Source organism: Pinus tabuliformis, chromosome 9 (assembly GCF_031772625.1).
Source record: "Pinus tabuliformis cultivar Carrire ecotype Pingquan chromosome 9, CPIR1, whole genome shotgun sequence".
Taxonomy (NCBI): domain Eukaryota; kingdom Viridiplantae; phylum Streptophyta; class Pinopsida; order Pinales; family Pinaceae; genus Pinus; species Pinus tabuliformis.
Genome location: NC_142307.1, coordinates 534,354,240 through 534,498,418, shown reverse-complemented (window position 1 = coordinate 534,498,418; position 144,179 = coordinate 534,354,240). Strand labels below are relative to the sequence as shown.

Here is a 144,179-nt window from a genome sequence, read left to right as displayed (position 1 = left end):
TAATATTGATCTCCCTTTCCATAATTCGTAAGGAGACTTATCATTATTAGGCTTGAGTTGTGTTTTTTTTACTAGATAGACAATTTCATGTGTTTCTTCTCCCTGGGAGGTCAGTGTAACCTCTCCTTCATCCATCATTACTCTAGCCATCTCCTGAATTTCTTTGTTGTTTCTCTCTACTACTCCATTCTTTTTAGTTGTTCTAACTACTGAGAACCGCCTTCTTATGCCCTGTTCTTCAAAAAAATATTTAGACTCTTTGGAGGTGAATTCTCTTCCCCTGTCTAATCTTAAGCATTTATTCTTTATATCTTTCTCATTTTCAACTTGAGCTTTAAATATCTTAAACTTTTTCAAAGCTTCTGGTTTTTCTTTCAACAACATTATCCAAGTGGCCCTTGTAAAATCATCAATAAATAAGATAAAATAACTTTCTCCTCTTAGGTTATTTATTCTTGTAGGACCACATATGTCAGTGTGAACTAGCTCTAGAGGTTTAGAGGATGAGAATTCCTTTGTCTTAAATTGATTCCTTGTCTACTTTCCAAGCTAGCAGGACTTGTAGATTGGGTTATCAGGCTTTGACAATCTTAGCAAACCTCTAACTACTTCTATTTTGTTTATATTTATTAGGTTGTAAAACTTTATATGAACAAGTCTTCTATGCCATAACCATGTTTTATTTATCTTGCTCAGGTAGAAACTTACTTTGGAATCTTCAAACACGTACACATTGTTGTGAGTCTTGACTGCCTTCCCTACCAGCTTGCCATTCTCTGCTTTTCGTATCTCAAAAATATTAAGAGAGAAAAGTCACATCATAGCCATTGTCACACATTTGAATTACATTGAGTAGGTTGTGTTTGAGACCTTCCATATACAACACATTTTGGGCCTTGGTCTTCTCATTGAGACTGACATTCCTTTTATATTTTTCTTTCATCAACAAGAATTTACTCTTATCCCCAGTCATGTGTTTAGAGAAGCCACTATCCACATACCATATGTTATCCTTATCATTTGCAGACATAGAAAGTCCACATTCCTCGTTTTTCTCAGTCTTTTGCTTCCATCCCTTCATGTTCCTAGGAAGTGTTGGTCGCTTAGTGGACTGTCGTTTGGAAGGGTACTCAAACCTGCTTTTGCACTCACTTGCCTTGTGGCAAAAATTATTATTCTTGAAACATTCAACTTCATCCATAAGGGGAGAAAAATAATTTCTATCCCTGGAAAATGAGTTCTGAGCAATAAGATTTTGGTAATTTCTAGTTTCATCCCTTTCAGCGTTATCAATTATGCAATTAATGGCTTTATTTCCAAAGATATGGTGTTTATAGCAATGTCCATAAAACAAATTTGGGTACCTGATATTTGAAAAATTATGAGCTTGAGGTGATTTCTTGTACCCTTGTTGTCTTGTTGACTAATTTACATATCTGTGTGGAGGAATATTTGAGAACTTAACATTTGTGTTGCATTGTTAAGTGCTTCTGTGACTATTTTTTGGTTTATCTTCATTGACTCTTCCTTGTAAAACCTTTGTAAACCTTTATGGGCCTTTGAATCTTGCAGACCTAAAATTTCTCTTTCCTTTAGAAGATTTTTGTGATTTGAAGTATCCCAGACCTGTCATTCCTTGTTTGTTGAAGACCTTTAACTGCTTAAAATGTGATTTAATTTATTTGTTCCTTCAACAATTTTTTTGTCCAAATCCTTCTCATTTTTGGACTTCCCCAAGTTTTTTTCTCAAAGGTACAATTTCTTCTTATAGACTTTGATAGTTCTCTTCCCATTCAAGGATCAAATCATTTGAACCTCTTATTTTGTTTTTGATTCCCCCGACTTGACTCTTAGCGACAAAAATTCTCCTTTACCTATTTCTGAATCATCTCCTCCCATTTCTTGATCAACTCTTGTTTCAAGAGTCTATTCTCATCCTCTATTTCTTCATAGTTATTTTGTTTTTCTTATAATTGATGTTCTAAAATGTCTTTTTTTTAATATATTCTTCAAGTTTTTCTCTTTGTTAAACAAACTCCTCATTATCAGAGTTGTACATGCCTTGTTTAACTCAAAACAACTACTTTATTAGTTTCTTATTCTTCTTTCTGGCCTTGTTTAACTCATCAAGAGCATTGATGAGATCCCCTTTGATATCCACCACTCCTTAGTCTCCTCAAGGTATGAATCATTCTTCGATTTAGATTATGCTTCAAATGCCAGGAGTAAACACTCATTGGGCTCATCTTTTGAAGAATACTCATTGTTTATTTCTGATGCATAATTATCCTCTTTGGATTAGAGCCCCTTCTTATTAAAGGATTTATTCTTTTGTGATTTTCAAGCTTTATCTCTAGGATTTTAATCCTTATGATTCCTTTTATGTCTTTTTTTTATAACGACACTTAGAGGAAAAATTCCCAACTCTTCCACATTCAAATCATTTGAAAGGTAACTTCCCCTTATACTTTCCTAAACCATGTTTTAATTTTCTATCAAAATGAGCCAGCTCTTGATCAGATTCATAGTTGGTACATTCATGGTAGTCTTTGTGCTCCTTCATCTTCTTAAACACTTTACATGCTACCTCCTTTGGATTAGTATTTTACTTTCCTAATCTCATCTCATATGTTGTGAGAGTTCCATGTAGCTAGTCCATTATGATATTATTTAAGTCTGTCATCTCCTCGATGGCTAAGATTTTGGCATTGAATATCATAGGAAAATATCTTAAATCCTTCTGAATGACTACTTCCTCTTTGAGTTCTTCACCAAATCTTCTAATCATGTTTGTTAATTCATCAACTCTATGGAAATATTATGCTATAATTTCTTCTTCACTCAATCTTAAACTTCCAAACCTCATTCTAAGGGTTTGAAGCTTTCCTTGCTTAACTTTCCCATCCCCTTCATGAATATTATTAATTTTGTTACATACTTCCTTGGATGACTTACAGTGCAATACCTTTACTAGTTCAAATTGACTAAGACCAAAGAGAATGACATTATTAGCCTTTGCATTGTTCCAGTAGATATTTTTAACATCTGCATCTATAAGAGGGGTTGTTGGGGAAACATAATCAACTATTACAAAGCTCTAAACATCTACTCCTAGGGACATGAGATAGGCTTCCATCCTAACCTTCCAAAAGACATATTTTTTCCCATTGAAGACTTGTATCTTACTTGAATAAGAATCTTGATTCTCTTGTCTAGACATGATTCCTTATAGATACACCTTCCAGTGGGTAAACTATTCCTAAAGGAACTAGGCTTTGATACCAATTGTTGGAACAAGGAAATATCAAGGGGGAGGGGTGAATCATTGTTTGACACTTATAACAATTTTTAATGAGCATTAAAAATTATAAATTTCATATACTCAAACAACACATTAGATACCATCATTCATACATTTTGGAACACGATGTTTTATGTGGAAACCCTTCCAGGAGAAAAACCACCAAACTTTTGTTTTGTTATTATTATGATAATTAAGGCACCAAATCTAATTACATAATTTGTGAGCACCTACTCATAGGAGACCACAAACCCCTTCAAATATGTAAGACACAACTTTCCTAGAGGCTCCAACCTCTTATAATTGCAAGCCCCTACCGCTTCAGCCAAGTGTCCTATTTTTCATACAATTTTCAGACTAAGAACAATGACCTAATTCTATTGCAAGAATTAAAATGACTTGATCTATTTTCTTATACAGGTCCTTTAACTCTTCTCATCACACACACACCATCAGTTTCTCTTGACTCTGCTTCTTAAGTTATTTTGTACCCACTACTCTTCTCTTCACAGCCTCAGCATTCACATATACATTCAACCCCTACTTACCAGTGCACACAACTCCATTACCTGCTTAGCACTTATCACTCTTAGCAGTTAGCTCTCCCATACAACACCTACACTCCAATACAGAGTAGCCTCATATTTTTTTCACTGAATTTGAGCATGTGTATTAATTTGATTATGAGTACTTCAACTAAACACAACATAAACATCATAAGACTTCAATTGCATAATATGCCTCCCTTTTCTTATTCAATTTGTTTTCCACAACTGACTTGAGCAGTGATTGTGCCTTTCATTTACCTAGTAGAGTTGAAGGAATTGGTTCATTCAATTTTTTGTATGGCGTAGGGCGTATTGAGTCTTTCCACACTTTCATGAGACTAGGAGTTTTTTTTTTCAATTTTATATAGATCCTAACATTTGACAGGGTCTCAGATCTTATCTAGCTACTTGAAGAGAAAGTTTGTCATTGAAATAATGTGCTTGATCCGAATTGGATCCTCAAACAATTCCATGATTGTTAAGAAAGAATGGCAGACTTCAAGAAATCTTATAGCTATCAGAAATAACCTCTGAATAATGATAGTTTGCAGCCAGCACGGAGAAACGAGGACCTTCGGTCAAAGCGCACTGACCGTTGGCCCATGGGGACTGTGTATGGCGTAAAAATGGCAGTTGGGAAGCTCAAACCCAGAAACGGAGCCTGTTTCTGAAAGCGTTAATCGCATATCGTAGGATAAAAACCTCAGAGAAGGAAAAAGAACTGAGTGCTCGGTCACAAGGGTAACCAGAAAACCGTGGGAAAAGCACTAAAACCGACAGGTCGGTCGCGCGTTCAAAAACCGGCGGAATATCAGAGGCATTTCGAGTGGTAAGTGGGTTTGGCCGAAGACCCAACAATTCCATACACCAAGTGACGCGTGTCCGGCGAGGAGAGAGAAAAACCGCTCACATCGCGGGCTAATGGTCGAGCAACTCAACCATGATATAAGCGAAGACCGTAGGATCTGGGGGCTCCAGATCAAACAGCGGAGGTTCAACCCGATGGATGACCGGACCCGAGGGAGAAATAAGCTACGACACATAAAGATTTGAAGTCTTACATGACCACTGTGCTGGAAGATGAATCATTTCACAGAATAACCGAAATAATCACTGATCAAGGAAGAGTTGGCGCTCAGTTCGTGAGGGGACAAGTGGCCACCTCTCTGTGAAACGTTACACAGTGGCGATGACACAGAAGTAGTGAATTCCAGCGGATAGAGGCAGGCGATCCGAAGAGCCGGAAGAGGAAGCGAACAACCATGGGACATATTGGCTTTAAGCCACGAACAAACAAAGAGTAGAGGGTAGACAAAATAGAGAGAGAAGCAAGAAGCAGAGAACAGAGAAGTCGAGCTGACCTGCAGAGCTAAGGCAACATCAAGTAGATAGAACCGAGAAGGCTTGAGAGGTTCAAGCAATCCCCGTGAGGATATTTGTTGGGAACTGAGTACCAAATTGGACTCATCCCATTAAGACCAACCGAGGTCAAGAATTGGTAAGGGGGAGTCTGTGTACTTTAGTGGCTTAGGGAATCCAAGTACCACCCTACTAAGCATCATCTATTACAGGAGACTCAAATTGAGCTCCTCATTGTAAAAACTCTGCTTAAAGACACAATAGAAAAGGCCACCACTGAAAGCTGGACCAGGAGACGTAGCCCAGGAGGATTGGGTGAACTCCTTATTAAATTTTTATGTTTTTGCATTTGCTTGCTATGTTTCTCTTACTGTTTTCCAATTGTCTGTGTATTTCGCAATATTATCGGTCAGTTGCTTAAAATAACATAGGCATATCCCAGCACATGAGTCTGTAATACCTACATTAATTAACTGAGATCATACATAAGTGATTTTCAAATCAAGTGGTATCATAGCTATAGGTTGTTAAGGTTAGACAAGCTTGTGCTAGATTTAGCTGTTGAATGCTAACTAGATCAAAGCTCAAATTAAGAGAAGGAGAGTTGGTCGAAACTAATCCTGAAATTGGAAGATTCTATCCTCAGAAGACAATGTCGAAGGAAGGTTCTGTGGGGCCAGACCCTCAAGTTATAGATAGTTTCCTAGCCATAAGGTCCATGGTAGAGGAAATGTATAAGGACTTTAGAAAACATAAAGATGAAGATTCATCAAGCTCCAAACGAGATAAAGGAGAAGAAGAGTCTCTCCTCCATGACCACTCAAAAGTCAATGGGAAAGAAGAAAGCTTTCTCACACCTCCTAATAGCCCTGAACATAAAAAAAAAGACATATTTGATTAAACTAGATGTTAAATTTGATTTACCAATATATGATGGAGAGTTGAATGCAGAAAAGTTGGACAACTGGATCAAACAAATTGATGTTTATTGCAGAGTGCAGAGTATCGATTCAGATAAGAGCAAGATTCAGCTGGCCAGCCTACACTTTGGAGGCATTGCCTTGGTTTGGTGGGAAGGCAGGACCCAAGTTGACATGAAGAGACATGCTAAAACTCTTTTTGTCTGGAGTGCAATCACAAAGCAGTTCTATCCACTGGCCTACATGCAGTAAGCCATGATGAGCTGGAAAACTCTTCAACAATTGAAAGGGCAAAGTGTACAAGGTTATAACCAAGAATCTAGGAAGAGAGCTTTGATTCTAGGAATCTCATTAGACTCACCTGAGACTCTGTTGAAGTACATCGGTGGTCTACACAGCTACATGAGGCACACTATCCTCATGTTTAATCCCACTAGCATAGATGAGGTATCTGTTCAAGTTACACATCCAGAAGCTAGAGGAAAGAATGGAAACCGAGAAGTTGGGGGATCATCCCAACCCACTACAAGCAAGAATAAGGAGAAAAGAAAATAGAAATGGAAAGTAAGGAAGGCTAACACTGCACAGAAAAGCAAGTCTTCATGCACTCACTGTAAGAAGGATGGGCATGATGATGAGCACTGTTGGATTCTGCATATGGAGCTGAGACCCAAGAAGTTCGAGGGCAAGAAGAAGAAGATTGTTGCAGCTATTCAGAAAGATTTGGGGTCGAACTCAGGAGATGAAACAACCATTGCAGCCATAGGTATAAAAGGTAAGAATTCTGAAGCATCTACTAGTAATTTTGCACAATCTACTATTGATGAAGAAAATGAGAGAAAATAAATGAGCTTTTCCATATTCGAGTTATTTCCAAACATCAAAAGATCGATACTTTGTTTCATAGTGGCTCACAAGTAAATTTAATTTATGAAGAAATTGTAAAGAAGTTGGGATTACTGACTACACCTCACAAGAAACCATACCCATTAGGATGGTTAAGTGATAAAGCACAACTAAAAGTGACTAGACAATTCAAACTCAAGTTTTCTTTTGGGTCAGCATTTGTAGATGAGGTTGAGTTAGACATAATTCCTTTGGATATATGTGGAATTGTTTTAGGATGTCCTTACTTGTATGACAAAAAAGCTATTTTCTATAGAGCTGAGTACAAGTATCTACTCGTTAAAGATGGAATTGAATACTTTGTAAGAGCTCATAAGCTCAAGAAAAATTACACTCTCATAAACTCAGGGTAGATGAAAAAATGATAAATTCATGCAAACAATTTTTACTGATAGTTGTAAAGGAAAAGAAACCTGATAAAATCAATGTATTTGAGGGCTGTGATGCCAAACAGCAAGCTGATTTAGAAAAAGTTGTTTCAGAGTATGATATCTTGTTTTAGGAACCTAAAGGTCTTCCACCCAAAAAGGAAATAGTGCATGATATTAATTTGTAGCAAGATGCTCCATTGCCTAACATTGGAATGTACAGATTGTCCGCTTTAGAGAATGCAGAAATCAAGAAGCAGGTGCAGGAGTTGCTCGAGAAGGGGTTCATCAGGCCTAGCACATCACCATGTGGGTCACCAATCATTTTGGTGAGAAAGAAGGATGGCTCGTGGAGAATGTGCATTGATTACCAAGCATTGAATAAGATAACAATAAAAAATCGTTATCCCCTTCCTCGCATAGATGATCTATTAGATCAATTGAAAGAAGCTGTTTATTTTTCCAAGTTAGACTTGCATAGTGGATATCATGAGGTCAGAGTTGCATAACAAGATGCATGGAAGACTGCTTTCAAAACAAAGTAGGGATTGTATGAGTGGCTTGTTATGCCTTTTGGCCTAACTAATGCTCCTGCTACTTTCATGAGAATAATGAATGGTGTACTTAGACCTTTTCTTGATGATTTTTTTATTGTATATCTGGATGCCATTCTAATATTTAGAAAAACATGGGAGGAACATTTAAAGCATGTTAAGCAGACACTAGATGTTTTGAAAAGAGAAGAACTTTATGTTAAACTCTCAAAATGTGAATTTGGAAAAACATCTTTGAATTATTTGGGACATATAGTAGGGGGTGGTGAATTGAAGATAGATCCCTCTAAGGTGGCAGTCATTGTAAACTGGCCTAAACCCAAATCTGCTACAGAAGTTAGGAGCTTCTTAGGAGCAGCGCAATATTGGAGAAAGTTCATTTCTAACTTTTCCTTAATTGAAGCTCCTTCACATGCTTTAACAATATTGAACAAGGTGTTTCAGTGGGGAGGAAAACAACAGAAAGCCTTCGAGACCTTGAAAGAAAAGATTAGTATAGCACCAGTACTAGCACTGCCATATCTTCAAAGACTGTTTGAGATCCAAACGGATGAAAATGACTATGCCATGGGAGCAGTGTTGATGTAGCACGGTAAACCCATATGTTATCATTCTGAGACATTTAATTTTGCAGTAGTTAACTATCCCACATATGATAAAGAATTGTATGCATTAATATAGAGTGTGAAAAAGTGGAAACATTACTTAATGGGCAAAGAAATAGTTATACATACTGATCATCAACCACTTCAATATCTACACTCCCAAACTAAGTTGCTGTAATCAAGACACTATAGATGGATGGGTTTTCTACAATAGTTTCATTTAGTCATCACATATAAAAAGGGCATACATAATAAAGTTGCATATATGTTATCTAAACCCATTATAAATGCATCTACTATACTTAAGCATAATTCTGTGTTACATGAGAGCTACATTGAACAATATGCTCAAGATATAGAATTTAAAGATGTATATGCAACTTTAAGTCAAGGCAAATAAGTAGAAGAATTGGATTATCATATTGAGGACCGACTCCTATATCATTGTGGGAAGTTATGCATTCCACAAACTGAAAGAGTAAAGATAATTCGAGAAGCACACACTTCTCTAATATCAGGTCACTTTGGGGTAAGTAAAACAGTTGCACAGCTGCAAAGATTTTGTTATTGGCCAAAAATGAACGAGACAGTTTCTAGATATGTAAGACGGTGTACTATGCGTGCTAAAAGCAAGCCCAGCAACAGAAAACTAGGCTTGTACACTCCATTACCAGTTCCTTCTCATCCTTGGGAAAGTGTTTCCATGGACTTTGTTGGAGGACTGCCTAAATCTAGGAAAGGTCATGATTATCTGTATGTTGTTGTGGATAGGTTCAGCAAAATGTGTATTTTGATACCTTGTAATAAACAGATTACAGCTGAACAAACTACAAAACTATTCTTTCAACATGTATGGGTTCATTTTGGATTACCCACTTCCGTTATATCTGATCGAGACACCCGATTCGTGGGGAAGTTTTGGTCAAGTCTGTGGGAACTGATGGACACCAAATTGAAGAAAAGCACAACTTTCCATCCACAAATCGATGGCCAGACAGAAGTAGTCAACAGGACAGTGATCCAGTTGCTCAGGGGATATTGCAGCAAACATCCTAAGCTTTGGGATGAACATTTTTGTTATGTGTAGCATGCTTACAATCGAGCCAAACATTCTTCTACACAGAGATCTCCTTTTGAGACCTTTTTTGGTTTCACACCAAGGTCTCCCTTGGATTTTGTCTTCGGTAAGGACACAATAGTTGAGGGACACAGCGATGTATACAAGGAAACTAGGTTCATTGAACAAATCCAAGAGATCCATCAGGCAGTACAGGAATAGCTGGAAAAGAGCTAGGCCAAATACAAAGCAAGGCATGACAAGCATCAGATGGAGCATAGTTTCCAAGTTGGTGATCAAGTCTGGCTGTATATCAGCAAGGACAGGATGCAAGGTGAAGGTAAAAAGTTGAAACCAATAAGGTATGGACCTTTCAGGATCCTTGAGAAAATTGGTGAGAATGCTTTTCGCCTTGATTTTCCAGCTTATATGCACATCTACTCAGTCGTCAATGCAGACAGCTTGAGACTATTTGAACCTTCGTTAATTGAAGATCCTGAAGAAGAGATTCAATTGCCTTCTATTGATGACGTGCTACCTGAATATCTTAATGAATTGCAGGAAGACACAGTTCTAGATAAGAAGGTGAGAACGACACGCAGGGGAGATGTTGAGTACCTCAGAATTGGGCTCAGGGGTTCAAAGCCAAGCAGTGCAAAATGGATAGAGATTGGATAGGTGAGAAAGTTGTATCCTCACTTAGTCGATGCTTGAAAACCAACTTTTGGTGGTCCAAAAGCTTTTTCAGTGGGAAGGTCGTGATCCAAATTGGATCCTCAAACAATTCCATGATTGTTAAGAATGAATGACAAACTTCAAGAAATCTTATAGCTATTAGAAATAACCTCTGAATAATGATAGTGCACAACCAGCGCAGAGCAACGAGGACCTTCGGTCAAAGCACGTTGACCGTTGGCCCATGGGGACTATGTATGGCGCAAAAATGACAGTTGAGAAGCTCAAACCCAGAAACGGAGGCTGTTTCTAATACGCAATTAGCCCTACCGCAGGATAAAAACCTCAGAGAAGGAAAAAGGCCTGAGTGCTTGGTCATAAGGGAAACTCGAAAACCATGGGAAAAGCGCTAAAACCAACAGGCAGGTCCCGCGCTAAAAAACCGGCGAAATATCGGAGCCATTTCGGGCGGTAAGTGGGTTTGGCCAAAGACCCAGTGATTCCATACACCGAGTGACACATGTCCAATGGGCAGAGAGAAAAACCGCTCACATCACGGACTAATGGTCAAGCAACTCAAATGCACAATATAAGCGAAGACCGTAGGATCTAGGGGCTCCAGATCAAACGGCAGAGGTTCAACCTAATGGATGACCGGACCCGAGGGAGAAATAAGCTACAATGCATAAATATTTGAAGTCTGACGTGACTACTGTGCTGGTGGATGGATCATTTCATAGAATAAACAAAATAACGACAGATCGAGGAAGAGTTGGCGCTCAGTTTGTGAGGGGACAAGTGGCCACCTCTCTGTGAAACGTTACACAGCGGCGATGACACAAAAGTAGGGAATTCCAGAGAATAGAGGCAGGCGATCTGAAGAGTTGGAAGAGGAAGCAAACAACCACGGGACATATTGGCTTTAAGCCACGAACAGACAAAGAGCAGAGGGGAGACAGAATAGAGAGTGAAGCAAGAAGCAGAGAAAATAGAATTCGAGCTGACCTGCAGAGCTAAGGCAGCATTGAGTAGACAGAACTGAGAAGGCTTGAGAGGTTCAAGCAATCCCTGTGAGGATATCTATCGAGAACTGAGTACCAAATTTGACTCATCCCGTTAAGACCAGTTGAGGTCGAGACTTGGTAAGGGGGAGTCTGTGTACTCTAGTGGCTTGGGTAATCCAAGTACCACCCTACTAAGCATCATCTGTTACAGGAGACTCAAATTGAGCTCCTCATTGTAAAAACTCTGCTCAAAGGCACAATAGAAAATGCCACCACTGAAAGTTGGACTAGGAGACGTAGCCCAAGAGGATTGGGTGAACTCCTTATTAAATTGTTGTGCTTTTGCATTTGCTTGCTGTGTTTCTCTTACTGTTTTCCAATTTCCTGTGTATTTCGCAATCTTATCGTTCCGTTGCTTAAAATAACATAGGCATATCCCAGCGCATGAGTCTGTAATACCTACATCAAATAACTAAGATCATACATAAGTGATTTTTAGATTAGTGCTTCACCAACTTCATTAATCAACCTCTATGCATCAATACAACTCTATGCTATTGTTCATAACTCCTTTGCGTGAGTGAGATTCTTGAGTTTTTGTGGTCAATTTTAGCATTTACAAAATTTGGTAGAGGCTCTAACTTTAGCAACCCTTCAAATTTGGGGAAGAACTACTACCAACCCGTTCATGCTTCTTTTGACCCTAGGTAATTTGGATAGCCAATTTGTCACAATCACCAAATGTAGCACAAGGAGCTACCGACCCATTAAGGATTCATCCCATAGAACTGGTCCCTTGGAACTTTTAAATACAAGCCCATGACACCTTTTTAATGTAATAGGCTTGTAGTGCCATGGCCTTTTAATGCACAAAAACACACACAAGATCGTGATCTAGGCACCCTTTCTAGCACTTGACATATTTGTTACTTTCCACAAACATTTTTGTTCCCTAAACCCGTTATCTCTGACATTTACAATTTGTGCTCCTCTACAAATCGCTAAGGACATATCTTCGGGATTACATGTGTTATGGGCCTTCCCTGTACTAATAGAATAATTTTCAGGAATAAATGGCCTTGCAACTTCACTCAACTCAGCCCTGCTTCTTACCTACACCAATTTGAAATCAGTCGGGAATACGTGTATTTCCACTAAGCATTGTTGGGACATGTTTGATTCTCACCACCATGTCCCTAGGTCCCATGCCATCTCATCCTAGAATAGACTTTTCTCCATCAATCGTCGGTGAATTCTCTATTACCCCAAATCCATCTCCGTGGACTTTTACAATGTAGTGTCCTTTGGAACTTTTGGTGAAGGACCTTCAGGGCGATGTGTCTTGTGGGGTCCCCTGCTGTAAACACACCGAATCAAATAATCCCAGAGACTACGTAGCCTTTCCATATCGCATAGTTGGGCCCATTTCCTTCCTGCACCACTTGTCTCAATGATAGGTCTGATATTCCACACTAATTGTACAGCGTTGGGACACTTGTGCCATGTCTTCCCATTGGACCTGTTCCCGAAAATAAAAACTTGTGCTCCTCTAGACATTTTTGAGATTTAATCACTAGCGTTACATGTCCCAAGTGGACCCCTGTTGTATCTATCCTCAAATTTGATTGGTTCATTCTACTAGCTCATCCAAACCCATGTGCCAACTCATCATAGTGGTTTTATCCCTAGGATTTTGGATGTGGATGCACTTTGGAACTCCCAAGATCTATTCTTTGGGGTTGTGTGTCCCAGGTGGACCCGCACGCTCCTTCCTAAGCTTACTCTGTACTAATAAATTTTTTCCACATGTGCACCAAATACCACCTCTGCACTAACTAGACTATGTGGCCCATGGCCAAGGACACCAAGTTTTCCCCCTTTTGATCTACTAACTTTGACCAGCCATATCATTCGCTCCCAAGGGCCAATTAAAATTTTAGAATACCATTGGTGTTGGGAATAATGATTGTCATTAGACCAAAACCCACAGGTTTTAGTCAACGATCACATCGCCAGAGATAAGGATGCGGTTAGTCCATGTCATGAAACACACGAGGAGTGTTGGTTTATCCAATGTCCAACAATCCCCCTCCCCCCCCAACGTGAGTCAGGTGTGTATCAAACACATGACCTACGCTCTAATACCACTTGTTGGGAATCATGATTGACGTTAGACCAAAACCCATAGGTGTTAGTCAATGATCGCATCACTAGAGATAAGGATCCACGAGAGGCAGTTAGTCCATGTCACTAAACACACGGGGAGTGTTGGTTTATCTAATGTCCAACAATTGGAAAGCTATTTTAGACCACTATCCAGCTATGCCACTTCCTAGAATGTCTAAGTAGATATCCTTGAGAAAAATTCTCTTAAATCTTGAGCCACCTAAAAACCATAGCTATAAGATTTATAGCTTCATCAATTGACCTGCTACTATGATGGTTCTCTACTAAAGATTGTTGCTACCAGAAGACTCCCACTGAATGTGATAGATCATGCATTTTTTATCCTTACCAAATTGACATCAATGCCAAAATTATGCCCAGCAATCTCCCCCTTTACAGGAAAGGTACTTGTTTCCTGAAATAATGGGAAGAAAAAAGAATAGATCTACTAAATTATGATGCAAAAAGTCAGTATAAAATTTATTCAAGGAAATAGAGTTTGGTATCTTCACTCTACTACCATGTTAGACCAAGGAAATATGCAATATCATATAAAAATAATCTAACCAATCTAATCTCCTAAGAAAAGGATAAGATAAATTAGTAAATTAAAAATGCAAAGGAATAAGAGAGACAAGAGAGAACATATTTTATCTAGTAAAACCCTAAAATAGGGAAACTTTCACATAAGGTGGTATTTTATTCTTCAGGCAAACTCTCCAATCTTATAATGCTTGAGAATCACCACATATACATTACCTTAAATTACATTTGTACATATTGTAGGACCTAATTCATCTCAATTATATATGGGATAGGGGAATGAGAACAATTTCCATGATGCGTGTGGGATAAACACTTTTTATGAGATAGTTAGTTATTGAAGAATAAGTATTACAAAATACCTTAGGCATGTATAGAAGGATAGTATGCAATTATTAACATGTTATAATAGTTCGAGGAATTCAAAAACCTACCCCTAGATGGATATCAAGCAATGTTAAATATTGGGCCACTAGGAGGAGAAGGGGTTCCACTCTATGTCATTGTATTTGTTCCATAGTTGAGCAGAGCATCTAAGAGTGGGGAGTTAGAATCAGAACAAAGGGGAATAAGATTGTGTAGCATCCTTATAGGCAACATCTCTTAGGTAACTGCATAGAAAGTACCTCTTTCTTTGTATTTTTATATCTCCATACTAGACAAAAAATAGCAAAGCAACCTCACAATCTAGTTGGGTTTTCTCCCATACAAGTTTCTCAAGGTAATTTGTGTGTTTATTTATGGATGGTGCTTGTGTATTTTTATGTTCTCTATTTTTACATTTTAGCGATTTCATAGATTTAAGCACACAAACAATAATTAAATAATCTGATATATAAAGGAAATTAATCTTTACAATAAAGATTTCGATAATATAGTAGATATAGTGTGACAAATTGTTCTCGTGGAATATGCACAAGATTTTACAAATCAATGTTAACCCAATAGAGAAATTTTGAGGTCTAGAGTGGGCCTCAAAACAAAAATTTACAACCAAAATCAACTTTATAGGAACCAATAGGATTCAAGATGATGATGTTAACCATGGGGGATGATTCATCATTTATGGAGTAAAAAAGTAAAAAGATTAAAAAATAAAAAATAAAAAACTATTTTTTTCATCTCGTATTTTCAACTTATCTCCCTACGGTTTTACTCAAATTTCGAGCAGGAGCACTCCGTGGATGCAGAATTTAATTCCTCATCCAAGGAGTACCCATGTTTCATACTTTCGATGGACCCTGTTACACAAAAAAATGAGAAATACATGAAAAAATGTAATTGCAATCATGTTTTTTTTAATGTATTTCTCATTTTTTTTTGTAGCAAGGTCCCTTGAAAGTATGCAACATGGGTACTCCTTGGATGAGGAATTAAATTTTGTATCCAAAAAGTGCTCCCGCTCAAAATTTGAGTAAAACCTTAAGTAGATAAGTTGAAAAAAATAGTTTTTTTCTTTTTTCCCTCTAAAACTTGATGATGTAATATAATATTATTTTATTATTTCCAATATTATTTTATAATATTCCATAGGAGGCCCATTTTAGACCTCAAAATTTCTCTAATGCATAAATGACCATGTTATACCCTAGATATTAAGTTATTACATTTGTATTGTTCTAATATTGTTGTTGGTTAGACACTTAGTTGCAATTGTACCCTTTGTCTCCCATATATACTAGGGAGATATATTTTTAGAAATCATCTTATCTTGCACATTTTTTCTATTGTAAAAGGTGGTTTCCCCTTAAATATATTTTTCTTTCATTTTTCCATCGAATTCTCAAGGCATAGGGTTACTTCACTTTTTATATTTAGACTATTTGGGTGTTTGTTTCCTTACACTCCTCCTTTATGTGGATGACATTGTTCTTTTAACAAGACCACATAATCTTGAGAAACATAAAATACCAACTTTTGCATTAGCTCTAGGATCTCTATGATCACTAATAAAAAAAATAAAAATATCAATAGATCCACACATGTCACATAGGCTAATTTTGTCTATGATATCAATAGCATGGAAGGATTCCCTTCATTTAAGTATCTTGGAATTGAAATCCATTTTGAGTTAAATTTTGAATTATAATGTTGAAAATTTATTATTTGGAGGTTTGAAAGCTTGTTTTGGTCTTGAAGATAATTTTAAATAGGCCAAGTTCTAGATTTGGGAGATAAAGACATTTATCTTTTGCATGTTTGTTGTCCCAAATATTTTGTATGGTTGTAGTGTTTGGGGGTGTAATATTTCTAGAGATATTTTTATAGCATATTTTGACACCTCCATGTCAATATGCCTTGATTTGGTCATTATACCCTTCATATCAACCTTTTTCTTCTCTATCCTAGTCGAAACACTACTTTAAAAGCATCCCTAGTAATCCATATATTGTTCTTGCTCACAAAAGGAGCATACATATGCATTTATGCTTCACAAAAAGGTGCATGCCTCAAAAAGTCACTTAAAATATAATAGTTACAAATATTATGTGCTCCTAAGTGGGGTTTATAGGAAAACCACTTTTGCAACTCTCTAAAACCCATGCTAGAACTATCCCAACCAACTTGAATTGGTATAAAATTAAACCTAATGGAAGGAATAGAGTAAGAAATCTTGTATTAAATAAATTATCCTCTTGATAGAAAGATCTAGGGTCCTTATTTTCCTAAGGTATTTATGACCTTCAACCCTAAAGGAGCCCATGTTCCTTGATTAGAGGCCTAAGACTTCCTAGTGTAGCTCATCTTGGTGCACATAAGGTTTTTGGAGTCTTGAACCATTCCTTAGTGGCCTAGGGGTGAGGGAATGTAGACAATAGTTACATAAGGTGTTGGATACAAATCAAGTATAAATTTTGTGTCATTGTTTCATTTTAATAAAATGGAGATATCTCTTCTTTCCCTCCCTCCCCAAAACATTGAGATAATGACTAAATTGTGCATTTATTTCATTGTTTTGTTAAGGAACTAACTTACTTGATAGAATTAGTTAGGCTATATATTTCATGCTCATATTTTTTTTTTCCAATCAATTTAAGAAAGGAATCTATTTCAATGTGTGTAGGTTTGAAATCATGGATCAAAACAAGGAAAATTGGTGCACGGTCAGTTCGAAGGATTGATATCCAACCTAACATCATGACCAAATAAGTTCTCTCTATAACTAGCTAGTAGTTACATTTGATTTAATGCAGACATACCTCAAGGATACAACTACACTGTTTTTTATAATTGATCTATTAAGAGTCCACCCTAGCAATAGGATTAGTTGTTAATTTTCTCTTAGGGCAGTATTGTTCTTTTCTTTTGATAATTGCATTTATACTTTTCAGTGTTACATATACATTCATCCCATAACATCATCATAACATTAGCATTAATTATGTAGAAATAACAATAAAATCAACTATGCAACAGAATAATAAAAGGAACACCATAAGAAAATCATGCACACATAGAGATACCAGGATTGGTCGGAGATTAGGGGAAAACCCCACAAGGGGGAAAACCCTTTGAAACTCTTCTTCTTATTAGATTGTCATAAAATGTTCAGCAAAGAGAGAGTACAATGTTCCAATTCTTGAATCACAAGATTATCCGGCAAAACCAAAAAAACCATATCAAAGAGATGAGCCCAAAAATAATACTGATCGGAATCAAAGTTCCAAGCTTGTGGTCAATGGTCAAGATTTGTAGTCAATAGTGATAAAATCTTAGGCCACAACCACACGGAGCTAGTGATCATGCATGTGGTTGTATCCCTCTATCCACATGGAGAACCCTGCATGCGTGTGACTACAGTCGAGATTTCATTGATCCAACCTTGTGGCTACAAACCAAAAACCCTGCTTCACACATGCGAGCTTTGGACCCTGCAATTTCAGACCTGTGCGAACCAATATTCGTGAACCAACTTCAAACCTATGGGAACCAAACCAAAGAAGAGAGAAGAAGATGATGCTTAATGATGATCTCAAAATGAGATTCACTTGTATTTATAGGCTTCCAAGGGTGTCCAATTTCTCTTTAGGTCTGACCTGTCCTTTTGTGCACATGTGGCTTTCCATATTAAAAATATATCTTTCCTTAACCAAATTAAATTTTTTCAAGGGATAAGAGGGGTCTTTCTTGATGAGGAACGTTATCCAAAGGAGGAAATTTTTCCTTGAGCTACCAAATTAACACTTCCTCTCAGCTAGGGAGAAATTACTGACTACAAAATGTGTCCCATCTCAAAAATCAAATCAAGTGTCATCTTTGATCATCTCTACTCATATGTTTGACACTCTCAAACCTAAAAGAAGAATAATTTTACATTGTAGGGGATATCAAGCTACCAAACTTTATCCATCGGGGAGACACTATTGCTACCCGGAATCATCTTCCGTCAGGGAGCCACTATTTCTACCCATAATCATTTGTCATCAGGGATCCAATGCTACTACCCAGGAATCTCTGCAAGCAGAGAGCCAATGCTACTACCCAGGAATCTCTACCAATGGGGAGCCCAATGCTACAACCCAGGAAACTTTTCCAACGGGGAGCCTAATGCTACAACCCAGGAAACTCTTCCAGTGGGGAGCCTATTGCTACAAATCAGAAAACTATGCTAGTGGGGAACCCAATGTTACAACCCGGGAAACTTTGTTAGTGGAGATCCCAATGCTACAAGTCGGGAACCCACAAACGATAGGAGGGATTTTATTGACCTTATGAGGTAAGGTTCATGTCTATCCCACTACCTGGTGATAATAGGAGGGATACTACCTACCATAAATGGTAAGGATCACACCTATCCTATTATTTGTTGATATTTGCAACATGACCCTAAAGAGTCAAGTGGTAGAACACTTTCATCTCTAGCTTGAGTGGGATGACACTTACCATAAATGGTAAGGATCGTGCCTAACTCAAGCAACCAACACACATTTTCCAAATGGGTGGTAAAGATAGATGCCAATTGGGGTATACTTGGCAGGGGGAGATACACACTTACCATGAGGTAAGGATCAGACACGCCATGAGATGCAAATAGGGTAGATACACACTTACGGTGAGGTAAGGATCAAACACGCATATTTTCCATGAGTTCCCTCAACCCTAGGAGCTCTTTGGCTCAATTCCTCACCATGGAATCTTAGGCAGGAGGGAAGCGATAGCTTAGTATCCTCGATCAACCCAGACTTTAACCCAGGAGGGTCACATACATCAATACAAGATACTCTTTGAAGATCATAAACATATCAAAGTGCTCATATTCGATACCGCCTCAAACAATTCACTAAAGGGTTCAATCACACTAATTTATGCAGTATTTTCGAGCAACAATCCTCTGTTTTCTTGTTCATTCATGACATCAAATCAAATATTATATTAGAGAAAATACATGTCATAAAAGTATACCTTATTCATATTTTCTCCCTCTCACGAAGGCATCAACCACAAGCCTAAGATTGTCTCATACAATAGCAATGTCTCAATACATGAAGATATCTTTGTCCCATCTATATACGAGATTTTCTGCCAATCGGACCCCACTCTTATTGTCAAAATATGTCATTATTGTATATAGGACCTTCTCACACAGCTCTCCAAATATCTTTCTCAACCAAACTGCCTCATAGTTGGGCATGCTAGCAGCAATATACTCTACCTCTGTCATACTCAAAGTCACAGATTTCTATTTCCTCCTCATCCAAAATATCATGGCAGATCCCAAGCTAAAGAAGCATGCATATGTGCTCTTCATGTCAATAACATTTCCATCCTAGTTAGCATCATAGTATCCATATAGTCTCTTGTCACCGAAAGTAGTGCATCATACCAAGATCCTTCATCTCGAACTTAGAGGCTAGCCCCATCTTACACTCAATCATCAGAGGCTAACTACGTGTTAGAATAGATCATCAACATATAAAACCAAAATCAAATGCATACCTTGAACCACCTTGAAATAGAAGTTGGAGTCAACGTTGCTTCTTGTGAATCTAATCTTCACTAGGTAACTGTAAATACGGGCATACCAAGCATGAGGAGCTTGCTTCAAAGCATACAATGCTTTCTTCAACCTGCAAACATGAGCCTTCTTGTCCTTCAAATACCTTTGGCTTCTCAACATATACATCTTCTTGTAGCATGACATGAAGAAATGTCATATTTACATATATCTAGTGAAGGGTCCATCCTTGACTAGTAGCAAGGTAAATAATCGATCTAAAGGGAGAAAATATGTCGTTAGAGTATTATCCCTATTTCTTCCACAAACCTTGCCTTATACCTTTCAATGCTTCCATTAGCCCCATGTTTGATCTTGATCATCCATTTCAAGTTTATAATGGTATTTCCTTTAAGTCTCAGAACAATATCCCATACATCATTCTTCATAACGGATTCATACTCTTCAACCATGGCATCCTTACAAACTTATATTATCACAACTTCCTCAAAGGTAGTATGTTTGGCCTTTACTGTATCCCTAGTATTGACATGGCTTCTTTCTTTTTCTGAAGGACCTTTTGGTAAGAGCATGAATCTCAACATCTGATCCGGATTTAAATAGGAACATAACAAATTACAGATATAACCATAAATACAGAGATGCAACAGAAATAATTCTTCATTTCATTAATGTAAAATATTGAAATATGCCTACAAACATAAACGGAAATAAACCAGCGAGGGCGATGGTAGCTTATCTCTGAGAAGAGATGTGGGGGCTACATGCCTCTGAACTATGTTACAATGAGGCTCGAATGCCTATTTATTGTTAAGAGACAATGGAAAACCCTAAACATCCAAAAACCTAACCCTAGGAGATGAAACACCAAATTGTGGGTCCTGTTTTAGGTAAATTGGTACATCAACTTCCCGGGGTCATAAATTTGGTATACAATCTTTGTTTTACACACACAATACCTCGTTAGAAATATATAACCGAGGACTACAACTTTGAGCCCAAAAAAAAACATCGTTTAGGGCCTCAAAACGGCTCTGGAAGTTCAGGACCCGAAAAACTGCTAAAAATAGTAAATTGTGCTACAATTAAGGAAGCTGAAAAACTGAAAGAGACAATTGTGGGAGTCGAAGTGGGATAGGTGGGTGGCCACCAAAATCCACCTGGATCAACATCCTATAATGAAGTCACATTCAACAACATCAAATGATTATTTATTCATATCCAAAAGCCTTGCTTCATTCTGCAATCGTACATCGCAAATAATGATAGGTGTTGAGATCTCATGGAGAGTGTCATTACAAGTCATCATCAGTTGTTCCATTTTCACATATGAACATGTCATCAAAAATTCATCAAAGGTTAGTTTCATATAATTAGGACAGTTGAAAAGTGTATCTTCGTACTTCAAGGATCATAATCACAACATCACTTCTTTATCACATTACTCAACCATTTTTATTTAGAATCCTAAATCAAGTCAGGGAATTCATTTTGGTCACATAGTCAAATTTACTAGCTTATCAAAACCTTATCAAGATTAGTAGGAAGGTAGTTGGAAAACCCTGAGTATCAATCTTACTACCATAATATTACTATCAGGGTTACTGTTATCACTGAAATTGCTGTAGTTAAAAATTTTTAGCCTGGCTTAAAGAGTGGGTGTTTTCGCAGCACCTGAATTCTTTTCAGCAGTTTCGCAGCGCTACCTGTTTGAGTGGTTTCGTAGCGTGCTATGAAACTGGGGATTTGTTCGAGTTTTCATTGAAGGCCCAGACTTCAGGGGTTAAACCTTGTATTCAAATGCATGAGAAGGATGGAAGTGAATGATTAAAGTGAATTATTAACTGGAACTACATCAGCAATATAAATCAAGGTGGTAATGGAGAAGTGGCTCAAGGCTTTGCTGCCTTTTCTAATACACCGGTTGCTTATTCTGTTTCCTCTTAGTCTATCATTTCAATGTTCACATAATGGTTGAAGAATGATTTGTCACCTTAAATACTGGTATTTGTGAGATCCCCAGAAGATTCCTTTGTGAGAGCGAAAATTGCAGCAGTTGCCACATTAGATGTCCTGGCAAAGAAATTTGTAGGGAACTTTCCCAGTACCTTTAGTGACTGTCTTAGTCCTGTTGTTGCAAATCTCACAGCAAATGATGTAGCCCTTTCCTCAGGTTGCTTGCATTGCATAGCTTCTTTTGTTACTGAACTGGGGCCACAAGCATTGGCTCATCTTCCTCACATTATTAAATATATCCTTAAAAAGACATGGCGGGTTTGCTTGTCTTCATATAAAGAAGCAACAGTGTCTAAGATGGCAGACTTTGAAGGGAACACAGCTTCTGGGGGAGCCTTTTTGATTTCTGTTCTTAGTGTTTTAGAAGCAATTGTGCAGAAGCTGGGCGGGTTTTTGAATCCATACTTGGAAGAAATTGTTGGTCTTTTAGTGTTGCATTCACAATTTACTACTGACTCAGGTTCAACAGTATGCACAAAGGCTGCTTCAATCCGCATTCTCATGTCTGAAAAGATCTCAGTGCGGCTTTTGCTTGATCCGATTGTTAGAATTTATGGAAAGGCTGTAGAGAATGGAGAAGCTTCTGTTTCAGCCATTTTTGAAATGCTAGCAGTTGTCTCTTCTAAAATGGACAGACCATCTGTTGTAACTTATCATGCAAAAATATTTGAGTTATGTCTGATAGCTTTGGACCTTCGTCATATGTTTTCGAGCCTCTTACACTATTATGGAGGATTGAACCCGCGTTATCAAAGGCAAATAGAGCGAAAAGTTGTGGAAGGACAATGGGATTTCCAAGAGCTAAGGCCGCTGCATTACTTGTATCATTTTGTCCGACAATATCCATATGGAAGAGGCGAAGGCAGATATGAAGAATGCAGTTCTGAAAGTGTTCATGTCGAAGATCGAAGAAGCTAAAAGCCAGAACCTTATCAATATGAAGGTTGAATCAATTTTGGAAGATTTGTCTTCGGGATTATTAGAGTCTATGAAGAGACACGTCTTTTGGTCCCGTGGCAAATTCATGGAATAGCTTAATGTATGGGCGCAAGTGTTTGATGAAAGAGACGTAGCTCATTATCATCGTGGCCTAGCTTCATAAGACCTCTTTTTCTACGCAAACGGGTGGCAGGGGTGATCAATAGTCACTGTTGTTATAATGAGACATCTGGCAATTATGTTTCCAGGAAAATGATCAAAATGCGTATCAATTCTGTTTTCAGCTTCCCAAATTATCGGCTTTTATTGGAAGCACGCCAGAGAAACTATTTTATAGGAATGACAACCTTGTTTCAAGTGAAGCAGTTGCTGGAACCCGCGCTCGAGGACATAATAGCATGGAGGATTTACAGATTGGACTATTGATTTCTTTGTGCACCTGTAGCAAAAAGGTTAAATCCATATGCTAAATATGTAATACAAAAGTCAGAAGCATAGCAATTTGGGTAGCCTGTAATGTAAACCGCTCTACATAATAGGTGGTCGATTCCCTAAATGTCAGTTGAACCTGTGGTTGTTATATGCATTGAATGGAGCATATCATGGTACCGGTGAATGAGGGAGGTCGAGAGCGCCTGATGAATTAATGTGTTGTTGTGTATGAAAGTTGATTGTCATGTGGTTGTTTGAACAGAGTGTCTGCAAGCTGAATTTCTTATACCTGAAGGATGATGGATGGGCAAGCAGATGATGATTCAAAATATAAAGATGGGGAATACAGAAATCTAATTCTTATTATTGGGATGAAGACAATACTATTCAACGGGTTAACTATCAGATAAAACGGGAAATATCAACCATGAAGTTGATTAAGCATCCAAATGTTGTCCAGCTGTATGAGGTCATGGCCAGTAAGACAAGAATTTACATTATACTTGAGTTTATATCTGGAGGCGAGCTCTTTGACAAAATAGTTAACCATGTAAGGTTGAAGGAAGATGAAGCAAGGAGATACTTCCGGCAGCTTATTAATGCTGTTGATTACTGCCATAGTAAGGGTGTCTACTATAGGGACTTGAAGCCAGAAAATTTGCTTCTGGATACATATGGAAATCTTAAAGTATCAGATTTTGGCCTAAGTGCACTGTCTCAACAAGTTAGGGATGACGGTTTGCTTCACACTACTTGTGGAACACCCAATTATGTTGCTCCTGAGGTCATCAATGATAAAGGTTATGATGGGGCAACTGCAGACTTGTGGTCATGTGGTGTCATCCTATTTGTTTTAATAGCAGGTTACTTGCCTTTTGATGATCCAAACCTTATGACATTGTATAAAAAGATATATAAATCAGATTTTGCGTGCCCTTCATGGTTTTCTTCTGATGCAAAGAAATTAATTACAAGGATTTTGGACCCAAACCCTAAGACACGAATTACAGTACCTGAGATTTTAGACAATGAATGGTTCAAGAAAGGTTATAAGCCACCCAAGTTTAATGAAGAAGAAGATGTAAATCTGGATGATGTTGATGCTGTTTTCAATGGTTCAGAAGAACATCTTGTTACAGAAAAAAAAGGGAAACAAAACCAGAGGTGATGAATGCATTTGAACTTATCTCCATGTCCCAGGGTTTCAATCTTGGCAATCTCTTTGAAATGGACATGGGTATGGTTAAGCGAGAAACGAGGTTTGCATCTAAACGCCCTGCAAACGAGATAGTATCAAAAATTGAGGAAGCCGGAAAGCCTCTTGGATTCAATGTGCAAAAGAGAAATTACAAGATGAAGATGCAAGGTTCAAAGACTGGAAGAAAGGGTCATTTGAATGTAGCTACAGAGGTATTTGAAGTAGCTTCTTCTCTTTTTATGGTTGAAGTCCGCAAGGTTGGAGGTGATACCTTGGAATTTCATAAGTTTTACAAGAACCTTTCGGCAGGCCTAAAAGTATCTCCAGAAAGCAGAGGAATCCGAGCATGCTGTTTGAGTTTGTTTTTAGGAAAAGCTATTGACATTGAAGCCTGGCAGCTAAACAGGATTATTTGCAAATTGTTGTTCATTTGTTGGAATGAGGAAGATCATTAATAAATGTAGCACAGTGTTAGCAGAAAACCAGTGAGGGGGACTGTGTTTTTAAATCACACAGCAGTTTCGTAGCGCGCTACGAAACTGCTGTAGGTGATGATTTAAAGCGCAGAGCAGCTAGTGTAATACTGTGAGCAGGAGTTGTGAAAGAGAGACATCTGTCTATGCCACCTACAGTACATTCAAAAACATGGTAGTACTTCATGCCTGGGGTTGTTAAATGATTTGGGAACATGTTGCTACACTTTCGGAGAAGGTTGGGAGACATAGACCATTATAATAGGAGCACATCAGCGCTTTCAAGCATCCCAAGTCAGCATGCATTGCATCCGTAACTCAGCCATATCAGATTAATTGAAGGAGGACAGCTGCCAAAGCATTCAAGAAAGTATCAAGTATACGAGGAGAATGAAATTAGTATTTTAGTTTGATTAGGATTGTGTGTAATTATAGTTCAGCATGTTTGTAATTAATGCATTAGTTAGTAGCATGTAGGAATAGTTAATAGCCACCTTCGAGGCTCCCCTCATGCTGGAGGAGGAAGCTCGAGGTGTTTTAGTTTGCTTGCCTATATATGGGCCAAGGTTAGATGTAAAAAGGGTTGGATACTTAATAGAAAAACAGTGTTGTTTTGGGCCATTGTAAGACCTTTTTTGACAGTAATAGTAAAACAGAGTTATTCTCTTCTCAAGATTCTCGAAGGATTGTCATGATCAAATGTAGTGATGATGTGTTATACTTTATGTTATTTTATGGTTTTGTTGTATGCAATCACTCAGAATTCATAATTATATGCTCTGACTTCCTGTGTATACAGCAAGCTATGTGTTGGTGGAATATATTTGACATGTAATGCTAAGAGCCTTGATTTCCATGAGGTCACTGTGTTTTCCTTGTTTACTTGATATTATAGACTCCATAGCCCAATGAGAGCTAGTTTGATGTGTTTCCAACCAGTTATGCTTTCATAAGTGAATAAAGAGTTAGCCATCTAGTGTTTGAAGGATTTTATTAAGAGTTGTGAGAGAGCCCTCTCTGATTAGGAAGGCTAATTCCTAATCTAAAGTTTGGTCTGAAACAGTTACATGAGACCTTGCTTGGTTGCAGTCCCTAGTACTGGTTTTGTGATAACATTTTGGTGCGTCTGCCGGGAGCTTAAGATTGGATTTCTGAAGGTAGCAGGAGTTCAAATGATTTTCAAGGCTGCAAAACTACCTTGGTGACTCCATTGTTGAAGAATTCAAGGTTTATATATTCATGGTGATTCCACTGGAGTTATGAAAGACCCAGAAGCTGCTCTTCTTTGTTCAAGGTATGGATGCATAGATTTCTCAGGAATTCATGGTTTCCCAAATCATTTTCCCAAGGATGCATACTTTCTAAGGAATGGTCCAAAATTTAACGGAGAGAATCTGAGTTTAACTTTGGATCATATATCAGATTTTTGTGAATTTGCACAGCTTCTTAGAATTAAACATGAGGATGTTTGCATAAGGTTATTTTATGATTCATTCCAAGGGAAATGCAAACAGTGGGTTGAATGCTTGCCTGCCAAGTCCATTAAGTCATTGCCAGACTTTTGGCTTATGTTCTTGGAGGAATGGATAGATAGGTCAGAGGTGGAAGTAAACTCTCCTTCAGTTGAAGGTTTTAAACAATGGAATAATGATCACAATCAAGAAGAAACAAATGAATCTTTTTCCTTATCCTTGTCTTCATATCTGAAATCCTTTGACTGCAAGTCAGAGGATAAGATGAAATTTTTTGATGAAATTGCCAAAGATATTGAGAAAGAAATTGAAGGTTTAGAAGGACAAATTCAGGCATACAATTTTCATGATCATGATTATTATTCTCAAAAGTTTCCTGTGACAGAGCGCAAGGAGACTATGCTGGTTCCTCTCTCTTTCATGATTGAGGAACTGAACACCGTGGTTGAAGATCAGTTTGCACAGCTGGAAAGTTTCAAGGAAGGACAAGCTGATCAGGTGTTCTGGGACCCTATAGCTGATTACATGGAAGAGTTTTACTCTCCAGTGTTTCAGTTTTCATATGAAGATCAGAGACTATTTCAGTGGCAGTGGTCTTTACACTATCACATTGGATTTGAAATCCGATACAGTCAGAAACAGTTTCAGTGGCAGCGGTCATCACACTATCACATTGGCCCTGAACTTCAGGACAGTCAAAGAAATCAAATATCAGATGAGGCTAATGATTGGCTGCATTGGAAGTTTCATATTGATTGAGCTGAAGAAGTTGAAATGGTTAGGGTAGGTAGGTAGAGGTAAATGCAAATAAGCTCAAGGTTAACTGAGCATTTCTTTTCAGTAGATATAGCTCTTATTCTCCTACAGTCATGCTTGTCAAGAAAATTTCAGTTTGTCAAAATAGATAAGGCACTGGAGCTGCATGTTCTTAGTGCACCACAAGGGTACACTATCCCAAGTGGAGCCACTGTTATCACTGAAATTGCTGTAGTTAAAAATTTTTAGCCTGGCTTAAAGAGTGGGTGTTTTCGCAGCACCTGAATTCTTTTCAGCAGTTTCGCAGCGCTACCTGTTTGAGTGGTTTCGTAGCGTGCTATGAAACTGGGGATTTGTTCGAGTTTTCATTGAAGGCCCAGACTTCAGGGGTTAAACCTTGTATTAAAATGCATGAGAAGGATGGAAGTGAATGATTAAAGTGAATTATTAACTGGAACTACATCAGCAATATAAATCAAGGTGGTAATGGAGAAGTGGCTCAAGGCTTTGCTGCCTTTTCTAATACACCGGTTGCTTATTCTGTTTCCTCTTAGTCTATGATTTCAATGTTCACATAATGGTTGAAGAATGATTTGTCACCTTAAATACTGGTATTTGTGAGATCCCCAGAAGATTCCTCTGTGAGAGCGAAAATTGCAGCAGTTGCCACATTAGATGTCCTGGCAAAGAAATTTGTAGGGAACTTTCCCAGTACCTTTAGTGACTGTCTTAGTCCTGTTGTTGCAAATCTCACAGCAAATGATGTAGCCCTTTCCTCAGGTTGCTTGCATTGCATAGCTTCTTTTGTTACTGAACTGGGGCCACAAGCATTGGCTCATCTTCCTCACATTATTAAATATATCCTTAAAAAGACATGGCGGGTTTGCTTGTCTTCATATAAAGAAGCAACAGTGTCTAAGATGGCAGACTTTGAAGGGAACACAGCTTCTGGGGGAGCCTTTTTGATTTCTGTTCTTAGTGTTTTAGAAGCAATTGTGCAGAAGCTGGGCGGGTTTTTGAATCCATACTTGGAAGAAATTGTTGGTCTTTTAGTGTTGCATTCACAATTTACTACTGACTCAGGTTCAACAGTATGCACAAAGGCTGCTTCAATCCGCATTCTCATGTCTGAAAAGATCTCAGTGCGGCTTTTGCTTGATCCGATTGTTAGAATTTATGGAAAGGCTGTAGAGAATGGAGAAGCTTCTGTTTCAGCCATTTTTGAAATGCTAGCAGTTGTCTCTTCTAAAATGGACAGACCATCTGTTGTAACTTATCATGCAAAAATATTTGAGTTATGTCTGATAGCTTTGGACCTTCGTCATATGTTTTCGAGCCTCTTACACTATTATGGAGGATTGAACCCGCGTTATCAAAGGCAAATAGAGCGAAAAGTTGTGGAAGGACAATGGGATTTCCAAGAGCTAAGGCCGCTGCATTACTTGTATCATTTTGTCCGACAATATCCATATGGAAGAGGCGAAGGCAGATATGAAGAATGCAGTTCTGAAAGTGTTCATGTCGAAGATCGAAGAAGCTAAAAGCCAGAACCTTATCAATATGAAGGTTGAATCAATTTTGGAAGATTTGTCTTCGGGATTATTAGAGTCTATGAAGAGACACGTCTTTTGGTCCCGTGGCAAATTCATGGAATAGCTTAATGTATGGGCGCAAGTGTTTGATGAAAGAGACGTAGCTCATTATCATCGTGGCCTAGCTTCATAAGACCTCTTTTTCTACGCAAACAGGTGGCAGGGGTGATCAATAGCCACTGTTGTTATAATGAGACATCTGGCAATTATGTTTCCAGGAAAATGATCAAAATGCGTATCAATTCTGTTTTCAGCTTCCCAAATTATCGGCTTTTATTGGAAGCACGCCAGAGAAACTATTTTATAGGAATGACAACCTTGTTTCAAGTGAAGCAGTTGCTGGAACCCGCGCTCGAGGACATAATAGCATGGAGGATTTACAGATTGGACTATTGATTTCTTTGTGCACCTGTAGCAAAAAGGTTAAATCCATATGCTAAATATGTAATACAAAAGTCAGAAGCATAGCAATTTGGGTAGCCTGTAATGTAAACCGCTCTACATAATAGGTGGTCGATTCCCTAAATGTCAGTTGAACCTGTGGTTGTTATATGCATTGAATGGAGCATATCATGGTACCGGTGAATGAGGGAGGTCGAGAGCGCCTGATGAATTAATGTGTTGTTGTGTATGAAAGTTGATTGTCATGTGGTTGTTTGAACAGAGTGTCTGCAAGCTGAATTTCTTATACCTGAAGGATGATGGATGGGCAAGCAGATGATGATTCAAAATATAAAGATGGGGAATACAGAAATCTAATTCTTATTATTGGGATGAAGACAATACTATTCAACGGGTTAACTATCAGATAAAACGGGAAATATCAACCATGAAGTTGATTAAGCATCCAAATGTTGTCCAGCTGTATGAGGTCATGGCCAGTAAGACAAGAATTTACATTATACTTGAGTTTATATCTGGAGGCGAGCTCTTTGACAAAATAGTTAACCATGTAAGGTTGAAGGAAGATGAAGCAAGGAGATACTTCCAGCAGCTTATTAATGCTGTTGATTACTGCCATAGTAAGGGTGTCTACTATAGGGACTTGAAGCCAGAAAATTTGCTTCTGGATACATATGGAAATCTTAAAGTATCAGATTTTGGCCTAAGTGCACTGTCTCAACAAGTCAGGGATGACGGTTTGCTTCACACTACTTGTGGAACACCCAATTATGTTGCTCCTGAGGTCATCAATGATAAAGGTTATGATGGGGCAACTGCAGACTTGTGGTCATGTGGTGTCATCCTATTTGTTTTAATAGCAGGTTACTTGCCTTTTGATGATCCAAACCTTATGACATTGTATAAAAAGATATATAAATCAGATTTTACGTGCCCTTCATGGTTTTCTTCTGATGCAAAGAAATTAATTACAAGGATTTTGGACCCAAACCCTAAGACACGAATTACAGTACCTGAGATTTTAGACAATGAATGGTTCAAGAAAGGTTATAAGCCACCCAAGTTTAATGAAGAAGAAGATGTAAATCTGGATGATGTTGATGCTGTTTTCAATGGTTCAGAAGAACATCTTGTTACAGAAAAAAAAGGGAAACAAAACCAGAGGTGATGAATGCATTTGAACTTATCTCCATGTCCCAGGGTTTCAATCTTGGCAATCTCTTTGAAATGGACATGGGTATGGTTAAGCGAGAAACGAGGTTTGCATCTAAACGCCCTGCAAACGAGATAGTATCAAAAATTGAGGAAGCTGGAAAGCCTCTTGGATTCAATGTGCAAAAGAGAAATTACAAGATGAAGATGCAAGGTTCAAAGACTGGAAGAAAGGGTCATTTGAATGTAGCTACAGAGGTATTTGAAGTAGCTTCTTCTCTTTTTATGGTTGAAGTCCGCAAGGTTGGAGGTGATACCTTGGAATTTCATAAGTTTTACAAGAACCTTTCGGCAGGCCTAAAAGTATCTCCAGAAAGCAGAGGAATCCGAGCATGCTGTTTGAGTTTGTTTTTAGGAAAAGCTATTGACATTGAAGCCTGGCAGCTAAACAGGATTATTTGCAAATTGTTGTTCATTTGTTGGAATGAGGAAGATCATTAATAAATGTAGCACAGTGTTAGCAGAAAACCAGTGAGGGGGACTGTGTTTTTAAATCACACAGCAGTTTCGTAGCGCGCTACGAAACTGCTGTAGGTGATGATTTAAAGCGCAGAGCAGCTAGTGTAATACTGTGAGCAGGAGTTGTGAAAGAGAGACATCTGTCTATGCCACCTACAGTACATTCAAAAACATGGTAGTACTTCATGCCTGGGGTTGTTAAATGATTTGGGAACATGTTGCTACACTTTCGGAGAAGGTTGGGAGACATAGACCATTATAATAGGAGCACATCAGCGCTTTCAAGCATCCCAAGTCAGCATGCATTGCATCCGTAACTCAGCCATATCAGATTAATTGAAGGAGGACAGCTGCCAAAGCATTCAAGAAAGTATCAAGTATACAAGGAGAATGAAATTAGTATTTTAGTTTGATTAGGATTGTGTGTAATTATAGTTCAGCATGTTTGTAATTAATGCATTAGTTAGTAGCATGTAGGAATAGTTAATAGCCACCTTCGAGGCTCCCCTCATGCTGGAGGAGGAAGCTCGAGGTGTTTTAGTTTGCTTGCCTATATATGGGCCAAGGTTAGATGTAAAAAGGGTTGGATACTTAATAGAAAAACAGTGTTGTTTTGGGCCATTGTAAGACCTTTTTTGACAGTAATAGTAAAACAGAGTTATTCTCTTCTCAAGATTCTCGAAGGATTGTCATGATCAAATGTAGTGATGATGTGTTATACTTTATGTTATTTTATGGTTTTGTTGTATGCAATCACTCAGAATTCATAATTATATGCTCTGACTTCCTGTGTATACAGCAAGCTATGTGTTGGTGGAATATATTTGACATGTAATGCTAAGAGCCTTGATTTCCATGAGGTCACTGTGTTTTCCTTGTTTACTTGATATTATAGACTCCATAGCCCAATGAGAGCTAGTTTGATGTGTTTCCAACCAGTTATGCTTTCATAAGTGAATAAAGAGTTAGCCATCTAGTGTTTGAAGGATTTTATTAAGAGTTGTGAGAGAGCCCTCTCTGATTAGGAAGGCTAATTCCTAATCTAAAGTTTGGTCTGAAACAGTTACATGAGACCTTGCTTGGTTGCAGTCCCTAGTACTGGTTTTGTGATAACAGTTACCATGCTTATCACAAGCATTGAAAATAGTATCAAGTTACCATATATCAAAATCAATGTTTCTATCGTACTTTATAAAATTAGGAAATCCACCATGTCTAATAAAATGTAAGATACTTTCCAAATATCAAGTGCACCAATATATCATATGTACCCAAAATCAAACTTACTTTCATATGAATGTGGCAGGCATGCATGTTTCATTTATCAAGGTGATATTCTCTTCATACCTCAAGGCTTAACTATCCATCCAATATTGCAGCTAAATCATAACACTGAAAAAATATACTATACATACATTGTAATGTTCGAATACCTTAGAAACTTGTAGCACTTATTTTTCATTGGAAACTATAGCACTTTCATATTGTAATCTTTATATTTTATGCTACTTTGTCAACTTTTCAAAAAATTTCATCAGGTACCTCTTCCTGTTCCAACACTAACTCTTTTCTTCCTACACTAGCTCTCTTATCCTACAATTTAGATGATCCTCAAGAAATATCTACTTATCACATATCATCTAGAGGTCAAAAGTTATAAAATACTCAAATATTCATGCAGGAAGAATAAGCAATAATCAAAGAAATAAATCTAAACAAGAACAACGACATAAAGAAACAACATAAATCTAGAACGTACTTATATTTAATGAGAGGTGATCATCTCCCTCTTCAGCTAGCCCTCAAGATTTATTACGGTCCATTATCCATATAACAAAGTTTCCTTTAATATTTCCAATCGTCTTCACTAGCAACCAGGCCTAATTGAGACTAGCCCATCTAGGGTTACACTGAATGTAGGCTGTGTGTTATATTCTTTCCATGATTAGCCCCACACGCAGTGAGGGTGTCACGGAAGGGCAGTAGCCCCCTTGCAGTATGGGACAGCGCCCTGGGAAAAAAAAAAATGGACCCTATATTAGATGGGTGAACCTACCTATGGTTTTGTGCATGGGTTTTGCACATGGTTTTCGGCATGATGGTTTTTTGCCCATGGTATCTTGTAGATCCGATCAAGGGAACTACAATTATGTTCTAATCCAAGGTTAATGGATTAGGTTTTATGAATGCTTCGGCATGTATATATATGTGTTGTAATATTGAAAGGAATATAATGAAAAATTAATCTAGTAGTCTCGGTTTTGGGATCCAGGGGAAAATATCTATGTATTTGTTTTGTTTTTCTTGCCATTGTATATTTTCTATTTTTTAAGAATATGTTTTCAGGTAATTTATTTACATGGTTAAAACCTACATTGAATCTGTCACAAGTGCTAGAACAACTTCTCACAAATCATGCTAGGGTTTCAGGACTGCATAACTCAAGCCTTTCTCATACTCCAGGGTCCTCACCTCATCTTATCCATCAAACCCTAATAACCAAATTTCCTAGGGCTTCCTTCAATCCCTTGCATTCTTTTAGGTCTTTGCCACCTTCACTTTCTTCCATCAATGGTGTCTTCACAAGCGTGATCTTCAATTACTTTTCTTCAACCCAACTCTGGTACCATGTTAATTTTATGTTAGGGCAGTATTGTTTTTTTCTTTTGATAATTGCATTTATACTTTTCAGCATTGCATATGCATTCATCCTATAACATCATCATAATATTAGCAGTAATTATTTAGACAGGAAAATAACATCACTATGCAATGGACAATAAAAGGAACACCAGAAGAAAAGCATGCACAGATAGAGATGCCATTATTGGTCAGAGACCAAGGAAAAAGCCCACAAGGGGGAAAACCCTTTCAATTTATTCTTTCAATTAGATTGTCATAAAATGTTCAACAAAGAGAGAGTATAATGTTCCAATTCTTCAATCATAAGATTATCTTGCAAAACCAACCAAACCATATCAAAGAGATGAGCCCAACAACAATATTAATCAAAATCAGTGTTCCAAGCCTACGGTCAACGGTCAAGATATGTGGTCAACAGTCATAAAACCATAGATCATAGTCGCATGAATCTAGTGACCATGCATGCAATTGTATCTCTCCATTTAGATTAATAACCCTACATGCATGCGGCTATAGCTGAGATTTCCCTGATCCAACCCTGCGGCTACAAAACAAAAACCCTACTTCACATGTGCGAGCTTTGGACCCTACAATTTCGGACCTATACAAACCAATATCCGCGAAACAACATCAAACCTTTGTGAACCAAACGAAAGAATAGAGAAGAAGAAGATGCTTAATGATGATCTACAAATGTGGGTCACTTGACTTGTATTTATAGGCTTCCAAGGGTGTCCAATTTCTCTTTAGGGTAACCTATCCTTTTGTGCACATGTAGGTTCCCATATTAAAAATATATTTTTCGTTAACCAAATTAAATTCTTCCAAGGGCTAAGAGGGGTCTTTCTTGACAAGGAATGTTATCCAAAGGAGGGAATTTATCCACAGCAAAATTGGTAACTCTTCTAGGAAAGACTCTTTGAGTTTTCTCCATAGGGTTTTATTGCTTGTTTTTTTTTTATATGTTTAGAGTTTTATGTTAATATTTTACTTTGATTACCTCACTTCTAACATAGTAAATTGATTTTCAAGAGTTTTTTTAGGGGTGCTTTGGGAGTTTTATGCCTAAATTAAATATTTAGTCATGTTTCTCTTGGGAATAGAGTGTACATATGGTTGTTTCCTTTGCTAAAATATCATACATACACAAGTTACTTAACCAAAAAGTGAATACATGTCTTGAGTCTTGGAATTTCTCCTCTTTATGTCCTTATTTCTTTCCTTTCTGAATTTTTTGTTACTCCAAGGGATAGGGTCTACATATAGTAATATTTTCTTGTAAGTTGTTCACTGCATGCATGTAGATCATTTTAAAAATAAAAGAAAAAACATTATTTGCATTCTCCTTTCTTTTCTGTTTTTGCACAACTAAAGTCGTACTTGTTTCATTATATTTTCCTCTTAAGTTTCTTGATAAGTAAGTTGTGTTTCATAGTCTCAAAAAAGAAAAAGAATTTTATCTTTTTCATTTGCATTATTATTTTATTAATACCTTTTCATGCTTTATAGTGAAAACCAAGTGCATTTAAGAATTAAGGTAAAGAATATAATTTTATTAGTGCTCTTAAGTTTTCATTTACAAGAGTAAGAAAACACTACAAGTTTCTCTACCACTCCCCTGAGTAACTAAATACCTTGTAAAATGAACATTTAATCTAAAATCAAATACATTTTTTCTTGTTAGACAACCAATATTTGTTAAGCCTTATATAATCCCCATGTTAACCCTAAAGCCTCTTATGGATCCCTAGATATTAAGTGATTACATTTATGTTCTAATATTGTTGTGTAAGCTAGAACCCCTCATGCTACTGTTTTATTACGATTGTACCCTTTGTCTCCTATATATATACTTAGGATGCTTAGTCTTAGAATCATCAAATATTGTTTTGTAAATTGCATTCATTGTAAAAGGAGGTTTCCTCCTTGAAGAGGACTATGATTATTAATTTCTTATCATTTTTAAAGTGCACAGTTTATAACATTTTGTATCACAACCCATGATCCTATGGTTTTTTTGCTTCAAATAAATCTTGATTCGCTATATTTTTGGAGATTTTTCAAAGGAAGTTAGAGTCCCTGAATGCTCCTTAAATCAATCTCAAATAGGTAAATTGGGTAATTTCTCTATAACTCTTTTTTCTAGGAGGTTTCAAATTATGAAACTTGGGCCACATTGAGGCGAAATATTGATGAACATAAGGTTAAAGCTTTAGTTCTTGGTTCACTATAATTTCATATATACACTTTAAGGAAGTCCATGTTCTTGAATGTTTCTGGGGTCAATTTAAAATAGGATGGCTTGGCATTTTTACAATAACCTTTTTCCATGAGGTTTCAGACAGTGAAACTTGTACTATTAAGGAGAAATATCGGGGAACATTTGGTTCAAAATTTCATAATTATATTTGAATAATTGGACTTGTGGAACACTATACAAGTTTTCTCATGGGAAGAGACCTAAAATCAACAAGTTTTGAGAAAGTTACCATAACTTTCACTAGGCGCATCAAATTCTAGTCACGCCTATGGAATTGTAGAAAAGACATATTAGAGTATTAAAAAAAAAGTTTTGAATCCTTAAGGAATAAAATCTCAAATATATATCAAGAAAAACTTTAGCCATTCAGATATTCTCCAAATTAAGGTTTTAAAGGTATGTAACTTACAACTAACCTAATTGTTTATTAGAAGATCCCTTCTTCTTCTTCTTCTTTTGGTGACTAAAATTTGTGATAAAGAAGAGTACTATTATTATTTTCAAACATGCCTCTAAAAAAATACTACTACACCATTTAAATCTATTGAAAGAACATCCTTGAATCATGAAGAAAGTGAAGACAGAATTTAGGTATCTAAATTAGAAAAGAAAGTTAATGAAATTGATGGTAGTATCTTGAAAAGGTTGATTTATTAGGTTCTCAAGAGAAAAGGAAATGGAAAAAAAGATGAATGAAAATAACAAAGCAATACAAAAAACCATGAAAGTCATAGAAAAAATTATCTTGAAGAGGCTTTTTAAAAGGGATATTGAGATCCAAGGAAATAATGAAAACAAGGAGAACCATTGCATTGAAACTCCATCACCTACAGGAAATATTTTATCACATTTGGAGAGCACAAATATTGAATTGAAAAACAATAATCTTCAATTTTAAATTCAATATTCATATAGTCAGAGCTTCGGGTTAGCACCAAGGAACTACTACATTCTGAAGATCGATATGAGGAGGCCCAATGGCAATGATCCTAAAATATCGATATTTCAGATGGAGCAATAGTTTGATCTAAAATAAGTGGAAACTTTAAAAAGGTAAACATTGCATCCATGTTTTTATAATAAGCTCAAAATGTATGGTATAAATGGCTTTGTGAAAGGAAAAAGGATTAAGTTATATCTTGGTTCATTTTTATAGAGGAATTGATAGCACATTATGAGGATATTAATAGAATACATTCCTTATTAAATCATTTAATCTTTGAAAAAATGTTCCCATTACAGAACACGTTCAATAATTCCAAAAGTTGAGTCTCAAGGTAAATAATATTTCAAATAAAAAATTGTTAGACCTATTTATGAGAAGTTTAAAGGAAAGCATCCAACATGAAATGTGTCTCTTTCAACCTAAATCTCTAGAGCATGCTTTCAATCTGAAAAGGGAAGTTGAAAGTAAAAATATGGCCACTAGAAAATTGGTCACTAATGACTACAAATAAAATCATGCCCTCTCTCTTAAACCAACAAGGTTGACACGTCAGCAAATGGATGAAAGAATAGAAAAGGGACTATGTTTCAACTGTGACAAAAAGTATTGTAAGGGGCATAAATTTGGTGAGAAGAAATCATTCCACATATACTATGAAGATCAAGAAGTGGAAACTTCACAAGATCTCGAGCTAGAAGGGACTAATATGGTCGGCATTAGTACTCTACAAACCCTCAATATAGAAGGATTGTTAGGTGATTTATAGGGTATATCAATGGACCAGCTTTAATTCTTAGTCCAAGGTTCATGGGCCTCGAGGCGCATCACAAGAAATGTCAGAGAAAGACTCCAGAGACCTGCAAAACAAAACCTTAATTTGTCTAGAAATTGCTCACACCTTGAGTTCCTACACTAGTCAATCCTCTATTATATTCCTGAAATCAAAAGTGGTCTTTAGAAATAAAACCATAAACACTTATCCTACAATCTACCAACATTGAAAGCAACCCCTAATTATTAGCAATTGAGGAGCCCTAAATAGTGACAATCAAAGAACAAATGCTAGCTATTCGTCAATTTGGAAAACAAACCATAATTATTGGTAAGTAAAGAGCAAATACTAACTAGTGACAATTTTAAAGAGAAAACCCTAGCTAAAGAACAAACCTTACTTATTTGATCAATTTGGAAACCTAGGCATAAACTGAACTGAGCTACTCCAATTAAACTAGAAAGCGAGAAAATTAAAATTGTGGTCAATCCACTCACTATGAGAGAATGTAAAATTAACCTTTTAACACACAATCCAAAATTCCAAATCAAAAGAGATAACCAATTCCCTTGTGATTCTACTCTTGCAAACTAACACTGTGACAAAATTAAACGTGTAGAAAAGAAAACATCTAAACCTGTTATTTATCAAGCAAAAATACAAAGTGGCAAGGTGAATCTAATATTGTATGTGAAATTCTAATCTAAACATACCTCTCACTGTGGAAACCTGTGCATCTAAAAATAATATTATTGTTTCCACACACCATGATAACAAATTTATCCAAGAAAAAGATAGTTGTAACAAAATATCAACTTGTGATATTTTAAAGGCTCTCTTCAAATTATGATACATATACTCTTACAAGCACTAAAATTATAATTCTCACAAATGCACTAAAATTATAATTCTCACAAATGCATTCCAATTTGGAGCTTTCATAACTTTACAAGTATATATAAAAATATATATTGTTGGTTTGAATCCAACCCTACGCATGGGCTGTCATATAAATCCAATGGAAATGCATTAACAAAAATTCACCCTGTAAGCATAAACCATTATTTTATAATACCATTGATGTGGGTCCTTCCAACATATATACTCTGTGGAAATTGATTCTGAAAACTACAGGAATATCCAAATTCAAATGTGCACTTTAAGAATTAGATCCATTTAAATTGAATTCAAATCCTTATAGACTTAGCATGTATCACAAGTTCTTTTTTAACATAATTAAAGAAACGTTGTATAAACCCTACGTTCACAAATGTTTGGAGGATGTCTTTAAAGTTTTCAAAAAAAAAATATTAACTGAAGGATTTAATAATAATCCATGAATAATACATTACAGATGTACCTATGTATCAAAATAATATGGATACATGACTTACATTATTAAAAGAATTGAACCTCCAGGGAGAAGCAAGCATTACCAAATATGCTCAGTTTCCTTAATTCCTCATAAAACATCAAATTGATCTTTGAAATGTCATGACACAACATCTTGTATCCATTGATGGTATCCTCCTTCAGGCCTCATAGATTCAAAGAACCATACGACCCAAATTTCTAGAACACAAAGAAAAGGATAGGTTATTATCGCTTGTTGCAATATATTAGTAGTCCAACGTTTGGGAAAGTGATATTTCGTGAGTTCAATTCTATATTGGGAAAGTGATATTTCGTGAGTTCAATTCTATATTAGTGTGCGTTCTGCACCAACTTATAATGCAAAAAATAAACCAAATCACATAATTTTAAACACCATATGCTATTAGTACTTAATCGTTCAGATCTAAAAGCAACAAAATTGCATTACACCTTGCAAATCGAATCATTCACACCAAAAGGTGTATTCTGAATGCACAAGGAGGGAACGAGAGAGAAGAAAACAATCCAGGTTGGGGGGCTTCCCAACCAGCTTGTTGTCTCTTAAAATAAATCAAATTATAGAATCACGAGTAGAATAAAAATTGAAAATTAAAATATGGCACAATTTTTTTGTATTGAAAATACAGCTAAGCCTTTTGCATATTGAAGCTACCTTAGAGTCTAAACCAACATTATGAAACTAGAATAATATCCTCTCCTCTAGCACGGGTATTTTTATACATACTACATTACAATTTTAGGTGGCATTAGCCCATTTTTTCAAATCTGAGCATGATTCAGAAATGCTTGAAAATTGTGTATTTTTAACAAATTGGCCCCAAAGAAATTTTCTTATCTTACTTACCATGGAAAAGTTTGGAAAACGGCCCATTTCTTACTCAACTTTTCATACTGGGAACAAAACTCATGTCCCAGAATTTTGAGAATTTCCCTCATCTACACGTAAATGAAGGAGGAATTTGGTTATTTGACATCTGTTGTGAATTTGGGGTAGAGGCATTAATTAGCTTATATAAATCTACATGTGTGACTTGGGTGTGTTTTGACTCGTGTCGTAGCATGAAAAATCATTATGGAGACAAACCATGTCCCAGTTTTCTCATGGAAGTGTGCCAATATGTCGAACCCCAATTGAGTGCAAGAACTGTTATTGGTGCACATTCAGGGCCAGCTATTAGTGTACTTAGCAATCAATTATTGATGCATGTACATATTTTACCATACTTTCATGTGCCTTCTTAAGAACCTAAAATAACACAAAAACCACCATTAATAACAATCTTGATGTAATTCTTATTGAAACAAAGGGAATGTGCTAAAGAATAAATCATTACATTATCATGCTCCATGTTGAAGATAATAGCCCAACAACCATGAAAAATGATAGTAATAATGATATGGATTAGATAAAATCATAATTAATCAAAGGGAAAATATATGTATTAAATGCGATAATTATAGGGTCTCACATCCCCTCATGTTGATCATTTTGCATGCCCTCATTTAAGAAAAACCCTTAAACAAAGATCAAGACTATAGGTCTAGAGTTTCTCTGTTGGAGTCATGTTGCATTATCTTTTACCAATTCATTGAAAATTATAGGGCTAATTGAATGAAAGCATTGTAGGTAAGTGTATATGATGTAGACTTCCTTTGCATCAATAAGATAAGAAAGACCTGTGACCATAGATTTAGTGATGTCAAGACTGGTCTTTATTATTTTCCAAGAGAATAACTAATGCTAGGTCTTCCATAGGAATGCTAACAATGTTGTCATTGCAACGATAAATTGTCATAATGAGATAGCCAGCCATAAAAATTTCCATAAAGCATCTCGGCAGTAACCTGAGTCAGTAGTTTTCATCTTAATATCCTCATTGTAAATAAAAGTGACATAGTCATGTTTTTTATGCCAAGGCATAAAAGATGGATGGGAATAGGGAAAAAGAAACATGACAAAATGATGCCTCCTCAGGATGACCATCTTACCATTATCCAAGCCTATAGTTGAAGCTCCTCTTGTTTGAGCAAAGTGAATCACCTACATTAAGGGTCACACTTCCATTAAAGCCTACTTATTTCCAAAAGATATAACCCCAAAGCACAACACCTGAAGGATCTTAAGTTCAATCTCTAAGAGATATCAAGTTTATTTCCTAGGTTCGGTTGTAATGATACTTGCTTCAAAATGTGACCCATGGTATTTTTTTTTAAGTTTTCCAATGTGTGTTTTTGATCTCTCTTACCTGGCATAGCCTCGCTTCCAACAAGCCTGTTCAGTACCCCAATAGCTTTTCCTTTGCACCATACAAGCATAGCCCCACTTCCAACAGACCTATTTAGCGGTCAAGTAGGTTTGCTTGTACTTCCTGGTTCTTCCTTTTTTTATTATTATATATCACTCAAAATATTTGAGATAATGTATAATGTTTATTGACAACTTTAGAGTGTAAACAAGTCGGGTGGTATGAGAGTGTTTTATATTTTCCAGGCACATGACTAATTATTTACCTTTATCCCATGGGCACAACATTATCCATGATAATCTCAAATCTCAGTTATTCAATGTATAATAAGCATTTGGGATAATGAATTAAAGATTCCTCAAGTTAATAATCCTAGGGTTCTTGTGAAAGATCATTAAGGTTTTATAGGAGTGGTCCGCCATAGGAGGCCTTTCAACAATGCTTTCTAAGAGAAACTTGAAAATATTTCTTGGATGACAATATGTTAGAATGACTAGGCTAGAAGTGGGGTTTTAATATTATGAATAGCAAGTATTAAACAAAAAAATGACAATCCCCTTTATTGACCCATTGGATGATCTCAACCATCGAGAAAAACTATCTAATCAACAATCAAAATCACTTTACAAAATAATGAGGCATTAAGAGTGAATTGCACCTGATAAGGCTTACCACAAGAGTGTGTAATAATAGAAATTTCAATAGTTGTGATTTAGTGAATTGTAGTTTCAAGAGTGTTATTGTACTATTTTATTTTCAGATGGTATCTTTATTTATTCCTCATATGCTACCCTACCCTAATTTAGATAGAGGAATATCTCCTTCAAGTGTAGAAGTACTTCCAGTGTAGCCATGTGCATAACTGAATGCTAAATATACTCACACTCAGTTTTAAAAAGTAAAATTCAATGCATACCATAGTATGAGAAACAAGTTGCTTTAATTTATATTGTATTGAGTTCTTGAATGATGAGGGAACGAGGTGCATTGATGATTGTTTGAAACCAGACTTCAATGGGATCCACATGTTCAAGATTCTCCAACTCATACAAGTCTTCCATAGCTTGATAATCACTCTCTTGGAGGCATAATGGATCTAGTGAAAGACAAGAAAGAAAATACTCAATCTCAGGCTCCAATATTTGTTCCCTAGATTGGCAAGGATGGCTAAGTGAAATTCTAGGGTTTTGAGCTTCAACAATATATTCAAACAAGTTCCAATCATAGATTGTTCCTCTAATTATATTTGAATTAGATCTTCATGGGCTAAATGTTCTGTGATAATAAGGTTAGTTCCCAAACTCACTCCCTATTGAAAATTGTAACTAGGTTTGGTCTTCATAATGACATGTGTAATTGTGATTTTTGTAAATGATGTAAAGTAGAAAATAAAATTATTATTGGCTTGCTTCATGGATTTCATGAGAAAGGGATTTTATTTTTAGATGGATCTCATTGTGAGCCTTTAGGATTTGTCAAAGAGTCAATTTCATGAAGAACCCTTCTTGTGCATGTTACAATGTATATTAGTTAATAGAATGGTCTAGTAGCCCTCCAAGACAAGCACAAAGTCGGCCTCAAGATGAAGTAGAAACTCATGTCATCTCATCTTATGGAGACACACATATTTGTATAGCTTAGGTTATCTTATTTATATGAGACAACAACTATATATATGAGCATAGGATCTTCACATTAGAGACAGAAACCAAGTTCGGATATCTCTGAATTCGAGTGGCCTAGTGCAGAGATAGGTTCGGATATCTTTGTGATTCGTATAGGAGATTACAGTGACAAGAAAAGAAGACAAATTTGGATGTCAAGTTGCAAAAGGAACTCAAGGGACAGAGAGGATATTTATGGGCTAAGCAGAAGTTCGGATTCCTGAGAAAAGGTCTCTATGTTATAGTAGTTCAAACAAGGATATATATACTACAATTTGGTGCTAGAAAATACCACAAGTCGGTGATACAAGAAGGCTACAGTTTGGTGTGTTTTTCAAATGTCACAGTGTGGTCTGGAGTAGAGAAGAGAGACAAGGTTTCATTGATACCATAATGACATCTCCTCACTGTCTCTATGCTATATCATAGTAAGGACCTTAGTGTAACCTCTGTCTTTAAGCAAAGAGAATTTGGTGCTACCGTAGCAAAGATAATTTGGTGCTAACACAGGAAGAAGGTCACAAGTGTGTGACAAGGTCTCGGTACTATTACATGAAGAAGGTCTCAAAACAAAGAAGTTCGAAGTGGAAGAGGAGTCGAGAAGAAGGTTGACTGTCAAGAGAACTTGTGTCTTGGTCTTTTGGTCTTGGAGTGAAAAATAGGTCAAGGGTCTTGGTATTGGTATTCATCAATTGGAATCTCTATAAGAATAATTTGTGTGGGTTTTCCTCTCAAATAGTGAGAGGTTTTGGCCCTGGATGATAGCCTACATTCTATGTTTCTTGTCTATTTATGTTCATGCATTGGTAGTTGTTTGATGAAGAAGAACATTAATAATATAAGTAGAAGAAGATCATAATATAAAGTTCTAAAAAGCACTCACAAGTTGTCTCTAATCAAGAGAAATCACCTAACTATTGATGCCCTAGATTTCTCAACACACCCTTCCTTGATCTAGAAGATATGAAATTACATTCAGGGAATTAGTAGGAAGAACGGGTGTTAGGAATTGTTGTGTAACCTCGTTTGAATTAGGGTTTTGACTAGGATTTGGATTAGGGTTTGGTTTATGGTTTGGATTATGGTTGGCTCTAGGGTTTAGATTAGGATATGGTCTAAGATATGGAGTGGGGTTTGGATTAGGGTATGGACTAGGGTTTGTATTAGGGTATGGGCTAGGGTATGGACTAAGGTTTGGATTAGGATATGGACTAGGGTATGGACTAAGGTTGGGATTAGGGTATGGGTTAGGTATAGAGTTTGGATTAGGGTATAGTTGCAAAAGTAACTGGGACCATAGAGGATGATAACTTGGTGGTAGGTTGGATGAAAATTACAGTTCTTATTGTTGTTCATGTAATTGATTTTACATAGGAGACTACCCGAGAGAAGAGGCTCCAAACCATTATTGAGGTCATGGGGATATCTGAATTAAGGGAGATGTCCAAGAAGAGGGCCACCGTAACTGTAGAGTAGGGTATTCAATCAGAGGAGGACTAAACGTTTGCCAAGGAACTGTAGGATTATAAATATATTGAGGAACCTGTTAAGGATAATAAGTGTTAGTCCAAATATTAAATGATGATGGGTTTTTAATTATACCTAGAAATTGATTGATACCTAGATATGTTCCCTTAGTACTTCTAATAATATTGGCATTGATGGGCAATATTTTGTTGAATGAGCCTTCTCATAAATTCTTCAAACTTCCAGGTTGTTAAGTGGACACTCTCTAAAGAAATTCTTCTTCCTACAATTGGATCAGAATATCAACAATGGTTCTTCTATTTTATCCTACATTTTTGTTCCTGAAAATCATCAAATTGTGAAATAAAAGAGAAAATAACATCATTTTTAAAATTTTCAAGCAAAATATTGATTTCTGCACTTATAAGTTTTCCATTTTGTATCTTAGCAACAACATCAAAGCTCCTCATTGCAAGTTTTCCCAAGTCCCATTTTTCATTCTCAATAAGGTTATGGTATATTTTTTCATCACATAGATGATCATACGTAGGGGGGTCCTTATAAAAACTTAGAAATAAAAATATAAAAAAGTTCAGGAAAGTCCACCAAGGTCTATCCCTTAAGTGCCTCCCCAGCAATGGTGCCAAAATGTTGGGTGTGGTACAAGGTATATCAATGGACCAACATTTATTTTTCAATGTGGGGTTCATGGACCTTAAGGCACAACACTGGAAATGACAAAGAAAGACTCTCACAACATACAAAACAAAACATTAATTTGTCTAGAAATTGCTCACACCTTGAGTTCTTGCACTATTCAATCCTCTATCCTATTCTTGCAATCAAAAGCAATCTTTAGAAATAAAACCATAAACACAAATCTTGCATTTTTCCAACATTGAAAGCAAACCCTAATTACTAGCAATTAAGGATCAAACCCTAATTAGTGACAATCAAAGAACAAACCCTAGCTATTGGTCAATCTAGTAAACAAACCCTAATTATTGGAAAGTAAGTAGAAAATCCCAACTATTGGCAATTTTAAAGAAAAAAACCCTAGCTAAAGAACAAACCCTAGTTATTTGATCAATTTGGAAACCTGAGCATAAACTAAACTAAGCCACTCCAATTAAATTAGAAAGCAAGAAAATTGAAATCGTGGTTAATCCACTCACTATGAGAGAATGTAAATTTAACCTTTTAACACAAAATGCAAAATTTCAAATAAAAAGAGTGAACCAAGTCCATTGTGATTCTACTCTTACAAACTAACCCTACGACAAAATTAAATTTTCAAGAAAAAAAAAAAAAGGAAAAAGAAAGAAAAGAAAAAGAAAAAAAGAAGCTTCTAAATCTATTATTTATCAAAAAAATATGTAAAGTACCAAGGTGAATCTAATAATGTATGTGAAATTCTTATCTAAACTTACCTCTCATTGTGAGAACCTGTACATATGAAAACAATATTATTGTTATCACACACCATAATAACCAATTTTTTCCAAGAAAAAAACAGTTGCAACAAAATATTAAACGTTGTGACATTTCAAATACTCTCTTCAGATTATGATGTATATACTCTTACAATCATTAAAATTATAATTCACACAAATTCATTCCAAGGTGGAGCTTTGATAGCTTTCTAAGTACATATAAAAATATATATGCTCATTTTGAATCCAACCTTGCACATGCCTTGTCATATAAAAGCCAATGGAAATACATTGACAAAAATTCACCCTGTAAGCATAAACCTTTATTTTATAATACCATTGATGTGGGTCCTTCCAACATATATACTCTATGAAATTTATTCTAAAAGCTACAGGCATATCCAAATTCAAATGCGCACTTTAACAATTAGATACCTTTAACTTGAATTCAAATTCTTATAAACTTAGTATGTATCACAAGTTTTTTTTTAACATAATTAAAACAACTCTGTAGAAAGTGAAAATGTATATATGTGTCAAAATCTTATTGATACATGACTTACATTATTAAAAGAATTGAACCTCCCTGAAGAAGAAAGCATTACCAAATCTGCAAGGTTTCCTTTGTTCCTCCTTAAAGATTAAATCGATATTTGAAATATCATTACACAACACCATGTAGTATTAATAAGTTAATCATATTATACGTCAGAACTCAAATAAAAGCCATTGATTGTATCCTCCTTCAAATATCATAGATTCAAAGGATAGGCTATTATCGGTCACTGCAATATATTCATAGTCCAACGTGGGGAAAAGTGATACTTTGTGAGTTGAATTCCAGATTGGTGTGCAGTTTGCCCCCAACTTATAATGCAAATATTAAACCAAATCACAAAACTTCAAATACCACCTACAAGCAACAAAATTGCACCACACTTTGCCAATCGAATCAATCACACCAATAGATCTGTCTTTTGAATGCACAAGGAGGGAAACGAGAGAGAGGACAACAAGATGGGTTGGGGGCCTCCCAACCAACTTGTTTCCTATTAAAATAAATCAAATTATAGCAAATTATAGCAGCATAAGTGAAAAAAAAAAAACTGGTACAAGATTCTTGTATTGAAAATATAGCTTAGACTTCTACATCATGAATGTTGAAGATCCAACTCCCAAAAGGAAGCCACCTAGGATTCTAAAACAAAATTATGAAACTAGAATATTATCCTCTTCTCTAGCATAGGGAACTTTATACATATTACTTTACAAATTTAGGTTGTAACAACCCATTTTTTCAAATATGAGCATGATTTAGAAATTCTTGAAAATTGTGCATTTTTAAAGAAATTAGCCCAAAATAACTTTTTTGTATTTTCCTAACAATGGTGAATTTTGGAAATGACCCATGTTTTACTCAATTTTCCTTACTGGAAACAAAGCCCATATCCCATAATTTTGATATTTTCTCTCATCTGCTTGTGAATCGACGAGGATGTTGGCTATCTGAAAATTATTGTGTATTTGGAGCTTTGGCATTAATTAGCTTCTAGAAATCCACATGTGTGAAAAATGTGTGTTTTGTCTCATGTTGGACTGTGAAAACATCATTATGGACACAAATCATGTCCTGATTTTCTCCCAGAAGTGAGTCAATATGTCGAACCCCAGATGAGTGCAGGAATTGTCACTGGTGCAGGATCAGGGCTAGTTATTGTTTCACTTAGAAATCGATTATTGATGCATGTATATCTTTGATTGGATTTTCATGTGCCTTATTGAGAACCTAAAATAACACAAAAACCATCATTAATAACAATCTTGATTTAATTTTTATTGACATAAAGGTAATATGCTAAAGAATAAATGCTTACCAAATCATGCTTCTAGTTGAAAATAAGAACCTAACAATCATGTAAAATGATAGTAATAATGATAGGGATTAGATAAAATCTTAGGTAATCAAAGGGCTAAAATATTTATTAAATGTGATAATTCTAGGGTTTGACATCCCCCCATGTTGATCATCTTGCATGTCCTCGTGCAAGAAAAACCCCTAAATAGCGATCAAGACTATAGGGTAGTGTTTCTATATTGGAGTCATGTTGCATTGTCTTTTACCAATTCATTGAAAACTGTCGGGCTAATTGAATGAAATCATGTAGGTAAGTGTATATGATGTCAACTTCCTTTGTATCAATAAGATAAGAAAGACCTGTGACCATAGACTCAGTGATGTCAAGGTTGATATTTATTATTTTCCAAGAGAATAACTAATGGCAGGAATGTCATAGGAATGCTAACAATGTTGTTGTTGTAGGGATAAAGTGTCATCATGAAATAACCAGCCATCAAAATTTTCACAAATCATCTCAGGAGCAACCTTAGTCGATAGTTTTCACCTCAATATCCTCGTTGTAGATAAAAGTGACATAGTCATGTTTTTTATGCCAAGGCATAAAAGATGGATGGGTATAGGGAAAAAGAAAGATGAAAAAGTGATGTCTCCCTGGGATTACCATCTTACAATTATACAAGTGTATATTTGGAGCTCCTCATGTTTGAGCAAAGTAAACCACCTGCACTAAGGGTCCCACTTCCATGAAAACTTGCTTATTTCCAAAAGATAGAACCCCAAAGCACAACACTTGAAGGATCTTAAGGTCATTCTCTGAGAGATATAAATTTAATTTTCTAACTTCAATTTTAATGATACTTGTTTTAGAATGTGACTAAGGGTTTTTGTTTTAAGTGTGCCAATCTATGTTTTCCATCGCTCTTACTCGGCATAGCCTCACTACCAGCATGCTTGCTCAGTACCCTGGTGGGTTTTCCTTAGTACGATACAAGCATAACCCCACTGCCAGCATGCATGTTCAACACCCCGACGAGTTTTCTTGTACTTCTGGATTCTTCCTTTTTTATTATTATATATCACTAAAAACATTTGAGATAATGTATACTTTTCATTGACAACTTTAGAGTGTAAATAAGTTGGGTGGTGAAAGAGTCTTTTAGATTTTTCTAGGCACATAAATAATTACTTTCATTTAGCCCATGGGAAAAATTATCCACAATAATCTTAAATCTTAGTTATTTAATGTATAATAAGCATCTCAGATAATGACTGAAAGATTCCTTGATTTATTCATTATAGGTTTCTCATGAAATCTTGTTAGGGTTTTATAGGAGTGGTCCACCATAGGAGGCCTTTCAACAATGCCTTCTAAGATAAAATTGAAAATATTTCTTGGACGACAGTTTGTTAGTATGACTAGGGAAAAATAAGGGTTTTAAGCTTATGAATGGGAAGTATTAAACATAACACTACAATCCCCCTGATTGACCCAATGGATGATCTTGGCCATGGAGAAAACCAGCTATTAAATAATCAAGGTCACTTTACAAAATAATGAAAAATCAAGATGAATTACACCTAACAAGGCTTACCACAGAGGTGTGTAATAACATAAATTTCAATAGTTGTGCCTTAGGGAATTTTAGTTTCAAGAGTGTTATTGTACTATTTTATTTTCAGATGGAATTTTTATTTATTGTTGTTATACTATCATACCCTAATTTAGAGAGAGGGATATCTCCTTCAAGTGTAGGAGTGCTTCTAGTGTATCCATGTACTTAACAGAATGCTAAATATATTCAAACTTAGTTTTAAAAAGTAAAATTCAACGCATATCGGAGTATGAGAAACTAGTTGATTTGATTGATATGGTACCAAGAGTTGTTGAATGATGAGGGAACAAGGTGTGTTGACGATTGTTTGAAACCATACTTCAATGAGATCCACATATTCAAGATTTTGTAACGCATTCAAGTCTTCCACGGTTTGATAATCACTCTGTTGGAGGCATAAGGCATCTCATGAAAGACAAGAAAGAAACTCCTCAATATTAGACTCCAATGTTTGTTCCTCTGATTGGCAAGGATGGTTAAGTGAAATTCTAGGGTTTTTAGCTTCAACAACAACTTCATAACAGCTTCCAATCATAGATTGTTCCTCTAATGGTCTTTGAATGAGATATTCCCAAGGTAAATGTTCTAGGATAATAGGGCTAGCTCCCAAATTCACTCCCTTCCCCGGTATAGAAGATATGAAATTACATTAAATAGGGGAATCAGTAGGAAGAACAGGTGTTTGGAATTGTTGTGCGACTTCCTTGCTTGAATTAGGGTTTGGACTAGGGTTTAGATTAGGGTTTGGATTAGGTATGGGCTAGGGTATGGACTAGGATTTGGATTAGGGTATGGGCTAGGGTATGGACTAGGGTTTGTATTAGGGTATGGTTGCACAGGTAACTAGGACCATACATGATGATAACTTGGTGGTAGGTTGGATGGAAATTTCATTTGTTGTTGTTATTCATGTAATTGATTTTTCATAAGGGACTACCCTAGAGAGGAGGCTCCAAACCATTCTTAAGGCCATGTGGATATCTAACTTGAGCGAGAGGGCCAAGAAGAGGGTCATTACCACCCTAAAGTAGGGTATCCAATTGGAGGAGGACTAAAATTTTTCCATGGAACTGTAGGATTATAAATCAGTTGAGGAACCTTCTTAGGATATTAGATGTTAGTCCAAGAATTAAATGATGATGTGTTTGAATTATACCTGGAATTTGATTCAATACCTAGAAACTTTCTCTAAGTACATCTAATAATCCTGGAGGTGATGGGAAGTGTTATGTTGAATGAGCCTTCTCAGAAATTCCGCAAACTTTCAGGCTGCTAAGTTGACACTCTCGGAAGAAGTGCTTCTTGCTATAGTTGGAGCAAAATATCAGCATTGGTCCTTTTATTTGATCTTGCATCTGTTCTTCTTGCAAATAATCAAATTGTGAAATAAAAGATAAAATAGCATCATTATGTATAAAGAAATTTTTTTGGAAGAAATCACTCTCAACAAAAATTCTTTATACATTATGATATGGATCACAAAAGCTTGAATTCGAATAACATCATTTTTAAAATGTTAAGGAAAAATATTGATTTCTGCACTTGTACGTTTGTCATCTCGTATCTCAGCAATAACATCAAAAGTCCTCATTGAAAGTTTTCTCAAGGCCCACTTTTTCATTCTCAACAAGCTTCTAGTATATTTTTCCATCACATGGATGAGTATATATAGGGGTTTTCTTACAACACCTTAGAAATGAAAAGATAAATAAGTGCAAGAAAGAAACATAAACTTGCAATTAAAACTAGGTAAAGAGCAAACCAAACTACTGCATGCCACCAAGGTTTATCCCCTAAGTGCCTCCATGATAACGACACCGAATTTTTGGGTGCAGTACAAGGTATGTCAATGGACCAACCTTTAATTTTCAATATGGTGTTCATGGACTTCAAGGAGCATGACTAGAAATTCCAAAGAAAGACTCTAGTGACTTGCAAAATAAAACCCGAATTTGTCTAGAAATTACTCACACCTTGAGTTCCTGCACTATTCAATCCTCTATTATATTCCTGCAATCAAAAGAATCTTTAGAAATAAAACCATAAACACTAATCTTGCAATATACCAACATTGAAAGCAAACCCCAATTATTAGCAATTAAGGAGCAAACCCTAACTAGTGACAATCAAAGAACAAACCCTAATTATTAGCAATTAAGGAGCAAACCTTAAATAGTGGCAATCAAAGAAAACCCTAATTATTATCAATTAAGGATCAAACCTTAACTAGTGACAATCAAATAAAAAACCCTAACTATTGGTCAATCATGAAAAAAAACCCTAATTATTGGAAAGTAAATAGAAAATCCCAACTAGTGGCAATTTTAAAGAGAAATTCCTACCTAAAGAACAAACCCTAGCTATTTGATTAATTTGGAAACCTGGCATAAAATAAACTAAGCTACACTAATTAAACTATAAAGCAAGAATATTGAAATCATGGTCAATCCACTCACTATGAAAGAATGTAAAATTAACCTTTTAACACACAATGCAAAATTCCAAATCAAAAGAGATAACCAAGTCCATTGTGATTCTACTCTTTCAAACTAACACTGTGACAAAATTAAATGTGCAGAAAAGCAAGCTTCTAGATCTGTTATTTATCAAGCAAAGATGTAAAGTGCCAAGGTAAATCTAATATCGTATGTCAAATTTTTGTATAGACTTACCTCTTAGTGTAGGAGCCTATGCATCTTAAAACAATATATTTGTTGCCACAAACCATGATTACCAAATTTATTCAAGGAGAAGACAGTTGTAAGAAAATATTAAACCTTGTAGCATTTAGAAGACTCTCTTTAGATTATGATACATATACTCTTACAAGCATTAAAATTATAATTCACACAAATTCATTCAAATTTGGAGCTTTTCTAACTTTCTGAGTATATATAAAAAATATATGTTCAATTTCAATCCAACACTGCACATGGCTCGTCATATAACATCCAATGGAAATGTATTGACAAAAATTCACCCTGTAACCATAAACCATTATTTTATAATACCATTGATGTGGGTCCTTCCAACATATATACTTTGTGCAAATCAATTTTGAATTCAAATCCTTATAAACATAGTACGTATCAAAATAAATAAATAAATAAATAGTTTAATTAAAACAATGTTGTATAAACTCTGTGTTCGTAAGTGTTTGGAGGGTGACTTTAAAGTTTACAAAAAAAAATAATATGACTACAAGATTCAATAATAATCCATGAATAAGACAATGCAAATATATATATGTATCAAAATCTTATGGATACATGACTTACATTATTAAAAGAATTGAGCTTCCATGAAGAAGCAAGCATTACCAAATCTGCTCACTTTCCTTGATTCCTCCCAAAAGATTAAATTTATCTTTGATGTAACTACCTCCCTTGACATTTACCCACTTTCACCTATTTTCTCGGGGTAAACATGAGCTTAGGGTCAATATGATAAGACTCAACCTCCTAGATGACCTTAAGGAAATGGATTCAAGAAATTAGGACTTTATTGACCTCCCTTAGGTGCTACAGGACCTCACGGAGCTACCCAACCCCTCCAGGTGTCCAACCCCTCCAGGTGTCCAACCCCTAACCTAACTTTATTTTTCATTGACCTAGAACCTAAATCACTCCCTTAAAAATGCCTACAAGTGACTTTAACCCTCCTTTCACTTCCATAGGCCTCCTCCCTAGGGAATGTTGACTTTTCTAGATAGTTCTATTCTAGTGACCCCAAATTTTGAGCCACTTTTTCATGGATAGGACTCAAGCCTCTGCCCATAACTCAATGAAACTTCCAAAAGTGATGAATGGAATAGAAACAAAGCTTCCAAAACAAAACTTGAATGATCTATGATCCTTCATCTACTAAAATTATCCAAGACCTTTTACTTTTGCGATGTTATTAGAATTACATTTAAAAGAGCATAAAATAGCCACATGTGCATGCTTAAACAAGAGGAAATATGACAACAATCAGTAAATCAAGAACACGACACATTTGATAAGGAGTTCACCCAGTGTGGGCTACGTCTCCGGGCCCGGTGTCAAGAGTGTGGAAGCCATTTCATATAAAGCTGGAAATAATGATGATGTACATGGACTATTCTTTGTCATAACAAGGTCATATACCCTCAACAAGAGTGGCTTGTCTCTCCATGAGACGTTCTCCCTGTAGGAACTCTCACTTGATAGGGGCTTCCTTTAGCATGACAAACTAACAAGATCTCACATAATGTGGCAACAAGTATCTCCTCAACAAAGTTACACAGGGATCTCAACAACAATACATAACATGAAAAGCTAATGAAATCTCACATAATGTGGAAATAACAATCCCTCGACATAGTATCAAATAAGGATCTCAAGAATAATACATCATCTCAGCAATAATGAAAGGAAACATAACATGACTGCTTCATGTACCTTCACTTCTGAATTTGGTCGAAAAATGAAAGGCTTAGTTGCAAAAACTGACTACACCACTGAATTTCTAGCGTCGAGTAGTGTAAAATCAACTACCAATTCATCCAATTATGACATTGTCAAATTCTGGGCCTTCGGGAATCTTTTAGATTCCCCATGATTCTCCAAAGATTTTGCTCCATGGGCTGACTAGAGATATGCTGCTCAGATCACAAATCTGATCTCGCCATCATGATCCTTGTGAAATTCTGAGAAATTTGAGTATAAAGTTGGTTGCATTCTAACTCTGGTGAATTTTAGCCTCCGAGGGAATCTAAAGATTCCTGAAGATTCTCTAATGATTATGTTCTATTGGGAACCTGCAATTATGTTGCTTAGATGGCTAATTCGACTTCACCATTGCGTTCCCTGCGAAACTATGAGAAAAATAATTGTAAACTTGATAACATTCTGACAATGCAAAATTTTACCTCCTAGGGAATCTTTTAGATTCCTCTCTACATCAGGTAATATTCTCTGAGAATCTATCTCAAAAATCATGTCGGCATAGTTCTGCCTCAACATCCACGTCATGGTTCCACACTGCAAAACATTGTTCTGCTGTTTGTTCGGTCGCTCTTCATTCTGCCATGCTCTCCCCTTGCATCTGCGGAATGTAAGTATAAGTATTGTTTTTGGGATAGAGCTAGCAAAGCTGAGGCCCATGGCTTAATGGTGGTGGAGATCACTAAGCTAGCAGAGGTTGGGGTCGAATCCTCCGCCCCTCCGAAATTGGTAGGTTTTTTTTCTTAATGTGGCAAACGGTTTGCAATGCCCGACGATTTACGTAACGGTTAGCTCCAATATGCAACATTGTTCCGTCGGTTTAGATATGGTGGTCATTATTTGATGCCACATTTGAGGTTCCTATGGTTAGTTCGACTGGTGGTAGGTCTCCCGAGCATGGCTCGCCCCCAGCCAATTTTTTTGTGTTATATATATCATATGATGCGGATCCTTGCGGCGGTGGCGAGGGTGGCATCCCGCCACACCTTTTTCTTAAATATTTTTTTTTTTAAAACAACCTAATTGATTTTTGTCGATTTATGTGTTCTTAGGAAAACTAAACAACCCACAAATTCATTTACTCTCGGGATCTAATTTTTCACGCCTTGGTGTCGATCAAATTGTAGAACAATTAAACCTGGCCCTGGTGTCGGTCACAAAAGTTTTCATAACACCATTTAGGTCATGCATTCATTAACTATACATTCATTGATTAAAATTTGATAAGAGCCATACTTAAATATGTCATATAACCATGCTTATAACCAGCATATAACCAAATAGATAACAATGATAGAACAACCATTAAAGCCACGCAATAACAAGTATGATTACTCATCAAAGACAAGATAATTTATCTCTTATTAACCATATGCAAAAGCCAACCAAGTCAGGGACTTCCACGTACCACCTCACCATAGATTGGGTTGAACCAAATCTATCTTTTATCCAAACACCCTTGTGACATATTTCAAGCATGAATGCGAGATCTCATGGGACAAACCAATCCATAAAAAACTATGCGAGATCTCATGGGACAAACCAATCCATAAAAAACTAAGGAAATATAGAGGTTAAACCAACTCCACCCTCACCATACTATTATCTCACTTATATCGTGTTGGCATTATGATACAGGTGTTGTCCTTGATGGCAACTCACTCAGATGAAAGATCACAGTGCCGCATGTCAACAGAAAATAATTACAGTTCAGACTACAAAGAATGAAGGAAGAGGGGTATATGTAGGTTCACCTTGACCAAGCTGCATATACACGCAGGTTTACTGAACAAAAAATGCGTATACGTACACACGCACTTTCATAGAAGGAAAAGCGCATATATCTTGGGAAAACAAAGTTTTTGGTCCAAGGTATTTGACCCAAGGTAATTGGTCCAAGGTATTTGGTCCAAGGTATTGGTCCTAAGTAGTTTTGGTCCATGGTATTGAGAAAGGCCTAAAACTATATAAAGAGGAGAAGATCATTAGGCCATGGTGTGCAAGGGATCTGAATATCTTATGAAGTGTTGAATCATATATGCAGGTTAATGAGCTTCTGATGGTTTGCTTGATATGATCTAAGGATGCACCTATAAGGCTGATGAAGCATGATGGACCAGGATCATAAGGGCTTAAGAGTATTATCATTATGTGGTTTGATCTTGAACAATCTAGATCTAAATACTGACACATGTTTTATTTTGTAAATGTGATGATCTGGATATGACTGAAGTCTGGAATCGTTGTAATGTTTAAGTTATCATTTACAGATCTGTACGCAGGTTCACTTTTGTAAAAGAGTGTATACATGCGGGTTCAGCAGATCAAAGTAGTGTATACATCATAAATTTTAATTTGCAGATCTGTGTGCTAGTTCCCTTTGGAAAAAGTGCGTATACACACTGGTTCGACACATGGAAGTAGTGTATACCTTATGAAGTCTGATGTTTAAAGTTTCAGTTGTTTATGTTTGCTGTTGCAGAGTTCTGGGTTCTACTTTGTGTTCTGGTGACTGTATTCTAATAACAGTGTTCTAAATGATCAGATTGATTGTGATTTGTTTCAGCGATGATGGGTTTTCAAGTGATTGATTGATTTAGTTGTGGCTGATTCAGAAAGTGATGATTGGGTTTCAGTGATTGGTTGACGCAAATGTATTTGATGGTAGTATTGCAGTTATGATTTTATGAGTTTCAATGTTGTTGATGGGCCCAGTACGAAAATTGGATGAAACGTGGCCTTCATATTGTGGTTTTGTATTCCAAGAGTATCCAATCTAAAAATTCATGAAATGTGGTCCCTCGTGGAAGAGTGGAGTTTTTTGTAGGCTGGCACCTACGTACTAGTAAACATATTGTCTAGTACAAGAGCTAGGGGGTTGTAGCTCCCTTCCAATAGTAGTTGGAGAACAAGAGAAGGTTGTAGCCTTCTGTAGGTGGGTGCCTGCATACTAGTATGAGTCTGCACCAGTACAAGATTGTAAATAAATTTTCTTATTATTAAAAAGAAGACAGAGACAAAAGCAGCAGGTGGTTTTTACCCACATTGTGTTTCCACCTTATATCTTGGTGTTCATGTGTGTTGCTTATGTGTGATGCTTTATTCTGCTTTTACTGCACTGTCTAATAAATCTCTGATATACTGTTTTAAGCTCAATGCATGATAAATTGTCTAAATCAAAAGTTCTTTGCATATACGTTGGTTGCTTTAATTACAGTGGCATGTACACGCTAGTTCACTTCACTGAAGTAGTGTATATAAATCTATTTGGAAAATAAAATTATAGATCTGATAACACTAATTCACCCCCCTCTCAGTATTATTTCCAACAATTGGTATCAAAGTAGGTCCTTCAGAAGAAGCTTGATCGCTTGAAGGGAGATCCGTCATCATGAGTAATCAAGAAAACGTGGGATCCATCAGGCCGTCAATATTTGATAGGAGCAATTTTGTTTATTGGAAAATAAGAACCACAACCTATCTACAATCACTTGGAACGGATGTCTGGGAAATTGTGGAAGGAGGATATACATTACCAACAGCAATTCCTACATATACGGCAGGTAAAAAGAAATATGACACCAACGCCAGAGCAGTCAATACTTTATTGGGAAGTCTGTCACAATCAGAATTTGTCAAAGTCATGCAGCTCAAATTAGGCAAGAAATATGGAACAAAATTGTTCTGAGCTACGAAGGAGACTCTCAGGTAAAACGTGCTAAGCTTCAAACTCTCAGAATTCAGTATGAAACTCTTAAGATGCACAGTGACAAAAGTATAGCTAGTTAATTCTTACATATAGATGAGGTTGTTAATTGTATGAAGAATCTGGGTGAAGAAATAAAGGAAGTTACCTTAGTTGAGAAATTTTTGAGATCCTTGTCTGCTAAATTTGAATCAAAAGTGCCCGCCATTGAAGAAAAATAGGATCTGTAGACTATCACTATGACACAGCTTCACGGAATCTTAACTACCTTTGAGATGAGAAAAGGAGGACCATCAGATATGAGGGAAGCTGCATTTAAAGCTTCAGCAAAAGGAAAGGAAGAACACAATGAATCAGGACATATTTCAGAAGAATAAGATGAGGTAAACTTTGTCAAGAAGCTTCAATGGGGTTCCGGAAGATTTAGAGGTAAGCTACCCTTCAAATGCTTTGCTTATGGCAGAGTTGGTCATTATGCTGCCAAATGTCCTCATAAAGATAAATATGAAAAAGGGAAGGAATATGAAAAATGGAATAGAAAACAAGTTGTAAATAAAAGGAGTTACTATACTCACGAAGATAGCGATGGTTTATCAAATAGTGATGAAGATGAAAACAGTAATGATTATAGACTTCTAATGGCTTATGACGATGATAATTTTTGGGATGCTTTAGAAGAGGATGACCTTCATGAATAAATCTCTAAACTCAAAATCTGTTTAGAAGAAAAGAATATGATTATAGATACCTTGACATACCAACTTGCTGAAAAAGAAAAACACAATGAAAAACTAGAATGTGAAATTGTGGGTCTAAGAAAGGATCTTGAGAAAACGAAATCTCTCAATCTTAGATTTGCTAAAGGATCAGAAACCTTAAATGAAATTATCAAAGTGCAGCATTCTCCTCTGATAAAGACAGGTCTTGGATATACTGAAGAAGCATCTCAATCACAGAAGTCATCAACCTCCACTAAAAGCTATCTTGATGCAGCAAAGAACAGTGAACAGTATGAAAATCATCAGCAAAGGCATAAAGTAGATCACCAAGTAAATCAGACTCAATTTGCTTCAAGGATGAACAGAAGCCACAACCAACCTTAGGTAAATCATACTTAATTTGCTCCAAAGATGAATATCAACAGAAACTACAATCACCAGGTCAATAGATTCGATAGTTGCAGGAACTTATTTAATGGGCAATGTTTTTCATGTCATAATTTTGGAAACAAAGCTGCTCAATGTGTTGCTTACAAAACCATCATGACTCGAGAAGCACGAAATCAAAGGAATGTCACAGGGATCAAGAAAAATTCCTATAATAACTTTTCTCCTCTTGAAAATGAAATAGAATGCTCAATCTGTAACAACTTTAGCCATGAAGAATCTGAATATTATAGCAAATTTCAGCAAACATCTTAAAAGGATAAAACCCCATTAAATCCCAAGATATGGAGAAGGAAAGAATCTCAAATAAAAAGATGTGGCATAGCCTTGTATGCAGAAGGACAAGAAAATCAGTGGTACATCGACAGTGGATTCTCAAAACACATGACAGGTGACAAAGAAAAACTTCACTCATATAATGCCTTAGAAAAGGAAAAGAATGTCTCATTTGTGTTGGATTGTGTTATATTCTTTCCACGTAGTTAACAGGGGGTTTGAAGGGCACCCGTAACCCCACTTCATGGGGTCCGAGGCAGCGCCCCTAAAAATTTTGGTTTTGGACCCTATGTTAGGTTGGGCGGACCCACCTATGGTTTTGTGCATGATTTTAGCACATGTTTTTTGGACGCGATGGTTTTTGGTCCATGGTATTGGATGCTTCAGCATGTATAAATATGTATTGTAACATTGAAAGGAACATAATGAAAAATCAAGCTAGTAGTCCCGGTTTTGGGATCCAGTGGGAAAATCTCTATGTATATGTGTTTTATGTGTTATGCTCTCGCATTGTTTATTTTTCTATGTTTTAGAATTTGTATGCAGGTAATTTTTGTACGAGGTTAAAACCTACATTTGGTATCAGAGTTGTTTTTGGCTTCAAGGGGACGCTTTTGTTGCTGAGAGGTTTCGCTCGGGTCTGTGGTAGACCCTATTCAGTGGGAGATCTGCGAGATCAATTCTGGTGGTGAAAGAAGATGGCGAGTGGTGGAAAGATAGAGATCAAGAAATTTAATGGTCAGATTTTTGAGTTGTGGAAACTCAAGATGGAGGATCTGTTGGTGGATAAAGATCAGTGGATCGCGGTAGATCCATGTACTAAACCAACGGGAGTGACCGATGAAGAATGGAAGAGGAAGGCAAAGAGAATAATACGATTGTGTGTCTCAGATTCAGTATTACTGAATGTATCAGGGGAAGCTACGGCAAAGGCTTTATGGGACAAGTTAGGGACTTTGTACCAATCTAAGTCTCTGGTGAATAAATTGTTCTTGCAGAAAAAGATGTATAAGCTGAGGATGAAAGATGGAGACTCAGTGACAGAGCATATAAATTCGTTTAATACTGTGGTAAGTCAGTTAACATCTGTTGATATTAAAATTTCAGATGAAGATAAGTGCATCAATTTGTTGTGTTCTCTACCAAATTCGTGGGATAGTCTGGTTATTGCAATAGGTAACAATGCAACTACCTTGCATTTTGATGAAATAGTCTCATCCTTGTTGATAGAGGAGATGAGACGAAAAAATATGGAGAGCCAGAATGGTGATGCCTTGTCTGTACGAGGACGGTCCCAGAACAAAAACAAAAATAATTCATCGAGTGGGAGATCTAAATATCCAGGAAAACCTGTGAAGGTGGTGTGTTGGAAATGTGGAAAGGAAGGGCACTTCAAAAGGGACTGTAAATCTAAAGCTCCTGATAAAGGAAAGGGATCTGATGATGCTCCTTCTACAGAGGTGAAAACCACCTCAGATGAAGGTGGGGATGTGTACTTGGCTTCGTCAAGTACACATGTAGATCATGAGGCATGGTTGATTGACTCAGGTGCATCCTTTCACTTCACTCCCCATAGAGAGTAGTTCTGCGAGTATGAGAAATATGATGGTGGTGATGTCTTCTTGGGGGATGACAGGAAGGCTAGAATCATTGGTCGCGGAAAAGTAAAGTTGAAGTTGCAAGCTGGAAGGGTTAGAACACTTCCGGTTGTTCTACATATTCCTGCATTGGCTAGAAATCTGATTTCTGTAAGCAAGTTGGATGATGCAGGTGTAAAAATAGTGTTCGAGAAGGATACCTACAAGATGGTTCGGGGAGCGCTGGTATTGATGCGGGGAGTTCGGACTGGAACTCTGTACAAGCTACAAGGTAGCACTGTTGTTGATGGGTGCAACAGTTATGTGGTTCCTGAAAGTGGAGCAAAAAATCTAGTCGTCTCTGGAGAGAGGACCATGCTGTGGCATCAAAGGCTTGGACATATTGGAGAGAAGGGCCTTCGAATACTTCATGGTAAAGGTATGGTAGAAGGTATGAGTAATAGCTCTCTGGATTTTGATTTCTATGAAAATTGCATATATGGGAAGCAGAATCGAGTGAGTTTCCCCTCTGGAAGTAAGAGGGCGAAACAGATATTAGAGCTTGTGCATAGTGATGTGTTTGGACCTGTGAAGGTTCCATCACTGGGTAAGTCTATGTACTATGTATCATTTATAGATGACTTCTCAAGGAATACATGGATATATTTCCTTAAGAAGAAACCTGAAGTCTTTGACAGGTTTAAAGAATTCAAGGCTCTGGTGGAAAACCAAACAGAGAAGAAGATAAAGGTGCTGAGGACAGATACTGGTGGAGAGTTTTACAGTAAGGAATTTGAAGAATTATGTAAGAAGTGTGGTATAGCATGATAGAAGACTACTCCATATACACCTCAGCAAAATGGAGTTGCAAAAAGAATGAATAAGACGTTGATGGAAAGGGCAAGAAGCATGCTCAGTGGTGTCAGGTTAGGACAGGAATTTTGGGCAAAGGCGGTGGATACTGCATGTTACTTGGTCAACAGGTCACCTTCATCAGCGTTGGAGGATAATACTCCACAAGAGGTATGGACTGGTAAGAAACCCTCTCTTTCACATCTGAGGGTATTTGGATGTGATGCATATGTACATATTCCAAAGGAGAAACGAACCAAGTTGGATAGTAAATCTGAAAAGTGCATCTTTATTGGGTATAAGGATGGTTTGAAGGGTTATAAGCTTTGGAACCCAGTTACAAGGAAGGTTGTGTACAGCCAAGATGTTGTGTTTAGAGAGGTGAAAGATGTTATTAAACATGAAGTCCAACCAAAGGAACCTGAGAAGATAGAGTTTGAGCTAAAGGACGAAGAATCAGACTATACTGCAAAGGAGGAATCAGAAGCTGAAGAGCCACAAACTCCGGGTGTAAGAAGATCAGTTTGAGAAAGAAGGTAGCCAGAAAGGTATAGTCCATCTACTTTCTGTTCAAATTTTGCTTTATCTATTACTGATGATGATCCCAGAACTGTGAAGGAAGCAGTGGATTCAAAGGATGGAAAACTCTAGAAAGAGGCCATGGTTGATGAAATGGCATCTTTGCACAAAAATGAGGCTTGGGATCTATTGGAGTTGCCGGCTGGAAGGAAACCCATTGGCAGAAAATGGGTGTTCAAAAAGAATACAAATGCAGAAGGAAAAGTGGAGAAATACAAAGCTTGGTTGGTAGCAAAAGGTTATTCCCAGGTGTTGAGAATTGATTTTGGTGATATTTTTTCTCCTGTTGCCAAGGTAACTTCTATTAGATTACTTTTATCTGTTGCTGCTGCTTTTGATTTTGAGGTAGAATAGATGGATGTGAATACAACATTTCTTCACAAGGATCTGGAAGAGGAGATCTACATGAAACAACCTGAAGTCTTTGCGATGAAGGTTAAGAAAGAACTGGTATGCAAGTTAAAGAAGTCTTTGTATGGGTTAAAACAGTCACCAAGGATGTGGTATCAGAAATTTGATACATTTATACAGGGACTTGGCTTCACCAGAAGCAAAGAAAATCATTGTGTGTATTTTAAACTAATTGGTGACCGTGTTATTTATCTGGTCTTGTATGTGGATGATATGTTGCTGGTTGGAAATGACAAAGAAATTATCCAGGATTTGAAGACCCAATTTTCCTCCAAATTTGACATGAAAGCTCTTGGTGCTGCAAACTATATTTTGGGCATGGAAATTAAAAGAGATCGGGCAAAGAGGAAGCTTTGGTTAAACTAGAGGAAGTATGTCGAGACAATACTGCAGAGTTTTAATATGTAGGATAGTAAATCGGTGAAGGTTCCTATTCCTATAGGTGTGAGGTTATCTGCTGAACAATGTCCTAAGACACAAGAAGAGGAAGAGGACATGTCCCATGTTCCATATGCAAGTGCAGTCCATAGCCTGATGTATGCAATGGTCTATACTAGATCAGACATTGCACATGCAGTGGGAGTATTGAGCAGGTTTATGTCAAAACCAGGAAAGGAGCATTGGACAGCAGTGAAGCAGGTTTTCAGGTATATGCGTGGCACTAGTGATTATGGTCTGTGCTACTAAGGAAGACTAGGATTGGACAGAGTGTTGGATATTCGTGGCTTTGTTGATGTAGACTAGGCTAGAGATCTGGATCAGAGAAGATCTACAAGTGGGTATGTGTTTAACCTATTTGGAGGTGCAGTCAATTGGATGAGTAAGAAACAATCTGTAGTGGCACTATCAACTACAGAGGCAGAATACATGGCAGCCACTCACGCAAGCAAGGAAGCAGTTTGGTTGCAGAGATTGTATTCAAGTATGGGGTTAGTATAGGAAGCTATAAGGATAGACTGTGATAGCCAAAGTGCAATTTTCTTAGCAAAGAACCCTGCATATCATTCAAAGACAAAGCACATTGATGTTCAGTGTCACTTTGTGACACTGTGAATAATATTGCAGATGCATTGACAAAATCTGTGAGCTCTGAGAAGTTCTCTTGGTGTAGAGAGACAATGGGCATTTCAGGGCTGGGAAAATGACTAAGCTCTCTTGTGGCCCCCTATGGAAAGAAAACAACAAGTGGGAGAATGTTGGATTGTGTTATATTCTTTCCACGTAGTTAACAAGGGGTTTGAAGGGCACCCGTAACCCCACTTTTGGACCCTATGTTAAGTTGGGCGAACCCACCTATGGTTTTGTGCATGATTTTCGCACATGTTTTTTGGACGCAATGGTTTTCGGTCCACGGTATTGGACGCGATGGTTTTCGGTCCATGGTATTGGATGTGATGGTTTTCGGTCCATGGTATTGGATGCTTCGGCATGTATAAATATGTATTGTAACATTGAAAGGAACATAATGAAAAATCAAGCTGGTAGTCCTAGTTTTGGGATCCAGTGGGAAAATCTCTATGTATATGTGTTTTATGTGTTATGCTCTCGCATTTTTTATTTTCTATGTTTTAGAATTCGTATGCAGGTAATTTTTGTACGGGGTTAAAACCTACAATTTGGAAATGGTACTCCTACTGTCATAAAAGGTAAAGGCCTTGTTTTCTTGAAAGAAAAGGTTAAAGCTGGAAATGTTATGTATGTAGACGATCTAAAGCATAACCTGTTGAGTGTCAGTCAAATGTGTGATCAAGGAAATGAAGTGGTGTTTTGATCAAACAGATGTGTTGTTCGTGAGCTTGATACAGGAGAGACCATGATCAATGGTACAAGAACTCCAAACAACTTATACATACTCAAGGGAGGACAACAACAGTGCTATCTAAGCAAAAATGATAAAAACTGGCTGTGGCATAGAAGATTGGGACATCTAAGCTTTTCTCAAATAAGAAAAGAATGTAGATTCAAGGTTGTTCATGATCTTCTAGATATCAACATCCCTGAAAATACAATATGCAAACCATGTCAAATCAGTAAGCAAACTAGAGCTCACTTCATTGAAAAAGAAGGGTCAGCTAGTAAGCCTCTTGAACTTGTCCATACTGATTTATGTGGACCATCAAGGAAAAAGTCACCTCGTGGAGAAGAATACTTTATTTTGTTCATTGATGATTTTTCCAGAATGTGTTGGATAGGTCTTCTAAAGCATAAAGATGAAGCATTTGAAAATTTCCAAGCCTTCAAAGCTTTGGTTGAAAATGAATTAGATCGCAAAATCAAATGCCTCAGATCTGATCGAGGAGGGGAATTTACCTCGAATGAATTCTTTGACTTTTGTGAAAAACATGGAATAAAAAGGAAATTCTCCACCGCAAGAACTCCTCAGCAAAATGGAGTGGTAGAAAGAATGAGCAAAACTGTTCAACAAATGGCTTGAGCTATGCTAGATGAATCTGGAACTCCTGTAACCTTCTGGGGTGAAGCTACATTCGCAGCCGTAATTATTCTCAACCAAGCAAATGTTCGGGTAAACAGCACTCAAACTCCACATGAGCTTTGGTATGGTAAGACTCCTACTGTAAAATACTTTAAAGTTTTTCGAAGAAAATGTTATATCAAAAGGACTGATGAAAAAATTGGTAAGTTTGAGCCCAGAACAGATGAAGGTATTCTTCTTGGTTACTCTTCCTGAAGTAAAGGATATAAATGTTATAATAAAAGACTTGGGAAAATTGTTGAAAGTATTGATGTTGTAGTTGATGAAGCATGCAAAAATCCAAAACAAATAAAAACAGAAGATTATGAAAATGAAGAAGATAGGGATTATTTTCCCACGTCAAATCACAATGACTCTGAAGAAGAAACCAATGAAGCACCAGAAGAATAGATAACGGTAGAAGAAAATACTCCATTCAGCTGTTCAAAAAATCATCCAGAAACTCAAATTTTAGGGGAAAAAGAGACAAGTGTACAAACAAGAAGAACTATTACAGAAACCTCAAGCTATCTAGCATTACTATCCTCCACCGAACCTCAAAATGTAAATGAAGCATGCAAAGATGAATGTTGGGTCAAGGCCATGAATGAAGAACTTGAGAAAATTGAAAAGAATAATACTTAAGAATTATTTCCTAGAACTCATGATAAAAATATTATAGGAACTAAATGGATATTCAAAAACAAGTTGAATGAAAATGGAGAAGTCATTAGAAACAAGGCTAGACTTGTTTTTAAATGGTATGCTCAGCAAAGGTATAGATTTTGAAGAAACTTTTGCACCTGTTGCTAGACTTGAAGCCATAAGGATGTTTCTTGCTCTTTCTAGCTTTCAGAAATTCAAAGTATACCAAATGGATGTAAAATCTGCTTTCCTTAATGGATATTTAGAAGAAGAAGTTTATATTGAACAACCAGAAGGATTCATTCTTGGAAATGATGCAAAACTTGTATGCAGACTCAAAAAGGCTCTCTATGGTCTGAAACAGGCTCCAAGGGCCTGGTATTACCACCTTGAAAAATATCTACACCAACAGGGTTTTTCAAAAGGGTCAGCAAATAGCAATCTATATACAAAGATTGACACTGATAAATTGCTAATTATTGTTGTTTATGTTGTTGATATCATTTTTGGTAGAAATGAAGAATCCATGAGTCAGAATTTTACTTCAGTAATGCAGCAAGAATTTGAAATGTCCTTGTCATGCGGAAAGAGTCAATTTTGCGGACAAAACCAACCTCCCTAGAAGCTTAAGGCTTTCTAGTGACAAACAAGACAATTAAGAACAATCCTTCTCTAAATATGCATTTACCATATAAGAAACCAAGTGTTTAGATCCTACCTGTAGTCCAACGCTGTTGTAGTAGTCTAGCCTCGTCGATCCGGATGAGCTCCTCCTTCTCTTCGAAACCTGCATTCACTAACAATCAAACGATTAAATAGCACCTGAATATCTCATAAAATAAAACATATTTAACATACAGACCAAGGAGTATATGAAACAACTCATAAATAACAAATTGTTGAGAAGAATGGACTTATTTGTATTAATAGGAAACAAAAGAAACCATTACAACCTGAGCCTTGGTGTTGTGCAAGTTCCTCCCAGGGTCCAGCAAGATTTTTCCTTTACTTTGACCAGCTCACCCACTTCCAAATGAAACAAGAAAGGATGACAATCTCTCCTCACAAGCTTCTACAAGGAAGTCCTAATCTCAGCTGCATCTACCCTTAGGAATGTTCAGCTTTCAACCTCCCCTCCCTCTGGCCCAATGCATGTATTTATAGTGCTGTAGAGGAAGTTAATCAGGTCCACCATCAATGGGATAAGCCCCTCTTTGGGTGGGTTAGCTCCCCTCTTGATGGGATAAGTTCCTCTTCCATAGGGATACATGAACCATCTGGAGGCGCTCCATACACGTCAAACAAGCTTCTAGAATGCTCTAGAAATGACCACAAGTAACTTTTCTGGAGTGAAACTTGCGCCTTTTGACCTTTACAGGAGTACGCACCCATTGCTTTACAGACAGAGCGTACAAGTACGCAGGTATTATGAACTTGGGTTGCGTACACGCAGGTAAGGCTAAGAGAAACTGCATACCAGAGATAATTGACTTTAAATGACTTTTCTCTCTTTCTTGGAGTTTGACATGGAAAGCAGAGGCATGAGACTTGCCAAGGAGGATAGTATGACAGTTGATGGAGCCATACTAATGCAAATAGTCATGGTGACATTTTTTAGTGTAACAGATTGCCCCCTAAAGTGCGAAGCCTGAAGTAGATTTAGGGTTTCAAATCATCTAGGAAGGGTGAAGTACTTTATCATTTCAAGGATTATCTTGTGGAGAGCCTGGTCAGAACCTGCAAATATTCAACACAAAATACATATATAGGATGATATCATCGCTGAGGTAGGCATTCCCATACTCAGATTGAAAACTTTAACTAACAATCTAACTACTGCTCTGATACAGGAATGATTTCGCAGTACATTATAATCATAGACAAATGTAGACACAGTATGGACGCAGCCATCTGTTTATGACTAGTCTACTCTTATAATGAATACAAAATTCCTCGCAGCCTGGATGGTGGAAACTAGATCCAGGGTCTTCATTTCTACTTCCCGAATTGGTACGATTCTATCCATGCGAATAAATGAGTTGATGTCGAACATGGTAGAAACCACTTGATTACCAGTCAATGATGTAAACCATTAACAAGTGTGAGAGAGACCACCAGTGATGTTAATGGTTCTCAAAGTACCCAGTACAATCCATGAGATGCGAATGAATGAGTTGATGTCGAACATGTCACGGAATCCTTCGATCGAAATTCAATGATGTAAATTGTCGTCAAAGGCGAGAAACCTGCCATTGATGCATGCAGACTTCAAGGTACTGACGATTTCTAAGTCATCTCTCTAGATAATGTGCTGATGTCGATAGAAAGCGACCCGTTGCAGGCAAGCCCACAACACGAAATCATAGTTCAAGTTGAAGAAATATTGCTGTAAGGACTGACTCAGGGATGGTCAAAATGGATGACAAGTATTTTGCATATGAATGGTTTATTTGCAGAGACCTCTTGAACACATAACGACACGACAGATGGCTTGGCGACGATTGACCCAAAGTTAATACCCAGAAACGGTTGAAGACTTTCAAAGTGGTTTAATCAACTTTAAGACAAAGGATTTCCCAACCCAGGTGAATGAAAAGTGTCGTGTTCAAGAGTGGTAGTACGGTTCTTTTGTGACAAAGGATAACAAATAGGTTCATTCTTCTCTCTTTTCCCCCACCATTTCTGGCAAGTACCTCTTTATTTTTTACAAGCTTGAGGAGGATAACATATGCTTGATTATAAGCTCATCCTTCGGATGAGTCCAACTTAGTTTAAATTCGAACCCTAAGAAGGAGTGGTTCGTTCATGTTTGTAATCGAACAGGTCCTTTACTGTGAAATTTTAACGAGTCCAGTATAGGAGAAACTCGGCGTTTTTCAATTTTAGAGAGTCTGAAAAAACTAAAGAAGACTCCAGGGTTGAACTTTTTCATAAATTTGTGTCTCTCAAGCCCGAAAAAGTATAAAATAATACTTGAGAGAACCGCTTGATCTTGCGACCAAGGAGTACTTTCATGATTAGTGCCTCTGACCTGAAAAGTAAAAAGCGATCAAGGACACGTCGTTTTATTTCCAGTATCGAGTTTGAAACGACAAAAACCCGGCAATCTTTTCCTGTTTTTACGGTCAGAAAAGGGCTATAAGGGGACCGTCTTTTAATTCCGTTTTAACGAGTGTAAAAGAAACGCTTGGCAATCTTTTCATGTTTTAGGAGTCAGAAAAGGGCTTAAAAGATGACTCTGATGTTTTGGTTCGTGAAAAATGATAATTTTCTCTGAAAGTCTTTTGTCCTGCACAAAAACAACACATTACTCATACCTGTTTAAGATAGGCAAAAATACATTGAAAAATATCTTTCCATGGTGAAAAATAAACAAACCTAGCATTCATTTATCCAAAAAACCTATAAAAAGACTTTTTACCATGTCATTTTTACGATTTTACTATTGAGGGAGAGAAAAGGGCTTTTGGCAAGAAACTTCCCGTGGACTTTGCGGAGAATCCGACCGTCGGAATCGAGCGCCGTCTCTTTCAGGTATTCCACAACATCCTCCTCTTTGTTTTCATCCGTTTAGAATTTCATTTTAAGCCTTAGTTTGATTTTTTGGGGGCTTTGGGGTTTTAGGATACGCTTTTCGGGGTACGCAGGTGCCCCATGGGCGACCTGCGTACCCCGACATTTTCGTTAATGGGAAAATGGTCGGAGTACGCAGCCCACCTTCAGAACAGCTGCGTACCGCCGCTCTGTTTCTGAACGCGGGGTGCGTACTCCGCGCAAAGCAATTTCAAAACCCCAAGTCTTAAAATTAAACCATTATTTTTTGATTTAATGAATTCTAATGGGTGTTTTCTGGTGTGTAGATTTCCCACCATGCTTGATTGGCGCGAAAGAGAACACGAAGATGTCGATTTGGCCGCAATAGATCATCAACCTTCCATTGATGCTTTGAAGGCATGCGGTCTCTACAAGTACTGGGCCATACCTGGCATGAGGGCCCAGGTTCCATTCTTAGAGTGGCTGGTTGAAAGGTGGAACGTCCAGGAACAATGCTTTTACATCGGAGGGCACTAGCTCGAGATAGAGCCCTCAGACATATATTTTCTCACTGGTTTGCCTAATAGGGGCGAGCAACTGTCTCTGTTCGGGACTAGGCCGGGTGGCCAATCCCTTGCTAGTCTCTGGCTAGAGTGGTGCAACAATCAAAACCAGGAGAAGGGGATAGAAATCAAATACATATCCCGACCTGAACTTATGGTAATTGCCTTTACAGTTACCAGACTCTGCGGCGCAGCTGCTTTGCACAATGCCACCGGGTCCCAAATGCGGATGGCGATTGATTGCTTTCGAGGCACCATTTTCAACTGGTGCGATGCTATGTTGGCCAATATGAAGGGCCAACTGACTAGGGCAAAGAACGGGCAATTAAAGACCTTTGGGTATGGGCCTTTAGTTGTGAGCTTTGCCCTAGAGAGAGTTCCGATGCTTATCCCTCAGCATCTCACTGTTGCGGTTGGGCCACCTCGGGAGCCAAAGTTGATGCGATGGGTAACGGTGATGGCCCGGCATCCTGATGAGGGAGCGGGAGTTGTCCGATTTCCTGCGGGTTACTTTCACTGGTTGGAGAACCAGGTCTTTGCGATCCAGGATTTTCCTTATGCCGGAGTGGATTTTCGCGGTGATTCGAACATGGTTCTTCCACAGGGAGAACAATGGGATGACAGAGGTACTTCATTTTTCACAAGTTTTTAAATTATCTATATTTTTTTGTTTTTTATATCGTCTCAAAACTGACAGTGACAATTCTCAAAATGCAGATGTAGGCCCACAACGTCCGGCCAATCTCCGGCCATTCGAGAGAAGAGTACCAGTTGCACAAGCACCGGCCCCACAGGATGCGGCTGCAGAGACCTTAGTCGAGTTGGAACAAGACCTAGAGCGTCTTACGGCGGACATACCAGAGACGACTATAGACGATATTCCTATCCGACTTCAGCGCTATGTGGTCGCAGTCCCAGGACCTTTCAGGAGGTTCCTGTGTAGAGTAGCGCGGGCAGTGGTGTCGTATAGAGAGCACCACCAGTGATTGGCTAGTCACTTTTTGTAGACACATGTGACATTTTGGTTTTTTGTACTTATCATTTTTTGCCGATCATAAGGTGTTTTGCGACCTATGATCGAAGACGATGTATTTTTGACACACTCCTATCTATATATATCATTATTACCGGCTTATCTTGTTAAACATGTGTGATTAAATGTTAATGTTTTTAAATTTACATGTATGATTATCGCAAATGTCTGTCTAACATTCGAGAAGACGCACTCTCAAAAATAACCTTAATAACACTGGATTTCTAATGGCATAAACTCTATTAAGCTGTAATACAACGAGTTCAGAATCTAACCTCACTATCAAACTCCGAATTCCAAATGAAATGGATTCAGATAATAATTCAATCACTGCACTGTATTCTGCAATGTTTTTTGTTGTTTGACCGAGGCTCACCCCATGCATAGAGACTAACTCGTCAGAGGGCGAATAGATAACCCAAGCTGCGGAAGAGATATTCCATGTACTACGACAAGCACCATCAGCAAATCCAATGTACGTTTGGAGAGGCATCGACATCTGCAAACATCAAGGGTAAAACCAAGATAAGCAGAATAACGATGAAAAACACACTTTCTAAACTAAGCACACTGTCTATTCTAACAAACACACTAGCTAGAAAGAGAAAATTAATCTAACTATCCTAACGAAAATCTTCACACCCACCATTTAAGCATAGTACCTCTTTAGGTAAAGTCCATTTCTGGGTTTACCCAAAGAGTCCCCATCAAAGTCAACCAGCTCATAGGCCCCTTTTGCTAGCTTTCGCTTAACAATGTAGGGTCCATGCCACATAGGAACGAATTTTCCAACACCTAATTTATCGTTAGCTTGATCATACAATAGCACTAGGTCTCCTTCCGAAAAAATTCGAGGGGTCACATTTCGATCATACTGAGCTTTCATTCGTTTTGCATGAGTCTCGATTGCCAGTGCAGCATCGCGTCGAGTCTCATCTAATTGAGCTAAATACAATAAACGCTTCTCCTCTTCAGAAGTAGCTGGAAGTAATTCGACAGCCATTTGAAGTGATGGGATTTCGCATTCAATGGGTAGCACGGCTTCCAAACCATAAACTAGTTGGAAAGGAGTGAACCCTGTTGATGTTTTCACCGAAGTTTGACATGCCCAAAGCGCGGAAAATAACATGTTGTGCCAATTCGACCGATGAATGCCAATGATTCGTCGGATCATGATGACCAAAACTTTGTTGATGGACTCAACCAGACCGTTGGCTTGTGGATAATAAGGGGTTGAGCTATCGTGGCGCAAACCAAGCTGGCCTGTAAGTTCTGTCATCATAATGTTTCGAAAATAGCGCCCATGGTCAGTGATTATCGCTTGTGGGACACCAAACCTAGCAATAATGTGATTGAATACGAAAATCGCAGCTGTCTTGCCGTCTGCCTCGAATGTAGGCATCGCCTCGGCCCACTTAGTAAAATAATCAACCGCAAGGATGATATACACATGCCCCTCGGCCGAGTGAGGGTTACATGTAATAAAGTCGATACCCCATTTGGCAAAAGGACCAATGGCAATTATAGGGTGGAGAGGAGCTGGTGGTGCGCGCATCTTGCGATCAAACACTTGACGGTTGTGGCATTTTCGGACCGCAATGATACAATCTTTAAACATGGACGGCCAGAAATAGCCAGCACGCAACACCTTCTGAGTTGTGGCATACCCAGACATATGACCGCCACACGCCCCAGAGTGATAGTCATTCAAGACCCTTTCTGCCTCTTCGTGAGTTAAGCAACGTCGGAAAACCAAGTCCGCCCCACCGCGATAAAGAGTATCTCCAATAATTTTGTACTGTTGGGACTGGAATCGAATTTTCCGACGTTCCGTCTTAGAAGCTTCGGGCCGAAAGGATTGGGTTTGGAGATAGATGATTATATCCCCGTACCACGGATCTAAAGTGCTGATGAGAAACAAATATTCGTCCGCAATGGGTTCCTCTGCCACAGTTTCCGTGTCAGCACGCGGGAAGTCACACATCAACTCTGCAAAGACTAAAGATTTCTTAGACTTAGATTTTTCAAACTCTAAGTCGAACTCTTGTAGGATAACGATCCATTTAGAGTACTTGCCCCCTAGCAATTGTTTAGTCAAGATGTAGATCATAGGGTTGCAATCCGAAATGACTGTAGTTTTACGGAGAAGAATGTAATGACGAAAACGTTGGACAGCCTGAACGGCTGCCAGGGCCAATTTCTCCACATGCGAATATTTTAGCTCAGTGGGATTTAACGTCCTACTAAGATAATATATCACATGTTCCGTTGCGAATTCGTCTTCCTGAACTAATACCATCCCAATTGTGGAATGAGAGGCGGCGAGGTACAAAAAGTAGTCTTGGTTGTAGTTGGGAGGATGCAACAACGGTGCATGGGTCAACGCGTGTTTAAGTGCATCAAAAGATTGCTGAGCTATCTCATCCCAAGAGAATTGAGCGTTCTGTTTCAACAACCGTGTAAAACCTTTTGTAATCTCGGCGTAGTTAGGAATGAATCGGCGTAGAAAGTTTGCTTTCCCTTGCAAACTTTGGAGTTGGCGAAGACTCGAAGGGGGAGGCAATTTGATGATAGCTTCGACCTTCGAGGGATCGACGCGAATGCCGGCTTTTGAAACTACAAATCCCAGCAATCGTCCCACTTCTATACAGAAGACACATTTGTGTGGGTTCAAACGTATACGATAATGCCTACACCTCATGAAAATTGCTCGTAGATGGACAAGGTGATCAGCTCGATGTAATGAATGAGCAGGCAAATCATCGAGGTACGGTTGCACAATGTGTTTGATGTCATGAAATGCATAAGACATCGCCCTTTGAAAAGTGGCTCCGGCATTCTTAAGCCCAAAAGGTAATTTGCAATAAGCAAATGTCCCCCAAGGACAAATGAAAGCCGTTTTTGGTTGATCGGCAGGTAGAATATTGATTTGATTGTAACCGGAAAAACCGTCCATAAAGGAAAATATTTCACTGCCAGCACAATCATCGATTATTTGATCGATATAGGGTGTGGGATAGTTGTCTTTTGGACAAGCATGATTAATATCCCTATAGTCGATGCATATTCTTATTGTTCCCTGCTTCTTGTTAACCAGAACAATATTCGATACCCAATCCATTAACGGGATCGGATAAATGAAACCTGCTTTCAACAGCTTCTCAACTTCTGCTTTAATTGCAGCCGCTTTCTGAGGGTGTATCTGACGCAGACATTGCCGAACGGGTTTAGCGTCCGGGTAAGTCTTGATCTCATGAACAACAATAGAGGGATCAATACATGGCATTTCCTCATAGGACCAGGCAAACACGTCGCGGAATTCTTGAAATAGGGCCTTGTATGTTTGAATTTCGTCATCTGTACACGAGGCACCTATATGAATGTTCTCAACAATTCCAGCTTTGACTGAAATGTCAATGGCAATAGTTTGGGAAATGTTTCCCAAATTCAACTCTGAATCAGGATGTTTCATGGGATTCTGAGCGTCCTTGACATATTCAGCCGTAAATATTGATGAACAATCATTTTCGAAGTCATCACCCTTAGGTAAAAACGAAGATCTATGATGGAGATCTTCCCATGGTAGATCGTCTACACTTAGGATTTCGCGAAGTTGCTCGTCAGATGACACAACTTCGGGAAACGCTATCCATTCTGAGGTTGATGTGAAAAGTGATTCCTCACGGACCACATTCATTTGGTCGATTTGGGTTGAACGCGAGTCGGTAAAAGACTGCACGGCCTCATAAGCAATTTCATATGGACTCAAAGGCATAGCATCACCGAATGAGTCTATTTCAGATTCAGATGGGACAATCCATGGATCATCGTAAATAATAGTATTTGATGTAATCATATGAATGAATGCGAATGAAGGGTCTGCGTTGATTGGAGGAAAAGGAAAAGTTCCCAGTAAACCGGAATCTTTAACTAATCCTACGCCAACATCCTTATAAGGGATAGTCGTTTTACCGACATGCTGGATACTCTCAGAAGAGGCTGGGTCGGATGAAAAGAAAGCCAGCTGGTCTATTGTCACGATCTTGCCATTATGTGGAAATTTTATTACTCTGAAGACCGATGAGACGACCGCTGTCATAGCGTAAGACCAACTTCGACCCAAGAGAAGGTTGTAGTCTAGAGGGGCATCAACCACCTCCACCAAGGATAATTTTAGGGGCGAATGTTCGCCCTTTGGCGAAATTAAGGGGTTTTAAATTTTTAGTGGGCGAATATTTTGTATCATAGTACATTTTTACAAATCACCTAAAATAGCCCACCTTATTTTAAGGGAGAGGGTAAAAAAGGTAAATTTAGCCCTTGAAATTAGGACTTACAACCTTCCATTCGCCCATTTTCAAGAATAGGTTTTATTTAAGTGAATCCATTCGCCCATTTTCAAGAATAGGTTTTATTTAAGTGAATCCTATGGGCCAAATACCATATTTATAAAAGAGGTATGGTAAATTAATAAAAATATAAATAAATGAGAGGTATGGTAAATAAATATAACATTTTTTATATTTACTCCATAAGCCACCTTATATACATGTAAGGGTGTAAACAAATAAAAATATAAGTAAAGTGGAGGTATGGTAAATAAATAAAACGTCTTTTTATACTTACTCAAAAGGTATGGTAAATAAATAAAAATATAAATAAACTAGACGTATCGTAAATAAATAAAATCTCTTTTTATATTTAGTCCATAACCCTCGTTCTATTTATGAAGGCTCAAGAAAGAGGTTTTATTTAAGTGAATCCTATGGGCCAAATACCATATTTGTAAAAGAGGTATGGTAAATTAATAAAAATATAAATAAACGAGAGGTATGGTAAACAAATAAAACATTTTTTTATATTTACTCCATAAGTCACCTTATATTTACGAACACTCAAAAAATGGGTTATATTTAGGTGAAACCTATGGCCAAAATACTATGGGACAAATACCATGGACTAGATTGTTATTAATACCATGCAAAAAACCATTATTAACCCTAATATTAGAATTAATAAAAATAAAAATGGCACATGGTATTGACCCATGGTATTCACCAAAATGGCACATGGTATTGACCCATGGTATTCACCTAGAATGTAGCCTATTTAAATGGGGGAATTAAACCAATGCTAAGACACTAGGACTTTACAAAGTTTTATTATTTAGTGAAAGACTCGCCAAGATCTTACAAGATTTTATAATTGAGTAAAATATTCGCCATGCCTGGTGAGAGATTCGCCCAAAAATTATATATACATATTATATTATTGATAAAATCGCCTTTCATTTTTCCTATATACCATGGAGATTCGCCCATTTATTATATTTATAAATTTAGGGGGGGTTCTTAAAATTTTCCCTGACCTCCACATCCAGACTAACGGTTTTTCCTTCAACCCCTATAGGCAAATCCTGTAGAATGCCAAACGGATGGAACCCACGGCCATCAAAGGCCTTAAGAATTGTCGGGGATTGGTTCAGCGAAGGAGAACCAAGTGATCTCCAACACTGAATCGACATAATACACGTGGAATCTCCCTCATCAATTACAGTCCGATGAATAGGCCTGTTTTTGACTATCACTGGGATCTGGGAAGCCATCTGATGAGGTAAACGCGGTGTACTATTTTCTAGATCAAAGATTATCAGGTTCGGGTCCTGAACATCAACAGCTCCTATAGCCGACAAAAGTAATTTTCTTTGTGCTGGACATGATTGTAGCACTTCCAAGGCCGACATTGTTGAGGGTGAAACAGCTAAATCCTCAACAATGTTGTAATTCTGGGCCGCTCTCGCATGTGGATTGAAAGCAGACCTTCGAAGTACACCCTTGGCGGGCGGTTTAATTACTAAGTCAGGGTTAGGTTTCTCGATCTGTAGTGGATCGAACCGGGAGCTGAGGTTGATGGATTTGACTGAGAAGATTCTGCTTCTTTCGATCCATCAACAGGACTTTTACTACCATAATCGTGTGATCGAGTCACAATCCGTACATGAGACATCATCAATATGGGTTCTTCACTGGCACTCGAGGAAGAACCTATCATCTTACTCTCCTGCTTTGGAAATGGATCTTTCAAAACAGCAGGAGTTGGGGAACCCTTGACGATTTTCACAACCTCGGCCCGATGAGGGCAATCTCTTGTAAAATGATCCTCTTCACAAATAAGACAAGGATATCGAGGTTTGCGCTTTTCGTCATTGGTTTCCGACTTTTCTTTTTTCTCCTTTGGAGCCTTGTCTGCTTTATCCTTCTTCTTGCCTTTCTTCTTCCCACCGTTTTTTGATTTGGCCGTAGATGTCTCTACAGCGTGTATATCAGCGGAAACTTCAGCAGAAGACTCTCCTGTCGGGGAGTCTGGTAAGGTGATAATGGGTGAAGAATTCTTTGAAGACTTCTTCTTGCTTTTAGTATTCACCGTACCAATCATGCCATCAGCAGCATGAGATCCTGAAGGAGCAGCAGCAATTTGATTCGACTTTGGAAGATCTGGGATCTTTTCGTGTAACGTACCCGACTGAGTATAAACTAAGTCAAGGTACTGCGCTTGAGCAATGACTTTCTCTTCAGTAACTACTCCGGCCTTAGCTACGTCTTCAGTAATCTTCGGTAATAATGATTTAACAAACCATTCAGCGAAGATTTGGTCCGGGATAAAAACTTTCACTAAACGCCTTCGACGTCGCCATTCATGAATATGGTTAGAAATATAAGTAGACGTCGACTGTTTTAATGAAGTTAATAACTCGGTGCCATTATCATATCTGACCGGCAACTGAAAATGTGTTAAGAACGAGGTAGCTAACTGACTAAAGTTATAAAAAGAGGCTTGTGGTAACTCAATGTACCACTTGGCCACGAGACTAATGAGCGTACGCTGAAAAAGACGTAAACGGATCGAATCATCCGAGATAGAATTTGAAGCACACCAGAGGTGGTAAGTCATCACGTGATTTGATGGATCCTCTCCAGACTTACCTTCGAACTTGGGTATGTCATTGGGAAACTTATTTGGCATTGGCGGCCAGAACGGAAGATAATTTATTGGGTCGTTCGTTAGGCGCGTCAAGTCTGGTAAATCCAAAGTTGCGATAAACGGCAATTGCCGATTAGGATCCCTAAAACTTTGAGTCACAAGACCAGTCCCAGGAGGAGGATATCCAGGATAACTTGGAACAGGAATCGCATTCGGGATATTGTATCCTCCCGGAAAACCAGGATTAACCGGACCGTACTGGGGTTGTTGTGGTTGTTGATAAGTGTACCCAGGATACGGTTGATACTGGTAAACCGGTTGTTGGACAGCAGGCCCGTATTGGTACTGTCCCTGGTACGGTTGATAAATAAATTGTGGTTGAGAAGTAACAACCGTACTTAAACCTGGCTGCCCCATAGGCATTTGAACCGTAATTTGAATCGTAGATCCAGACAATGGTAAAGATGTCTGCGGAGTAGTGGCAGAGACAGTAGAAACCGAAGCTGTCGATACTCCAGAAGTAGGTGTGGTGGAAGGAACAGATGTTGTGGTAGTTGCAGCAGTCGTTTGAGATGGAGTACTAGGTGCAATTGGCGACTGAGTAACTACCGAAGGTACAGAAGTTTGAACATTAGACTGGACTGGTTGCTGGGGTTGACCAGAAACCACAGATTGTCTAGTTTGAGATGACAACTGTACACTTGGCTGCAACACTTGTTGAACTTGCAATGGATCCCACACTACATTCATTCCGGGGTATTGACCCATGACAGGTTGAGGATATTGAGATCCATAACCGGATTGAGGGTAGGATTGATAATTGAAAGGTATATTTCTCGTACCTTGAATATAAGATTGACCTTGAGGTGGTTGATAACCTTGACTCGAGTACTGACCTTGGGGTAGATACCCTTGGGGTAAGTACTGATACTGGGGTTGACCTTGAGGCATATATTGATACTGAGGTTGACCCTGAGGTACATATTGAGGCTGGGGTTGACCTTGAGGAATATACTGTACCATAGGTACATACTGTCCTTGAGGTTGCCCCCCAGACGCAATTTGTGTACCTTGGGGTTGCCCCCCAGGCATTAATTGAGGCTGCCCCCCAGGCAGTAATTGACCACCTTGAGGTTGAGAACCGGGAATTGAACCTGACATCATATAAATGTCTCCTACACCCAACAGTTTATTACCATTGTTTCCAGCTAATGACCCATGTCCAATGGGTTGAGGAGATGCTCCTGCAAAAGTGCCAGAAAGTGACTGATACCCAGCAGGAACAGAAGGACCACCATACAAGAAAGATTCAGGGGGTTGAGTAAACACGGACGACTGACTAGACATATTTACAGGAGTATAAATACCTCCGGGTGGATAAGGAGTACGAGGTGGAGAAAAACTTATGCCTGAGTTGTCTAAGTAATTGGTTAACGAAAGATATCAAGTAGTACTTCTAGGTGGATTGTAAAAGATAGATTCACGCTCTCTTAGATCAATAGTAGGTTGATCTTCAAGAATAGGGCCTACTTATTCTTCTGGAGCAAGTTCTTCAATAGCTATCAAACCAGAAGGAAGATTTTCAGTGATGACTCTTTCTACCCTAGGTGAATCATGAACACTAGAAGTTGGAGTAACAGGTTCAGATATTTCAGGTTCTTCGCCTATATCACTAGTAGATGAAAAACTACTAGCAAGCTCAGAAACTGCAACAGCTTCAGGATTATAACCTGTTTCTAGACTTTGGTAATCTGGATGGACTACCAACGAAGATTCTCCTTCTTCAGGTGAACCTACTTTACTGCCACTAGGAGGAGTTACAAGGACTTTCAAACCTTCATAATGACCTGGGACGTCTTCAGGAGGATCACCCCGAAGTCTATGGGACTTCCTCAACAAATCGGCCACGGTAACAATCTCAGGAGACTGGCCCCGAAGTCTACGGGACTGTCTCGGTAATTCCGCCACAGTTAAAAACTTTTAACTACTGCACATGCAAACAAAGTAAAATCTCAAAGCAAACCACCTAAAGTCTCTAAAGAACCAAACAAATTTGAATCACACGCCTAAAGAATCTAGGGCATCAAACCATGCACAAACAGTAGCCTTCCGGACCGAAAACACTAGTTGGTGATGAAGCCCAACATCGCCGAATTCAGTACAGATGTGGTGGGTGGAACAGTTACCCCGGCAACCTGCTTAATGAACAGACCGGCACAAGTTCCTCCACTTTAACCGTCTCGAGTGAAGTGAACCCCCCGGAAAATCCAAGTGAGTCTAGCCGACGTCTGCTCCAGGTACAGTGGGATCTTCCCTCCACCGTCACCTCGGGTAGAATCCTAAATATAATGGTCACTAAGGTTACCAACAGCAACAAATATACCTGGGGGAACAGTCTACGACCCGATAGCACGCAACTGCAGAGTAACAAGCTCAATCCCCTTGCCGGCTCCTTGACAATAATCCAAGGTTTACCGACAAGTGACCCCAGGCTCCTCGACAATAATCTGAGGTTTACCATTTGTAATACGTGCGTATCTAGCGTCTTTCCCAATGAAGGAGGATTGATCCCCTCACTGGTTCGGACACGGTCTCGTGCTTCTCCTTTAAGAGGAGCTTTCCCAGAGTACAAATGAAACAGTTGGATTTATCCTACCACAAGATAAGCTACTTGTTTGGTTTTGCTGTCTTGGAGAGTTAATTACTCTCCTACTCCAAGACACTAGCCTGATCTATATTGGTGTTTCAGAGCCCTAGTAAATAAAAAGTTACTAAGTTGATTTTACTTTAAGCGTTAATTTTTATGGCTTTTCTTTAAGACAAAAGGTAGCGGAGATGAAACTGATGGTGTGTAGACTCGACTCAAACCACTACAAAGATGCACTTAGGATGATTTATACTAATTTTCTTTTTCAATGAATTCCTTAGCTAAGAGAGTTGGAGAATGCAAAATTTATATAAAAACAACTTTCTTGGCAATGAAAATCAAAGAAACAAGCTCTTTATCTTTTTCAAAACATGCAACACATGACCACTAATTATTTTGCGAAAATTCCCTTTTCATTCAAAGACTCAAATGCCACTAAGCAAACTTTTCTTTCAAAGGAGATTTTTGGATTTTTTCCTACTTAACAAAGCATTTAAAAATCAAAAAGCAAACCTTTACAAATCTACGACAATCAAATCAAAGCTACTTAAAAGTAAATCAAAAGAAATTCACCTAATAAGCAAATTTAATGAGGCAAAAGCCTACTAAAGATGATTCCTGGATGTTTTACTCAGTCAAAATGCAACTAAGGACTAGTTAATGCAGAACCAAAAACCAGTCAAAAACAAAAATCAAAATCTTTTGTTCTTTTTCTCAAGAATAAAATTCAAAGTTCAATCAACAAACTTTTTCGAGATTCGCAAAGAGAAGACACAAAGGTAGGTCTCTCACAAGGGTGAATTCTATGACAGGCCCGACTCCTAAGAGGGTTGAACAAAACCAGGGAGATCCAAAGTTTGACAACCTCTAACGCCAAAGGCACTACAGGACCAGTTAGAAATCAAACCCTAAGGCAAAATCTCTATGAATTCCACTAAAACACTTGACACTGACGAAACAAGTTCAGATGAAGATCTCTGGTAGGAAACTAGTGGATCTGGGTGGAAAAAACAAATTAAAAGCAAAATCTAATAGGCAAAAAGGAGAAAATTGAAATTTTCTCAATTTTGACAGGGTACGCAGGCAACCTGTTTACACAGGTGCGAGTACGCTCTGTGCACACAGTCGCAGTGCGTACAAGTACGCACTGTGCTGAACTCAGAGCCTGCGTACTTCTAGCAAAACTAAGATAAACTAAAATCTAATTTAACCCTAAGCTAGCCCACCCAAACACACAGTCAGACAACCAAAAACCAGAAAGAAAAAGACTTTTCTCAGATCAAAGTTTCAGACAAAGGAAAAATCATTCACATCAATGGAGTTCCCCAGCGTAGTCGCCATTTTGTCGTGCGGAAAGAGTCAATTTTGCGGACAAAACCAACCTCCCTAGAAGCTTAAGGCTTTCTAGTGACAAACAAGACAATTAAGAACAATCCTTCTCTAAATATGCATTTACCATATAAGAAACCAAGTGTTTAGATCCTACCTGTAGTCCAACGTTGTTGTAGTAGTCCAGCCTCGTCGATCCGGATGAGCTCCTCCTTCTCTTCGAAACCTGCATTCACTAACATATTTAAATAGCACCTGAATATCGCATAAAATAAAACATATTTAACATACAGACCAAGGAGTATATAAAACAACTCATAAATAACAAATTGTTGAGAAGAATGGACTTATTTGTATTAATAGGAAACAAAAGAAACCATTACAACCTGAGCCTTGGTGTTGTGCAAGTTCCTCCCAGGGTCCAGCAAGAGTTTTCCTTTACTTTGACCAGCTCACCCACTTCCAAATGAAACAAGAAAGGATGACAATCTCTCCTCACAAGCTTCTACAAGGAAGTCCTAATCTCAGCAGCATCTACCCTTAGGAATGTTCAGCTTTCAACCTCCCCTCCCTCTGGCCCAATGCATGTATTTATAGTGCTGTAGAGGAAGTTAATCAGGTCCACCATCAATGGGATAAGCCCCTCTTTGGGTGGGTTAGCTCCCCTCTTGATGGGATAAGTTCCTCTTCCATAGGGATACATGAACCATCTGGAGGCGCTCCATACACGTCAAACAAGCTTCTAGAATGCTCTAGAAATGACCACAAGTAACTTTTTTGGAGTGAAACTTGCGCCTTTTGACCTTTACAGGAGTACGCACCCATTGCTTTACAGACAGAGCGTACAAGTACGCAGGTATTGTGAACTTGGGTTGCGTACACGCAGGTAAGGCTAAGAGAAACTGCGTACCAGAGATAATTGACTTTAAATGACTTTTCTCTCTTTCTTGGAGTTTGACATGGAAAGCAGAGGCATGAGACTTGCCAAGGAGGATAGTATGACAATTGATGGAGCCATACTAATGCAAATAGTCATGGTGACATTTTTTAGTGTAACAGTCCTTGCTTGGTGAACTTACCTATTTTCTTGGTCTACAAGTTCAACAAAATAAAGATGGTATTTTTCTTTCACAAACCAAATATTTCAAACAGATCTTGAAAAGGTATGGCATGGAAGATTCTAAACCCATATGTACCCCAATGGTAATAGGATGCAGTCTTAGCTCAAATGATGAATCAGCAACAGTACATCAACCAACTTACAGATCCATGATTGGAAGTCTGCTTTATATAACAGGTACCCTACCTGACATCATGCATGTAGTAGGAATAGTTGGAAGATTCCAAGCAAATCTAAAGGAATCACACCTTCAGGCAGTCAAAATAATCTTCAAATATCTTTGAGGAACACAAAACTTTGGTTATGGTATCCTAGAGATACAGATCTTACTCTTCATGCATATACAGATGCAGATTGGGAAAGAAGTGTTGATGACAGAAAAAGCACTAGTGGTGGTGCATTCTATATGGGTTCCAGGTTAGTGTCTTGGTTCAACAAGAAATAAAGTTCAATTGCGTTATCTACAACTGAAGCAGAGTATGTGGTTGCTGCATCTTGCTGCACACAACTACTTTGGATAATGCAAACCTTGTAAGACATTCAAGTCACATGTACTCCACCCATCTCCATTCTATGTTATAATACAAGTGCCATTAGTATTTCAAATAATCCAATCATGCACTCCAAGACCAAGCACATACCCATCAAATACCATTTTCTACGTGAACAAGTACTTGAAAAAAATTTCAAATTGGAGTATGTTCCCTCCAAAGAACAGGTTGTTGATATATTCACGAAACCACTGCCTAGAGAGACATTTGAATATCTCAGACAAAATTTGGGAGTAGTTGCTGCATCATCCTACTATTAAATTCAATTTTTCAAAGAAAGGTTATTATATGCATGGTTCATGAAGAATAGTCGTGTACACACGCGGGTTTCTGTGGGTCAAGGAGCATATATGTGTTTCAGACAATAATCAGTGGGGCGGGCTCTGATATGGGTACTTTGACTGATATTGATGATTAATGTCTATCGATATGCTATGTTCATTAATTTTATATGACTAACAAAGATGCCTTGATCATTGACTGGTTAACAATGCACAAGTAGTACAGGTTCAAGGGGAGCATTAGCCTTCACGTACATTCAGCATTGTTGGCATTATGGTTGTTGAGTCCAGCTATGGCTTCAGATATTTATACCTTTTGTTACTCAAGTCATGTAAAATTCTAGGGTGTGATATGTCTTCTCATACATTTGAATGAGTCCTCTTGGACAAATGATGTAATTTGTATCCCCACTTTACATGGGATGGATGATGTAATATCTCTTGTTTTTGTCATGTATAAACAATTGGTATATCCCCACTTGGTTGGGTGGATGAGTCAAATTTGGTATATCCCCACTTGGTTGGGAGATGGATGTATGTATGAGTTATTGGTGATAGGAAGGTCATCCTCACATAATTGAGTTATAGAGTCATGTTATTCTTTTAGAAAATATTTTTGCAACCTTTTGCTTGTGCTCAGGGGGAGTATGGATGGTTTCAGTGCATATCAGCATGTACAAAAGGGGAGCTAAATCAGAGAATTCAGCATGTACTCAAGGGGAGCATGAACAGCATAATGTATGTCAAAGGGAGAAAATATCTTGGTCCACCCTTTTCCCTTCATGTCAAAGGGGGAGAGTGACTTGGTGTTGTTGTTGCCATCAAGTCCAAAGGGGGAGATTGTTGGCATTATGATACAGGTGTTGTCCTTGATGGCAACTCACTCAGATGAAAGATCATAGTGCATCATGTCAACAGCAAAGAATTATAGTTTAGACTACAAAGAATGGAGGAAGAGAGGTATACGCAGGTTCACCTTGACCAAGTTGCGTATACACGTAGGTTTACTAAACAAAAAGAGCATATAGGTACACACACACACTTTCGCAGAAGGAAAAGCATGTATATCTTGGGAAAACAAATTTTTTGGTCCAAGGTATTTCTTGGTCCAAGGTATTTGACCCAAGGTAATTGGTCCGAGGTATTTGGTCCAAGGTATTGGTCCTAAGTAGTTTTGGTCCATGGTATTGAGAAAGGCCTAAGACTATATAAAGAGGAGAAGATCATTAGGCCATGGTGTGCAAGGGATCTGAACATCTTATGAAGTGTTGAATCATATATGCAGGTTAATGAGCCTTTGATGGTTTGCTTGATCTGATCTAAGGATGCACTTATAAGGTTGATGGGATGATGGATCGAGATCATAAAGGCTTAAGAGTATTATCATTATGTGGTTTGATCTTCAACAGTATAGATCTAAATACTGACGCATGTTTTATTCTGTAAATGTGATGATCTGGGTATGACTGAAATATGGAATAGTTGTAATGTTTAAGTTATCATTTATAGATTTGTACGTAGGTTCTCTTTCGTAAAAGAGCGTATACACGCAGGTTCAGCAAATCAAAGTAGCGTATACATCATAAATTTGAATTGCAAATTTGTACGCTAGTTCCCTTTGGAAAAAGTGTGTATACACACTGGTTCGGCACATGGTGTCTATTCAATTTAATGTCTTAAATTGCTCTACATAAATTATCAATCCGGGTATCGTAAACTGATGAAGTGTGGTGCACTATATGTGCTTAGTTAACCTTTCTCTTACTTCGTTGTTTTATAGTTTATGTTGTTTTTGGGGTTTTGTTCTTGTTGGTTTTCTAAAGTGTTTAATGAAAATGGAAATCCTATTCTAAGGTCTTAAGAATACTTTTAAAGGACAAGTATGGATAAAGATTTCAAGACAAGGCCTATGTCCCTAATGGTAATTTCCAAAACTTAGCACTTCAAAAGAACTTAAAACATGTTATTGATGGAGTTAGTATTTAAGCAAAAGTGTAAATATACAACTAGTTCAATCAAAATAAAATGCAATAACCAAATAATGAGCTAATGATTATGAGACCCAGTATCCTTGTTGCTTCAGCAAAAGGACAAGATGATTCTATCACGTCATTAGTTCATTAAAAGGCTATGTGCATCACTAATCTACAATCAACTTGAAAGCAATTTATGTACAGCTAATATACATGAGAAAAATGTAAAACAACAGTAATTAAAACAACTTGTTATGTACAGCTAATATACATGAGAAAAATGTAAAACAACAGTAATCAAAAAGCTTTGTTATGTACAGCTAATATACATGGTGAAATAAAATGCAAAATTAAATGACAACTATACAAGGCAGGGGCCCTCTACCACCTATGAAATCAAAGCAAAATTAAACACACTTGCATGAATTAAAATTGCATGAATGAAAAATCTAATCTACCTTACATTCTACAAAGAAATATTTACAAAATGAAATCTACTCTACCTTACATCCTAATATGCTCCATGACATCTACTTCACATCTCCTTCCATGTTGAGAACAACAAAGCTTTATTCAATTTCTTCAAAAGTACAAAGTACAACAAAGTTCTCCAAAGCTTTCAAAAGCCATCAAGGAAGAACTACAAACTTAAGAACTAGGGACTAAAAAGACTAACAAATGAAGGAGAGAGATCTCCTATTTATACAAAAAGATGAGAGCCATCTCATTAATGATAGTCCATGAATCTCTCCCTCTACCTCTAGAGTCCTAATCAAAATAGGAACTGATAAGACACATGTCTTTTTAGAGTTACAATACAATTAGGAGATGTGACACATATCCTCATGATCCCATGATTCTTTCCAACCAAATTCGAATTTGGCCTTAGAGTGCCACATAAGGGTCTTCTAGAAGCCTCCTTTCAACCTACACATGTCAACAATCTCAACCCATTTGTTAGGTATAAGCATATGCACATTATTTTCTAATGTTTAACCACAAATTCACTTAAAAGGCTTAGAAATAATAAAGATTGGAAAAACATAAAGGTGGCCCAATGATAATGAAAGTGGGATGAATGTGGTGACATAGTAGTGAAATGGAGGTGAAATGGAGGTGATATAATGGACATAATAGTGAAAGTGTAATGGAAATGAATGACATTTTCAAGACTCAACACATGGCAGTAGTGTATACCTTATGAAGTCTGATGTTTAAAGTTCCATTTGTTTATGTTTGCTATTGCAGAGTTCTGGGTTCTGCTTTGTGTTCAGGTGATTGTATTCTGATGACAGTGTTCTGAATGATCAGATTGATTGTGATTTGTTTCAGTGATGATGGGTTGTCAAGTGATTGATTAATTTAGTTGTGGCTGATTCAGAAAGTGATGATTGGGTTTCAGTGATTGGTTGTTGTAGGTATATTTGATGGTAGTATTGCAGTTATAATTTTATGGGTTTCAATGTTGTTGATGGGTCCAGTATGAAAATTGGATGAAACGTGGCCTTTAGATTGTGGTGTTGTATTCCAGGAGTATCCAGTCTGAAAATTCATGAAATGTGGTCCCTGGTGGAAGAGTGGAGTTTTATGTAGGCTGGCACCTACATACTAGTGAACATATTGGCTAGTACAAGTGCTAGGGGGTTGTAGCTCCCTTCCAGTAGTAGCTGGAGAACAAGAGAAGGTTGTAGCCTTCTGCAGGTGGGTGCTTGCGTACTGGTATGAGTCTGCACCAGTACAAGATTGTAAACAGATTTTCTTATCATTAAAAAGAAGATAGAGATGACAGCAGCAGGTGGTTTTTACCCACATTGGGTTTCCACCTTATATCTTGGTGTTCATGTGTGTTGCTTATGTGTGATGCTTTATTCTGCTTTTACTGCACTGTCTAATAAATCTCTGATACACTGGTTTAAGCTCAATACATGATAAATTTTCTAAATCAAAAGTTCTCTGGATATACGCTGGTTGCTTTAAGTACATTCGCATGTACACACTAGTTCACTTCACTGAAGTAGCATATATAAATCTATTTGGAAAATAAAATTTTAGATCTGATAATACTGATTCACCCCCCTCTTAGTATTATATCCAACATATCGGCCCCGAGATAACAAAACCAAAGCAAGATTGGCTGCCTCAGAATTCATTCACTGTCCCTTGAGGAATTTTCCTGTCTCGTCCCACCTGTTGAGAGTTTCCTGGAGAAAACCATCTCCACCCCCAACCCTTCAGATTTTCATGAGACCACCTCACCCGAATCCAAAGCCTTCTGGAAATCCAAAGCTCAACCAAGGGTGAATCCCATCACACTATGGCTATCCAGAAATGGAAATGAAATTCTAAACCACTGTCAAAACCCGAAAAAAACCATACCACCAACAACAAATAAATCAAGTATACACATGCATATACCATGCATGCCAACACTAGCTAGGAAATCATACATGAAACCTGTTACCTGCAAGTATTCCCATCGAATTTTATTGATCCAACCTTTCCTTGCGTGATCCTTTTCTTTCGTTGTCCTTTCTTTGCTTTCCTTGTTCTTCCTTTGCTTGCTTGCGTTCCTTCTCGTCTTGGTTCTCTTCTCCTCTCTCAAACCAATTTTGAAACTAAACTGACAGAAGGATACAAACTAATGCTCTTGCATCTTTTTATTCTTGATGCCTCTAATTTCTTCATTTTCAATTATTTTCCTTCAATTTCCTCCTCACATGCAACCAGTGACCTTTCAACTCCCTTTTCTCCTAATTTCCTTTATTTTCATAAATAAAATGCCAATTAATGCCTCTTTTCCTTTTCAAATACTTTTCCATTGCCTTTGCCAATTTCCCCTTAGCCATAATGCACAACAAGTGATGCCCCATAGGATATTTTGAACAACATTCAGCTTGGAATAAGTGTCCCATAACCTTGGTCTTATTTTTCCTTTATTAACTGTATTACATGAACTTTTAACCCAGGGTTATTATAGACCCCTCCCCCTTAAGGGAACATTTCCCTCGGTGTTCTATAACACCTACAACTAGAAAAACCATTGTAAAGCAAACCATACTGCCCATGGAGCTTTATAACTTAACTCGATGTAGTGTTTACAATGAACAACCTGCTCAAAAGAAAAACCATCATGACATACATGAAAACATGACAACCATATCACTTATTGGATCTTTATAACATATCTCATTGTGGTATTTACAATATAGACCATACATAAATATGTACAACTACCAAAAACTCATTTTCCTCCACCGATAAACAATGAAGGATACATATCCTGCATTTGATCAGTCATCCCCAATGTAGCTTCATCGAGCCCAAAGTGCTTTCATTGCACTTTAAGTTGCTCAATTGCTTTGTTCCTTAGTATGAGATGTTTCTAGTTTAATATGCACTGAGGTTCTGGATGGAATTCTCCTTTTGGTTCCACTTGCAATACGGACCAATAAATAACATGATCAACATCTTTTACATATCTTTCAGTTAACAAAACATGAAAAGCATCATGGAATTTCATTGTTGGGGGCAGTGCAAGTCTATAGGCCATTGGTCTAATTCTCTCAAGTATCTTGAAAGGCCCACAATATCGTGGTGCCAACTTGGCACTTAATCCAATCCTCAAGAAACTCTTCTTGGGCTTGATGTGCAAATACACATGCTCCCCAACCTAAATCTCCTCAAATTTCTTGTGTTGGTCTACATAACTCTTCTTCCTATCCTGTGTTGCCTTCAGATTCTTCTTTATAACTTGCATTTCTTGTTCCATCTCTACCAACATATCCGGTCCAATAAGTACTATGTTCATTGGATTACTCCAGCTGATGGGAGTATTATAACTCTACCCATATAGTGCCTCAAACATACTCATGCTCAGTGACTCCTGATAACCATTGTTGTAAGAAAACTCAACCAATGGAAGGTACTCCTCTCATCTCCTATGTTGATGCATGACATATATCCTTAGCATATCCTCTAGAATCCCTTTGACCCTCTCCATCTATCCATCTGTCTATGGATGATAAGTTGTGTTGAAGGCCAAATCTATCCCCAAACCTGCAAACGACTCCTTCCAAAACTTGGAAGTGAAATTAGCATCCCTGTCTAATACAATATTCTTTGGAACACCATGCAATCTCACGATCTCTCTGATGAAGACCTGTACCACCTCACTAGCTTAATAAGTAGTCTTCACTAGAATGAAGTGAGCTACCTTGATCATCCTGTCAATCACAACCATGATAGAATCATTATGCTTCGATGTCCTTGGAAGACCTGTAATTAAATCCATGGAAATAACCTCCCATTTCCACTCTAGAATTGGAATATGATAAAGCAACCCACCTAGATGATTACACTCTGCTTTCACCTATTGATAATCCAAAAATCTAGCCACGAACTCGACCACTTCCTTCTTCAGATTCGGACAATAGTAGAACTTCTTCATTGTTGTCAACATCTTTTGATATCCTCGATGGCCTGAATAATGGCTTGACATGAAACTCCCTCAAGGTAAGCTTCTTGAGCCCACTGTCATCTGGCACATAGATCATGTCTCTAAATCTCTCCAAACCATCTGCCATGAGATGATAGTCCACATCCTAATCACATGTACGCTGCTATTGTATCCTATGCATAAGCTCCTTATACCTATCATCCTGTTGTCTTTCCTGTAATATTTGATCCTGTAAATTTGTCCCATAAGAAATTATAGCTACTATATGATTCACTTGCACTCTTTTGCGAAGATAATTTGCAACCTTGTTCTCTTTACCTTTAATATACATGATCTTAAAATCAAACTCATTGATCGTGGTCAAGCATCTAGCTTTTCGAGAATTCAAATTCGGTTGGTCAAATAGATATTTCAACCCACTATGATCGCTCAATAATACAAACCTCCCATCAAGGAGATAATGTATCCACATCTTCAAGGAATGAATAATAGTTGCCAACTCAAGATCATGACTCACATAGTGCTTCTTGTGCTCATTCAGTTTCCTGGACTCATAACACACCACATGTCCCTCTTGCATCACGACTCCACCAAGTCCTCTCTTGCAATAATTTGTACACACCAATAACTATTTGTCTGGATCTATGATCTTAAGAACTGGAGTGTTTGTCAACAACTGCTTCAGCTGCTCAAAACTGGATGCACATTCCTTTGTCCATTCAAATTTATTACCTTTTATTTCCAATGATGTAATAGGATATGAAATGCCTGAGAAGTTCTTGATGAACCTCCTATAGTAACCTTATAAGTCCATGAATGATCTGAATTCATCCACATTCCAAAGATTTGCCCACTCCATGATGGCTCTTAATTTTCTGGATCCACTGCGATGCCTTCATTGGAAACAACATGTCCCAAGTAATGTACTTCTATCTAAAATAAACTGCACTTGCTAATCTTGGCATACAACTGATTCTCTCTCAGTAATCTCAACATTTTTGCTAAATGTTCTTCATGGTCTTCCTCATTCTTAGAATATATCAATATGTCATCAATGAATACAATAACAAACTTGTCCAGATAAGGGTGCAACACACTATTCATCAATCATATAAAAGTAGTTGGAAATTAGTCAAACCAAAAGGAACTACAACAAAATCATAATGCCCATACCTAGTCCAGAAAGAAATCTTGTAGATGACCTCTTATATGATGTATACCTGATGGTATCATGATCTCAGATCAATCTTCGAGAACACTACTTCTCCCTTCAACTGACAAAACAAGTCATCAATCCTCGGCAATGGGTACCTGTTCTTGATTATCACCTTCTTCAGATGACTATAATCAATGCACAACATGAGAGTACCATCCATCTTATTCGCAAAAATACTAGTGCACCCCAAGGCAATACACTTGGCCTAATATATCCCTTATCAAGCATTTCCTTCAGTTGCAACTTCAACTCTACTAACTCTAGAGTGCATTTGATGTTGGTGTTTCTCTTGGTACCAACTCAATAGAAAATTCCACTTCCCTGTGGGGAGGAAACTCTGGAATCTCTAGTGGAAACATGTCCTGAAATTGTTTTAATACAGGGTACCTCTTGAAGTTTTATACATCCTCAACATCCTTACCCTTATCACTAGAAATATGAATTTCAAACATTACACACCCTTTCCTGCAACTACGCTTAGCCTACATAGCTCGGACCATCCTAACTGATGTAAACTTCTTCTTTCCCTGCAAGATTCTCTTTTCCCAATTATCATCCAGACACTCAGTAGCTTTGTCATAAAAATATACTTTAGTCCTATGAAGATATAGCCAATCCACACACAAAATCATACTATATCATCCCAATGGTAGTACATTCAGATGTGTTGTTGTAGGTGTTGTTCCTTAAGAAACCAATTTCCTGGCTGTGTAGAAATTGTGCTTAAGACATTAATGATTGTAATTATTGTCACTTGATTATATGTTGTGTTCTCAAATGAAGGACCTGGAAAACTTGGTTTTTAACTATTAATACATATGTGACCTGAAAATCTCATAATGCCATTTACTTGCTGGATATAAATGACAAATGAAGAAGGAAGAAGTCAAAGACAATATGCTGCTTTTCACAGAATCTATTATCGGTGACACTTGGAAAAGTTAAAGATAATATGCTAGTCTTTCACAGAAACTACTATCTGTAGCTTAAGAATTATGAAAATGAGAACTGAATCATAGACAAGATGCTACATAGCATAGAAACTACTATATGTGACGCTTGGAGAAGTTAAAGATAATATGTTGCCTTACACAAAAACTATTATCTATAACTTAGAAAGGAAGGTGAAAACTTCAAGTATAGGTGCACTCTCTTAAGGAATTTTAACTTTATCTACATAAGCAAATAAAGACCTGCAGCTTCATTACTATACTTGAAAGAAGAAAACATAAGATGACACATGACAGAGAAGTTACAAAATTATACCAAACAATTCATGGAAACCTCTGATTCTTTCATAAATCAACATTTATATCAGGAATACAGTGGCCTAGTCTTTGGGTTCCTCAAAATTTCAACCCCCTTTTTATTTGTAATTTTTTCTCTTTTATACATTGGGAATAGTTACTGATCTTTGAAACTATCAAACTACTTAACTGCTTCTCTAACTATTTGAAGTAAAAATTATTACAGAATTTTACAGAGGGTAAAAGACACCTCGAAGAACATACAATAACAAGAAATAACTGAACTAGAAGATGAGGATAACTGTTGGCTTTTCGGATCTGTTAATCGGCCCTTGACTTCCTCTGTGGATGTTGTAATAATCCTTAATCCGCTTTAACCGTAATTAACTAAGTTAGACTTTGACTTATGCGAAAACTGGGCTTATGTATATATCGGGCATTTTGATTAGCCAAAATACAAAGAAAACATGCCCAACTGCCTTTTCTTCTGATTTGGTTTTAACACTGATTTTCCCTTTATACAATGAAATTAATGCTAATCTTTGGTTTACTGTGGAACTCAAAAAGAATTAAATCGGTTGCATAAATCCATCGGATCCTCCCGTTCAACTCTCCATTGACTTTGTATCACAAATCGCAATCGGCCCTTTCAAATGACATATCAATACAAAACTTAACGATATGCGATATAACGGACACACCGAGACTTTAAAACACAATTCATATATTTTCGGGTTCGGCTATCGGGTCCATTCTCCGTCATAGATTTCAATCCCAGGATCTGACGACTCACAACGATTTTGAGTAGACAACAAGCACGGGGATTAACCACCCGATAAAGCGGTTTTCTCTCTCCACCCTCGTGCTACGTGTCGCTCGATAAGTGGAATCGGGTGCTCACCCTTCAATACCACTTACCACTTCTACCTCACCCGAAATACCATTTCCTGTGGCGAAACTACTTTCCTGCTTTACGATGACTGTCGATCTAGCGGATCTATTAATTTGACAATCCATATCAACTTCTGGTGATTCCTCACCTTCCGCCATTACTGTCCATCGATCTAAACGATCTGACGATTCCTATGCGTTCATTTTTCATCTGTCCACTCACTTTGACTTTGCAACATTTCTTCAGTATTTTGTGGTTCCAGGGTTTTCTTCAGGGTTTTGGCCTTTCATTTTTCCGCTGTTCAACTCTCTTTGAGCTTGACTTCTACGAATTCTCACTTCACTGTTATTTTTAGGCTTTACAAAATAGTATATCTATATATATATATATATATATATATATATATTTCGATTATGGCTCCGTATAACCATTTATATTACGATTTAACTTGGTCACATGGGTACATTGGGACCGATTCTTTTATACTTGTTCCTTTAGCGATTCCGCTATGTCATTATCACTTCTTCCTCTTGCTTTTATCTTTTTTGAAATATTCTCAGGTTCTTGAATGAAAAATGAATACTACAAGCAACAAAAATGCATGTTACAAGAGTAGGCATACCATTCAGCTCAAATGCTCAAGATCTTACCTAATGACGAACTCTCTTCTTAGGACATGTAGCCAAATGCACCAACCAAGACTCTGCATGCACTTATTTATTCAAACCACACTTATCCACCAGGTCAAGATTAACATAACTATAATTAGATCCAGGGTCAATCAAAATAGAAATAACTTTATCACAAATCTTACCGTCCATCTCGATAATAGATGTTTGGTTATCTGCTTGCCTATTATCCAACGCTGCATAAATCTGAGGAATACTTTTTCCAACATCCCCCACTGTCTGCACATCCTGAGCACTATAAATATGAGGCCTACCACCCTGGTACAATGGAAAATCCTTCTTTTGATTATCTTTGCCACATATCCAACACTACAATAGTCCCCTACCATCACCTCTAGTCTTTTGTGACCCATGTCCCTTCTCAACTGAATTGAACGTCTTGTAAGGAACCACGTTTTATTTCTCACCTACATCCCGAGGTCTTCCCCGCTTTAGTGCTCACTTCCTTTTAACTTTCTCATTTCCCTTCAAGTCACACTTAGGCTCAAATTTGCGCTTTGATTGCTCATAACAATGCTTAAGTTTCCTGATGGCTTCCTCCAATGACTGTGGCTCATCAAACTCAATCTGGTCTCTATATGCTACTGGAAATCCACTAATGAATGTATGAATCTTAGCCTTCGCATCCTTGAGGGAAGGCACATACCTCAATAGCTCTAGGAACCTGCTAATATACTCATCATTTGTCATAGAACCCATCTGCAACTCATAAAATTCCTTAGCTTTTCCATCATAGTACCTCTATGATAGGTACTTATTCTTGAAGAGTCTCTTGAACTCATCCCAAATCAACTCTTCTTCTTGAATAACCTTGATATTCTTCACATATTCCCACCAAACATATGCTTTCCCTTTAAGATTGAAGGTGGATATATTGGATTTCATGTTCTATGAATAGAAATGAAATCTCAAGAATTTCTTCATCCCAAGCAACCATGCCTCTACATTTTCTGACTTCTTCATCTCTCCATCGAATGTAGGAGGGTTGAATTTCTTTAACTCCTCAAGCAAGAACTCACTCCTCCTATAAGGACGATGATTGTGATGTTGTCTCCTGGATGAGGAACTAGAATGATGCCCATACATATGATTCCTCCTATTAGGTGTATCCAGTGATCTGCCACCTCTAACTGTATCCCCTCTATCCAACCTGTATCTGGACTGAGACCTACTACTATATGTTCCATTAGTTTTCTCTTCCTTCTCTTGACTAATCCTCAATTTTCCATGTCTCTGCAATTCTGCCAAGCTCTAAAGAATCGTTGCATTTACTTCTATCTACTTTTCCATAGCCCTTGCAAGTCTTTCTTGAGCCTCAACCAACCTGTCATTGTGTGCTTTGCAACTTTTTATCTCTTCCCTCAAATTCCTCAATGTATTTGTGGTACCAGGAGAATACTCATCTCCTTTCGCCCAACTAATATGTAGGGAGAGTCATGTGAATTGTATTCTACCATTTTACTTGTCATCTTTGATTCTCTTCTTCTTGCAAGTGTACCATGTCAGATAAACCAAATAGATACCAAAATCAAATCCATACCTCATTGATGTTCAAGGGACGCTCATCTCATCTGCAATATCAATCCACATTAGCATGATACATATATAATCATAATCATATCTATATAACAACATCATGCATGACCATACCAATTGTATATCGTGACCCCATGCATGACAACCATAACCTTAACAACATCAAATTTTACCCAAAGAGAGTGCAACCTGATCTGATACCACCTTGTAACCGTCTCCCCCCATATTTACCCACTTTCATCGGTTTTCCTGGGGTAAACATGAGCTAAGGTTCACTATGATAAGAGTCAACTCCTATATGACCTTAACGAAATGGAGTCAACAACTTAAGACTTTACTAACCTTCCTCAGGTGCTACAGGACCTCCAGGAGCTACCCAACCCCTCCAAGTGTCCAACCCCTGAGTTAAATTTATTTTTCACTAACCTAGAGCCTTAGTTGTTCCCTTTCCAAAGCCTACAAGTGACTCTAACCCTCCAGTCGCTTCCATAGGCCTGATTTCTAGCGGCTATGGACTTTTCCAGTCAGTTCTATGCCAGTGACCCCGAATTCTGAGCCCCTTTTTAAGGGCTACGACTCAAGCCTCTACCCATAACTCAATGAAACTTCCAGTAATGATGAATGACATAGAAACAAAAATTCTAAAAGAAAATTGAACCAAGACTTGACCTAGCCCCTCCCAACCATGACTGGAATTCCTTCAAACACATGGTGAACATGCAACCTACAGGTCATGAATGCATATCTGAATATGGGGATTTGAAACTTATTTGAGGTCTAACAAGAAGGAACAATTCCCTCTCACAATAGCTATCATAACACCATTTAGGTCATGCATTCATTAACCATACATTCATTGATTAAAATGTGATAAGAGCCATACTTAAATATGTCATATAACCATGCTTATAACCATCATATAACCAGATAGATAACAATGATAGAACACCCATTAAAGCCACATAATAACAAGTGTTATTACTCATAAAAGACAAGAGAAATTGGCTCTTATTAACCATATGCAAAATCCAACCAAGTTAGGGACTTGCACATACCACCCAACCATAGATTGGGCTGAACCAAATCTTTCTTTCATCCAATCACTCTCATTCCATATTCCAAGCATGAATGTGGGATCTCATGGGATAAACCAATCCATAAATAAGCAATGGATTCCAAAGGTTAAACCACCTCCACCCTCACCATATTGTGATCGCACCTATACCAACCCCAAGATCACAAAACCAAACCGAGCTTGGATGCCTTAGAATTCCTTCACCATCCCTTGAGGCATTTTCCTGTCTCTATCCACCTGTTTAGGGATTACCAGATAAAACCATCTCCAACCCCAACCCTTGGTATTTTCCTAAGACCACCTCACCCGGATCCAAAACCTTTCGGCAATCCAAAGCTCAATTGAGAATGAATCCCATCACACCATGACTATAAGGAAATGGAAAGGCAAGGCTAAAACCACTGTCAAAACTCAGCAAAATCCATGCCACCGACAACTAATAAACCAAGCATACACATGCATATACCATGCATGCCAACACAAGCTATGAAATCATACATGCAACCTGTTACCTACAAGTATTCCTGCTGAAGCTGCTTGATCCAACCTTTCCTTGCTTGATCCTCTGCTTTTCTTGTCCGTCCTTTGCTTGTTTTTTTTCCTTCTCCTCTTGGTGCTCTTCTCCTCTCTCAAACCAATTCTGAAACTAAACTGACAAAAGGCTACAAATTGATGCCTTGATGTCTTTTTATTATTGATGCCTCTAATTTCTTCATTTTCCGTTATTTTCCTTCAATTTCCTCCTCATATGCAACCTGTGACCTTTCACCTCCCTTTTCTCCTAATTTACTTTATTCATAAATAAAATGCCAATTAATGCCTATTTTCCTTTCCAAAGCCTTTGTGATTATCTTTTCCAATTTCCCCTTAGCCATAATACACAACAAGTGATTCCCAGTAGGATATTTTTCCCAACATTCAGCTTGGAATAAGTGTCCCATGACCTTGGTCTTATTTTTCCTTTATTAACTTTAATACATGAACTTTTGACCTGGGGTTGTTACATTTGAAATATCATTACACAACACCCTATAGTCTTAATAAGTTAATCATATTATATGTCAAAACTCAAATAAAAGCTACAGGTTTTTATCCATTGGTCGTATCCTCCTTCAGATCTCATATATTCAAAGAACCGCACGAGACAAATTTATAGAACACAAAGCAAAGGATAGGTTATTATCGCTTGTTGCAATATATTCGTAGTCTATACTTTGGGAAAATGATACTTTGTGAGTTCAATTTCATATTGGTGTGCATTTTTCCCCAACTTATAATGAAAACATTAAACCAAATCACAGAATTTCAAATACCACATGCTATTAGTACTTACTCATTCAAATAAAAAAGCAACATAATTGCACCACACCTTGCAAATCGAATTAATCACATCAACATATCTATATTATGAATGCACAAGGAGGTAAATGAGAGAGAGGAAAACAAGTCGGGTGGGGAGACCCTCCCAACCAGCTTGTTGTTGCTTAAATAAATCAAATTATAGAATCATAAGTGGAATAAAAATTGAAAAAATAAAACTTGACACAAGATTCTTGTATTGAAAATATAGCCCAACCTTCTACATCATGAATGCTCGGGATCAAACACCCAAAAGGAAGTTATCTCAAATGTTAAACCAACTTTCTGAAACTATAATAATATCCTTTTCTCCAGCACAGGATTTTTATACATATTACATTACAAATTTACATTGTAACAACCCATTTTTTCAAATTTGAGCATGATTCAGAAGTTCTTGAAAATTGTGCATTTTTAACAGATGGCCCCAAATAACCTTTTTTATCTTCTTGACCATGGTGAATTTTGGAAAATGTCCCTTTTGATACTCAATATTCCATAGCAGAAACAAAACCCTTGTCCCGGAATATTGAGATTCACCCTCATGTACATGAAAATCGAGGAGGAAGTTGGTTGTTTGAAAAATTCTTGCGAATTTGGGGTAGAGGCATTAAATATCTTCTATAAATCCACATATATGACATGGGTGTCTTTTGACTCATTTGGGAGCATGAAAAATCATTATGGACACAAACCATATCCCTATTTTTTCCCAAAAGATTGCAAATATGTCGAACCCCAATTGAGTGTAGGAATTATTGTTGGTGTAGGATCAAGGCTAGCTATTGATGGACTTAGAAATCAATTATTGATGCATGTATATCTTTGATTGGAGTTTCATGCGCCTTCTTGAGAACCTAAAATGACACAAAAACTATCATTAATAATAATCTTGATGTAATTCTTATTGAAACAAAGGGAATATGTATGTAAATAATTTTTCGGATTCATATCGCATTAAGTTTGTTGTTGTGATCGACATTTCGAACCAGCAATGGTGGTTCATCATTAGGAAAATGATTTACACAAATATGAAGATCGCGGAAATTTGAAATCCGACAAAGGGAATATGTTAAAGAATAAATGATTACCTTATCATGCTCCTAGTTGAAGATAATAGCCCAAAAATCATGCAAAATGATAATATTAGTGATAGGGATTAGATAAAATCATAGGTAATCAAAAGGAAAAAATATGTATTAAATGCGACAATTCTAGGGCCTCACAAAGATATATAAAAAAATAAAAAGGTAACAGTGTTGATTGATTCAAGTAGTACCCATAACTGCATCAATTACAAATTGGAAATTCTTCTTAATTGTTTTGTATATTGAGCACCATAATTCCAAGTAATTATTGTAGATGGAGGTACCATAAATTTTTAAGGGAAGTGCCATAATATTAATATGAATATGGGGGAGTATTTGTTGGTTAGTCTCATTATTGCAATCCAAATGATTGGTGCTAATGTTATATTATGGGTCTAATGGTTATAGTCTTTGAGAATACTGACCGTTAATTTTCATGATCTTTTCATAATATTATTCTCAGAAGGAAAGTAAATTGAGGTTATAGGTATTCAAGGGAAACATAGTAATGTGATAAGCTCTACTAGAATGACTAAATTGCTAAAAAAATGAGACCAAGATGTAATTTCACAATTGTGTTCACTAGATGTTCAAACATCTATATCTTATGCTCTAGTGGATCTCCCAAAAGTCATGAAAAATCATTCTAATATATTTGGATATATGCCAAAGGGTCTTTTGTTTGTCTAAGATCATGAGCATGATATTCATTTACAACATGGACGTGTACCACCTAACATTAGGCCTTACAGGTTTCCACATCCATAGAAGAGTGATATTGAGTATATGGTTCAAAAAACATTAGAGGCAAACGTCATTAAACCTAGCCAAACCACTTTCTCTTCACCAATGGTGATGGTTATCAAACAGGATGGTTCATGGAATATGTGTCTAGATTATAGAAAATGCAACAAAAATACAACCAAAGATAAGGTTTCTATTCCTATTACTGATGAATTATTATATGAATTGCATGGAGAAATTTTATTTACTAAGTTGGATGTTCATTCTGGATATCCTCAGATTAGAGTAAAGAAAGAAGACATTTTCAAAACAACCTTTCGAACACATCAAGGTCATTATGAGTTTTTTGTTATACCATTTGTACTTACAAATGCCCTTCAACATTTCAATGTTTGATGAATTCTATATTCAAACGCTTACTTAGAAAAATTGTGTTAGTTTTTTTTGATAACATACTAATCCATAGAAAATATTGGGAAGTTTATGTACAAAATATCGACAAAGTGTTAACATTATTCGAAATGCAAAAACTATATGCAAAGCATTCTAGGTGTTCATTTTAGGTTCAAGAAGTGAAATATTTGGGTCATATTGTCTGACATGAGGGTGTCAAGGTGGGTCCTAACAAAATCAAAGCTATGATGGAAAGGAAAATTCCCAATACATTGAAGGAACTCAAAGGATGCTTAGAATTTATAGGATACTAGCGAGTTTGTTAAGAATTATGCTTTAAATAGCAACACCTCTAACAAAATTATTGAAAAGGGAAGCATTTTCTTGGACTAAATAAACAAGAAAATATTTTGAATAACTTAAAGAGGTTATGTGTGTACCCCTCATGTTCGCAATGTCTGACTTCACAAAAACCTTAATTGTGGACTCTAATCGCTCAAGTCATGGCATTGGTGTAGTTTTGATGCAAGAGGGAAGGCCCATTGCCTTTGAAAATAGTGAACTTAAAGGAAATAACTTACTAAAACCCACTACTTTGAAGAAGAATAAAATGTTTTCCATACTACATGCAGTTAAGTAACGACATCCATAACTAGTCAAAAGACACTTCAAAGGAAAAATAGTTCATGATAGTTTGAAGTACTTCTTGGAGCGAAGACTATCTTCAAAAGAGAAAAAAAATGGGTCACAAATATGTTGGGTATGATTTTGAAATTATCTACAAAAATGGAAAATAAAATGTTTTGGTAGATGCACTCTCAAGGAAATAGAAATACACAAATGGTTTACTATGCGTTATTTTTATTCCACAATCTAACTGGGTGGGAGAAGCAATGAGATAATCGGAGCAAGATGAGAAGGTATGCAATATCATTCAAAAACTACAAGAGGATCCTAAAATATTATAAAATTTTATGTGGAAAAATGATTTGTTAGGGTATCAATATCACCTATAGTTATGTAAGAATTATCAACTCAATAAAAAAGTTCCTTTTGAAATTACACACTTATCTTGTAGGAGGACATCGAGGGTTCTTAAAGACATACCATAGGATCAAGAAAGGTTTTTTTTAAGGTAATAAATTTTATGCTCAAATGTTTGTGGTCGAATGTGTGGCATGCCAAAAAAATAAGGGAGAGATAGTCAAGACCCTAGGGCTCCCTCTAGCCACTAGCCATACCAAGCCAGTGTTGGGAAGAAGTTTCAATGGATTTTATTACAACTTTAGCAAAATATGAAGGAAATAGTTTCATTATTATAGTGATATATTGAATGACAAAGTATAGACATTTTTGTTATCTTTCTCTTCCTTTTAAAGAAAGTACATTAGAAGAAAAATTGATGGAAACAATCCAAAATTTACATGGAATGCCAGATATTATTGTAAGTGACATAGATCCAATTTTCACTAGAAATTTTTCAACTAAATTATTTTCTTGATTGGGTACTCAATTGGTTCACAACTCATTTTACCATCCTCAATCTGATGGGAAAACAGAGACTGGGAATAAATGTTTAGACAGATATCTACATTGTTTTGCATCTGATAAACATGCACAATGGGTAAAATGGTTGCCCTTGGAAATATGGCGGTACAACACATCCTTCCATACCTCATAAAACATGTCACCATTTATGGCACTTTATGGATATTATTTTCCATCCATCACATCACCCATGAAAGGAACTGTAAAGGCTTAAGCAATAGAGGGCCACATATGGAACCAATAAGAGGTTCTCAAACTATTTAAGGACATCTTGGTTATGCCACAAAATAGGATAAAATTGCAAGTAGATCAACATCGCAGTGAAAGGGAATTCGAAGTGGGGGGTTGGGTACTTGTCACACTACAGCCATATAAATAGATGTCCCTCAAGCAACAAAAAAGGATAATGAATTATCATTGATTTATTGTGGACCCTATAAGGTGTTGTAGAGGATTGGAAGTATGGCTTATGAATTAGATTTTCCTCCATCCTCAAGTGTACATCTAGTCTTCCATGTTTTTTGCTCAAAGTAGGTAATTGGTGACAAGATTTCAATCCAAACTATTCTACTAAAGATTAATGAAGAAGGCATTAGAGGAAATTTCAACCTAAAAGTTCCCATGAAATTTTCATGTAGTTTCCATGTCATAATATGTAAACCAATCAAAATCCTTTAAATTTAAAAAGAGGTACATGTAAATATTTTGAAGGGAAAAGAAGAAAAACTACTTTTTTAATTGTATTTTTGGTTTATGTCCTTATATCTTTACTCAAATTTCAAGTGTAGATACTCGTTGGATGCGAAATTAAATTTCACATCCAACGAGTACCAATTATGCATACATTTGAGGATACCCACATTGATCAAATTTAAATATACATTAAAAAAACACATTAAAACACATGTTTTTAATGTATCTTCAATTTTTATCAACGTGGGTCTTCTCAGAAGTATGCATAATAGGTACTCGTTGGATGGAATTTAATTCTGCATCCAATGAGTGTCTACACTTGAAATTTGAGTAATCTATAAGGAGATAAGCCAAAAATACAATTAACAAATAGTTCTCTTATTTTCCATCTAAAATTCATAACTCTTATTTTATTATTTTAACTATTATTTTATTATTTTTCCTTAGGAGGCCACTTTTAGGCTAAAATTTCCTTTAATGAAAATTAATACTGGAACCAAAAACAATCTTGGAAACATGGACTAAGTCACTGAGACAAGCAATTACTGAGTACCTCATCAAATGGAAGAATATACAAGTGGAAGAGGCGATATGGGAAGATGAGTTCTTCATGCAAAAGGACCCACAAATAGTTAGGCGTTGAGGAAAGCACTTATTTGAAGGGGGGTGGCACGTTAAGACCTATATAAGCTCCATGTTAACCCTAAAACCCCTTCTTAACTCCTTTAAATTGAATTATTACATTTCTATTGTTATATTATTATGCAGGTTGGAACCCCTCATGGTGTCATTTATTATAATTGTACCATTTATCTCTCATATATATACTAAGGAAACATAGTACTAGAATCATCAAAAATTTTCTTGTACATTTTATCCACTGTAAAAAGGAGTTCCCCCCTCTAATTATTGGTTTCTTATCATTTTTAAGGCACGAGATTCATAACAATAGTAGTCTAAAAATAGATGTTGGAATAAGGTTGGAGAATAAACTCTCCAAGGCCACAAAATCCATTAGTAGCAAAAATTGCTTATTGGTAAATCATCTCTAACATAGTTGTTAAGCACAATGTTGCACTAGGATAGGTGGAGGTGATAACCCATCTTTCATTTGCTTTAGTATTTGTTGGGTTACTGCATGTGTGGAGGTTTCTAGAAGTTTCAAGTCCTCTAAGCGACATCACTTCTTTGAAGCTTCAAGCTTTGTTTTCTTAACCACGTATGTAGTCTCAACACATTACTATTCTTCTTGTTCACCAATTGTAAATTAAGAGGCCTTTCCTTGAATATCTCATGGGCGATTGTGAGTGGGAAGTGGTTATAGTGTAAGAGGTAGATGCATAATACACCATTTCATCTCCTCTAGAGGGTGTACAACTTCATAAGGGTACATACACCTTGGGTGATTGTACAAGAAGGTTAACATAACTATATCTCACACCTTAATTGGATAGATTCGGGCCCTAATCATCCTAACATGACTTCCAGAGGGCCCTCTTTATTATATCTTCACTCTTTTATATACAAATCCTAACCTCCTACGGATAGCTTTGGGAGAATAGTTTACTAGGTAACTAAGCTTAGAACTTGTTGAAGTTGAATTTTCTTTTATTGGTTTTTAGTTGGACTTAGGTTGTCTCTGTCTTTCTACTTCTAATTCTTTTATTCAAATTATTTGATGGATATCAGGACATTGGCCTATTAGCATACTGGGGTGTTGGGAGATAAGATACCGTAAGGTTTATAACTCCATATTCAGTCTACCTATTGATACTAACATCACCTAAAAGCTTTTTAGGTGGCAAAAGGGTTGATCTCCATCACTTGAGAAGAAGGTGAGTCTAATGGTGTGGCCTGGGGGAAATTACTAAAATTATTTGAACACCTGTTATGTGACAGAGATTAGGCTCCATCAGTTGGTGGTCTATCAGATCAAGAAGAACTAGAATTAAGTCTAGGACTGAGGGTTGATAGTAATGGAAATCAACAAATCGTTGGGTCATGGAAGTTTATTGCGAATTTGTAACCTATCAAACAATGACCCATTTTTAGATCAAGAGAAAAGCCCATATATGAGCATAAATAGTAGAACTTCACCTAGTGGGGTAGAAATTTGATGTACTTATTAGTGGTATAGGATGACGAGCATGGACTTGTGTAGGAATGACATGTGTCCAAGAACTACCACTTGTCAACCACATGGTATTGCATGAATGTTGATGTGGTCTTGAAGGGCATATTTTTCAAAGGGTCATTACTTTGTGCCTGTAACTCAAAATGAGGTAAAAATTATATTGTTATGAGGATTCAATTAATTCAAGATGATGGTGATCTCAGAAATGTGATTTGAAGTGACAAAAGTAAGAGTAAATTTGATATCCTTGTCTCTATAACTAACATTGAATGTTGGATCTTGATTAACTCCACATCCCTAATCAAACGTTAAGGAGTTGGGTATGTTACATATGGTATAAGAGTTATAGGTTCAATAATTGGAGTAAATAGCCTCATGAAAAATAAAATTTCTATAGTTGTGGTTCAAATAGTAGGACCAAAGAGCTAAAGGTACACCACATGGATGAACCTATCATGACAGATTTCAACACCAAATTTGGATGGGCCAATAAGGAAGAATTAAGTGCCAAAGGTAGACTAAAAATGCAAGGTTTCTAGAGTAATAAAGAATATGTTCCAAAGCATGGAGTAAATCAGTGATATTGTACATTAGGTGAATAAGGATTATTAGGTACAAAAATGGTTGTATAGATCCAAGCTTGTGATATTGACTCAAGCTTATGGCTTCATGACATGAGTAGTAACTCTCTATTAAGATATTGAGGTATAAATACAGAAGATGCAACAAACGAATAAAAGTTAATGTAATAGTAATTTCTAAGGTTGTGAAAGAGGACACAATAAAGGTGTTTATAGACTTCTTACTGAATAGCTCAATTGAATGATAATTACAGAAGAACATGGCAAAGTGATATAGCCATTATTATGAGGGAGAATATTTCAAATTATTTCTTGTTATTTTGATTCATTTTTAAAGTTTGATAAGTTGTTATATGCTAATAAATAAAGGGCATAGGCACGACGAGATTGCAAGAGACTAAATAGAAAGAATTCATAAGTTCCATATTGTATTTAGTGCATATAAATGATGATAGAGCACACATGTGATATTCTTGGGGAATTAAAGTAGGTTCCTTTCATATGATTGTTATTATGACTAGCCATGGATTAATGTTGAACCTACAACCAAGAATATGTTGACTATATGGATAGATAATCTTATTATGATGCTCTGTAAATACTAAGGAAGATAAGGAAATGGATGCTAAAGTATTGATCAGGAGGTTGGTGAAGATTAGGGCAAGAACCCTCCCTGAGACACCAACTAGCCATCTAGTATCCATTAACTACTAAAATCCATGCAGGTACCATTTTCAAGGTATACTCAAAGTATTGATAGGGAATTAGGTAAGAATTTCCTTAGTAAAAATTTAATATCAACATTGATATGAATTTATGAATGGAAAGTAAATCTAGAAATGGGATTAGCTATGCCTAGGGTGATGTCAATGGTCGCTTAATGATTCCCTGTTGATTGGAATAAATGATTCCTTGCCATTTGATTTCATATGAAATGGGATAGTAAGTTATACCTACAAGACATGACATTGAATGGTTATAAGTTCTCATAAGTTAAGTTATTATACATTCCATGAATGTATATGAATAATGAGAAAGGTTCAAGTAGTGCAAAAGCATGTAAACATAAATGATTGAGGCATTTTTTTAGTTCATGTTTTAATGCATAATGTAAATTCATGTTTAGGAATATATATATAAATGGATATTTAAGCAACTAAAATAATAGAGAGATACTAAATTGAATGAAATTGAGATCATATCAGGAGATGTTGGATGTTGCAACTAGGGAGAGTAACATGTTGATTTGGTTACAACTAAAGGGACTACAAGAAGGCTCTGACTAAGGAAAAAAATCTAAAAATATGGACATAACAACTAAGTATTATCAATATGATATATTGATATACAATGCTACCTAGGAGGAGAAAATATCACATTTGATGTAAGTGCTAAAGACATTGAAGAAGAACTAGCTACTGGAAAATCTCAAGAAGTGTGAATTTTCATAGTAACCTTTGGTGTATCTCGAGTATGTGATAGGTAGAAGAGATGTGATGATAGGTCCTACCAATATGAAGGCCATCATGAAGTGGTGAGTGTCTACTAATGTTTTTTAGGTCATAATTTTCATGGAGGCAACACAATACCTGAGGAAATTCATACCCTCATTTTCAGTAGTAGCGGCACTAATCCACACCATAACAAGGATTGGAAAGAGTTTCTAGTTGAGAAAGGGTTAGTGGAGGGATTTTGAGGAGATAAAGAAAAATATTAGTCAAGCATCAGTTTTGGTGTTATCAAACTTTTAATAGCCCTTCAAAGTGGAGACAGATGCAAGTGGGTATGTTACCATGGTAGTCATGATGTAGGAAGGAAGGTCTATATGCTACTATTCTGAAGTATTTGGGTTGGTTCTTAACTACCCTACCTACAATAAGGAGTTTTATTCCCTATTAGATGCTATTGAGAAGTGGAATTCTATTTGATATGAAAGGATATATTAATCCACACTAATCACCAACCACTACAATACCTACAGGCCCAGAGTAAGCTACAATAGGCCAGGAATTACAATTTTATGGTGTTTCTACTACAGTTTAATTCAGTAATCAAGTATAATAAGGGAAGCACAAATAAGTTGGTTGACACGCTTTGAAGACCAACCACATCAAAGATCACAACATTGGAAACTCTTATGAACATGAATCCTTTCACCCATGATTCATATAGAGAGGCATATATAGAGGATGAGGAATTCAATGAGGTGTTTCACTAGTTTCATATCCTAAGTCATATGCACGATGGTGATAGCACATTTGACTACCATCTCCAAAAAAAATTTCTCTACAAGTTATATAATTTATGTATTCCTAAAGCTAAGTAACTGCAATGTTGAGCATTTTGTTGTAAGGAAGGCAAATATGGCCAACTTGCAGATGTATGTGTATTTACCCAAGATGCAAGAACAGGTAGCTAGGTTCATAATAGGATGCATGTTTTGTTTAACAGGAAAGCCTAATAACAAGAAGCAATGTCTATATCATCCCTTGTTTATACCAAATCATTATCTGGAAATTATTTCCATGGAGGTGGGGACATGACTACGTATTCATGGTAGTTGAAAATTTCAACAATATCTGTGTTCTAATGCCCTATAAAAAAACCATCATTGGAAAAGAAGCAGTGAATTTTTTCTTTGGAAATGTATGGATGCACTTTGGGATACCAAGGAGCTTCATTTCAAATAGGGACACAATATTTCTTAGTGCATTTTGGACTATAATGTGGGATAATATGGACATGAAGTTGAAGAGATCTATTGAACATTCCACCCTGGAAACAGATGGTTAAAAAAAAGTAGTCAACATGACCTTGGTACAACTTTTGAGGGGTTACAATTAGAAGCATCTAAATAATTGGAATGAAAATTGGTATATATACAGTACTCTTATAACATAGTGTTGGCATTATGATTCAAGTGTTGTCCTTGATGGCAACTCACTTAGAGGTTGGTACAGGTGCTCAGAGGTTGGTACAGGTGATGGCAACTTAATCAGAAGACAGATCTTAGTACAGCATGCCAAGGAAGTTCATATACGCAGGTTAGTTAAGCCCAAGTCGCGTGTACATGCTAGTTGGATTCAGAAAAAGAGCGTGTATGTGGAAAGGTACCTTTGGTCCATGGTGGTTAGTCCTTGGAAGTTGTGCCTATGATTTCGGACCATTATGTCTCGACGGGCGTGTCAATCCCTAGTTTTGAAGTTGATGGTATTGTGTTACTATGGTTTTGGCTCTTGGTATTGAGCAAGGCCTAAGGCTATATAAGGAGAAGAAGATCATTAGGCAAGTGCATCTTTCGACAAGGCTTGAATATCTAAGAGAGAAAGAGATCTGATATGCAGGGTTTGGGTTGCTTGATATGAGCTAAGGAGAAATCACATCGGTGGATGGAAGACTAGATCTAAGGATAAATCGGGATCTAATGGTTTGAAATGCTCTATTATGATATGGTTGGTTATGCGTATTTCTAGATCTGCATACTGTCGCAATATTATGTTCTGGATCTAACTGATGTCTGGTACAGCTGCAAGTTGAGAGAATCTATTTTTAGATCTGTACGCAGGTTGGCTTAGGTAAAAGCGCGTGTATACGCGGGTTTCGCTCATTGAAGTAGCGTATATCTCTTAAAGCTTGATTTTTGGGTTTGCAGTTGGATCTGACTGTTATTGCAGAGTTCTGTAGACTGCTCTGTGTTCTGGTATCTGGTGATTGACAGGGTTCAGTGGTTCAGTGATTCAAAGTTTGATAATTCTAGTATTGGTTGTTTTATGCTTCATGGATCTGTTGTGAAAGTTGAATGAATTGGGGTCTACAGATTGTAATGTTGTGCTTCAGGAATATCCAGTCTGAAAATGTATGAAAGGAGGTACCTGAGGGAAAGAAGATTGTAGGTCAGCACCTACGTACTAGTATCTTGGCTAGTACAAGAGCAAAGGGGGTTGGAGCTCCCTTCCAAGGAAGTTTGGAGAACGAGAGAAGGTTGTAGCCTTCTGCAGGTTGTAGCCTGCGTACTGGTATAGGGCTGCACCAGTACAAAATATTGTAAACTGAAGTTTCTTATTAAAGAAAGATAGAGACAACTTGCAGCAGGTGGTTTTCACCCACATTGGGTTTCCACCTTATATCTTGGTGTTCATGTGTGATCTGTTTTGTTATACTGCACCTGTTTACTGTTAATGTGGTGAATAATGTCCTGAAGAACTTAACTGAAGAATAAGCTAACTAAATTATGAGTTTTCTTCTTATACGCTGTTTTATTTAATCACAGTAGCGTGTACACGCTGGTTCACCTAACTGAAGTAGCGTATATGTTTCTAAGCATTGAAAAAGTTTGATTGATCTGATAATACTGATTCACCCCCCCTCTCAGTATTATTTTCAACACATAGTAATCCACACTTCTACTTGTAAGTCCCCATTTGCAAAAAAAAAAAATGGACATTTTCCACCTTCACCTTTTGATATTGTATATGGATAGAAATAAGTGAGGGAGGATCTTACAAGTGATGCCTTAAGGGTATAAAAATTTGTTGAGAATATCAAGAAAATCCATCTATGGGTATAGTTGAACAAGGAGAGGCTACAGGGTCCTAGTAAGAAAATAAAGGCTCTGCGATATGGCCACTTTAAAATACTAGAAAAGGTGGAAGATAATGCCTATAGAATCATTCTACCCCCATGCATGCACATTTACTAAATGGTGAATGTATAGAATCTAAAACTCTATAATTGGAGAAGGCATTCAGGGTGGCAAGAAAAGTTGAAAGCAAAATTATGGCAACAAGGAAGTCTACCACTCACAACTGTAAATATGGAAGTGTTGTTGCTCCAAGCCTTCCACAACCTACAAGGTTGACACCACAAAATTGGAGGGAAAAATAGCAAAAGGGATTTCTTACAGTTGTGATAGAAAATACACTAAAGGTCATAAGTGTGCTGAGAAGAAATTATTCTATATAGATTCTGAAGAGGAGGAAAAAAAGGAACAAGAAACATCAAAATAGGAGGATATACACTAGAAACCAACCCCTAAGAAATAATAAATAAATCCAACCATATCTTGCAATGAATTGGTGGGAATTACCGCTCCTCAAACACTCAAGATAGAAGGATATATCAAGAAGAAAAAGTTAATAGTGTTAATTTATTCAAGTGGTACTCATAATTTTATTCATTGTAAGATAGCCAAGGAATTGAATTGCTTCCTATATCTAGCACCAGAGTGTCAAGTGATGGTTGAAAATGGAGGAACTATAAATTGCTATGGAAAGTGCCATTATATCAAGTTAACCATGGGGTAATATGTATTGAATAGTCCAATTCTTTCTAGTCCAGTGGGTAGGGTTGATGTTGTACTAGGAGTCCAATGGTTACAATATTTGGGGATGATAGCTTTTAATTTTCAAGAAATTTTCTTGAATTTTTGTTTGGAAGGAAAGGAAGTTGAATTAATTGGTATCATAGGGAAACCAAGAAAGATAATCAGCTCTAATGGCATGACAAAACTTCTGAAGAAATAACAACAAGGCGTAATTTCACAATTATGCTCACTAGAGGTTCAAACATAAAAATCATCTATTTCTCCAAATCTCCAAAAAGTCTTAGACAACCATTCCGAGGTATTTGAGACTCCTAAAGGCCTCCCACCTATTCATGACCATGATCATGTTATTCATTTGATTCCAGGAAGTGTTCCTCTAAACATCAGACCTTATAGATATCCCTATGCCCAAAAGAGTGAAATTGAACGTATGGTTGCAAAAATGATAGAGGTTGGTATAATTCAACCTATTCAAAGTTCTTTCTCTACTCTAGTAGTATTGGTGCACAAGAAGGATGGATCATGGTGTATGTGTCTGGATTATAGGGATCTCAACAAGCTCACTATTAAAGATAAATTTCCCATTCCTGTCATTGATGAATTGTTGGATGAATTACATGGAGCAATTTACTTCAACAATATGGATCTTCGTTCATGATATCATCAAATTATAATGAAGACTGAAGACATTTTGAAAACAGCGTTCAAAACTCATGAGGGTCATTATGAATTTTTGGTCATGCCTTTTGGCCTTACGAATTCACATTCGACATTTCAAGGTTTGATGAATTCCATTTTAAAACCCTTCCTTAGAAAATTTTTATAAGTACTTTTTGATGATATACTAATCTACAACAATTCTTGGAAGGATCATGTCCAACATGTTCACAGGGTGCTCAAAATATTGGAGAAGAAACAATTATATGCAAAAACCTCAACAAATGTTTCTTTGGAGTACGGTAGGTGGAATATTTGGGTCGTATTGTATCTCATAAGGGTGTTAAGCTAGACCCTAACAAAATTAAGTCCATTAAGGAATGGAAAATCCCCACAACCACAAAGAATCTTCAAGGATTTCTCGGGTTGACAGGGTATTATCGCAAGTTTGTTGAGAATTATGGGAGAATAGCATCTCCTACAACAACATTACTGAAGAAAGATGTTTTTTCTTGGACTCCGGAAGCAATTAAGGCATTTGAATATCTTAAACTAACAATGTGCCAAGCACCAGTCTTATCTACGCCTAACTTCAAAAAAACCTTTATTGTGGAATGTGATGCCTCAGGAAATGAAATTGGTGTTGTTTTAATGCAAGAAGGAACACCCATTGCTTTTGAAAGTCATTCAATCAAAGGAAAGTATTTACAAAACCTATTTATGAAAAGGAAATGTTGTCAATACTAGATGCACTAAAGAAATGGAGACCTTACCTAATGGAAAGACACTTAAAGGTATAAACATATCATGATAGTCTTAAATACTTTTTGGAAAAAATATTATCTTTAGAAGAGCAACAAAAATGGGTCACGAATATGTGGGTTATGACTTTTAAATAATCTACAAAAAAAATGAAACAAAATGTTGTTGCAGATGCACTCTCAAGAAAGGATGAGGATGTGGAAGCACTCATTTGTTCCATTTCTATTATCTAACCTGATTGAATAATCGAAGCAAGGGATGAATGGAAGATTGATGAAGAGGTGTGGACACTGATTCAAAAGTTGCAGAAAGATCCCATTGCATCTGATACATTTAGCTGGAAAAATGATTCATTATGGTACAAAGATCACTTATATCTTTGTAATAATTCCCAAATCAAGCAAAATATTATTTTACAATTGCACACCTCCCCCTTAGGAGGGCACTCGGGATTTTTAAAAACTTACCACAGGGTCAAGAAAGAATTTTTTTGGGATGGCCTTAAATATGATATTCAGAAGTTTGTGGCAAAATGTTTAGCTTGCCAAAAAAATAAAGTTGAGACAATTAAGACCTTGGGTCTGTTACAACCTTTATTCATTCCAAGTTAGTGTTGGGAGGAGGTCTCAATGGATTTCATCACAAGTTTACCCAAGTATAAAGGAAAGAGTGTCATGATGGTGGTAGTTGATAGACTTACCAATTATGCACACTTTTGTTCATTATCTCATACTTTTAAATCCAATATAGTTGCTACTGAATTTATGGAAACAATTCAAAATCTACATGGAAACCCAAATATTATTATAAGTGACAGAGACCCCATTTTCATCGGAAATTTTTGGACAAAATTATTTTCTTGTCTTGGTACTCAATTAGCTCATAGCTCATCTTATCATCCTCAATCTGACAGGCAAACTGAGATAGTGAAAAAATGTTTGAAAGGATATCTTCGTTGTTTTGAATATGATAAACAAACACAATGGTCAAGTGGTTACCTCTAGCTAAACAGTGGTATAACACTTCCTTCCATACTGAAACAAAAATGATCCCATTTATGCAACTTTATGGATCTCATCCACCATCCATCACATCATCTTTAAGAGAAAATTCTAAGGTTCAAGCAATGGAAGATCACATTGAGCATCAACATCAAGGTCTCCAACCCTTAAAAGATAACCTCACTCTAGCTCAGAATCGAATGAAACAACAGGCAGATCAACATTGTAGTGAAAGAAGTTTTGATTTAGGCGACCGAGTATTTTTACAACTATAACCATAGAAACAAATGTTTCTTAAGCAAGCTAAGAAGGATAATAATTGATCACCTAAGTATTGTGGTCCTTACAAAGTGTTGTAAAAGATTGGTACTATGGCATACAAATTGGATTTGTTTGCATCTTCCTGAGTACACCCAGTTTTCCATGTTTCAAGCTTAAAGAAGGTTATTGGTGACAAGATCCCAGTTCAAACAATGTTGCTAGAACTTGACGAAGAAGGAAAAATCATATTTGAGCCTGAAGCAGTCATGGAAACAAGAACCCAACAACTACAAAATGGTTAATTTCAGAGTATCTCATTAAGTGGAAGAACTTACCCACTGAAGACTCCACATGGAAGGATGATAACTTTATAAAGAAGCATCCGGAACTACTCAAGCATTGAGTACAACACTTTATTGAAGGAGACGGGCATGTTAGGTCCCTATAATACTTGTGTATTCCCCTTTATTATTGTTAGTTTAGCCCCTATTATTATTCTTGTGCCCATGTATCCCCCGTGTTGTTATTGTTGTGCCCCATAGACACCCATTATTGTTATTTTTGTGCCCTTACATTATTATTGTTATGTATGCTATGATTATATTGAGACCCCTTAGACTCCTATATATATCAAGGAGGTCTTATCATTTGTATCATTCAAGAATTGTTCATTTATGTGATGTAAAGGAGGTTTCCCCCTCAAAGAGGCTAATTTTGAAGTCGTTGATCTATCTATTTTGTGATATGGTTACATAACACTTATAGTAATGATCCAAGGGATTAGTTTAGTGCTCAAAATTAAAGTTTTAAAAAATGCTTGAAACATGTACCAATACGCAGATCTCGGCAACTTGAATCCAATGCAACTCATTTCACTCAAAACTGATATCATGTGCTCCCGATATCGTGTTCTTATCGAATTCTCAAATAGGAAAAAATTTGCAGAATTGACAGGGTGACTATATATTTTGGGCCAGTGGCAGGCTTCCACTTGGCCACTCCTCATTGGTCCAAAAGTTCAAATTTTTATTGGCTTGAAAATTAATTTTAATTAATATATGGGTTGATTGTGTATTAGGGTGGACCAATGGGGGAGAGCCATGTGGGTCAATTGGAGGTTGCCTTGTGGCCTCCAGTGATGGGTTAAAAAATTTGTGAAGGGGCCAATTTCCCCATGAGAATTGAACCTGCGACCAAGCAACAGCCACCACAAGCCTCAACCAATGCGCTACATAATGTTTCTTAACAACATAAGTTATCGTCTTTTATTTAAGGTGAAGGCAAATATATGTTTTGGGTTGGGCCAAGGCTAAGCCCCAGCCCTGGTCCTCGCGCCCACATAACCATGGGGCGAGACTGTGGGGCAAGGCTTAGCCCCAGCCCTGTGGTCATAGCCCACAATCCAACGCACCAAGAGAAGAACTGACAATAGAGTAATGGATAGGGGCCAGCCCATGGTCACATGAACCTGCATACAACCAGGTGCGCGGAGGAGAAGAAGGGGCCAGCCCCAGGCCACATGGTTGTCATACGACCCCACCGCCAGCATAAAGTTGGAGTGCTCCCTGAATAAGCCCTCGCAATGGGAATATAGCACTAGCCCCAGGTTCCGCGAGTGCATGCAACCATGTTGTAATGCATTGGGGGCCCGGACAGCGGGGGAAGGCAGTTAACCTCGACCACTGGGCACGTGGCCCCCATACGACTGCAGGTTTTTTTTTTTTTTTTTCTGAACTGGAGGGTTAATGGGAAGTTTAACTGTCGGACAATTTTACCTGTTGGGCAGGATTATAGGTTAGGTTTCTTGACCAGTTCCAGGTTTGGGGCACTCAAGCTAGATTTGGATCGAATTGTAGGAGGATTAGATATGGAATTTGGGAAAAACTTGTAACAGGCATAACTTTCTTAATTTTTGGCCAAATGAGGTGCAGAAATAACCCAAGTGGGGGTTTTTTATAGTTTTGGATCCATTGGAGACATTTTTCTTTTTTGCATTATAAGCATTATAAAGCCATTAAAACACAAATTTAAGCACTTAATGAAACAGGCCCTCCATTTGAAGTTGGACCGGGAGATGTAGCCTAGGAGAGGGGTGAACTCATTTATCATGTTTGTTGTTATGTGTTTCTGATATGATATTTTGTCTCTGTTTTGGCTAATAATTAAGTTTATGTGTTTTGTAACTTTATCCATTACCCATAACACATAAAATTTCAATTGCAATTTGTATATCACTTTTAAGTTTCAATTATATATCATTTTGGTGTCAAAGCATAAGGTTATTGTGAAGTTTTGATTTTGTTTGCAAGTGTTTTTCTAATTCTTGCAAGGTTCAAGCTTAAAAGAGGAGAAGGAGAACTTTTGGAGCCAAGATCTCAAAAAAAATTCAGAGGGAACAAACACACCTCAAGCTTCAATAGTCATGGCACATGAAGAAGGTCCTGAAGGAATATTTGAAGATGAAAGAACTTTCTAAAAATATTTCTTTGATATGTCTAAAATGGTAAAGGTTCTTTATGAAGAGAGTAATTCAAGGTTGTATGGGGAGAGCTCAAATCCTCCAAAAGGAGATGGAGGAAAAGGAGACAAGCCTCCAAAATGGAATAGAGGGAATGGTGACAAACCACCACCTTCACCTCCATCCTCATCCCCATCTTCTACTTCTTCTACCCTTTCATAAACACGTCCAAATTCTCCAAAGGGACATGGTAAAACTCCTTTTCTTAAGCTTGATATAAATTTTTAATTGCATATGTACAATGGGGAGGTAAATTTTGAGAAATTGGATAATTCAGTTCCTCAAATTGAAGTGTATTGCGGGATATAAAGAATCAAGGATGATGAAACCAAAAATTAGCTTGCTTCCCTTAGATTGGAAGGTGAAACACTTATTTGGTGGGAAGCCAAAACTCAAAAGTAAATGAAGAAACATGCTAAGATTTTACCCTCTTGGAATGATTTTTTTGTTGCAATAAGAAGGCAATTTTATCCATTAGAATACATGCAAAAATATATTATGGATTGGCAAAACTTTAGGTAAGCTAAAGGTAAAAATGTGAAAAGCTATACTCAAGAATTTAGAATTTAGAAAAAGAGCTTTGATTTTGGGTATATATTTATCCTCTCAAGGCATTATACTCAAATATATTTGAGGATTGCACAGCTATTTGAGACACACAATTCTCATGTTTAACACTACAAAACTAGATGAATTTTGTGTACAGGCAACTCATTTAGAAGCGAGAGGGAAGAATGTTCCTCAAGAGGGAAACAAAAATCCATTTAAGAGTGGAGACAAAGGAAAGGGGAAATTCAAAGGGAAATGAAATAAGAATGTTTCAATCAAGAAAGAGGGAGAAAAACTCACATGTAAACATTGTTGAAAAGAGGGCCATGATGAAGAGCAATGTTGGAAACTTCATCCTAAAATGAGACCCAAAAAGTTTGACAACAAAGGGAAACAAAAGACTGTTGCAACTAAACAACATGAATTAGTATCCAACTCTGGGGAGAAAGCTTATTTCTAACTTTTCTTCAATTGCAGCTCCATTATATGCCTTGAAAAGCATAAAGCAGGTTTTTCAATTGGGGGGGGAAAGCAACAAAAAAAATTTGATGTATTGAAGGAGAGAATCAGTACAACTCCAATTCATGCACTTCCTTGATGTATTGAAGGAGAGAATCAGTACAACTCCAGTTCGTGCATTTCCTTATTTAAGATAGCCATTTGAGATACAAACAAATGCAAGTGACTATGCCATGGGAGTGGTTTTGATGCAACATGGTAAGCCCATATGTTACCATTCTAAAACTTTTAATGGTGTAGTAGATAACTATCCTACATATGACAAGGAAATGTATGCATTGGTGCAAAGTGTGAAAAATTGGAAACATTGTTTGATGAGAAAGGAAACTATAATTCACACTGATCATCAACCATTGCAATACTTACAATCACAAACTAAGCTACAGCAAGTGAGGCAGATCAGATGGATGGGTTTCTTGTAGAAATTACACTTGGTGATAAGGTATAAGAAAGTTATCCATAACAAGGTTGTTGATATTCTTTCTAGACCAATTGTTAGTGCTTCATTTATTCTTAAGAATAATTCTATCATGCATGAGAGCTATTTTGAACGGTATGCTTTAGATGATGACTTTAAAGATGTATATGCAACTTTGTGTCAAGGAAACCAAGTAGAGGAATTGGATTACCATGTGCATGATAAAATTTTGTATCATCTTGGCAAGCTATCCATTCCACAAGGTGAAAGAGTCAACATCATAAGATAAGCGCATACTTCTCTTATTGTTGGCCATTTTGGTGTAGGCAATATGGTGGCACAATTACAAAGGTAATGTTACTAGCCTACAATGAATGAAAGTGTGTCACGTTATGTAAGAGGATGTTCTTTATGTGCTACAAGTAAACCTAGAAATATAAATTTAGGATTGTATACTCCACTTCCCATCCCTTCTCGTCCTTGGGAAAGTGTTTCTATGGACTTTGTAGGAGGATTGCCTATGTCTAAAATAAATCATGATTATCTTTATGTTGTGGTAGATTGTTTCAGCAAGATGTGTATTTTAATGCCTTGTAATAAGTAGGTTACAGGTGAACAAACTGCACAAATGTTATTTCAACATGTGTGGATACATTTTGGGTTTCCCAACTCCATTATTTCTGATCAAGATTCTCAATTTGTCGGGAACTTTTGGTACAACTTATGGGGACTCATGAACACTGAGTTGAAAAATAGTATAGCATTCCATCCACAAACTGATGGTTAGACAGAAGTGGTGAACAGAATGGTAGTACATCTTCTTCGTGGTTATAGTAGAAAACATCCCAAGCTTTGGGATGAACACTTACACTACATTCATCATGCTTATAACTGGGCAAAGAATTCCTTGACTCAAACATCTCCATTTGAGGCATGCTTTGGTTATTTACCAAAATCTTCTTTAGATTTTATCTTTGGGAAGGATGTTTCTATTGATGGTCTTAGTGACGTTGATAAGGCCAAGCGATTCATTGAATAAGTTCAATTGGTGCATCAAATGGTTCAAGAACAGTTGGAAAAGAGTCAAGCCAAGTATAAGACAAGGCATGATAAGCATCGTGTTGACCACAGTTTTCAAGTTGGAGATGAAGTTTGGCTTTACATTAGCAAAGAGAGGCTTAAAGGAGAAGGTAAAAAGTTGAAACCAATAAGGTATGGACCTTTTAAGATTCTAGAAAAGATTGGTAACAATGCCTTCCATTTGGATTTGCCTCCTTATATGAAAATGTATGCAGTTGTTAATGTTGATAATTTGAGAGCATGTTCAGGTTCCTTCAATAGAAGATTTATTGCCAGAATTTCTTGAAGAATTGTAATAGGATACTATCCTTGACAAAAGGACAAGAAGTTCAAAACAAGGGAATATGGAGTACCTTCGTGTTGGTCTCAAAGGTACAAATCCAAGAAAATCTAAATGGATTGAGGTTGGAAGGGTGAGGGAATTGTACCCTCATCTATTTTTTGACTGAAAGTAGTCTTTTGGAGGTCCAAAATCTTCCAATGGGGAGGAGTGATCCAAGGGATCATTTTAGTGCTCAACATTCAAATTGTTCAAAAATGCTCAAAACTTGTACTAGTGCGTAGATATCAGCAACCTAAATCCAACACAACTCGTTTCACTCAAAACCGATATCATATGCTCCCGATATCGTGTTATGGTCGAATTCTCAAACAGGAAAAAAATCGCAGAATTGACATGGTGACTATACATTTTGGGCCAGTGACAAGATGCCACTTGGCCACTCCTAATTGGTCCAAAAATTTAAATTTTTTTTGGCTCATAAATTATTTTTAATTAATATATGGGTTGATTGTATATTATGGTGGACTAATGGGGAAGAGCCATGTGGGCCAATTGGAAATTGCCACGTGGCCTCCAGTGATGGGTAAAACTTTTGTGAAGGGGTTAAGTTTCCCATGAGACTTGAACCCACAACCAAGCAAAAAGAACCACAAACCTCAACCAACCCGCTACACATTGTTTCTTAACAACATAATTTGATGGCTTTTATTTAAGGAGAAGTGCAATATACGTTTTGGGTTGGGTCAGAGCTAAGCCCCAGCACTGGTCCCTGCACCCACATAACCATGGGGCGAGACCATGGGCTAGCTCGGGGTCACATGACCATACATACAAATAGGTGCACGAAGGAGAAGAGGGGGCCAGCCCTGTGACACATGGTCGACAGACGACCCCACCTCCAACATATAGTTGGAGCACGCCCTGAATAATCCCTCGCAGCGAGAATATAGCACTAGCCCTGGGTTCCATGGGTGCATTTGACAACGTTGTAATGCGTTGGGGGCCTAGCCGGTGGGGGTGAGCATTTAACCCCGGCCCTAGGGCACGTGACCCCCATACGACCGTGTTTTTTCTGAACTGGGGGGTTAATGGGAAGTTTAACTCTCTAACAATTTCACACGTAGGCAAGGATTGTAGGCCAGGTTTGTGCATCGATACCAGGTTTGGGGCGCTTAAGCTAGATTTGGGTCAAATTGTAGGAGGATTAGCTATGGAATTTGGGAAAAACTTGTAATAGACATAACTTTCTCCATTTTTGGCCAAATGAGGTACAGAAATAACCTATATGGGGGGTTTTGATAGTTATGGATCCATTGGAGACATTTTTTTTCATTTTGAGCATCGTAAATCCATAAAAACATAAATTTAAGAACTTAATGAAAGAGGCCCTGCATTGGAAGCTGGACCAGGAGATGTAGCCCAAGAGAGGAGTGAACTCCTTTATCATGTTTATTATTATGTGTTTCTGATATGGTATTTTGTCTTTGTTTTTGTTGATAATTAAGTTTAAAAATCACTTGTTTATGTGTTTTGTAACTCGATCCATTACCCATAACACATAAAATTTCACTTGAAATTTGTATATCACCTTCAAGTTTCAATTACAGATCAAGAAACATGTTTTGAAACTAATTTGAAATGACATGTTAAACATGTTGAAACAAGTTGCATGAAGGATCTAATTTTGATTTCCATCCAAGATCAACTATCACGATTTTTGGTATAACTTTTTTTTCCTGATGACGGATTAACTTGATTCCTATTGGAGATGAAATTATATTCATATAGGTATATTTAATAGAAACAAGTTTTATAAAAATGAAGAATTTATGGGTGAAATATGTCAGTGAACAACCTAGAAAAAAAAATCATTATTGCAAATTTAGGATAAGAAGTCAGTATTTAGGGCATAAGTTTCTCGTATGAAATCAAAATGGCATAGTTCTAATTGGTTTGTAAACTATATTCATAGGGAAATATACCATAGAAATGGGTTTTAAATACCTATCCATTTGGTCTTTCAAAAATTTATTGTCCCAAATCTGATCTTAGGGAGTTCATTGCCACAAGAATTTGATCAATGAGTTTTTTCTTCCAAATGATGGGTTTGTGTGAATTTTTGCAGGTTTATATTTTTTAATTTAATGCATCCACACACCAAAAATTTAAATATCCAGTTACTGAATTTTTCAAAATGACCTTCACAAAATGTCAAAACAACACCTACAAGCATTCCATAGAAACCCGCTATAAAATTTGAAAATTATATATCTCTTAAAATGTGATCTGGTTACTATTTAATTTTTGTAGACATATTGTTTTCAATGTGATCCTCTCATATACCAAAAATCTAATTGACCAAATCCATAATTTTCAAGATATGAATAAAGTATTGTATGACATTTATTATGTGCATGCTTAGAACTTAAAGAATTGCAATTTCCAATGCTCATGAGAGGTCTTCCAAACTTCATGATTTCAGCAATGAGAGACATGCCTCCTTGAAAATGATTGTTTCTTTTGTTGATGGATATTTATGGGGCATCAACTAAAAATTGTATTCCCTTTATTTTCTTTTCTTTTTTGGTGCTTCTTGAAATGAATTCTCCTTGACTCTTCCTCTAGTGGAATCCTCATATACTAACTCCATCTTCCTCTTACCATGCTTTCTGCAAAGAGATTAGTAATATGCATGGATCTTACTATACCACAAATAAAAGGGAAAAAAAATCTTACTTTAAAGGCATGCATCTATATGAATACAAAATACTCCATATGAGGACCTACAAAGAGGACAAACAACATATTCTCCTTACTCATCCCCTTGCCATGTGTTATCTAAAATAACTACAAGAAGTATCATTGTGCCTTGGACACCTATCTAGAAATGGTTCCAAAAATGACAGTATTTCTATACATTTTCTATTAGACCAATATCACTTATACATTTAATCTTATCAACCAAGTTCTCCAATGTATTTGTGAGATGTCGTGCACTATATTTGTGGGTTGCAAATTCTTAACTTACATTATTTGTCTAATATGATTCTACCAAAAGGAAATTTCATTACTGTATTCCATATATCCAAATCCCAATCACTCTTGTCAATGATCCATATACTTGAACACTTGATCATGACAATGGGAACCCCTACAGTCACCGGGAAATCTTCTTGCATGAGTTAAGAAATTCTTTTTTTCCTACAAATAATAATTATCGTTATTGGTACTTTGGTAAAACTAGTCTATGAATTGAATTGCTATTGCAGAAAGGATACACACTTGTATAAATCATAAATTAATAAAAGGAAAATATGATAAAGGAAATCAAGATGCATAAATAAATAAACACACACAAGAAATGAAAGATTACCAAACTATACAATGTTGTTTTCTAATGGAGTGAGCTCTACCTCCTAGAACATGGCACCAAATTGAAACTACAATAGAATAATTCAAATCAAGTCACACATTACCATAAAAAAAAAACAATTAAAATTGGAGAAATATCTCATGAAATTTGTATTTGATGCCACGATAATTTGGATTATATGCTTTAAGAGTCCTCTCCTTGGAATGGAAATGGAATTATCTTTTATATATAAGCTTGCTTGAAACTAATATCTAAATATGGATCCACTTATGGATAGGATATTCTAGAAAATGGTTACAACAAATGTCTAAATACAAATCCTCTTGAGAATATTCTTAAGTGGTTGTAACAACTATTTAATCTAGATCCACTTGAAGATAGAATATTCTCAAGTGGCTACAAAAACTCATACATTGTTCCAAGATTCATGTTAGCTCCTAACTAATTGTCAAATTCGAAATTTATCATGTGGGTTACAATAATATGTTAAAAAATATTTCTTAATGGTGTTTAGCTCCCTATATCCATGGTATATACATGGGATACCTGTTAATCTATAATGAAAATAAATATGCACACTTGGGCACATAGAAATCTACCTTCCAATAATTGAAACCATGAAATATTTGTTGTGTTATCTTCCCAAAGTGGTTGTAATATTGGTGGTGGTCGATCCCCTCCACTATGGTATGCTAGTCTGTAATACATCTACAAATTTTCTACACTATTAACCCAAATTTATTCAACCTCGTAGCTTGTGGACCCATTCCTAAATAAAAAATTCACACATGAGCAATTACTTCAAAATTAAATAAATAATACACTAATTCTCTCTAATGTTAATCACAATTCAATGAAATACTAAAAAATGTAATTAGAAACACCTAAAGCTTAAATCCTACACATGAGCATTAAAATGGGCTAATATAAGGTTACGAGTAAATGAAAAGGGATTAAAAATAAGGAAAGGAGCATGTTAAAATATGGTAATTTTAAGACTTGTCAATAACATTAACTCCCTTAAGCCCAACCACTTAGTTTAGCTTAAATCCTACATATGATCATTAAAATGGGATAATATAATGTTACAAGTAAATGAAAAGGGATTAGAAATAAGAAAAGGAGCATGTTAAAATATGGTAATTTTAATACTCGCCAATAGCATCAACACCATTAGTCCCAACAACTCAGTTTAGCCCTAATGAGAATTTTAAAAGTACTTCAATTTATGAGTACATTTATATTATATTCAAAAGAAATTTATGAGTACTTTACTTACAACACTACCATGGCTAACAATGGTTTTGTCATCCATAGAGTGTGACAAATAAGAATATTTAATTCAAACAATGACAACTCAACCGTAAGGGATATGTCATCCTCTAAAATGTTAATGGTTCTTTTAAAATTTATTTTAATGGTATAGTTTTTGTTTGAGGCTCATTTTTACCTCAAAATTCCCTTAATGATCATGTTTAATTTTAATATGTTCAATTTGGAGCTCGAAAACTTCAATTATTTTCTAGTGACCTTCTTGAATCTTGTCTTCCTTCTCTTTTTGAAAATTTAACATGATGTCATCTATCAAATTCTTATGTCCTTCAACTCTAGATTTCATTTCCAATTTTACCTTCTCTCATTTTAGGGCTTCTTCAATCTTCTTGCAAATTTCCTCTTCAAGTATTTTTGTAGTTCTTCATCCAATATCCTTCATATTTCTTTATTTTAGTAATGTTTATTTCTATCTTTCAAGACTTCATCTAGTGGTTTTTTATTATGAATCCATAATCTAAATATTTCTTTGTCCTTCTTATATTTGTTCATCTTTTGTTACTTTAAATTTTTAGCCTCCATAAGAAGTGATCCATTAAGTGACTATAATTTACACAATTGATTACCCTTGTTCTTAAGTTATTCTTTTCATTCATTAATACCTTTTTATAATTTCAAAATTGCTTCTTTATCTTCTTTGAATTCATCTTCATTTGTATGCATCACTTCTATTTTTGAGTCCTCGATCCATTTTTTCTAAAAAACTTTTCATATACTTCCCATGTAGTACTTTGTCTAATATTTTTAATCAATACTCATCCACCACTATTGTGCTTCACCATAAAAATTATTACTTTCCCTAAAAGGATTCCTACAAATTTATCTTATCATCCTCAACCATTCCCCAAGATTGATTTCTTGTTCTCTTTATCTCCACTAAAGTAAGTTATTCCCATTAATTCTACTTAAAATCCAACCATAAACCTCACATTCCAATCTCAATATATTGACAATAATAATCCAAATTTTTTATTATTCTTTTTCCAACATATTATTATGTATTTCCTCTTTCCAATAATTTTTCTCCATCCAATGAAAAGTTATGTTAATTTTCCAACAAGTTTTGAATCCCCTATATTGGATCTTTCAATGAAAAGATATGTTAATTTCAAAATAACATACCTTTTAAAATTCTAATTTAGAGATTCTCACTGACCAACCTTCCAACTAAGGTAACTTTGATTTTTCTGCATCTATAAGTTTGAAATTTTGGAATTGTTGTATCTTCATATGTCTTCTCTATAATTTCATAGGGTTGACAAGTTTGAATATGCCAAGGAAAAGTTAATTTTTTTGTACATAATATTTGGTTTCAAAGCAAACAATCTATGGATTTCCTTCCTTCAATCAAATAAACATGACATTTTCTCTATAACCTTTTTAGTTTCATATAGAAAAAAATTGTGGAGCTTGAGGTGACATAGTAAAGTACCCATGGAAAAAAAAATTGGCATGCCTTACTCTTATATGTCTTTGCTACAATTTCATAGGTTTCAAAAAAATTGAATGTGTTAAGTGAACTTTATGAACCTTTCCCAAAGCTCAATGACTTTTTTCCCTTTCTAGAGAGTGAACTTGTAAAGTATGTCACATATCCAAAGGATTTGGACCTAAAACATTGTTATCCATAATTTTTCCAATAAAAATAATGGCACTCAAGTTGAATCTTTCTAGAATCAAATATGACTCTTTTGACTAAAGCCCTTGTTGAAACTAGTTTTCAAACTTGTCAAAAACTATTACACATCCTATACCTTAAAGTATAGCAAATCAAGATATGATTTTTTGCGATATGTACTTTTTAATGTCTCCTATTGCTCCCAAAAAAATTCTATCTAAACTTATAGGGAAAATCTTGAAATGACAAGTTTGAAGGAGCCAAGCTAAGATTCCTATGGTCTAAAACCAAATGTTATGCACCAAATATTTAAAATAACACCATAAATTAGATTGTATATCATGTACACAAATGTGAGCATGGAGCATGATGCCCAAATAGATAAGATAAATGAGTCACACAAAAACTCCTTAAAGAATAATAGGACCCCTTCCCGTCTATAACAATTATATAATCTCTTTATTTAATTATTCAAACATTGTAGATGTGACTTCTTTATTGTCGATCACTATTACAATTTTTCAAAATAAAACATATGTATCTTATATATATCTGTGTGTGTGCACAATACTCATGGGCTCTAGGCACAATCCTAGAAATATCATCCAAAGATAGTTCTCTTTATAATCTTTCACTATAGATCCATAAAGATCCAAAACTTTCATAATGTCACATATACTATGTATCAAGTAACTGGAAACAAAGAACAGACTTTAATAGCCTTGTGTATTGACAAATCACATATTCAAAAGAAGTTCAAAAATTATCAAATGAAAATTTTAGTAAAACCATTAATCGGACACATTTTACTTTTCCCAAGGAACCATAAATCTCAAGAAAATGAAATCCTTCCTTTAAACATTTATCTACAAGCTTGTTATGCTCTTTATATATATGAGTATAGTTTTCCAAAGAAATTGATTAGATATTGTCATTAATTTGTGTGCTAGTGGAGATAGATAATTAGTTTGTTCTTGGAGGCTTCCTTTCATAGAATTAATGACCAAAAATTAATCACCCATGATCTGAAGCTCATTAATCCTTATATCTAAAGCAAATTTTAGTAAATAAAATAAGGCATTCAATTTCATTTGGTTATTTGCTCCTCATCCTATATTACCTTTGACTTGAACTATGTATCTCTAAAAAAATATGGAATGATGCCAATTCCACAAATATAATCTAGGCCTTGATAAGCCTCATTGAAATATCCACATGCTAAATATTTTTCTACTTATATTTCTAATAAAATTTTCAATTATTTAACCTTTAGAATAACTTTATAACATGCAAATAAAAAATAGAATTTCTAGCTATATCCATATTCCTCACATAACCAAAAATGAGATTGCCCTAAAACACTTAGAAGTCGATCACTATTACATACACATTGATAGGTTTATTCGAGATCACTTAGATATTTCATTTTCTGTGTGTGTGTGTCTTTATATTAAATTTTGAAAATATAAACTCACTAATCCTTTTCGTCATTATTGTTTAATCATTTTCCTATAAAATATTGTAAGGAAGTCAATTGGGGTTATCGTAGGTGGTTGGGTAGAACAATTATTATCCTTCCCACCCATGTTCATCTCTTTGCTAGTGACATGATGAGCTTTGATGCCTTGATGATTGTTGTTGTAGTGGCTTTAAGCCTTAGAAAAGAACTGTTAAGTGAGTATAACTGTGGGTTGGCCTAGTACCAACAACCTCACTCTTGCATTTCGGTTGAGAGGGAGATTGATTTATTTCCTTAGAAAACAAATAAATAAAAATTGTAAAGAAAGGTTGATTTATTTCCTTAGAAAAAATAAATAAATAATAATTGTAATGAAATTTAAATAACACATCTCCATTTTATGATTGTGATTGGACATATTTAATAAACCCATCAACATACATTTAAAATAATAAATCAAATGAAATAAATTATTATATGTGAAAATAGCTTTAAGATTAACATTAGATGATTCATTAACATTTGGTATCAGAGCTTTGGATCCTAGGGTTTCACTACTTCAAACATACCACCTTAGACTTTTCACTATAACTTTTTTCTTACGAGGATTTAGAAGCTAAAATTTCAACCACATGGAAAAGAAATCTTGGTTAACACTGTGTAAAAATTCCAGATCTTGGTTCGCTATATTATCAGATATATGATTCAAGGAAGTTAGGGTTTGTGTATGCTCTAGAATTTTGTCTCAAAGAGGTGTCTCAGGGAAAATCATCATAGCTTTTGTTTCGGGCATATAAATTAAATTTCGTAAAAAGTGGCCAAACTTGTACAAACTTTAGTTTATTAGGTACCATTTTGAGGGTAAAACTATGAAACAGTGACATGTGGAAGTACGTACAACTTTGCTTTTATTGAACAGTCCATAAGTAGGTCATCTTGGGTGATTTGGCGTAACTTTATCTTGAAGAATCCAATCTCGGTCTAACTTGTGGTGTTAGAACTAGGACACAGAGAGCTACCACAAGATGAAATTTCATACCTGGGGAGGCCGAAATTACAGATATACAACAGTTTCTATATCAAGCTCCAAAGAGTAGGAAACAAAGGTGTGTATTATTTTAAATATGCATAAATTTTGTTTGAAAATTAGTCTGAAGTTATTCAAAGGGAATAATAAAGCATAGATATCATTATTGGTTCTAATGTTTCTTGCAACAAGAAAATGGATACTCCTAGTAAGCAACCAAAAAGCTCTACTATGAAGTATGAAAAAGAGGAATAAATGCAACATGATATATCAAAATTACGAGAGAAAGTGCAACAAATTTCGCTCTTGAAAAGAGTAATCAAAAATGAATTGGAAGCAATGATGAATGTAAATATGGATGGTTTAGAAGTAAAAATAAAAAGGGTCATATAAGGTTTGAAGGATGGTTTTAAAGTAGACATGGACACAATGAATGTCAAGTTGGAAGGATTGACAAAGTTGCTGCAAGAAAGGCTTCCTTGTGGTGACAAGGTAATCCATGAAAATCATGATGAGGAAAAAAAGAATTATGAATTATGATTTTAGAGACTCCAATGTTGGGTTTAAGAACAACCACATTCCAAATATCGACATGAGGAAGTTTGATGGAAAATAAATGGTAACATGGATACTATAAATGGAGCAATTCTTTGATCTACATGATGTGCAACACACACAAAAGGTACGCATCACAAATTTGTATTTATAACCCAATCAGTTTGTGTGGTATTGATGGATTTTTTCTCGTAAATCGATGTAAATTGGTCAATTTTTACGCGGGAATTGATAGCACATTATGAGGATATAAATAGCAATACTTTCTTTATCCAATTGATAAATATCAAACAAAAGGGTTTAATGGCGGAGCACGTTGATGACTTCCAAATATTGCATATCAAGGGAACTAATATTCGTGAGAATCACATGGTCAATGTCTTCATAAGGACTTTAATGGATAATATGGAACATGAGGTTTACCTTTGGGAACCTAAGTCATTGGAGAATGCATTTAGGGTGGAAAGAAAATTTATGGAAACAAGGAGGTCTACCACTCATAACTATAAAAATGGAAGTGTTGTCACTCCTAACCTTCCACAACCTACAAGGTTGAAACCACAACAACTGAAGGCAAAAAGAGAAAAGAGATTTGTTACAATTGTGATAGCAAATACACTAAAGGTCATAAATGTGCTGAGAAGAAATTATTTTACATAGATTATGAAGAGGAGGAAGAAAAGGAAGAAGAAAAATTAAAAGAAAAAGAAGAAGATATAACCAGGAACCTATTATCACTCATTTGTATCTCCAAGGTTGAGGAAGAGTCCAGCTGAGGTAACCATAGACCAATATTTTGACTTGGTATCTAGCCCTACCAAGCCGGAGAGCGCTCTCTCCAAATGGTCACAGCCAAGAGGGCTAGATGGATTAGTGTTTTAGGCTAGATATAATAGGTCAAGGTTTGTTTGATTTGATTTGATTGGGGTAGTCACTGGATGAGTGAATTAGGTCAGAGAGTGAACTAGGTCAGGGAAAAAGAGAATCAGAATTGCAGACATCTGATGGGGCAAGGTAGGAAAGTTACTTTAACACTTTGTAGTATAGTGATGAAATGGTTTAGACTGATGAGGTGTTAAAAAGAGCATGAAAATCATGAATTCTTTTTAAACTGAAGAAATAAAACAAATTATGATGATTTTCCCAAAATAGAGCATAGAAGATGAATTATGCCTATCACACCTTGAAAATCAAACATATTTAGAAGTGAAATGGATCATCAAAGATACAAAACATTCACACACATGTAACTGAAGAAGAAACAATATAAAAATACCATTCCACATGTATCCCTCCAAAACAGTTGCAACTCATCCAATATATTCCATGCCAAAGTCTGAAACACTAGTACAACATCCAATTGAGTCCAACCTGTAGAATGACTGATAAATTACATGATATAGGCCTCAAACCAACTCATCCTAGCCTCAGCGGTCGAATCCATGAGAAGAGGAGCGGTTACAACAAAAACGAAACTAATAACTAGAGTGTAGGGTGGTCAAAGTGACTCGTCCCTAACTTAAGTAAACTAATTCATTATAAGTCATGGAGGCCATTTACCTAATGTAATTACCCTCAGTAATAGTAAAAACATAATAATTACATCAACCACATCAATAAAACATTGATTTCCCACAGGTAAAAATCAAATGTGGATAGAAACAGTGAAAAACTGGGAAATATGTCAAAGGCGCAGCGCCAAGTTCAAATCCACTTTTGCATGCCTTCTTGATGTCCAAATTTATCCCAGGATAGCTCATTGGAAAGCTTATCTTGTCTAGTTTCCAAACTTCCCTTTATATTCAAAATGGTCTTGATTTGAACCTCCAAAACTCCATTCTTCCAAGACTACTCAAATGTGTAGCGTCTAGTCCAGAAATGAGGCAAAAACTTGATTTTTAGGTACTTTTTTACCTTTTTTACCTGCCAGTTTTGCATTACAGGGCAAGAAACATGGTTTTACTAGATGTATTTGTCCTTATTAATCCATTGGTGGCTTCCATTCCTCCAAAAAGTGGCTCTAAAAAGTGTGCAGTGCTTGAGAATTTGACCAAGGAGCTGATATGAAATTGCCTCAAAAAAGATAGGAAAGACAATATTACAAAAAATTAACCAAGAGTCTTCAAAATTGGTCAAAGAGCTAATGTTTGGTGTGTCTAGGCATGGAGTGAAGCCTCTTCAAGTATATCAAGCTTCTTATTTTCTTCTTGTTGAGTTAGGGCTTCAATTCTTACCCTAGTAGCCTTGAGCTTTGCCCTTGCTATTTGGTTTCTTCGGAAATAATACTTTGCCATATTTCTCTAAATTTCAGTGTCTCTCTTCACCTTGTCTAAGAGATTTTCAATATGGTTTTTCACCCTCTCAAGCCAATGCTCTCAGTTCCCATTGATCATTTTGGAAAATTGTTCATTTAGGGTGAGCTCATTAACTAGTTCAGCCTCTTTTTGTTTTTCTAGCTCCAATGCTCTTTTTAGGCCTCTGGTCCTTGGCCTTCTTCTTGGCACTGTTATCACCCCAAGAAACTCTCCTAGGTTATATCTCAGAGATTCTCGGGAACATTACAAACTCAACAAAAATGTTGGAAATAGGTGGATGAATGGAAAGAATGATGCATATTCAAGCCAAATAACCACTTCTACTATGTTTAACCCCAGACATTGGTGAACACCCCCAGACTACAAGGCTTTAGACCACCAATTACTAACATTTCAAGGAATAGGTGAAGATGGAGAATACTGACCACACCAGCAAATGCACAAGACCCTGTGATGGCTGGTTGCAACCAGTTAAAAGGTCTGTATTCTCCATGAGACATACAAATAGGCGGTAAGCGGTATTATCACACCGCCTATCGGAGGTGGGCGGTATCCGTATACAGGGGCACGATGCAATAAAATTGCGACACGTGGCGGGTGTGACGGCGAGGAAACCACTTTCCCTTCGGGTTATCAAGTGTGCAGGTTACGGGAGCGAGAGCTGTGGATGTCGTCCGATCGCGGTGAGGGTTGATCGGACGATGGGGAGATGAACATGGTTTAACGTGCGGGGAAAAGATGAAGACCGTTAAATTGAGGCACAGCAATCAACGACTATGGTTACGGCGGAAGGTTATATGGGTGCGGGTTCATAGGTTAAGCGTCCGGGCTTAAGAAAAAGGGTTATGCAGAGTTTTGTAGGAGATGGGTAAGCGGGAAATGAAGAGACTTTTAGAGGAAAAACAGAGACACCAGGGCTAAGAGGGTAAGAGAAAAATGAAGGAGAAGAAGCTAAACGAGGGCTGCGAGCTCCCTTTTCTGCATGAACACATGGACGAGCTGATATTTGGTCCTCCAAATGCTAAAACATGTAGCAGAGCTAACACTGGCTCCTTCTGGGGATGAGATCCTCCCTGTGAGGTCTCAAGAACTGCAGACCAATCCCTTCATACAAAACCAGCTTAAAAAACATTGCCTAGTATCCATTGGGCATGGAGTCTATTTAAATCTATGCTAAAACTTGTAAAGAAAATGCTTACAATCATTAAGGTTTGAGAACCTTAAACAACATAAGTATTCAAAAACTGGCCATCTGCTGGGCCATCAAAACTGTTTCTCCTGCTCTCGGTCGGTTCATCATAGAGCTACAAAACTGGATTTATTTGATCCTCTACCTCAAAAAGTTTGGGGCATTTGACCTTAATAGGCAGATATGGATCAAATTTCATCCCCTCTCTGTGTGTTCTCCTCCTTGGACATTCTTCATGGGAGATTTTGTACACCTGCTGAATAACAATGGTTGTTGTGTACTTCTCTATGTCATTTGTGGTCTTCACAACTAATATGAATGATGAACCATTGCATTCTTGTGGAGGGGACACAGAGACATCACCTGCTCCTGCATCTTTCTTAGAACAGTCCTCATCCAAGGAGGGATTCCAAAACTGTGCACCCTCTTCCTCTATCACCTGACAAGCTGCCTGTTCAATCTATGTGGAGGCCATCTGAGCAGGTTTCAGAACATCAAGACTGAGGTGATCAGTATCAGCCTTGAGAATGGAGCTATGACCTGCCTCAGAGTTCAGGGGGCAACTTTGAGGGATTGTCCTTTGAGCAGACAGAGGGACAAAAGATGATGGGGAGCTTCCCTCTCCCTTATTGATCACTGGGTAGGGAACAAAAGCAGGTAGGTGAATTCGCAGATTTGCATAGTCATTGGAAGCTGGGCTGGCTTCAGGCTCAGACTCTTCAAGGATGAAGGGATCTGTTGCTGGCTACTTCTGCTGATAAGATTGTTGTTCTGCAGGTACAACAAACTGACAAGCAGTTCCTTTGGATAATGCTTCTTCATAAGAAGCTCTGGTTAAGAAGGGGGCACTGCCCTTGTCTTCCAAACCATGGACCTCATCCTTTTCTTCATAGTGCTCTTCCTCCATGACTATACTGTGAAAAAGGGTCTTCACCCTTTTTTCCTCGTTTGTATCTCTGCTTCTCTGCAAAATCTACAACTGCTCCTGTGCACCTCTATATGGATTAGGAGTTGGAAGAGCAAAGGTACAAGGAGCTCCTGCTTCCTCGAAATGTTGCTCAGCCATTAATTTGGAAATTTCAGAGGCCAAAAACTCAATCATCCTGGACATTTTATCGATCTCAGGATCTGTGGATGATGAGGACTCACCCCCTTGTCTTCTCTTTTTGGCATCACCTTCGAGTCTTTCTGCAGCAATGATATTTGCTTCTACTTCAAAGGCTACATCTTGCATATCAGCCAAAGAAGTACATCTTCTTTCTTTTAACAGTAGGCAGAACTGAGAATCGAAGGCATGGGCGTAAGTGATCATAGCAGAAGTAGGGGTAGGTTTAACTTCTGCTGTACATATGGTTGAATCTGATGTTGAAATTAGACAGCAGCTCACCATATTCTCTCTGCAAGTTCCCAAATTCAGTATGATAATAGAGCAGATCTTTATTATCTCCCTTGTGCTTTAGGAACACATCATCTAGGGCCTCAATATTTGCTATAGACCTAGGGGGTAAATTTCTGAACCAATTTCTAGCCTCTCCCTCTAGGCTTTGGACAAAAACCCTCATCCACACATCCTCTTCATTAATATCTAGGTTATTAGCATAACAATAAAAAGATTCAAGGTGCTCTTTAGTTGATACTCCTTCTATACCAGTAAACTTGGGCATATATTCTTGATATTCTCCTACAAGCATGGCATTCAAAGGGATAGGCAAGACCAAGGGTCCATACCTAGCAGCAATTATTCTTTCTATCTTTGTGAGAGCTTGCTAGCCTACCATGACTGAGGTAAGTGGAAGGATACTGGTAGACTGATTGATATGGATCAATGAAAAGAATGACAAAGACAGAGGAATATGATGGACAGCATGGATGCTTGTTTCGACTGATATCCGAAAGGGAAATGAATGACTAAGGAGCTAAACGAATCTCTGAAGGTGACCTTCACTAACAGAGATACATGGAATTTCTAAGGCTTACCTGATCCTGATGCTCCTTTCTGCAATGTTTTCTTCTGCTCAACGATCTTCTCAGGGTCAAGCACTGGTTCAGCTGGTGATGTCTGAGGATCTCTTCAAGCATGCCTCACAAACTAAACCAAAACTACAATGTGGAGTCACCAAAGGTTGGTCTTCCTCCAGTGGAGTCGCCAGATAGATGATTACAACCAAAAATGTACCCAGACCTTGTCTATCATCAAAATCTGGAACTGTGTCATTCTCCCAGGGAAGCTGAACTTCAATCTCCTCTCCCCGGCAACGGTGCCAATTTATGTTCTCACCCCAAGAAACTCTCCTAGGTTGTATCTCAGAGATGCTCGGGAACATTACAAACTCAACAAAAATATTGGAAATAGGTGGATGAATGGAAGGAATTATGCATATTCAAGCCAGATAACCACTTCTACTATGTTTAACCCCAGACATGGGTGAACACCCCTAGACTACAAGGCTTTAGACCACCAATTACTCACAGTTTAAGGAATAGGTGAAGATGGAGAATACTGACCACACCAGCATATGCACAAGACCCTATGACGGCCAGCTGCAACCAGTTAAAAGGCCTGTAAATCTATTTCCTAATGCACAGACAGGATGACAGCTCTCTGGCACTAAGAAAACAGAAACCTGCATACACATTCAATAATACTTACTAGATTCTAACACAGAGGTGGGATGATAGCCCCTCTAATGCTAAACATCAAGAGCACATGAAAAATGCATAACAGGCACAACCTGGAACAAATCAGAAGTGGAAAATGAGCAATTAATAGCAAAAGAAGCTTGCATTAGCTGAAAATGAAGACCAGACGCTACAGGTATCACAATAGTTACAGTCTCTAGAAGGTGAACCTTACATCAAAGCAATATCCATCAACCCTATTACATTCTGTCTTCTGGGTATATATAGAGTTTGCTTACAATGATATTCTGTTATTCTAGGCGTGAAGGGGTCATAATGGACCACCAACCGCCTTTAACTCTCTGATGGAGTTTCTGCTACAATCTGACTGCTTTAATGAACAAAATTTATCTTTTCTGATGCTCTGTTGTCCTTCCCTGAGCAAGTGGAGTGTTGACTGAAAGAAGCCCCATAACTGCTTAATGTTGGAATCTGCCCGAGGCTGTCATTTTTCTTCTCGACCATCCTCTCTGTTGAATGCAGTGGTTGAAATATTAACTGCGCAGGGTATCTGGTAGCTGATCGCTTCATCCTTCGGGCGAATGATACAAGTTAGAGGCACGAAAACAACATGGAGGATGCATGGTATGACGGGGACAAAGCTCAGTCGTTGGATCACGTGGTTCGACGGCAGGGATCGTATCGAAGGGAGCTACCGGGAGGTAACAGGATGGAGAAACAAGGGTCGTCGGATCACGCTCGTGCAGATCCGACGGCTATCGGGCAGCAGCAGTAGCGGGCAGTCGAGAGCCGTTAGATCTGCCCGTGGCAGATCCAACGGCTATCGCGCGGGAAAGTGGCATGGGAATTAATGTGCGGGAGACGTACAAATAGGCGGTAAGCGGTATTATCGCACCGCCTATCGGAGGTGGGCGATATCCGTATATGGGGCCGCGATGCAATAAAATTACGATGCATGGCAGATGTGACGGCGGGGAAACCGCTTTCCCCACAGGTTATCAAGTGTGCAGGTTACGAGAGCGAGAGCTGTGGATGCCATCCGATTGCGGCGAGGGTTGATCGGACGGTGGGGAGATGAATGTGGTTTAACGTGCGGGGAAAAGACGAAGACCGTTAGATTGAGGCATGGCAATCAACGGCTATGGTTACAGCGGAAGGTTATATGGGTGCGAGTTCATAGGTTAAGCGCCCGGGCTTAAAAAAATGGGTTATGCAGAGTTTTGTAGGAGATGGGTAAGCGGGAAATGAAGATATTTTTAGAAGAAAAATAGAGACATTGGGGCTAAGAGGGTAAGAGAAAAATGAAGGAGAAGAAGCTAAACGAGGGCTGCGAGCTCCCTTTTCTGCATACACACATGGCCGAGCTGATATTTGGTCCTCCAAATGCTAAAAAATGTAGCATAGCTAACAGGCACCTATTCCTCTAGCTGGTCACTATATTCTCCATATGCTTCATCAAGTAAAGCCTTAGCCTTTTCAGCCTCCCTCTTTACCTTGATGAGTTGAATCTCCATGAGCTCATGTTTGGTCTCAAACTACTTGTTTTCCTGCTCATAATATGAGATGATATATTTTTCCCTCTGAAAGTTGACCTGGAGTTCCCTGATGAGTGCATCTTTTTCTTTGATGACAATGCTTGTGCTCTCACTATCATCATGCTCACTTAGGTCAACTGAGTCAAAATCCTACTCTGTCTCATGGAGTTCCTCCCCCTGATGTTGGATCTTTGTCTCTATCATCTTCTCCTTATCCTTATGTACCTGCTTTCATGATGAAGAAGGCAAGGCCCCTCCCACAATATATGGGGCAAACACTTGCCTATGTCCTCTCTAATAAGTATGTGTCAAAGTGCCCAAATCAGCCCCTTTAGGCTTGATGACCTCACCCTATTCAATGTGCTCTTGCTCTCTGATTTCATCTCTATTAGGTGAATGAATATGCTCATGGAAAGGTGATGATGGAGGTGATGGTGAGGCTGACTCATCAGATGAGGATGAATGATCTATGGGCTGAGATGGAGGAATGGAGGTGGAAGGATGAGATGATGAAGGGATTCTTTGAACATTCTGAGTAGATGAATGAGTGAATATGGGATTAGCTATGAAGGTACTCCATGCAATGTTGAGTTCCTTGAGATGATAAAGGACTATGATTTTAATGAGGGAATGATGAAAGAGACTCTTCATTTGATCTTTATACTCCCTCTTTTGGGCAATGTAGGCCATCTTCTCAATGCTCTGGAAAAGATAGTAGGGTATATTGAGCATTTTTACCCTAGTGAAATGCATTAAAATCCGAATGTGATAAGAATAGAGCCTAGAAAATCTACCTTCACATGAAAAATATTACATAATAATCTTCACCATTGGGGCATATCTGTCAAGGAGGTGTGAAAAGGGAAAATATCCCCTTCTTTCATTTCAATACCTTGGTTTCATGTAAGGCTCATAATAATGTCTCTCCAAATCACCTTGTTTAAACCATTTCTCCCTAACATTGGGATTCTGGTGGCAGCTGATATAATGGCAGTAGATAAAGTAAAAGTGATACCTATTAGAGTGACTTGGTTGTCTTGGAGTTTAGATATGAAGAGCCTAGTCAAGTCAAGATAATGTTGGAGTTCCTGAACTTGCTCACAGAAATCATAATAGCCTAGCCATTTGAAGGATGTCACAGTCATAGGGGATGCCAAGATTTCCCTGAGATCTGTGGGCTCAAATTTGTGTATCTGACCTCCTTTGTGAGATTTCTTGACCTCTGTTTCTTCTCTATCTATTTCCTCTTCCTCATTGTGTGGTTTGTATTCCTCATCTACCATGGTGTTTAATATCAAACCCTAGGGAGGTATAAGGTAGTGGGAATGTAGTTTTTTGGAAATAGGAAATGGGGAAGGGTAAATATGAAGATGATGGGTGAAGGGATATATGTAATGGAGGGGGATATAGGGTAGTAGTATGATAGCTTTGGGATGGGGGAAATTGTTTGCAATATAGGGGGTTTGGGAGCCTAGGTAGTTGTATCACCTAGGACTTAGGGTTTTGGGACAAAGGGTTAGAGGGTATCTGGGATAAAAAGGTTTAGGGAAAGGGAAGGAAGGTGTAGGGGAGTGTATAAAAGGGATTGAGAGTGCAAGGTAGTTTTTGGGGGAGATCTAGGGTTTAGATATAGAATTAAACCAAATATTCAATTAAACCTTTCAAACACTTTGGGAGTGACTTGAGGAGGAAGAAAAACACATTCCTTAGTTGCTACTTACTTGTTTGGAGGTTGAATGCACTTTAGAGGAGCTAATGAGGTGATTGTAACCTTCCTGGACAAACGCGTAGCGCCAATGCAAAGTGCACAGCGCCTCAAGTAAGTGCGCAACGCATTAAGGGAATGTGTAACGCCTTAAGGAAACACGTAGCGCTGGGTAAATGTGCGGTGCCAGAAGAGAACGTGCAGCACCAAAAGAGAACGCGCAGTGCCTGCTCTGTTCTCCTAATTTTCGCCCTGAACAGTGAAAAGGGTCTCTTGGGGTTTGCTCAATTAGTGGTAAGAGGCAAATGATGCTGAGTTTGAAGCCAATAAGTCTTTTATAGCTGAGTGAATTTTATCTTTTAACTTTAAAACCCACTTTCTAATGTTTCATTTCACCTTTTTGACCTCATTGCTAATTTACTTTCTAACTTTTTCCTTTGTAGGTGGATGATGTTGGAGTTTCGGCAATCTTTACTTTTGAATTTTTCTTGGATGATATTGGCAATATAGTTTGAGTAAACAGCTAGGAATAGTGACTTATTACATATGATAAACATAAAATTACATAAATAAATAAATTATTATATCCCTCTTTTTGAAATAAAATTACAATCTAAAACAAAAATTATATTTTTGGAATGAAAATTAGAGCTCTGGAAACCATAGTTACATGTTTGCAAATCCTTTTTGAATGAAAAAGGGATATTATTTCTTTCACTCTCATGCTTTTGTTGGATTTATGCAGTGAATGGTGTTTTTCTTGGACCTTGGAGGAATGAAACCTTGTGACCTAATGGGACCTTGAATAACCAGACTTCATGTAGACTTGACTGACATAAGACATGATGAAATGAGATTTTAAAATGAATGTATTCTCAATAAGACAGAGGAAGGTGGGCCAGCAAATATTGATTTTTTGAGGGAGAGTGGGATTTTTGACTTGGGCTACCATCAGTGAGTAAATTTTTTGCATGAGGACCTAGGTGGAATGTTAAAAAATTCAACATGGGACACAAATATGATATAAAAGAGGAGTTTTGATCACTGATGGCAGTATGAAAATATTTACTCTAACATCGGACTTATTTGGGGATGGCAGCTCCTTGGAGGTGTCAAGAACACTGTAGACCAAGTGCCTAACCATATGGGCCAATACGGTCAAAAACTTAAACTGAAATGCATGAGCAAATGCTAACAACTCAAATGATTCAAACTAACTCAAAACTGACTTACTTAACTCACGATTGAATACTAAAAATGGAAAAAAAATCAGTGAAGCTCCATGACTTTCACTTCAGGCTCCAATCTCCACTAATCTTCTACTTCACACTTGCAGAAAATTAAATTGTATGTACAATGAAACGAGGACAATTCAAAAAAGATAGTGCTTGAGGAGCCTACCATTGACTGGTCCTCCTAAGCATGGTTCTCCATTCATCTCATCCAACAAGAAACCATTTTGTCCTAGGAACGCTAAAATCTAATAAGGGCCTTTCCATAGGTTTTCAAATTTACCATGCTTACCCTTGTCTTCGTTTTTGGCATCCCAACGAAGCACTACATCTCCAATTCTGAAGTCATCTTCCTTTGTTTTCCGGTCATACATTCTCTTTATCCTCTCATGAAGCTTAGAGGTGTTCTGAAATAACTCATACCGTATCTGTTGTAGGTGAATTATTTGATTGATCCAACGCGGAATATCGTTCTCTTCACTTCCCGCTTCTTGTAACAATTTCATGACTGGTACTGCTAATGATGAAGGAAAAACAGTATCTACTCCATATACAATCTGAAAAGGAGAAAGCCCAAGAGATTTCTTACTACTCACTTGATCTGCCCATAATGCATTGATTAGATTTTTGTGCCAATTCTTTTTGTTGGCCTCCAACATTTTCTTGATGATATTGATTAAGGATTTATTGGAGGACTCCGCCAAACCATTTCCTTGCAGATAGTATGTTTTAGAATGTCCCAACTTAATGTTGTATTTGTCACAAAACTCAATCATCTTTTTGGACTTGAATGTTGTCGCGTTATCTGTGATTATCTTATTAGGACAACCAAAACGAGACAAGATATTAGTTTCTAAAAATTGAATGATAACTGAATCTGTTGCTTGCCTGGTTGGAATTGCTTCGATCCACTTAGTAAAGTAGTTTGTAGCTATCAATATCCACTTGTGTTGTGTGGATGATGATGGATTGATCTCACCTATGAAATCTAGGCCCCACTATTGAAAAGGTGCATTTACTTATATAGGTTGTAGAGGCAAAGGAGGAAGCTTTCTTTTACCTTGGAAAACTTGACACTTGTGACAGCTCATCACTACCTTGTAGATATCTGCAAAAAGTGTAGGCCAATAGTAACCCGCTCTCAGTACTTTTTTGGTCGTGGTCTTCCAATACAAGTGCCCCCCACAATTTCCTTTGTGGAAGTCATTTATTACTTCTTTGGACTCATCTTCGGTCAAACAGTTCAGTAACACACCTCCAGGACCTTTCCAATAAAGTGCGTTGTCCATGATACAATATTTGGAAGCCTTCAACTTCAATGACCTACTCTTAGCCTTAGACATTCCTGGAGGGGGATTTAGATGTTGAAGCACATAAATAATATCATAATATTGTGGGGATGATAGAAATATTTTAGATACCTGAATGAGATCCACTTCTTCTTGATTGTCGGACAATGCTGCTACAAGGTTGATATCTAAAGCATGAAGGTTTGACTCGGCCATGAGTTTGGCTAAGCCTTGACCCTTGATCAGCTTGGTAGACTTGATCTCAAGATCATATTCTAATAATGCCGCTATCCATCTACCTCTCCTACCTTCTGGGTCATTTTTCACAAAAACTTCTTTTACCGCTGCATTAGGCACATAAGCAAGAGTATGCAAATGTAAAATGTAAACTCCGAAATCTTTGATCACCTTTAGTAAAGCCAAGGCTTGTTTCTCAATGATGTTGTACTAAAGGGATGCATCCCTGATGTTGTGACTGAAAAATGTTATTGGCATCTCGATTTTATCCCTTTTTGCATTAATACTAATGCCATGGTATGCTCAGAAGCAAATGAAAATATTATAAAATCATCAGAGTAATCAGAACTAATTAAAATGGGGGTAGTGGTTAAGGCAAGTTTTTCTGCATGAAAGGACTTTCGGGCTTCTTCGGACCATTTCACCTCATTATCCTTTTTCAACATATTGGTCATTTCTCTAACATGTTCAGCAAAATTAGGAATAAATCTACGTAAGAAGTTCATCTTACCATTGAATGCTTGGATTTCATTCTTGCTACGAGGGAAGTCAATTTTCTGAATGGCTTCTAATCGTGAAGGGTCAAGCCGGATGCCATCCTTCGAAATGATGTGACCGAGAAGTTTGCCATTCTCCATAGCAAACAGAATTTTCTTTGGATTGAGAGAGATCCCGAACTTTCTACATTTCTGAAAAATGACTCTTAAATGATGCAAATGTTCATCATTTGAATGTGAAAATACGGTTACATCATCTAAGTATACAACCAAGAAAACATATTTTTCATCTGAAAAGGCTATGTCCATGGCACGTTGAAAAGTGCCCCGTACATTTTTTAGACCAAATGGCATTTTTTCATATTTTGATGTTCCCTAAGGTGTGGTGAATGTTGTCTTGTCTTGATCATCTTCATGCACTAAAACTTGATTGTAACCGGAGTAGCCATCCAAAAGTGATAGCCGGGAAGTGCCAACAACTCTCTGAACGATATGGTCCATTTTTGGAAGAGGATAATTATCTTTTAGAGATACTTTGTTTAAATTTCTGAAGTCTATGCAGAGCCTAATCTCCCCTGTCTTCTTTCTTGTCAGGACTAGATTTGATATCCAATCAGAAAATCTGATGGGAACAATGATGCCCGCCTTGAAAATCCTTCTAATTTCTTTCTCTATGGATGGCAGCAACCTTGGGTTAATCCTTCTTACCTTTTGTCTAAAGGGATTTTGATTGGGCTTAATCGAGATGGTGTGCTAAATTATTTTCTTGTCATACTCCTTTAAGTATGCATAATCCCATGCAAAAACATCAGAAAATTCAAACAATAAATGAATGTATTTCTCTTTTACCTCAGGAGACAATGTTTTAGAAAGCTTGATAATTTTTGGTTTGTCTTCTGCTCCAATGTTCACGTCTTCCACACCTTTCTCAGTAGGAACTAATGTAGGCTTCCTTGCTACATCATCTTGATCAAACAAGTCTTCCAAAGGTACAAGACCTTTCAGAATATTGTTGTCCTTCAACTGTAATATATCAACTTGGGTTGCCTCGATGACTTGATCATCCTTATCGTAAACTTCATCCATGGAACAATTCTCAAACTTTCCTTCACTCTGAAGAAATTTATTCACCTGTTTGTCATCCCAGAATACTTGCCAATATCGCAAGTTGTCAGGAACAGAGGGTTGATGCTTCACATGAATCTCAAATTTCTTGTTTGAAAAAATGGGGATTTTGAAATTGCTTGCAGTTGTAGCTAATGAATCCGCAATAATATCCTGAATCCTTGGTACAACTAAAAGAGCATACTCAGGAAACATCCTAAGAATATCTAAAACTGCATTTCTATATTGTTTCATTCGCGGATGGTGAGCTTGATATTCACCTTTAACTTTCTTGATCACAAGTTCTGAATCACCATACACCGAAATTTTTTGTGCACCTAACCTTTTCAAGACCTTTAAACCTGTGATCAGCGCTTCATACTCCACCTCATTTTTAGTGCAATCAAAAGATAACTTGTATGAGCATAATCTAACATTCTGAGGGATCTTACCTTGCTGATGATGTGGACTTCGAATCCAAATGCCAATACCTGCCCCATCTTTCCCAAGAGCACCATTAAAGTCCATGGTCCAAAGGCTAGGTTCCTCTTCGAAGGGTTGTACATCTTGTTTCTGTTTTGGGTCAATTTTCGGAACTTTCTCTTTAGACTGTTCTGAATTTTCCATTACCTTCTCTAATGGCTATTCTGAGCCTTTCTCTGCCTTGTCCAATGGTTGTTCTAATGAACTTGGCAGCCTTCCTTTTTCCTGATCTGAAATTGTCCTTATACAATTGAAAATATCTGGCACATCTTTAATTTCCAAAAGCTAACTATCTACATCGTTCAGTCCACTATCATTATGTAAAATAAATGACTCTAAATCTGTATGTACAACATTTATAGGATGATTATTGGGTTTCTCCTTGCTAGTTATCATGAATTTCATTTTGGTTTCTCGATACAACTTCCTCAATTGCCCGAAAACCGGGATGGTGGCATAGGAGAAGTCTAACTGCAATGTGCCTCTTAGTTTCGCTCCCCAGGATCTTGACAATAACATCCCAAACCATGGTGGTATGTCAGCTACCACCACATCCATTAAAACATTCTTTGTTGGGATTTGGTCCAAGGATACTACCAAATCTTTGATTAAACCAAGACAACAGACCTTACTAGAATCAAAAGAGTACAAGTCATGGTACTCACGAGTTATATCTAGACCCAACCTTTCCATGATGGCTTTGGGCATTAGATTATGGGAGGCTTCAGAGTCAAGCATGGAGTTATGAAAAATGAATTGATGGATTCTTAAACTCAGGTTTAAAAATGGAGGAACATCATTATCTCCTGACTAACCATCTATGGCTAGACCAAAAATTAATTCAGGTTGGTCATCTTCAATATTAACCATGTCAGACATGGGATCAACTTTCAACATTTTAACTATATCAGACTTGTAATGGCTATTTTTGACAAGATCAGTAAGAGGGATTGACACTTTCAACTTTGAAATTTTAGTTTCTAAATTGAATGAGTTGGATTTGTCTATGTCTTTTTGGATGATGTCTCTTTTCTCGGGTAGATCTCTTGGTGTCTAATCCTTCTTCTGATAGTCATGGTCTTTGTTAGGATTTCTTGTAGATGCTTTATTTACTTTTCTTTGATTAGCTACTTCCATCTCTTTACCTTTGCTTTGATTTCCTTGAGGATTTTTTTTTTTTTTATTATCCTTCTGTTGTGATGTCCTTTTCTGAATGGGAGTGATTGGGACATCTCTATTTCTCAAGTAATATTGCTTCTATTGAGAGCTGAGTGCATTTAAATATCCTCTTTGATAATCATCGGATTGAGTTTCCAATGCATTGTCATTTTCCAGTATGTAGTCTTCATCCTTAGGATCCTCCATCTCCTCGACATACTTCTCATTTTCAGTCAAGAAAATGGGATGGTAATATTCCCTAAAGAAGTGATTTTCCTCGACAATCGGGTATATTTCATCATCAAACTCTCCCTGAGCATAGTTCTGCTACAAGGGTGTCCGAATTGGCTACTAAGATGTCGATGCCTCAGAATATTTCTGCTCTCTCTGTTTTATCCTGTACTGAGGTTGTTACTGGTTTCTGAAGTTTGGATTTCTAACTTGTGGCTCTTGAGATCTATCTGAATTTATCATCCATTCGGCCATTTTCTCTATGGTTATGATCAGTGCATCTAGTTTAAGATTGGTTGAAGAAGAAGGTTCTTCTTTGATGGTTACTCTCTTTTCTGGTTTCTCATGTTTCAACTAAGACTTTTTAATCATCAAGTTCACTTCCACACTTACTGCATTATTCTACATTTCTTCCAAAGTTGGAGGATCTCTTTCCCTTAGTTGATAAGCCATCTCCGGATCAAAAGCATCTGGGTAATGTTGAAGTGCCAAATTGGGCTGAGGTTTCATGTTATCTGAAATGGAATTGTAGATCTGATTAAACCTTATAGTGAACTCCTGAACCGTTTCATTATGATTCCATTTCAATGTATTGTATTCCACCAAGATTTGCAATGGATTCTTCTTTTCCCACCACCTGGCTAAGAACAACTCATTTAACCTTTGAGGAGTATCAATGGAAACAACTGCCAAACCACACAACCATTTTTTGACATCTCCAAAAAAACTTTGAGCCATTAGTCTCATTTTAGCATCATCTTCATCAACCTCCTCTAAGTCAATGAAATCAGCCATCTTATCAATA

The 144,179-nt window shown here is 37.1% G+C and overlaps 2 pseudogenes; both read left to right on the top strand.

Annotated features, from left to right (window-relative positions):
- Positions 1–23,741: 23,741 nt before the first annotated feature.
- On the top strand, positions 23,742–29,236 carry LOC149149600 (CBL-interacting protein kinase 32-like; annotated as a pseudogene).
- Positions 29,237–29,651: 415 nt separating this feature from the next.
- Positions 29,652–130,768, top strand: LOC149149599 (CBL-interacting protein kinase 23 pseudogene; annotated as a pseudogene).
- The last annotated feature ends 13,411 nt before the right edge of the window (positions 130,769–144,179 follow it).